Source organism: Podarcis cretensis, assembly GCF_951804945.1.
Source record: "Podarcis cretensis genome assembly, chromosome: 6".
In the NCBI taxonomy this organism is placed as follows: domain Eukaryota; kingdom Metazoa; phylum Chordata; class Lepidosauria; order Squamata; family Lacertidae; genus Podarcis; species Podarcis cretensis.
The window spans coordinates 100,681,824-100,824,757 of NC_137175.1; the positions used below are offsets into that span (position 1 = coordinate 100,681,824).

The 142,934-nt window shown below is 43.3% G+C and overlaps 4 protein-coding genes and 1 long non-coding RNA gene across 10 annotated transcripts; 3 read left to right on the forward strand and 2 right to left on the reverse strand.

Annotated features, from left to right (window-relative positions):
• Positions 1-21,044: 21,044 nt before the first annotated feature.
• Positions 21,045-27,197, reverse strand: PIGC (phosphatidylinositol glycan anchor biosynthesis class C). Of its 3 annotated transcripts, XM_079982529.1 has the most exons (3): positions 27,048-27,190; positions 24,372-24,455; positions 21,045-22,824 (listed from the first exon to the last, which is right to left on the reverse strand). In XM_079982529.1, the coding sequence occupies exon 3, from the start codon at positions 22,719-22,721 to the stop codon at positions 21,828-21,830; it is 894 nt and encodes a 297-aa protein (XP_079838655.1). In that variant the 5' UTR covers positions 22,722-22,824; positions 24,372-24,455; positions 27,048-27,190; the 3' UTR covers positions 21,045-21,827. The 3 variants fall into 3 exon arrangements, with proteins under 3 accessions (XP_079838655.1, XP_079838656.1, XP_079838657.1); XM_079982530.1 differs by lacking the exon at positions 24,372-24,455 and having other exon boundaries at positions 27,048-27,197; XM_079982531.1 differs by lacking the exons at positions 24,372-24,455; positions 27,048-27,190 and adding an exon at positions 23,246-23,385.
• On the forward strand, positions 23,552-25,426 carry LOC307219384. Its single transcript, XR_013840388.1, has 2 exons — positions 23,552-23,759; positions 25,078-25,426. It is a non-coding gene; the product is annotated as an uncharacterized lncRNA (long non-coding RNA).
• Positions 27,198-27,738: 541 nt separating the features above from the next.
• On the forward strand, positions 27,739-67,816 carry SUCO (SUN domain containing ossification factor). 2 transcript variants are annotated; one of them, XM_079981186.1, is made up of 21 exons: positions 27,740-27,913; positions 29,276-29,416; positions 30,360-30,504; positions 32,262-32,373; positions 41,729-41,853; positions 43,348-43,415; positions 45,169-45,276; positions 45,713-45,818; positions 51,971-51,991; positions 52,203-52,258; positions 52,627-52,718; positions 54,243-54,308; positions 55,552-55,626; positions 57,376-57,460; positions 58,024-59,157; positions 60,352-60,439; positions 62,051-62,155; positions 62,744-62,898; positions 64,818-64,909; positions 65,688-65,743; positions 65,976-67,816. In XM_079981186.1, exons 1-21 carry the CDS (start codon positions 27,771-27,773, stop codon positions 66,420-66,422), a joined length of 3,420 nt encoding a protein of 1,139 aa, XP_079837312.1. In that variant the 5' UTR covers positions 27,740-27,770; the 3' UTR covers positions 66,423-67,816. The 2 variants fall into 2 exon arrangements, with proteins under 2 accessions (XP_079837313.1, XP_079837312.1); XM_079981187.1 differs by lacking the exon at positions 51,971-51,991 and having other exon boundaries at positions 27,739-27,913.
• A 6,221-nt stretch (positions 67,817-74,037) lies between these two features.
• FASLG (Fas ligand) lies at positions 74,038-78,621 on the forward strand. Its single transcript, XM_079982466.1, has 4 exons — positions 74,038-74,906; positions 75,079-75,124; positions 76,388-76,441; positions 77,344-78,621. The coding sequence occupies exons 1-4, from the start codon at positions 74,598-74,600 to the stop codon at positions 77,736-77,738; spliced, it is 804 nt and encodes a 267-aa protein (XP_079838592.1). The 5' UTR covers positions 74,038-74,597; the 3' UTR covers positions 77,739-78,621.
• Positions 78,622-109,734: 31,113 nt separating this feature from the next.
• On the reverse strand, positions 109,735-123,926 carry TNFSF18 (TNF superfamily member 18). 3 transcript variants are annotated; one of them, XM_079981780.1, is made up of 5 exons: positions 123,768-123,926; positions 122,602-122,672; positions 120,763-120,854; positions 111,649-111,679; positions 109,735-110,837 (listed from the first exon to the last, which is right to left on the reverse strand). In XM_079981780.1, the coding sequence occupies exons 1-5, from the start codon at positions 123,794-123,796 to the stop codon at positions 110,488-110,490; spliced, it is 573 nt and encodes a 190-aa protein (XP_079837906.1). In that variant the 5' UTR covers positions 123,797-123,926; the 3' UTR covers positions 109,735-110,487. The 3 variants fall into 3 exon arrangements, 2 of the variants coding, with proteins under 2 accessions (XP_079837906.1, XP_079837907.1); XM_079981781.1 differs by lacking the exons at positions 120,763-120,854; positions 123,768-123,926 and having other exon boundaries at positions 122,602-122,969; XR_013840040.1 differs by lacking the exons at positions 120,763-120,854; positions 122,602-122,672 and having other exon boundaries at positions 110,735-110,837.
• Between the last annotated feature and the right edge of the window lie 19,008 nt (positions 123,927-142,934).

Here is a 142,934-nt window from a genome sequence, read left to right on the forward strand (position 1 = left end):
GTAATCACTTAGCTGGCTGAAATCATCACTGACCTCGTCGGGACTCACTTCATGTCAGGGCCTGTATTGCAAACTGAAGGTAAAATGGCATGAAATAATCCTCACATCCCTTTAGTCAAGAGCAAGAGAATAAATAATGCAATTGGTTTTTTAATAATAATAATAATAATAATAATAATAATAAAATAACGATTTCCAGCAGTAATACAGCACACTTGCCGTCTCAGTTTTTTCTATTGCATTTTTATAGAAAAGTGGTATAGACATTTTAAATAATTATTAAAAATAATATTTTAAATGCATAAAACCACTGAGTTTGATCTCTTTTAAAGCACATTTAGTGATAGAAATGTCATTCTTATCAGGGGTAAGATTAAAGAGGAACCGCACCCGCACCTGCTCAAGGAGAGCAACAAAGGACCCTCCTTTTGTGTGTGCCCCCCCCTCCAGCCATTGCTTACTAAGGGAGGGTGAACAGAGGGCCTCGCGTATCTCTTTCTACTTCTCTTCCCAAAGCACCAGCCTATAGGTTATTCCCACCCATCAAGCTTAGCTGTGTACTGGAAGCACTGGAGGAATTTGATTTAGCAGATGAAAACGCCCCCAAAATGAGAAGAATCCAGCTGGGCCCTGGTCTTCAGGCTGTTCTATTCCTCTGCTGGTTTCTCTAGTTGATAGGGGCCACTGCAGATCAGTGATGGAGGGGAGAGGAGAGAGGTGATCTGGCAGGTTGGGTTTGTATTTGGGAAGATCCAGTGGGGAAAGTGACTTCTATCTTAGGGATGTTTTCAGTGCTCCCAGTTGGGCATAAGAATGTACAGTCATACCTTGGATCCCGAATGGCCTGGAACGCGGATGTTTTGGCTCCCGAACGGCACAAACCTGGGAGTGGTTGTTCTGGTCTGTGAACGTTCTTTTGGAACCTGAACGTTCGACGGGGCTTCCGCGGCTTCTGATTGGCTGCAGGAGCTTCCTACAAGCAGAACCTGTTATGTGGATGCACATTTACAAACTTAAATTTGTTTGATACAGTGGTACCTTGGTTCTCGAATGGCTTGGCTCCCAAACAAATTGGCTCCTGAACACTGCAAACCTGGAAGTGAGTGTTCTGGTTTGCGAACATTGTTTGGAAGCCGAACGTCCGACATGGCTTCCACGGCTTCTGATTGAGTACAGGAAGCTCCTGCAGCCAATCGGAAGCCATGCCTTGGTTTTTGAATGGTTCCGGGAGTTGAAAGGACTTCCGAAATGGATTAAGTTCGACAACCAAGGTACCACTGTATATTATAATATATATGTGCCATTTTCAAAAGCCATTTTCTAGCTCACTCTCAACATCTGTAGCTCTTATGCTACAACAAGCAATGAAAACCACGATGGAGTGACCCAACAGGGACTTGTTCATTTCTCAGTACCAGATAAGCTATGCAAAGCCCCCTCTGTGGTCTGAAATGGTTCAGTCCAGACATACAGTAGGTTGTCCACTCAGGGGAGCCAATTTCACAGCACTTCAGGAAGGCCACGAGCAGCCTTTGGCAAGTCTTCAAGAGAAGCAAATTCCTTCACTGAGAAACAATGTCAAGCATGGTTGACCCACCTCAGATGTCGTAAATGCATTTATTTATTTTAATGTACACAGACATGTGCACATCCAGCTAGTCAGCAAGAGGTTTAAAGAGATCTACAAGTCTTCTCCTATCGAGAATGGCTGCCAGATTCCGACTCTCTGAGCTTTTTTGGAAGCAGCTCAGATGAATGCTGCTTCCTGTGATCAAATGCTGCTTCTGCAAATGTAAGAAGATTTGGAAGTGCTAGAAGTGCAATGATAATATGAGGAAAGGACTTGTGGTGCCTTCTGTGGTCAGATGAGAAGCCTGGGAATGCTGCTGGACCTGGCTATCCTTTTGAGGACCGGGTAGGGGCAGTGACCAAGAATGGAAACCAAACTAACCCAGCAGAATAGAAACCAGAACTGCTGACATGGTTCTCAGTGAAAATCATTTTCTTGGTAAACAGAAACTTAGTCCTACTGCTTTGATTGCATGAGGGTTGAAGAAACTCAGGGCAGGGGGAATTGGGAGAGAAGGTTTGCTGCATATGTAAGGGCTTTTTGAAATTGCGAGAGAGGAGGGAGGAGAAGTGCTGGGGCCAGGCACCTTTGGCTTGTTGTGGTGGCCTAGTTGAGCAGGCAGTGGGCAGCTGGTTTGGCCATGGATGAGTGTTTGGGAAATGCAGTGGGAAGAAGAAGTGCAGGGAATCAACTGGTGTGTTGATGTATTTGTTTTGCTGCCTGCTGGCCACATCAAGCATCTCCTTGAAAAGCAAGCTCAGGGGCTCTTGAATTTGCATTGCTGCCTGCCAGCCATGTGAAGCAGCAGGCAGCTGCTTGAAGGACATCTTGAATATGCTTATGTGGTGGCAGGCCTTTTTGGAAGGGAAGAAACAGCTGCTTGAGGTGGGCCTCAGTCGAATGTGTGTTCCTGTGGAAAGGGAGGAGGTGCTTTCCTGTTCTTGCTCCCTGGCCTACAGCAGGTACTGTTTCGGGGTGGGAAGTCCAGTGCAGAAGAATCATTCTCACCAGGATTTTTCCAGCTGCTTGCCCCACAGCAGGGTCCAGGGACTGATTCCAAGTTGTTGAGGTGCAGGCTTAAACCCTCATTATTTATGTTAAGTTGTGGGTGAACATATCAGACGACACAGCGATTCTTCAAACAGCTCTTGTTTATTCACAGGCCAGGACAGAACTGAACTGAAGGGTTCAGTCAGCCTGCTTATATAGAGCTCCAGTACAATGTAAATGTAACAATTTTCTAAAACTATCCAATCACTGAACGTCACTTTCGATCCCTTATTTGCATAACTATCTACAGTACCCCCCTGCTGGCCCAGGGTGAGAACTTCAGTACATAACAATTTACATCTTCATTACTGTTGCTAATGATACCATGGGGGTGGAATGTCATTATTTGTACCATTTCATATACTGGCCTCTTTTCTTTTCCAGCTCTTTTGGAGGTGACAGTCATTCTTTGTTGGACCATGATTTCTTTCAGTGGTGTAACCAGGGGTTGTTTCACAAACTGTTGTAGTCTCTGTGTGTACTAAGAAGGGTGTGAGCAGAGACGCATTGTACAATGTTTGAGCTTCTGTGGCTTCTTCTTCTTCTTCTTCTTCTTCTTCTTCTTCTTCTTCTTCTTCTTCTTCTTCTTCCCCTTGCAAATATAGTTAGCCTATTTCAGGAGATGCCTCTTACTTGAAGCTTGACTATAGCACTGCTGTGCATTAGCTCTGTTAAAAGTCCTGGCCTTAAGGATTGTATCTCACTCTGCGTAGGATTCTAAATGTCATGACATGTGGTTTTAAGCAAGACAGCATGGATGCATGTACAAGAAAAATGCAGAGGTGTGTTAGAGAAGTGTGTACTTTGCATGTGAATTATTATTAAATACAGGTAGGTAGTTGTATTACCTTTAGCTTTCCTTTTAAATAAAAGCCCTGCCTCCAAAAACCATACTTTAAAAATACAATTTGCACAGCAGTTTGCAGTGCAAGCCTAACCATGTCTGTTCAGACATATGCTCTATTGAATTCACATTCAGAGCTTACTTCCAGATAAGTGTGACTACAATTGCAGCCTAAATCTCTGAGAATCCAAGGAGTTTCCACTGTGCACATTTCTCCTCTTCCATAGGTGTACTTAGTTTTCAGACTTGCTTTCATGTGGATCATTTTTATTTCTTGCTCTAAGTGTGAAGCAAGCAAGGAAGCAATCTTGGATTGTTGAATGGGGGGAGGTCTGCCTTCTGTGGGGGCCTCAAAAGCGGGAAGTGGCCTCTGTTTTCCTAAGACATTTTGTTTTCTTCAGCAATACTCTTTCCTGATTGTCCTATAAATGGCTTAAGAATGGCTGTCATAGATAATCACAAGGCAGTGGATAATATATGTCTGTATTCTACTGCTACAGTGTTAGAAATTATTTCTAGAGTGCCAAAGAATGTGGGCTGTCTGTACTTGCTTGCACTTCTGTTTGCTTCTGTTTTTTTCAGCTGAACAAGATTTAGCATCTTACATGCTTTGTACAATTCTCCTGTGAGCACTCTTGCTCTGTTTATTATAGATTGCATTAGTCTCAGTGACAATAGCTGTGCTTATTCTTTCTAACGTCAAAAGAGAAGCATATTTGCAAACTATCTGATAACTTCTACAATGTTCTTTTGGTGCTGCGCTGAGGCAGAGATTTGTTCCAGGGCTGCAAATGCACACAATTAATTTCACAAACATGTGAACATGTGGAACAAATGAAAACAACTAGAGGAATATGTAAAGGGAAAAACGGGACCAGATCCAAATATGCATGTGTAAAACATCACCCCAAGGCTCCTCCTCTGTATCATTTTTTAAAGAAATCATTTTCTGTGCAAAAAATAAACTAGGCTGAACTGGCAGAGAATAGGCAGGAATTTTCTTTGTCTTGTCAACCTTTTCCTTGGTTCTCAGTTTGGGAACTGCTGGAATAGACTACCTGTCCCATGATCTGCTTTCCATGAGCCCTTGCTTGTTGTCTGTGTTGTTCAGGAGCCTTAGGCTCCACTCAGCTAGTCTTGGACAATGTATTCTGACAGCAAAAGTCTGGTGCTGGATTTGGATGCTTTGCACAACAACTGAGCAGTCAGTTAACTGAGCCTGTCCATTAAGCAGGCTAAGGTGACCCGCCTCATTGAAGGGCAGCAAATGGTCAGTTATTGAAATTATTATTGCATGTTTAACACCATGGGTAAAACAATATGGATTCCTTGCTTCAAGCAAAATGCATTGGGCTGTTGCTGTGAGCTAGTGTGTTACATTGTTATGCTGTGGGATCCTGGTAATTTTCCTTGAGGTAACACGTTGCATACAAATTGCACACCCCAAGCAGTCCAGCTGCAATATTTGTCCATTAGGAGTGCCTCAAGTTCTTTCTAGATAGTGCTTGTGGCATCACAGATGACAAGCAGTGGCACTCACCAGTGCCATTTCTTCCGTTTTCAGAACATTTTATTTTTAAAATGGTACCTTTATTACTACCACTAGACAGCCCTCCTGAAACACACTAACTCCAGCAGATTAAGCATAGAAGGTGACCAGGTGAAGTGGCAGGACTCTTCCCAGCCCTGCCCCCCCCCATGTCTTCTGATAAGGTCAGGGCATCCTGGAGTAACACAGGACCAAGACAGGCTCACAGCTCACGGCCAGAGAAATTCGGAGGGAGATCTGGTTCTGCTCCTTCAGTATCAGCAACGGGTCTCACCGCCACATCCAGTCCATGTGCTTAGTGTATACGTGGCAAAAGTGCTTGGCACGGCACACAAAGGGGACTGACTATTGGGATGTGCGTGTGTCTGAGACAGGGAATCAAACATGGTAGTACTGTGGAATAATGGGACTTCGCAATGTATTTTTGTGCGTTTCTGAATAACACAGTTTGAGACTGTTGGTTTAATAGAAATAGCTGTGAAAACGTTAAGGACATAGGAAGCGGAGCTTCAAGGATTGAATAAGATTCCAAAAGCCATGCCAAGGATTTGAGTTTGCAAGTAGTTATTTGGAAAAAGAAAAGAAAAAGAGACTCTGCAAGTCATATAGGTGGTGGTGCTGGGGAATTGAGAATGTGAATGAGATATAAAAGGAAAATGAAGGCCTTGCAAGGACATTTGAAGAAAGAGGCTCCCTGAGCACCAGGCCTTGAACTGATTAAACATTTCAAACTGGGATTTATTGCGTGCTTGAGAAGGAGACTTGAAATGATGTGATCCATGGACGTATTTGATCCTTGCTTTTCATTTAATTGATCTACATAATAATAGATTGTTGATTAACTGAAAAAAACAAATGTGAATGCTAGAAGGATAAAAATAACGACCGTTAACCAGAAAATGGTAGACTGCAACCCTGTACACACTTCCCTGGAGTAAGCTCATGAATTCAGGAGGACTTTTTCAGAGCAAATGTGCACAGGAATACATTTTCACGTGTAACAAATGAGATGGAAACTCAAAGCACCAAAAAGGGAGGTTTAGAAAGTGTGGAAGCAAAAGTATTTTCCTCCCTCCTCCTCAAGCTCCTGCAGGTGGAGCTACAGCAATGATTTCAGCCTTGGTCCTGCCATTTAGCCAGAGGGAGGGAGCTGCTTCAGGCGGCTGCTTTTATGTGTCATGAAAGGGTAGAAAATTGTAATTTCTTGTGGTGGTGCTGTTGTGCTCTTAATGGCAGAGCGGAAAGGTGCCTGTGGGATTTTCTGCCTCAGCTGTCACAGTAACTTTTGGCCGCTCTTGCGTGCTGTGCATCCTGGCTTGAGGAAGGGAGCACAGTTTGCTGCCCTGCTTCAGACAGGAAAATGTTGTTATGGGTTTGCAGGGGGCAAGGGTCCCCTGAAATTCCTGGGTTCCAGGTTCTCCCCGTAATTTCTGAAATGGCTAAATGTGAAGTTCCTCAGGAGCAAGACAGGTGAGGGCAGAGTTGCCCTGACCAAAGGTAAGAAGGGGCGGAGTTTCTCCCCCAGGTGTGAGTTAGCAAAAGACCCTAGCAGAGTTGGGAAGGGGAGGTTGCCAGGGTTACAGGGGTGTCATGATGGGGGGGGGCAGAGGAAGATGCCCCTTTTACATGCAGGGCTGGCTGGGAGAGGCTGCACCCAGAGACCGGGAAGCATGGCTGGATTCTGTTCTCGACCCAAGCTTGCTGAAGCTATGAGCAGCAAGAGGCAGCCTCCCCATCAAAGCCAGGAGGAAATATGTGAGACTAAATCCTATTTCTTAGAGGCTCTGCCATCTCCACTGGGCCTCACGCCAAAGGAGCACAAGCCCCTGGAATCCTGCTTCATCTCGGCATTGGGGCAGCGTGTAACAATACCTTGAGCTGCTCCTGGTTGACCTGCCCACAAGCCAGTTTCAGGCCCCATCTATCGTCCTGCGTTCTCCTTAAAGAGCTCTTGGACAGCAGTCAGTTCCAGTGTGACAGACATTGCTGCAAAAAGTATTATGAATTGGATTACTGTGGCAGTGGTCAAAAGCAGCTCAGAAGTATAAGCCCTTTTTCAGATGTGCAGGAGAAACTGCTGTGATCAACCTCTTTTTAATTCTTCTTTTTAATTGTAGGACTGTCTGAAGGCTCTTTTCCTCCTTGGACCACCAGAATGACTCGCTGCCTCACGCAAGGTGTCTACACAAGTCAGGAACACACAATAATCTCAGCTCCATAAGGTGCGCTGATCATTTACAGAGGGGTGCATTCAAAATATGCGTGCATCATGAGGATTTGGGGTTTTATGCACAAATGTTATTCAGTCGTAACGGCTAGCACTGGGCCAAATGTGAAGGGAAGAACATGTTTTTCATGAACATATCTGACTCCTAGGAAATGTATTTGAAAAAGGGTGAAAGTATTGGTAGTGCAGCAGATCGTCCCGGCTTCTCCAATGCACCTTCAACCTAAGCTTATGTCGCCTTTTCCATCTCCGCTGCTCAGGCAGCGCCATAGCAGAGCCTCTTTAGAGTCCTGGGCAGATGCTTCTTTAGCCTTCCGCCACATTTCTTTTCTAAAATGGGTGTGCTGCTTCTTAAGGTACTGTAGTGTTGTCATAAAGCTAATCAGATTTGGCTATGCGGTGATATCATTGAGAGAAAACAAAGCCAAACAAGAGATGCCCTCATTCATGCTGGCATACAGCCCGGCGGGGGCTAGCCTTTTTCCCCAATTGAAGGCCACATTCCCTTGTGGACATTATTCTGAGTGCTGTGCATGGCCAGGGACTACAACAGGCTGAGCCACGAATGTGAATTTTACCTTTGTGTACTAGGCTTGTTTCTGCACACCTCCCTCTGTGCTCCGTCTTGGGAAGGGAGAGACCTTGTCCGCGTTCAAGGGCACGTTCCAGGTGGGGAAGGAGTGTTTGCACCAGTAGAGCAGGTGAGAAGGGTGCAGCCCAGGGAGAGAGGCTGGCTGAGACGGAGGTGTACCTCCGCACTCGTCCCATAGGAGCCCAGAGGGCTGTGATTGGGCGCCAGGCCTGACACTTCCCACACCAGCCATGAACTATGAGGCAAGGGCACTATTCCTATTCCTCATGAGCCTGAAAAGAAAAAGAGAGAAGTCAGTGTGCAAATGGGGAAAACTTGGTTGCAAGAAAGAGGTTCATTAAGCGCAGCCCTAGTAATGAGGATTGCAATTAGAAATTGTTGCTTTACAACAAATAGGATGAAATAAAATCATCATACACAAAGATTAATTTCCCATGAAATCATGAGAGCTGAAATTAAAATGTAGCAAAAGAGGATTGAATGGTGATAATTGGATACCAAGTGCCAGTCAGGGGCCTGCGGCTATTTTATGGTTAAGCTGGAAAATGGGGTGCTTTGAATATACACACATTCACATATATACTGCTGTGAAACGCACCACACCAATTTTGGCATGCTTGACAAATTTCATGTAACAACAGCAGAAATACATGGCAGCTACTATGTGATATACTTCTCAGTGTGAAATAATCAATGACAGCAACGATAGTGAATTTCTACACACCAAATTATGTGGGGGTGCAGTTAAAGGAAGTTAGATTGCTAAATTCTGTCTATTTTACATGTTATTGTCTTCAGCTGTCTAATGAACCATTGCAATAACTTTAAAAAAACAGGAATTGATCATACTGGAGCTTGTTCAACAGCAGTAAAACACATTCCTTTTGTTTTACAAAAAAAGTGACTGAGTGATTAATAATTGGGGCCCTTTAGTCCCCCACCATCATTCAAGGCAGGAGGCTTAACCCTCCTTGCCAATATTTTCTTAGATAGGAAATTTAAGATATTGGGCAACAGCTAACTCCCATGGTGCTGAGAGCTGATTCTTTCCCTGAAAATTGGGGTTTAATCACATCTTATCAACTGAGTGTTAACTCTGAGCTTTGCTAACATCTTTATAAACATTGATAAGGCAGAAGTTGCAATGCTCAACCACCTGAGCTCATGAGGGATAGCAGAGTAAGCAAATTAAATATTGCAGCCAAATGTAAGTGTAATTAAATGCAGCCTACCTTCTTGGGAGGGACAATTGCTTGCTGTGTGCTTGGTAGTCCACGTTTCCTGAACAGATTGCAAAACTTCCACAGAGACAAGCCCTAGCAGGAATGGGGGACGCCAGCTGTCCTGATGTCCACTGAAAGTCTAATTCTGCCAAGAATGGAAGTGACCAATATTGCCTCACCTTGAAAACACCTTCATCTCATGGAAGGGTGAGGGGGAATGAGAGGATCTGGTGTCAGGGATTCATCCTGGCCAGCAGGGAAGAGTCCTCACCCCACCCCCTCTATCCATTCTGCCTCACCCCACCAACCCCCAGGATGTTGTGGGGTCTGGAAACCAAGTACTGTGCAGAGCAGCTGAAAGAGCTGGGATGAGGATGGAGGAGGAGCTGCCTGGAGAGCCATCCTTGGCTGCACTTAATGCGGGTCTTTGATTTATTGTGTTTGCCCTCAAGCAAATGTGTTGTAAAAAGTGGGATGATACAAATACATATATCACACTATTCTGCTCCCAAAGGAGCTGATTGAGAAGCCAACTCCTGCCAGAGAGCTCTCCCATCCATCTCCTTCTGCCGTGTCTTGGGGTCCTCCACATTTTGAGAAAATATAGTGGAAGTGGACAAAACATCAAATGCACATGACAGTGTTTAGGCACTAGGTGGAAAAAAGCCCAGCGGAAGTTCTTCTGTTGGGGTACCTGAGGAAGCGTTTGCGGCCTGACTCCTAGAACTCACCAACTTCCCGTTTATCAAGCTCCACACTTGTAAGAGTCCTCTTTTGGAGATTGCTCATGAGTTCCCTCCGCTTCCAATGTGTGTTTCAGTTCTCCCCCTCTTCAGCCCACACCCTTCTTCTGCAGTCCAGCTGGAACACAGAACGGATGCAGAGGCCAAGGCAAATGTTGGCCCCACCCTCCACCATCTAATTGAATGCACCTTCAAAGCCAGCAGGCTGATCTAATTCAACTTAGTGCCTGCAAGGTTGGCAATTCTTATTTAAAACTTCAGTGCTGGGTTTTTATAACTCTTCATTTGATGTACAGTAAAAAAACAAAACCCTACCATAGTAAGTTTCATTGCATTGTAGTTAAAGTTTTCTTTTAGACCATTATAATATCCAATCCCAAAACATTGTATTTATTTCTAATATCACTCAGACTAAATATGAGCAAATGCTCTGTAATGATTTCAATTTAAAAAAAAAAGCTGATGTGTTAAAGGATGATCTGTTTGGAGAATGTTTTCTGCATTGCAGTTTACAGATGTCGGATAGTCAAACAAACTACTGCAAAACTAATACTTGGTTGAACTAATGCAAAAATGTTTCATGAAACACTTTGGGATGGTCTTAATTCAAAATAGTAGCTGGCACCCCAATGTCTACAAATGACAAGCTGTGGGCTTATTTAAATGTTGGTGTATGGGACTTCCGGGTTGGCACCATCAGCTAATGGCGGATTTCCTCTGATTCGGAGGGGACCGGCTCCGTGGAAATCGGGTCTGCACCGCTACGGTGAAGCAGGGACCCTACAGGAGTCACAGGCAGGTGAGGCTTGTGAACGTGGGACTCGGCGGGCACACTTTGCGCCCCCCCAACTCGCAAGGAAACCCATTTACGGGCTTTGGAGCGGAGCGGGGTGAGCGGCGCGGTGCTGTGAGGCAATTGCTTCTTTCACGGAGCGAAGCCGCATAGCCGTTGCTGGAGAGCGCTGACTTTTTCCTGGGACAATTTGATCATAAAAAGCAACTACCCGTGAGTAGGGAAAATTGGATTTATTTAAAAAGAGGGGGGGGGGAAGACTCAATTGGATACCGAAGCGGGGAGGTCTAAACAGGAAGTCGGCCTTCCGCTTTGTAGATAGATCAAAGCAAAGAGACTTTAAGCTAAAGCGTTGGAATTACGCTTGAAAAGGACTGTTTTCTAACTCGATAAGTTTCTGAATCCCCTTCCTGGGAAGCAGGAAAGGAAGGGGGCTGTGTTTTTGGACTGTACAAACCTGCAAGAGAGGGGAAAGAGCTTAAAATCCACTGCTCAAACTTGGGAACGGTCTGCCAGTGAAAAAGACTGTTGCTTTTTAAACTGCGTGCTAGCTGTCAATAGAAGGCTTTTTGACAGCAAGAGAGATACATTGTGACCAGCTTTTATACTTTGTCTGCTAAAGGGAGAGAAAGCAATTGGAAGGTAACAAAAATTGGAACTGTTTCTTTTTCTCGGTTGGAGTTTTTTTTTTTTTTAAAAGAAAAGTTTTGGGGTTTTTTTGGACTATTGCAACTGTTTCCACCTAGAGGGACCCTTAGAAATTGCTACAAGGGGAATTTTCCACTGGTAAACAGGAACTGTGTATCTGAGACTGACCTTGGCTCTTCTACTGTTTTAGTGTTATGGCAGATGGGAAAGAGAAAGTAGACTTGTCATTTCCAGACAGAACAACGAGGTCTGGGAAGACCTTGGGGCAGCGAAGGCAATCAACTGCTGGCCTTCCTACTTTATCTGTGACTGTACCAACACAACCTAAGTCTAGTGGAATGTCTTCAGAAGATGCTTTAGCGAACGCATTAACTAAGATTAATGAAACTTTGTTGCAACTCAGTACGAGGGTTGAAGAGACTAATAAGAGGGTCGAGGAGACAAATAAGAAGGTCGATACTGCAAATAAAAAAATTGACTTAAATACAGAAACGTTAAACAGTCTGGGACAAAAGGTTAACAGTAATACAGAATCTATTCAGAAATTGTTGCAGGAATCCACCTTGACCCAGGAAAAAACTGCTGCTGTGGAATTTAAGGTAACACAATTGGAAACAGAGAAGGTTCCAGACCTTCAGAAACAAATTGAAGAACATAAACTGACGTTGTCTATGATTGAATTTAAGGAAAAACAGACAAACCTAAGGATTAGAGCTGTACCTGAACTGGAGAAGGGCACCCTGATAGATTTTTTGACACAAGAATTTGCAGAGTTTTGGAAGTCAAAATTGAAACAAGAAGAATTTAAAATTGTGAGGGCTTTCAGACTAGGAAAAGGAGGAAAGAAGGTCAAAATAAGGGATTGTCTGATTACCCTCCAATCTAAAGAAGAAAGAAACAAAATTTTGGGTTTGCATTTCCAGAATCCTTTGATAATTCTGCAATCAAGAGTGGAAATTTTCAAAGACATACCGAAACATCTTTTGGATCTTAGATTCAATTTTGGAGACCTGGTTGCCCTTCTGAGAAAGAATAAAATTATTTTCAGGTGGGAATTCCCCCAAGGCCTATCTTTTAGCTACAAAGGAAGAAAGATAAAAATAAGATCAGTGGAGGAAAAAGACAAGTTTTTGGGAAATCACGAAGAAGACCTGCAGAAAGGACTTGGAAAAGAGCCAGAAGCTCTGGACAAGAGTCCACCAAAAAAAAGGGAAACCAACGCCACCGACTGATATAGACAATCTACTGGGTGCTGTTGGAGGAAAAGCAGAGTAATTACATCATGACACTGCAAGCATTAAGTTGGAATGTAAATGGACTGAATTCCCCGGAAAAGAGGCGCAGAGTTTTTCATATATTAAAAAAAGAACAATTGGACTTGATTTGCTTACAAGAAACACATGTGACAAGGCTGCATCAGAAGATTCTGAGTAACAAAAGATTAGGAGAGGAATTTATTTCATCAGATAAAGTTAAGAAAAGAGGAGTAGTACTTTATGCAAAGGAGAGCCTGTCACCGAAATTTTTATTTAAAGATGATCAAGGAAGATTTGTTGCAATTGAAATTCAATCACGAGGAGAGAAGTTCCTGATAGTAGGTATTTATGCACCGAATGAGGGGAAATTGGAATTTTTCAAGAAGTTGCATGGAACTTTGATGGATTACCTGGACTATAATATGATCTTGATGGGAGATATGAATGGAGTGGTGTCCACAAATATGGATAAAGCCCAGAGACAGGTGGTTACAAAAGATGGCAGATTACCAAAGACGTTCTTTGATATGGCTCACAATATGGACCTTGCTGATATTTGGAGAACTAAGAACCCCTTGGGAAACCCCTTGGGAAGAGAAGGAACTTTCTTCTCTGAAGCCAAAATGACATGGACAAGAATTGACCAAATTTGGGTAACTAGGGGGCTGACCCCGAAGATTTAAAAAGTGGAAATTTGCCCTAAAACTTGCTCCGACCATAATGCCATGAAGATGGAAATGATATTAACACCAATTGGTTCCTTTAGATGGAGGATGAATGACTCTTTGTTTAGGAATGAGGAAGTGACTAAAAAGGCCCCAAAAAACTTGAGAGACTACTTTGAGATAAATATGAATACCACTACTGAAAAAAGAGTAATTTGGGATGCAAGCAAAGCAGTTATGAGAGGGTTTTTGATACAACAGAATGCAATTAAGAGAGCTCAAAAGGAAAAAAAGGAAAAAATCTTGGAGAAAATAAAGGAAGGAGAAAAGAGACTGAGGGCAAACAATCGGCTAACAAATGAGGGCAAAACCAAAATCACAGGAGATCCTGAAAGAGATAAAGCTATATCAAGTACACTATATGAAATTGATAAATCAGGAAATAGAATGGAAGATTAAACTGATGAGACAAAAGACATTTGAATCGGCTAACAAATGCGGGAAACTGCTGGCTTGGCAAATGAAAAAAAGACAAAAACTCAACACCATTACCAATTTGGTAGTGGAGGGAAAGAATATACAGAATCCTGTGGAGATTAGGAAGTGCTTTCAGAAGTATTTTAAACAGTTATATACACAGGAGACCTAGAAAGAAATTGATATTGACCGATTTTTGAAAATAAATGGATTACAAAAAACCTCTCAAGAGAATAAGTTAATGCTAAATTATAAAATAACAGATCAAGAGGTGGAAGGAGCCATTCAGAACATGAAATTGGGCAAAACTCCAGGGCCGGATGGCCTGACTTCAAGATATTATAGATTTTTGAAAGAATGGCTAGTACAGCCTTTGAAGGAAGTCTGTAATGAAATACTGGAGGGGAAAAAGGCACCAGAGTCGTGGAAAGAAGCTTATATTACACTTATACCAAAAACAGAATTGGAGAAGACACAGCTTAAGAACTACCGTCCCATATCTTTGCTCAATGTGGATTACAAAATTTTTGCTGAAATTATGGCTAAAAGATTAAAAAAGGTTTTGGTAGAAGAAATCCATAAAGATCAAGCGGGCTTTCTCCCGGGGAGACACGTGTCAGATAACACAAGGAATATAATTAATATTTTAGAAAAATTACAAGTGAATATTAACACTAAAGCAGTTTTGATATTTGTGGATGCGGAGAAAGCCTTTGACAATATTTCTTGGAGTTTCATGAAGAAAAACTTACAGGGAATGGGGGTAGGCCAAGGTTTTGAAAACGGTATAGGTGCAATTTACTTAGAACAAAAAGCTAGGTTAATTGTGAATAATGTAGTTACAGAAGAGTTTAAGATTGAGAAAGGAACACGACAGGGTTGCCCAATCTCTCCATTGCTTTTTATATTGGTCCTGGAGATTTTGCTTAATATGATTAGAAAGGACCAATTGGTTAAAGGTATACAAGTCGGAGCTAAACAGTATAAATTGAAAGCTTTTGCCAATGATTTAGTCTTGACATTACAGGAGCCAGAATCCAGTACTAAAAGAGTATTGCAACTAATTCAAGAATTTGGTCACGTTGCGGGATTTAAGTTGAATAAGCTGAAAACTAAGGTGTTAGAGAAGAATTTAACAGTGATTGAGAAAGAGAGGTTTCAGAAGGAGACAGGATTAACATTGGTTAAGAAAGTGAAATACCTGGGGGTTAATATGACTGCTAAGAATGTGAATTTATTCAAAGATAACTATGAAAAATGTTGGATGGAAGTGAAAAAGGATTTAGAAATATGGTCAAATTTGAAATTATCATTGCTAGGCCGAATTGCTGTGATAAAGATGAATGTTTTGCCAAGGATGTTGTATTTGTTTCAAACATTACACATTTTGGACAAGGTGGACTGTTTCAAGAAGTGGCAGAGAGATATTTCTAGATTTGTCTGGCAGGGCAAGAAGCCTCGAATAAAATATAAGATTTTAACTGATGCTAAAGAAAGAGGGGGATTTGCCCTGCCAGACCTTAAACTTTATTATGAATCAGCCGCATTTTGTTGGCTGAAAGAATGACTGCTTCTGGAAAACACAGATATTTTGGACTTGGAAGGTTTCAACAATGTATTTGGGTGGCATGCATATCTGTGGTATGACAAGGTCAAAGCACATAAAGCGTTTAAAAACCATATTGTCAGGAAAGCACTATTTAATGTTTGGATAAGATATAAGGACTTGCTTGAAAATAAAACTCCAAGGTGATTGTCACCAATGGAAGCTAAGGCTCTGAAAAAACTCAATATGGAGGCAAATTGGCCGAAATATTGGGAAATGTTGGAGCAAGAAGGAGATAGATTAAAACTGCAGAGTTTCGACAAACTAAAAAATAAAGTGCGAGATTGGCTTCATTATTACCAAATAATGGAGGCTTATAATTTGGATAAGAAAATTGGTTTTCAGGTGGAAAAATCAAAATTGGAAACAGAATTGTTAGATCCTAAAACTAAGAATTTGTCAAGAATGTATAACTTGCTGTTGAAATGGAATACACAGGATGAAATGGTTAAATCTGTTATGATCAAATGGGCACAAGATGTTGGACATAACATTATGATGGCTGACTGGGAAAAGTTATGGACCACAGGTATGAAGTTTACGGCATGTAATGCTTTAAGAGAGAATATAATGAAAATGATTTACAGGTGGTACTTGACACCAGTCAAACTCGCAAAAAATTATCATTTGCCCGATAATAAATGTTGGAAATGTAAAGAGATTGAAGGTACATTCTTTCACCTTTGGTGGACATGCCCAAAGATTAAGACCTTCTGGGAGATGATCTATAACGAAATGAAAAAGGTATTTAAATATACCTTCCAGAAGAAACCAGAGGCCTTTCTCTTGGGCATGGTCGGCCAATTGGTGCGAAAGGAGGATACAACTTTTTTTTATGTACGCCACAACAGCAGCAAGAATACTCATTGCAAAGTATTGGAAAACACAAGATCTACCCACCCGGGAAGAAAGGCAGATGAAGGTGATGGAACTCATGGAACTGGCTGAGATGACTGGCAGAATCCGGGACCAAGGAGAAGAGTCGGTGGAAGAAGATTGGAAAAAATTTAAAGTTTATCTTCAAAAATATTGCAAAATTAAGGATTGTTAGAAAGAGGTTGGGAAAAGAAAATTATGTGGTTTTAGCAGAAATGACATAAAGGATTAAGTAAAAAGGAATTGGTGAAAGAGAGAGTGTAAAATTATAGTATATTAAGACAAATTATTAAGATAAAAATAAGGTTGGAAGGATTTGCTGAAATAACAAATTGAATTAGAATACAAAAATGGGAGGTGTGAGGTCAAGGAAATAAGTGAATGTAAGCAAGTGATGTATAGGTTTGATTTGTCCTTTATCCTTTTTTCTTTTTTCTGTTTTTTGATGGTGTATCGTTTTTTCTTTTTACTTTATTTTGATTGTTATTTAATCTTTAAAACTTTAATAAAAATTTATTTAAAAAAATAAATAAATGTTGGTGTATGTTACATGAACTGTTAATTGTTTAGCCTTGTGTTGCAGTGATATTATATGTATTCTTTATTGCAATATTGTATTTAGATTTTGAACTTGGAAGATGGAGCAAGGCTTGTTTTCGGCTCCAGAGGGTAGGACTTGAACCCGTGGCTTCAAGTTACAAGAAAGGAGATTCCAACTAAAATCAGGAAGAACTTTCTGACAGTAAGGGCTGTTCAGCAGTGGAAGAGTTTCCCTGGAGAGGTGGTGGACTCTCCTTCCTTGGAGGTTTCTAAGCAGAGGTTAAATGGCTCTCCGTCATGGATGCTTTTGCATTGCAGGGGTTGGACTAGATGACCCTTGGGGCCCCTTCCAACTCTAGAATTCTGTAATTCTGTGAACTGCTTAACTACATGTTAAATGCCATGGTGTAATTTTTAAAAAAGGAAAGGTTTGAAAGAACATAATGTAGATCATAGAAGCATATGTATATCATTTTGCCTTCCCATTTTTCTCTGTTGAGACTTGGGGTGTGATTTGAGCAGAGAAACAGCAGGTAGAGAGTTAATGTCTCCTTCCCCAAGCTATTTTTTCCCAAGGCACTGGGGCTCTGTTACACATATTTGCATGTAACAAGCGGTTAGTTCCTGGCTTATTTATTGACCTGAACTTTTGGGCTGCAGCTAGCTTTTATCAGGCATATTATGTATATATTTTAAGATGAAATTGCTGTCAAATTTAACTTGTGGCCAGTTAGACAAGATCAATCCTCTTATTAGTCATGTTATTTCCAAGGGCTTCCCTTAAGAAAAAGGAAAAATTCTTTCCTCATGAGTCACTAACCAAGTGGTTGTTTTTATATAAACTTTCCTTTAGTTGGTTAGAATTGGAACATGACCATCTTATCTCCCACTCTTTCTGAAACTGCTTTTTCCTTCGTTTTTTAAACGTTTCTGCAGCGCTCTGTTTGGGTTTGGTGGCGTGTTTTCCTTCTGACACCTATTTTTTGTTTTTTTCCACGTACTTTCAGAAGCCACACAGGGAGAACATAATTTCTCATTACTGGAATGAGAAAAGTCCTATGATTGCATAGGATCCTACTAAAGACCCGCTTCTCTAGCTGGGGAAGCTTCTTCAGCTGTTTCCGGAATGGCCATATCTTGACAGCATGGCTGTTTCACAGAACAGGGGCAGCCACACAAAAAGCCCTGCTCTGGGCTAGGCTTCCGAGGTCGCTGGGCTCTTCCACAGGCTGTGGCCCCTCCTGGGCGTACAGGTGCTGCTTGTGACCCCAGAGCATGAATGAAGCATGCGTGTTCCCCTTGGCCAAATAGCCCTGCTTGGAGAGAGGGATGGCAAATCTGTCCAGTTCCATTTCGCAGCCCAGGGAGTGAGAACAGAGGCCCAAAATATGGGCAGGCAGCAGCCAGGCTCCCAAGTTACCCTGCTTCTGCCCACAGGGGGCGCCACTCACCTGGGGAGGGCCTCCCCTCGCCATCTGCCAAGGAGGACAGCTGCTTGTGGACCAGAACCTGTGTTTATGTGCTGCACTTTGCAGCTGCTGTGTTTTCAAGTATTCCTGCCCATGCCTTAGTTGGGAGGAATTACCTTGCTGATGTGGAATTAAATTTTGGAGGAAGCCTGTCCCCAGACCAACAATTACTTGAAGGAGTTTTGTCTTGCTAAAGTTCTGACAAAGCTATATTACAAAAAAAAAAAACCACCCCCAAAACAGTTGTTGTCTTCATCCCTCATACTACCACTATTTTTTTTTAAAGCAAGGTGATTAAAGGTAAAGGGACCCCTGACCATTAGGTCCAGTCGTGGCTGACTCTGGGGTTGCGGCGCTCATCTCGCTTTATTGGCCGAGGGAGCCGGCGTACAGCTTCCGGGTCATGTGGCCAGCATGACTAAGCCGCTTCTGGCAAACCAGAGCAGCGCACGGAAAGGCCTTTTACCTTCCCGCCGGAGTGGTACCTATTTATCTACTTGCACTTTGACATGCTTTCAAACTGCTAGGTTTGCAGGAGCAGGGACTGAGCAACGGGAGCTCACCCCGTCATGGGGATTCGAACCGCCGACCTTCTGATCGGCAAGCCCTAGGCTCTGTGGTTTAACCCACAGCGCCACCCACGTCCCAGCAAGGCGATTACAAATTGCACAAATTATTACAAATTTTATGGCTGTTTAATACATTTTATGTCACCTCTACGGGCCTCGTTTTGGAAAAAAATGGAAAGAAAATGTGACCTTATTTTTAATTAATAAGTATAAAGGACAAATAATAACAAGGAAATAAACTACTGAAGCTGCCCAGCAAGGAAAAGGAACTGATCAATTGGGAAATAACTGAGAGACTATTATTAGTAATGCCGCTGCCATGCTCAACAGGGATGAGAAGCAAGGGTGACAGCTACAGGGAGAAAGCTGCCAGTTAAAAGACATGGTGTCCCGTCCCCCCAACCTCAAAAGCCCTTTGCCCGTCCACATTGGATATGCTGGCATACAACTGAATTTCTGTATTTTAAATACACTATGCCATGTGTAAAGAAGACAACACATTAAACTCTGCAATGCAGAGGACCGGCAGCAAAGTCACTCGGATTCTCTGCTATTAATGAATGAACAAAGGGTGGCAGTTTCACACAAACGGCCAACTCGTGTGGAAACGTTACAAATGTTCTGGTCTTTGCTTCTGAAGTAAAAGTCCAGCAGACCCATCAGAGAACTAGTCTCAGGAAAACTCCCGAGTTTCCTTCTGGTTGCTAGATGTGCCTGGAAAAGTTTTCCGTGCCCTCCAAGTAATTTTTCAGAGGGTTTCTAGGTCTCAAGAGAGGTGAAGTCCTGTGCAGAGAGCTGCTCTCTCTTCTCCCCGATAAATGGCCGGAGTCTCCTGAGGATCGTGAATTGGGGAGGGGGCTGTCTCTTGCCAAAACGGGCGCATTCCACTCCAGCTTTATTTCCATTTCCATTTCAGTCACTTTGAAGGATATTGGAGCTCCCCCTGCTGCTGTTACTTCAATGCATTGGAAGTTGAAGGAATGGTTACTACAAAAGTGGGACACCTCTCTCTCTCTCTCTCTCTCTCTCTCTCACACACACACACACACACACACACACACACACTTCCACCCTCCAGAGCTGCTCATATATCCACTGTACAGCTACCTGTTCTTAACAGTAATCCTAAAAATAACCTCATCTAGTTCATGGTCCATCCGAATTCTTGGATGGTGGATTGCAGAGCAGCCCCAATGTGAATTGTTCTGCAGGAACATTATTGGGCTTTTTAAAAAAAGCATAATCTTTGCAATCTTTTTTAAGGAAAAAAGCAATTAAGAAGTGATTAAAACCCTTCAGCTCACCCATTCAGGAACTGGTAATGTTGTTCAAGATTTATACTAAATTCTTCCACTTGGACACTTGGAGCAACATATCCAATAATGAAATTATACAAGAAACACAGCTAAGAAAATAGGAATATTCTTTATAAATTCTTTTTTGAACAGACGAGCCTAGCAGACCCTAGCTGTCCCCAAGCCTATCACGTAAGGTTAGACATAAAATTCCTGTGAAAACCATGGATAAACTATCAGATCCCAATGGGCATTATATACATTTTTAAAGAGAATTTAAATCAAGAAATAACATTGGAATGTGACTTTGCCTCCAATTGTGGTTATGTTTCTTTCTTTCTTTTTGAAAAAACATTATCTAAAACAGAACATTGGGTGGCAGGAGAAATAAGGAACATGGTGATAACGCCACAGGCTGTTCTCTGACATGTATGATCTTCCCTGTCCTCCCCACAGAATTTGAACCCAAATATATTCATATCCCTTAGTTTGGACGCCTTGAGGAGGGGTTTACATAGGAATCTAAAAGTGCATACCATGGGATCTAACTTTCCCACTCTAGGTGATTATGTTTCCCTTAATATGAGATGAGTGCAAAAAGGGGGGGGGGGTCCTGTGTACAGGATTGGGGGGGATTCTAATCTTTGAGGGATGCTGCTAAGCACTAATGGGACTCCTGTGGGGGCAGACCTCAGATGCTGAGCTTCTTCTCTAGAGTAAATCAGGTGTGCCTTGGATGGTTCAGATTGGCTGGGAACTCAACAGAGCAGAAGGCATTTGCAGTTCCTGTAGGTTTTGTGCTGCTGTGTCTAAGCTCTGACCAGGGAGACCACAACTCAGAAGAAAGGGCTTGCGGCTACATCACACTGGTCTCGTGGCATGCATGCACACTTCTTGCTATTTTATTTACTCACAGGTAAACAAACTCAGTAGAAAAACATCTCTTTTCAAAAGGAAGTGGATACGTTTGGTATTTTCTTCCCACATCTGGGCAAAAAAATTATGCTTCTTCTTTGCTCTCTTAGAAATGTTAAGTTTTCACACCAAAGGAATAGAGAAAGTTGGTTTATTATATGACATGGAAGAGACATGCATTATATATAAATGCTGCTTCCGACAGCAAAATTGCAATGTAAGCAGGCAGCAAATCCTGCAATACACACACCTTGATCTAAAGAGAGATGAAATGGAGAGTTGGGGAGGAAGAGTATATCTGTCCTTAAGCACATGCATGTTGGTTCCTTGGGTGCTGAATGAAGGTCCTTGTGGGAGCTAGGAGAGCCACTGGCTACACATTTTAGGGTTCCTTTCTGCCCTTTTCCTTCATGGAGAAGGGAGGAGGCTTTGAGGTGAGCAACTCCCAGAGTTCCCAAGGTATTTCCCCCAGAGTTCATGCCCATTTATCACCTCACCATCTTGCAAATTAAGAGCTTGGAAGACTCTCCTTCTAGCTGGCTGTGACTGAGCGGGTTCCCTTTTGTCTCTGCCTACAAATTACCCTGACATTATTTTGATGGTCTCCATTCAGGGGATGAACAGACTGTACCTGGTAACGAAATCAGCATGTGCTGGCCTTTATGCAGGGTGTGAGGAAGTCAGAATAGACCTGAATGCCTTTCAGGACACAAGGCTGGGATCAGACTGGTAGCAGGGTCACTCTTGTCCTTTTAGGCTATGTCAGCCTTTGATACTTCTGCCATGATCTGCAGTAATAAATGATAGAATGAAGTTCAGATTGACCCACACCTATTCACAAGGCCCCAGTATCTCAGCGGAGATGCAGTTTTATTTTTGTTTTGGCATCAGCAGCTGCCCTTCTTAGGGCCTCGCCTGCTTTACATGAGGAACTTGGAGAGGTCTTCCTTGATTTCAGCTTCATCCCAAGGCCCGTGGATGTTGTCTTTGAAGAGCTGCAACTTGATGAGGCAGTAAGGACACAGGCAGGAGATGGAGACGAGAAGAAGGGCAAAGAGAACCATGCCAACGCTGGAGATGGTCAGCAGGCCCACCAAGGCAGACAGAGCAAAGAGCAAAGTGGCGACAACATAGCAGCGGGGAGTCTGGGCTTTGAGCTTCTTTTGCAGCATGGGCCACAGGGCAAAGATCTGGATAGCGAATGTCACCATGACGAAGGCGTGCAAGGAGCGAGGCAACCGCGAGGCCAAGCAGACCGAGGCAAAGATGGCCATGTTAAGGGACAGAGTGCTGGACACAATGGCAGCATTGGCGCCGTAGTCATAGAAGATCAGATGTCCTAGGAGCATGAGAGAAGACATGGCATAAATTGTGTCTGTGCTGATGGACTCAGTCAGTGTTTTCAACACTGGGGAGAAGCCGTAGGTAAAGGCCACAAACACCACTGTGTTTTTCAGATCTGCCCAACGCGTCTGGCCGCTCTGGTTTCTCCCCATTCCTGAGTCCAATACGTCAAAAAGGACGTAACCTATCAAGGAAGTCACCAAGCCAGCGCCAAATAACCACTGGGGAGCCAGCAGCCCCACATCCATGTACCGCCAGATGACGACAAAGACGCAGACGCTGCACAGCTGCTGTATGACCACTCCGGACTCAAACACCACCGCCCGGTACTGGTACTTGCGGGCATGGATGTTCTTGCGTAGCTTCTCTAGGAAACTCTGGTCCACATAGTTATCAGGAAAGGGCTGCCTTTTATACAACACTTTCTGCCAGCGCTGCCGTGTGTTTGGTCCCAGCTGAGCAGGCAGCATGATTCCGGCCAAGTCCCTGTCTCACAGCTCTTCCTTACAACATCAATGGATGATGAAACTCATGCCCAGACTTGTCCCTGGTTTTCTAGGTCACTGCTGGCACCTAGAAAGAAAACAAGTCCATCAAGCCAAGATCTGCAGGTCAAAAGCACAGAGGCCACAGAGAGAAACCACCAAGAGAAGCTGTGCTACAACACTTGGGGACCCCACCATCCGACTGTTTCGGAAACAGGGCCCACTATCTTGGCTCCTCCTAGGCAGTCACATTGCTTGGCTTCTCCTTCCTCCTGCCCTTCATGATCATCAGTAACCAGAAGTCAACAAAATATGTTGGCTTTACTTGGGAGCAAACACGCCAAGGATTTGGTATTTAGGCTCCATGTGTTCTTTCTTATATAGCACCCCAAAATCTCTGGCCTCCTCTTGTGCAAGCTGGGCACACACGTGAAAGTTGTTCAGGGGAAACCGAAAGGGGGAGGAGGTACCTTACATATGTGTGTGTTTAGCTCCCAGCACGAAAATACCTTTATGGTGCCACTTCTGTTCACTTCCGTCTCTTGAATCAGTGCCAGCGTCCCTCCGCCAGCTGCCTGGAACTGACTTGCGGGGCTGGAGATCCCTCCGTTTCCCAAGCCAAGAGTCCCCAGGATTCCCACGGGCCGCCGCTCCCTCGGGGCCCCAGCCGGCCAGGCGGCGGCTCCCGGATCGGCGCGCAACGCAGCTGGCAGCCCAAGCCGGCGAGAGCGCAGGCTGGCAGGCATGCGCCCGGGGCGGGGAGGAGGGATGCCCAGGTGCCTGGTGGGGGAGGCCGAGAAGGAGGGCAGTGGCGGCTCCCTGCCTCCCTTCCTCGTGTGCCAAGAAGGCTCCTCTCCCCTCCCGGGCCGAGCAGCACATCCGGACGCACAGGTGCCCCCGGGAAGGAGAGGCGAGGCTTCTCCCTGGCAGGCGCTGCTCCAGGGGAGCTGGAGACCCCCCCCCCACAGGACAGCCGGGAAGGGGTTCCCACCGACGCATCTGGTCGGCCCCGGTGAGAAGTTGGTAGGTTTACTGGCTGGTTTAGGTTCACATCCAGGAAACCTGTTTCTTAACTAAGAATGGCTAAAATATTGTGGAACTTTAAAATAATAATTGCCCCCCCCCAAAGATTCTGAGGGACATAAGGAAACTCACTGAACACACACTAGGGAGTGAGCCCCCTGGAATGCAGTGACAGAAGTAAATATAGGATCAGACCACGTGTCCTGGGGTTTATATTTGTTGTAAATAGGTTTATTGACCCAGGGATAGTGCCCATTCATCCCACTTGGCTCAGGTGTAAAGACAGATAGTACCTGCCTAACCCTAGGAGGAATTCCTGCCATAAATTCAGACATCTGCAAACTCAAGTTTCAAGTGGTTGGCATTTTGGGGTAAAATATTGGGGGGGGGGGTTAAGCCTTGTGCATGTACTAAATGGACATTTTGACTCAATTTGACACATTTGCATTATTGCATGCTCAGAGAAAAAAAGTCCTTTCACCTGTGCATAGGTTTCTGGGTCAAGCATGACCACCGGACATAGGGCAGGGTTCTGTCCCATGAAATACGCCTCTGTTGGCTACCAACTGTATTATGTCATGGGTCAAATATCATCTGATTCAGTAGCTTTACCTGCTAGCTAGAGCAAACGGACTTTGGCATCGTTGTCACCAGGTGGCCTGTGTGCCTGTAAGCTGTCACCCTCCAGCAGGGCACCTTTTGGCAATATTTTTTTTTTGTCAGTGCTGATGTTTTCAGTGGAAGTTAAATCAAATTCAAACCAGCCCTTATCCTCAGTAACCTCAGATTACAGGAAATCCCATAGGAGAAATGCTTCTGATCAATGCATTCAGATCCACTGAGAAGAGCAGGGGAACACAGAGTGTTCTTGGTGTGCACATCCGTCCGGGAAAGTGCTAAGAAGTGTCAGTTTTTCCTTCCAAGTATTTTGTGAGTGGGCCTCCTAAAAATGGTTTTGGGAGGAATAGGGCTCCCAGAACACACAGGCAGTGGGAGTTGGCAAATTGATGAAAAAGGTTCCATATGATGTCACTGAACCCGATTTTCTCAACAGACAGAAGCATCAGATATAATCAGGCTTGTACTAAATATATTTACTCATAATTAAGCTCTCCCAAAGTTCAGTGTGGTTCACGTTCTAGTAAGCATACGTAAGATTACAGCGTCAGCAGCACAAGTATACGTGCAAAGGTCATTTTGGTGATAGTAAATGAAGCCCACTCAGCAAACTGGTCTTGAATGACGCTTAGGTAACTCCTGTTCTTGATGGATAAGGTCCACTACCTGCACCTCACATGATGTTTGTTTCATTTTGCAGGTGTAGCTGGGGACAGCGTGACAATAGTGGTCTCTGATTTCAAAACTAGAGATTCCTATGGGACATTTGGGATTTTAGGTTGCTCCGCCTCCCATCTTGCAATAGCTTCTGATGCCTTTCCAGATTTCTCCCCCAGGGCCATAAAAATGTTTCATATAGCAAACTGGAATCAAAACAGGCTGGCTTGTAGGTAACAAAACAAGCTCCCTTGCCTCAAAGCTGAGAAGGCCCATGTGCCCAAAGTGCAGGCTCCAAAGTCTTGCCTAAGTGAGGGAAGTGGAGAGAGACTGAACTTCTTGCTGGAGCCCCTTCAGCTTGTTGGTTGGCATCCGTCTGTCTTGAGAGACAATGGAGTGCGCCTCTAGGGGTGAAGTCAGTCACTGTGTTAGCAGCACTGAATGCTCTCTTCCTGAGTGAGAAGACATATATATACACTCAAGATCCATGCAGCTTAATTCCCAAAGTCTGCCAACTGGCAAATTTCCATTGTGAGAATTTGTGATAGATGAAGTGAATTTCTTCATACACAGAGCTAGATTGTGGAAAACAAAAGAAAACAGGGGCAAGTCAACAGAAGACGATGGAAGGGAATGGGTAATGAATTCACACAATTTGAAATGCAAAATTTCAAAATTAAAGCTTTTAGTTCCAAAATTTAAATTATTTATTCTGGCAGCCATTTTTGGTTAATTTTCATAGAACTATGGGATCAGGTTTTGAAAGTACAAATAACAAAAACATCAAAACAGTGAGGGTGTTTATGTACTAAGTGTTTATGCAATAACTGCATTTTGTTCACTTGTTATGTGACATCATGATCAAATTTGTTCTCCTGTTTCCCCATCTACAGTGCTGCCAAGGAGTGTGGTGGAGTCTCCTTCTTTGGAGGTCTTTAAGCAGAGGCTTGACAACCATATGTCAGGACTGCTCTGATGGTGTTTCCTGCTTGGCAGGGGGTTGGACTCAATGGCCCTTGTGGTCTCTTCCAACTCTATGATTCTATGATTCTATATGGCTACCCAACCTCTGCTTAAAAACCTCCAATGAAAGTTTTCACTTCCCAAGGGAGACTGTTCCACTGTCAAAGTAGTTCTTACTGTCAGAAAGTTCTTCCTAATATTTAGTCACAAACTCCTTTATTGTAACTTGAATCCATGGGTATTAAGTCTCACCCTCCAGGCGAAAACATTCCTCTTCAACAAGGCCCTTTTAAATGTTTGTGGGGGGAGGGGATTGTTGGTTTATGGGCTTTTTGTTGTTCTTTTTATTATGTATTTTGTGTTTTTATCTTGTATTTTTATGTTGTGAACTGCCCTGAGATCCATGGATGAAGGGTGGTATACAAATTAATCAGTTATTCATAAATAATGAAAGGATTAAGCCCCCAAATATCTGCTGAATCAGCTGCTAATGTGAGCAAATTATCTGGAAGCAAAGGGGGATTCAGATTGGTGCAAGTCATAATGCATCATAAGAATACATACTTGTATCCAGCCTTGCCAATAAAATAAATATACACCAGCCTACAAACATACTGTTTTAGTGCATATGGTTGTATGTACCTAAGTGTCACAGAACAGCTTTTGTAGCCTATCTGGCTTGCTACTCTCCTCCTGAAGACGGAGATCTGTGACTTCATGTTGACTGGTTTTGTAAATCTATCAAACACAAGGCCCATTTCCCCCCTGACTTTTCTTGTTTAGAATGGTAGTTTAACTAGTTGAAGCTGAAGGGAGTGCAGGGACACAAGATCCCTGCTACGGAGCCCTACGAATCCCAGTCTGCCTGCCTGCCTGAGCCCCGGGCGGAGCTCGCTCAGGGGGCTCCTCTGCTCCCCCGCCAGGCCCTCTCTCCCTGACTCCCCTCCCCGGAGCCAGTCTCTCTCCCCGCGGCGGCAGCGGAGCAGGAGGAGGCCCGCCTCCGGCCCGGCCCGGCCCGGCCCACTCTCTGGCCCGAGAGCCCCGACTCACCCGGCCAGGCAGCCCAGGAGGAAGCAGGAGGAAGCCAGGAGCAGCAGCCGGCGGGGAGGCTCCGTCATGGTCTCCGCCGTCTGCCTGGTGGGGCCCGCGGGCGGCGGCGCATCCTCCCGAGGGCCGGGGCGGGCGAGGGCTCCGGCAGCCGCGTCCGCCGCCCGCGCTGAGCTGGAATGGGACGCGTCACCGCCAGGGGAGGCACAGCCGCGCCTGCGCACCAGGTCGAAAGACAACGGCCAGAGAGGCCGCCGCCAGCCAATCGACAGCGCCCTTTTCTCCCTTGGCGTCCCAAAGATGGGATGTCAAGATTTTATGAATGCTCATTTCCTTTGCACAAGAGTTTCCTTGTGGACTGCGCTGCCAAGTCTACTGGCACTATGAGAATAAGAGGCACTTGAATTTTCCACAAGGAACCTTAAGTATTGGCTAGGCTGATGCAGTTGAGGGCTGCCCCCGTCCCAACAAAGAGATCCTGATAGCAGCATTTCATATATGTAGTTTTAGTAAGATGAACCACTTGACTATCATGGTGAATTGTATTAAGGCTCAAAGGTTAGTTTTTACTTGTCCCAGCTTGCTTGTGTTTGGCTTACCCTGTGAAATAGCAGCCTTGTAGGCTTCACTATTCTTTTTGTGCTTTGAGTAGTTAAAATAAATTCTGCAAATTGGGCAGATGTTGGAACTGATTCTAAAGTGTATATTGACATTTTTGAACAGAACATGGAGATGGAGGAACTGAGGACACCTGAAGTTGAGGCACAGTCTTCAGTGGATTCCAATGAAGGTTCTTTTAGTGTAGCTGATATCCCTGATAGTACTTTCAGCATATCTACCTCGGAGATCTCACCAGTCTCTCAGCCCAAGTAAGCCATTCCATTTTTTTGGCCATTTCTGCATAGTATTACATCAAGAGGCATTTCACCTGCTGGAGATACTTTCTGATGAAGCAGTTTATAATTTTTCTATTAAAAAAATTAACCTTTCATCTGTTCTAAACAGAAACTGAAAGAAGTATGAACTTGTAAGATATTGTCAGGGACTGGATTGAAAAATAGTTGCAGCTCCCCCCCCCCCCGAACCTTCCCCTTGATTTAGAACAGTGGTTTGCAGAGGGGCATAGTGCTGAGGGGGAAAGCTGGGAAATACTGGGTGAGGAACAGCTAGAAGAGGAAATACCAGGAGAGAGACAGCTGGCAGATTCACTGTCTTTAGAAAGCATTCCTGACCCCCCTTTGCCTAAGACTAGACGGGCTTTGAGAGTGATAGAACAGAAAGCACAGTGGCAACAAGCTCAGATTACCCGACATAGGAGTGATGTAGATTAATGGGTACGGAGGGGGTGAACCTTTACTGGGAGCAATGCCATTCCTAGAGAGATATGCATTCCTTTGTCTCTCGCTGTGATTATTAAAGAAACAAATGGTAAGAATGCTCCTTTCATTTGATCTGCTTATTTACTGCCACCAGGGAAGGGATCCTATTCCTCGAAGCCTGACATAGGTAGCCAACACACTGCATTATGTATTATATATATATATGCACTTTAAGAAAACTACACGAGGTTACCAACTGTTGACTCTCTGACTTGATTCATTCATGGCAGCAACTGATACCACATTAAAGTTAGGAAACTGCATTTGTTTTAAGTTGAATTATATTGACAGGGGTAGTATTGCTCCATAGCTAAAGATTCACTATTGACATTTCTAATAATGCCAGTGAAATAATGATAATAATAATAATAATAATAATAATAATAATAATAATAATTTATTTATACCCCACCCACTCTGGGCGGCTTCCAACAGAACACTAAAATACAATAACCTATTAAACATTAAAAGCTTCCCTAAACAAATTCCCTACAATTGCACACTTTATGCAAGAAATAATAGAATACGTCATTTGAGTAGAAGAGTACTCTCCCTCTCAACAGACTAACTGGGGGTTGGATGCATTATTTAGTAATATTATCCCTCCTTTCTCGCAGACTGGGACTCAAGGCAGTATATACAAATATATGCAAAAATGTAAAAACGTATAAAAGATGTTCCCTCACTGCCTCGTTTCATATATTGGGCTATATGCAGTTCTTTGTCTTCTGTGGTTACCAGGCAACTGCTTTAATACAAGGGTGCTTTGATGTGTCAAGGTATTAGAAATTCCAGCAAAAATATTAGTTATTTCATAGAAGTAAAAAGCATGTTTGTTTTCTTTTCCTTCAGTGCAATAGAAAACTCCAGTGCTGATATCCCTGTAGCTAGCTCTGCTGAAGCCGAGCAGCCAGAGCCTGAGTGTGACCTGGGTGGAGCACTTGAGGGCCAGCCTCAGGGTGACTCTTCGTCTCTTGATATTTCTCCAGAGGGGTGAGTATTAAAATAACTGCTGCCATAGGCTGTTCCATTGATTTTCATTCTTCTTCTTCTTTTAATTTTCATGTCTATTCAAAGAGATGCAAGGTGACCAACCAGTGGCGGATTTACGTGTAAGCTAAGCAAGCTCTAGCTTAGGGCCCCACTCTCTTGGGGGCCCCAAAAAATTTAAAGGGGAAAAACCCCCTGGATGTAATAGTAATTATCTCACTATTTATATACTTCTTAATTGTATTTCAGTTCAACAATTACATTGATAAAATACATATTTTGTTATTACCATATAGCATATATTCAACACAAAAAAACAGCAACAATTTGTTGTTGACAAAGGACAGCTGGACATATAAAGGGCCCCATTACCTTCAGTAGCTGAGGGCCTCATCAAACCTAAATCTGGCCTGTGACTAACAGATAGTAATAGATAAAAACTAAAAACAAACCTAGTTCTTAAAGACCAACCCCCCCCAGTATATGCTCAAGTAAATAATCTAACACTATCCTTGACTAGCAATGTATTTCTAGATAATCAAAGTCAGTCACTCAGAAGAGCTTTTTATTGCCTGACCTCGCAGGTTTGATTTTCTTTTTCTGCCCCTTCAATAAGGTTAATGAGGGGCAGTATTCCTGTACTTGAAATACTTCTGACCACGTGTCACTTTACAGAAGATGCTGAAAAAGAAGCAAAAGTTTTTACCAGCATCCTTGGCTAAGCAGGTTTCCTCTGGCTTGCATTGCCTGTCCGTGTTGGAGGACAGACTTTTTTCACAGTTGAGACCATACTTGGAATATTGCTGCTCTTCACTAAAACACTTATTTTATCAAGTTCAATAGCAACTGACTGGTTCTCTGTGAGAATTCTGTGCTGTCTATATTCCATGTATTGATATGTAAAAATATTTTGAGTTAGGTGTTTCTGATGTTGCTGTATTTTCAGCCTTGTAGGTCAACATATAGAAAATATATCTTCACATGGGAAGGGAAAGATAACTAAATCAGAATTCGAACCCAAAGTTCCTGCAACTGAGCAAAAGACCACTCCAAAATCTGCACTGAATGCTTCGGGTAACATAAGAGGGGAGGTAGGTGATAATAACCTCAAACACCCTGTAGGGATACAAATGGTTCAAGTAAATGTTTATCTCTCACACTAAATATCAAAGAACATTTTGCTCCCTTTGTGGTTTGACATTTCTCAGCTTTATACTTTCTACAGTATTAGTTCTCAGTGCTTACTTTAAATGGGCAGGTACTTAACGTGCTGCTTCTGTTACAGCTTACTTTCGACTACTAGCAGATGATGCTCATATTTCAAATGTGGAAAATGCCAAGCACTACTATTGATTTTATGGGACGCAGGTGGCGCTGTGGGTTAAACCACAGAGCCTAGGACTTGCCGATCAGAAGGTCAGCGGTTCGAATCCCTTCGACGGGGTGAGCTCCCATTGCTCAGTCCCTGCTCCTGCCAACATAGCAGTTTGAAAGCACGTCAAAGTGCAAGTAGATAAATAGGCAGCGCTTAGGCGGGAAGGTAAACGGCGTTTCCGTGTTCTTCTTTGGTTCACCAGAAGCGGCTTCGTCATGCTGGCCACATGACCCGGAAGCTGTACGCCGGCTCCCTCGGCCAATAAAGCGAAGTGAGCACTGCAACCCCAGAGTCGGTCACGACTGGACCTAATGGTCAGGGGTCCCTTTACCTTACTGTTGATTTTATTTTAACATTACTCTCATGCTTACATGTGAAAGCACATTCAAAATACAGTAACTACAGCAAAAACAGTGCCGAGACCAGCAGATAAAATGCACCACCCCAGACACTAAACTTGAAATGCTTGTTGGAATCAGCTGGTTTGTTCCATCTTCATCCCTACCTTGGAACTGGAGGGCAGACTCCTTCCAGATTTGGTTGTTTACAGGAAGAGCCACAGTTGCATGGACAGGTTCTTGTGTGACTGTTCCAGTCAACAGACCCATCTGGAACTTGGCTCCACTGCTCTGCCTTGGACAGTCACCTAGCTGCAAAGTGGTGGCAAAACTGAAACTAACCACAAGATAGGATGCCATACCATTTTTTAAAAAACGACCTAAATAAAACATTTGTAAAAGGTTGGTCCTTAACAACTGTAGTTTCCCAGCATTTTGGAACTTGAGTGAACATAGAAAACCATTGTTAAATCAACATATTTCTTCTCAGTTGAAGATGAACAATGCAGGCATTACAGAAATTCACTCTGAAACATTGAGAGTTTATGGCTTATCCTTTTTATGATTTTAAAGGAAAAATCCGAAAAATCAGTGGCATTGCGAAAAGAATAAAACTCCACTCCTTTCTTACTGTAAATATGTAGTAGCTTTCAGCAAACTGGTGCTTTCTAAATGTTTTGGATTACAGCTCCCATAAGCTCTGACCATCTCAGCTGGTTCTGATAGGATTTGCAATCCAGAACATCTAGAAGGCAACGGGCTGGGGAAGGCTATACTAGATTCTCTGTTTTGGTATCTGCAACCTTGTAAGTGATTGGGTTATTCCCTTCATGATAGTCTGAGTACTACTGAGTACCTTAAGGTCTCAAAAGTATAGTAGGACACACATTTCATTCCTTTCTCTAACCAGCACATTTTCCACATCACATTCCCCCCAAACGCAAGCTATGTTTTGCAAAATAACAATAAGAAAAATTGTAAAAGCACTGCTATGCAATAGAATGGTCAGCTTACCATGCAGCCTGCTGGGCATAACTTGCCTTTTAATGTTTGGTTCTTGAAGCCTTACACTGTTTTGATTGCTTGCCTTATTGCCTGTCTTGTTGTTTTTTGTTAATATCTGAAAACCTTGCAGAGAAAAGTAGGAGAAATTGACCCAACTTCTGTAATAAGCCCAAAGGATCCAGGAGATATTCCCACTTTTGATGAATGGAAAAAGCAGGTTATGGAAGTGGAAAAAGAAAAGAGTGAGTTCAGGGGTTTTTTTGGGGGGGGGGGGGGAGGTTGTTGGGTTGTTCTTGAAAACTTTGAACAGACTTACCCCTTAAAAATCAAGTATTTAGCACTGACCCTTTTTTATTTAAAAAGAAACTTTCAAAACCCTTCCCAAAGGGGGAGAGACTCTGGTTTTATGTATAACTGTATTTTTTGTTTCATTCACGAGTTTTGTTAACAAATGTCCTTTTGCGATGCAGCGCTTGTGTTTCTCTAATCGGTCTGTTTTAATCAGGGGGCCAAGACCACTTGGGGGCCATGGGCTGCAGTGTCCCAGCCTGCGCAGGGCCTCTTCACCTGCCTCCTCTTCCTGCTAGCCCAGCTGTAGCCCTTGGGCTGGACCAGTGCCAGCTCCATCCACTCCTTGTGTGCTGAGTGAAGGTGGCTGGGAAGCAGTAGGAAAAGGAAAGCCTCTCTGATTTGAGAGGAAGGAAATCAGAAAGCAAGATAAAAGATTGTGAAGCGGGGAAGAGAGGAGGAAAAAGTGAATGTTAAAGGACCAGGGAGGAAGGAAACTGGCATGTTGTGGGTGAGTGGAGGATTAAGGTGCAAGTGAAAGGAGAATGGGAGAAGAAATGCCAGGAGGTGGGTAAAATACTTTGAGAGGCATGGCGAGGGGAAATATATTTATAAAAAGTCTTTTCCACATAGAGACTCTGGATCAGGAAATTCTGCCTCCAATGGAGAGGCTGAGCCACAGTGTTTCCTGAGCCAGGTCCTGTACTTAGCTTGAGGAACACTGAGCTAAGGAACTTTTTCACCACCGTTTTGTGACTGGGGTCAGGGGTGGCCAGTAATTTTCAGTCCATGGGAAGATAGAGAACCCCTGATCTAGATAAACATACGGCTGTAGTGTAATCAGCTGTGCAGAGATCAGTTCCCCCCTGGAACTGTGGTCTTGCCTTCCGTGTCCTTGGTCTGCTGGCATAATAACCAGCTCACTAAGACATCATAAGTATCCCAGCCCTACAGAAGGGAGATGTAAGGGGTGCTCTGTTTTTACAACACAGTCTTTAGTCATAGCAGTTTCTGTTAGATAGATCTCCCATTTAGCAAGGGCTGAAATGATTGTCTAAATGCAACTGATTAAGTATTTTGTACCGTAAAAGAACAAACCAAAGGGTGCCCAGTTTTTATTTTTGATATGACAGAGGTGTTCCCTAATTGGTTTTTTAAGGACCCTTGTTTCATTTTCCCACCTTGCGATATCAGAAATAAGAATTTGGGCACCCCCTTTAGTTATTTACTTTGTTGAATAAAACTAGGACATTCTGGCCTACAAAAATTGGGCTTTCCATGTGGAAGGGCTGCAGAGCCAGCCTGTGGCTGTCTAATGGGACAGGCTGAACTGGGTGGGGTGTGCAGGCCAGGTGCAAGCCATGCTCCTGTGCTGCGTCTCGGCCACCTTGGCTCATGGGGTGCTGCCTCTCTTCCTCTCCAAATCACTGACCCAAGCCCACCTTCTCCATGCTGCCTTTGACACAATCCCCTATTCCAGCATTAGTGCATGTAATCGAATCACCTATTCTTAGTTCTCTTTTGTACTTTGCTGTGAATTTTCTCATATGCACACCTGCTTGAGATTAAAACCCCACTTGACTCATCTCCCTAATCTTCTAGTTTCTACTTGGTGCAGTGTTTGAAATTAACCATGCACATTTTGCTACTGGCAGGGCTCCAACTGCGACCATGTGGAGATTTCTGGGCGCTAGGTTGGCGATCACAGTTGGCAAACCTCTGTCTTAGTCCATAGTTAATACAGTGGTACCTCGGGTTAAGTACGTAATTCATTCTGGAGGTCCGTACTTAACCTGAAACTGTTCTTAACCTGAAGCACCACTTTAGCTAGTGGGGCCTCCTGCTGCTGCTCTGCCGCCAGAGCACAATTTCTGTTCTCAACCTGAAGCAAAGTTCTTAACCTGAAGCAATATTTCTGGGTTAGCGGAGTCTGTAACCTGAAGCGTATGTAACCCGAGGTACCACTGTAACCATTTCAGTTTCAACTGTGTGTGTTTCTCCTAGCCTACTGGGACAAGTGAATTGCTGTAAGAGCAAGCCACAGTCAAGCAGTGTAGCTGAAACCATAGAATTGTAGCATTGGAAGGGACCCCAAGGGTCATTTAGTCCAACCCACTGGTGAACAGACATTCTGTTGTGGCGACAACAACCTACCATATTTTTCGCTCTATAACACGCACCTGACCATAACACGCACATCGTTTTTAGAGGAGGAAAACAAGGGAAAAAACATTCTGAATGAAACAGTGGATGTATCATTTTTGTGCTTCATGCTGTGGCCACAGACATGTGATCTGATGGTGAATTTGGGGTGACCCAATGCAAAAATCCTGAGAATCCCTGTGCATCCATGGTTTGTAACCACGTTTTTGCACCATTGCAGCCCCAGGCAACAGTGGGTGCGTGATTTTGGGGGGGCAGGCTGTAGCCATGAACATGCTATGTGCTCTGATGGTGAATTTGGGCTGACCCAATGCAAAGATCCTGAGGATCCATGTGGATCCATGTTTTGTAACCACGTTTTTGCACCATTGCAGCCCCAGGCAACAGTGGGTGCGTGATTTTGGGGGGGCAGGCTGTAGCCATGGACATGCTATGTGCTCTGATGGTGAATTTGGGCTGACCCAATGCAAAGATCCTGAGGATCCATGTGGATCCATGCTTTTTAACCACGTTTTTGCACCATTGCAGCCCCAGGCAACAGTGGGTGCGTGATTTTTGGGGGGCAGGCTGTAGCCATGGACATGCTATGTGATCTGATGGTGTATTTGGGGTGACCTAATGCAAAGATCCTGAGGATCCATGTAGATCCATGCTTTTTAACCACGTTTTTGCACCATTGCAGCCCCAGGCAACAGTGGGTGCGTGATTTTTGGGGGGCAGGCTGTATCCATGGACATGCTATGTGATCTGATGGTGAATTTGGGCTGACCCAATGCAAAGATCCTGAGGATCCATGTGGATCCATGCTTTTTAACCACATTTTAAGTGGGGAGGGAAGGAAAAACCCAGAACGGACAAGGAGCACGAGAGGGGTGTGCAGAGAAGCAGCTGGCTAAGAATGCAGGAGAGGGGTATAACTGGGAGGGAGGAAAGGAAGGCAAAAGTTTTCCCTCACCTACCCACCCAAGCCAGCCAGCTCGTGTGCGCTCTCTCTCTCTCTCTCTCTCTCTCTCTCTCTCTCTCTCCTGCATGTTTTCTCCTCTGCTTGCCTGGAGGGGAGGGGCTTTCCCTGCTCTTTGTTCCGTTTGAGCAAACACAGCAAGGAAACAGAGGTGGGTGGGCAGTAAGACCCTGAGGCAGAATGCCGGAAAGCAGCCACTTCCTCTTTTCAGCTTTCCCTTCTCGGAGACACGTGATTTGAATTTTTTTGCCTCCCCTCGCGCCATTTGGCTCCAGGGACCACACATTCGCTCAATAACACGCACAGACATTTCCCCTTCCTTTTTAGAAGAAAAAATCTGCGTGTTATAGAAGGAAAAATACGGTAGATTTCAGTGTGTTGTTTGGCACCTAGCTTACATACCTGAGTTCAATGCTTTTTTCTGGGGGATGCAGGGGTACAGATACCCCTAAACATTTTGTAAACATTTGTACTTTTGTTAATTTACTGTATTTATTCCCCCCGATTTGAACTATAAAATGCATGCGCGTGACGTCATTTTGAGCATATGCGCAAGCGGCAAAAGCCGGAAGTAACGCGATCCGTTACTTCCGGGTCGCCGCGGAGCGCAACCCGAAAACGCTCACGCCGAAGCTACTTCAGCCCAAGGTATGACTGTACCCCTAAACTTTTTTTTAGAAAAAAAGCACTGTTTGAGTTTCTAGCACCAACTTGGTGGGAGCATTTCTACCTAGGGAAGCAATGAAAACGTTTATCCATATATTGTCCGAAGTTGTACTATCCATTCTGTCACGTCCTGACTCATATATAGACCAGGAATTTATGTTCTTTAACTAAGGCAGTAGGTTTATTATTTGTGTGAGCCTATCTGTCTTGATTTAGAGGGATTCTGCTTCCCGTGTTAATGCATTTGGTTTTTTTAGTAAAATTTATAAGAGAAAGTATAACATAGAATTTTGCCTGGTTTTTTGGGGGGAGGGGTTAAAAATATATGTACACATCAAACCTAAACTTATTTACTGCTTCAACAACATAAAAGGAGTCACTTAAGGCATACCATTTGCCATATTTATGAAATTTACAGAGTACTTCTTTGTTTAGTCAGAAGTAAGAACCACTCTGTTTAATTGGAGCTTGCTTCCTGGTAACTGTATAGGATTAAAATGCCTTAATCTTTGGAATAGACAAGAATTACTTTTCCTTCTTTCCTTCTTCCTTCTTACTAGACATTTTGTTTTTTTATATATATAATATTTTATTAAGTTTTATCCAAGAAAGAAATTACATGAAAAAAAAAACACAGAACAAATAAACACTCAAGCAAATAAACATTCAAGCATAATACAAGAACCAAACAATTAACATGTATGAAAAACAGAGAAAAAACAAGAAAAAAGAAAAAGAGTAAAACACTAAAAAGATTCAAAAAGTTAAAAATAAAAACCCCTCTCTTTAATTTCTTACCGTCCATAAACTTATTTCTTTGACTTCCTCACACCCCCCTTTCTTGTATTCCAGTTTAGAATTAATTAGCAAATTCCTTCATTATTTGTTCCTGATTTTTATCTGATATCTATCCCTTCTCTCATATTCTTATTTTACCTTTTTTCCTAGAACCTCTTCCTTTCATTTCAATGTCATCAACATTCAAAAATTTTACAATGTTTTTGTAGATAGATTTTAAATTTCTTCCAATCCTCTTCCACCAACTCTTCTCCCTGATCTCGAATTCTGCCCGTCATTTTTGCCATTTCCATATAGTCCACTACTTGCATCTGCCACTCTTCCAAGGTGGGTAAGTCCTGAGTCTTCCAATGCTTTGCGATGAGTATTCTTGCTGCTGCTGTAGCATACATTAAGAAAGTTCTATCCTTCTTTGACACCAATTGGCCGACCATGCCCAGGAGAAAGGCCTCTAGTTTCTTCAGGAAAGTATATTTAAATACCTTTTTCAGTTCATTATATATCATCTCCCAGAAAGCTTTAATCCTTGGGCACGTCCACCAAAGGTGAAAGAATGTACCTTCCATTTCTTTACATTTCCAGCATTTATTGTTGGGCAAATGATAGATTTTTGCAAGCTTAACTGGGGTCATGTACCACCTGTATATCATTTTCATAATATTCTCTCTTAAAGCATTACATGCCGTAAATTTAACCCCGGTGGTCCACAACTGTTCCCAGTCAGCAAACATAATGTCGTGTCCAACATCTTGTGCCCATTTTATCATAGCAGATTTTACCGTTTCATCCTCAGTATTCCATTTCAACAGCAAGTTATACATTCTTGATAGTATCTTAGCCTTGGGTTCTAACAATTCTGTTTCTAATTTTGATTTTTCCACCTGGAAGCCAATTTTCCTATCCAAATTATAGGCCTCTCTTACTTGAAAATAGTGTAACTAATCTCGCACCTTATGTTTAATTTTCTCATAACTCTGCAATTTCAATTTATCACCCTCCTGTTCCAAGATTTCCCAATATTTTGGCCAATTAGTCTCCATATTAAGTTTTTTCAGAGCCTTTGCTTCCATAGGTGAAAGCCACCTTGGGGTCTTGTTCTCCAAAAAGTCTTTATACTTAATCCAAACCTTAAACAATGCTTTTCTGACAATATGGTTTTTAAATGCCTTATGTACTTTAACCTTACCGTACCACAGGTATGCATGCCACCCGAATGCATTATCATAACCTTCTAGATCCAAAATGTCTGTGTTCTCAAGAAGTAGCCATTCCTTCAACCAGCAAAAAGCTGCTGATTCATAATATAGTTTAAGATCTGGCAGGGCAAACCCCCCTCTATCTTTCGCATCCGTAAGTATCTTGAATTTAATTCTGGGCTTTTTACCCTGCCAGACAAATCTGGAAATGTCCCTTTGCCACCTCTTCTTACTAGACATTTTGAGTGATTAAAATATTTTTTGCGTCCCAAGAGATTCCTAATACTTACCACACTTTTTTCCTCCTAAAAGGGAACTGTGTGTGCGTCTTATGGAGCGAATGCAGGTGGGAGAAGCCGCTCTTGCTGGCTTTTTGGCGAGGGGCTCCCTGGAAAGCCGGCAACAGCTGCTGACACTCTCCTCAGCTCTCTTTAAAGCAAGAGCTGTGCAGCGTGTCTGCCTGCTCACTGGCTTTTCAACAGCATGAAGAGGGGGAACTCTGTTCCTTCAGTGTTTTTCCTTCCCTACCCTTAAACCCCTCTCCTGCATTGTTAGCAGCCTCCTTCTCCACACACCCCATGTGTGCTCCTTGTCCCTTCAGTGATTTTCATTCCCTCCCCACTTAAAACGTGGTTACAAAGCACAGGTCCACATGGATGCTCAGGATTTTTGCATTGGGTCACCCCAAATTCACCATCAGATCACATAGCATGTCCATGGCTACAGCCTGCACCAAAAAAATCACGCACCCACTGTTGCCTGGGGCCACAGTGGCTCAAAAATGTGGTTACAAAGCACAGAGCCACATGGATTCTCAGGATTTTTGCATTGGGCTACCACATCTTGGGACGCAGGTGGCGCTGTGCGTTAAAGCCTCAGCGCCTAGGACTTGCCGATCGAAAGGTCGGCGGTTCGAATCCCTGCGGCGGGGTGCGCTCCCGCTGCTCGGTCCCAGCGCCTGCCAACCTAGCAGTTCGAAAGCACCTCCGGGTGCAAGTAGATAAATAGGGACCGCTTACCAGCGGGAAGGTAAACGGCATTTCCGTGTGCGGCTCTGGCTCGCCAGAGCAGCGATGTCACGCTGGCCACGTGACCCGGAAGTGTCTCCGGACAGCGCTGGCCCCTGGCCTCTTAAGTGAGATGGGCGCACAACCCCAGAGTCTGTCAAGACTGGCCCGTACGGGCAGGGGTACCTTTACCTTTACCTTTACCACATCTTAATGATTTTTTTTTCTGCATCTCCACTTGTGTAAGAAAAATGATTACTTTTACATTTGGGGAGAGAAGGGATGCACGGCTGCGCTTATCAGCCAAGAGACCAGTAGCTTTGGATTCCTCATCCTTAAACCTTTCTAGCTCAGCAGGTTATTAAATTAATCTGTTGGTTGACTTCCGGGTTGGCGCCATCGCCGAATGGCGGACTCCCTCCGAGCTCCGGAGGGAGTCTGCTCGGCAGGGGCTGGGTTCTACCGTGCCGGCGACGCGGGGACCCTCAAAAACCATGGGCGCTGAAACCCATGGGCATGGTGACTCGGCTGGCACCGTTTGCGCCCCCCCGACCACGCGAAGGAGCCTTTTTAAAGGCTGCGGAGCGGGTGACGGGGGGGGTGGTGCTGTGAGTCCTCCGCTTCCCCTGCCGAGCGAAGCCGCATGCCATTTGGCGGAGAGCGCTGACTTCTTCCATTGAAAATCTGGACTTAAAAGAACAACCCGTGAGTAATTGGAACTTGGATTAAAAAGGGGAATAAATTTTTTCTTAAATTCGGAGCGAGCGGGGGAGGTATAAAAAGGAAGTCAACCTCCCCCCTGTTGTAGAGGAGCTAAAGCAAAGGACCTGACAACTAAGATCGAGCGCAACCTTTTCTTTTGATAAAGATATTAATTTCGCGATGGAAAATTATAAGCTGGGCTGGAGGAGAAGAGTGGAATGTGAATTAAAATACAACCCCCCCCCCCCGGAAGCCCCGGGAGCGATCCGTGAGAGTGCCTGGAGAGGAGAAATAGAGGTTTTGACAGCTGTCAAAGGAGCTGCCAAAACTGAAGAACAAAAAAAGAACTTTGTTACGAGGACTTTGCTGGTTACATTTGTTATAAATTGGATATAAACTGTTTAAAACAAGGAATAATAAGTTACTTTGACTGTGGGTTATTACAAGTATTGCTGGCATGGAGTTTGAATCGGACATTTTATCTCCTGGGAAACTGCAGAAATGGAACACTATTTTGTCTACAGAGGTCTACACACTAAAGGAGACAATAGATTTATCTATTGAAGAATGGAAGGGACTTGACGTAATGTTTTGTTCCTGAATAACAAAGCCTCTGTAGAGGAATTACAAGCTTTTTGGAATTAGAACATTTGTGCAGGAGAGCAGGGGGAAAAAAAAAAGAGGAGAAGAGAGAACATCAAGAACAACAAGAAAAACAAGAACTGGACAAAGTTGGAAGATAGACCCTTTCTAAGATTGGACATTTGAAATTAAAGATGATTAAAAGACGGTAAAGATTACTAAAAAGACGGCAAAGTGGACTGGTGAAGGATTATGGCTTAGATTATGGTTCAGATGTGGGAGCTCCAGGAGACAGTGGATTTGATGGACATTGGGAACGCAACCGGGAAAGGGGGGAGGGAAATTTGGAATCCAAAGGGTGTTAAATTATATTTTATTCTTTTTTTAATTCTTTTATGTTAATCTGTATCTTATATTAAAGAGGGGAACTCGTGGAAGGGAACAGGTCGATTTTAGGGGATGGGAAAATATTTTTTAAATTGGGTTAATGATAATAATTTTAAAATTTGGGGTAAGAATTTGTTGAATCTATTTGAAAGAATTGGAATACAAGAGGGGGTGGGGAGGGGGAAGTCCTGGAAAGATGATATTGAAAATAAGGCCTTAAATTTGGATGTTTTTTCTTTTTTTTGTTATATTTGAAAATCTTTAATAAATATTATTTAAAAAAAATAATAATAATCTGTTGGTTACTCCTCCCAATCCATTTCCCCATTGTGATGTATATTTTTAAATTGTAAGCCTGAGGGTAGGGGACTGTGTTGTTTACAATGGTATATAGTCTGCTCTGGAAGCAGGTTGTTTTGGCTAAAGAGCAGGGCAGATTATTTGTTAAATGCAAGTACAGTCATACCTCAAGATAAATATGCTTCAGGTTGAGCGCTTTCGGGTTGCACTCCAGCGACCAAGAAGTAACGGAGCACATTACTTCTGGGTTTCGCCACTCGTGCATGCGCAGACGGTCAAAATGACGTCATGCGTGGAAGCGGCGGCACACGCAGACGTGCTTTCGCGTCTTACGTTTCGTTCAGGATGCAAATGGGGCTCTGGAACAGATCGCGTTCGCATCCCGAGGTACCAGTGTATTCTAAATCTGAGCAATTACAAATACTACTGTTAACTTCATGTAAGTATTAAATACTGCTGCCTTGTATATAAATCTCTAGCTTAGAAGCTTGGAAGTAACGGCATAGTGATCTTTCTAATTCGTTGGTATGCTTCCTTTCGTATGCAGGTCAGTCAATGCACCCATCCTCCAATGGAGGTCAGCATCTCACAAAAAAGGTCCAGAAAAATAGGAATAATTATGCTTCAGTTGAGTGTGGTGCCAAAATACTGGCAGCTAACCCAGAAGCAAAGGTAAGTATACCACCTCAAAGGCCATGTTGGTGGACGTGGCAATACTATTGATGACTTTGTCAGTTAAATATAACAAATAAATTGGTTTCTTGTGACACTGTTTCAAAGCTGGAGCCTTCTTGGTTCAGTTCTCCCCAGAGAATACACTGAGAGGATTCCCACTGCTGCTGGCTTGGATGGAAAACTCTTTCTGCCAGTCAGCTGGCCCCTTGAGAGGGAAAGAGCTGAAGAGACAACGGGCAGTGTTGGCACCAACGAGAAGTGGCCATGCCAGCCCATGAAGGTGAAGTTCCAGGCGTTTTGGACTACAATTCCCACCAGCTGCAGGCAGTATGGCCAAGGTTTAGGGGGGCTGGGAGTTGTAGTCCAGAACATCTGGAGGGCTACAGGTTGGAGAAAGATGAGCTAGAACAACTCTATTCCATAAATTTATGCTAGAATAAACTTGTTTATCTTTAAGGTACCATAGCACTTCATCTCAAGAAAGAAAGAAAAGACGCCAGCATTTTATGGCAGCCTAGATGGCAAGGGGCTCTTCAAAGTCCCACTCCAAACGGCCCCACCAATGAATTGGTATTGGGGAAGTAAAGTTCAGTGGGAGACTAAGGTTCTTAGGATAGCATTGATGAACTGAAGCTTCAGCTCTAATTTTTACATAACTTAAGCAGCACTCCTTAAGTGCTCTAGAATCTTGTCAGGCTAGGTAACGTATTATTATTATTATTATTATTATTATTATTATTATTATTATTATTTTATTATTATTATTAATGTATACCACCCTATACCCACAGGTCTCAGGGCGGTTCACAAGACAAAATCACAATATAAAACCACAAAAAACATAATCAAAACAAAAACATTTTAAAAGGGCATGGGAAGTCATTTAACCCAGCCTTAGAGATCTAGCTGTGAATCTGTGGATGAGATGTTTTTTAAACTTAGCTCTCCACAAATTAATGCCTGCACTGTTTATTGATCATCTTGGTCTTCATATTGGAGCATAAATTGTCTTGTTCAAAATGTGCCTGAGTATTTCTGTTAACACTTCTTTAGAAAGCCAACACTTGTTTCTCCAGGATTAGCAGAGTAACACAGTGTTACGAACATAAGAAGATGCCTTCTCTGTTGAATCAGGCCTTGGTCCCATCTGTCTTGCTGGCTGTGGCTCTCTAGGGTTTCAGACAAGTCTTTCCAGGCCTTACCTGGAGATACTGTATTTCAAATCTGGGACCTTCTGCACACAAAAGGTGGTCTCCTGCCGTTGAGCTATGTCCCTTCCAAATTGCTGTGTTGCAGTTAAATACTTTCAGACAACATGACCTGTCTTCAGGGTTGTTGTCCGTGTTTTAACTGAAAAGGGACACACAAATAATACTGTAAATTAAACCAAAGGCATGTTGAGATTTCTAAAAGTACTAGCAGTAAAAAAGAGGCCAGGATTCTTTTAAGTGTTATTAACACTTAATGAAGTGTTATTTTCCTTCTTTATAGAGTACATCAGCAATACTAATGGAGAATATGGATCTCTACATGCTGAATCCATGCAGTACTAAAATCTGGTAAGTAGTTATACAGCTAAGTGAAATAAATATCTGTTATGCCACTGAATTGTCTACAGTTTCTGGCAGGCCTTGATAGCCAAGCATTGTATGCTACTAGCCTCGTGTGAAATGTGATTGCATCAAGTTATTGCAACAATTTATAAAGCATTTTCAAAGAAGATACTGGTTTCATCAGAGGGAAGTTATACATAAGAAATAATTATTAAAGATATAAAATGGCTTTGACTTTTAAATATATTAATTGCACAGCTTCATGGTTTTTCTTTCTAGTTTTTTTTTCCATATGCAAGTAAATAATTTTGTTAAGGTCCAAATATTTTCATATCAAACAAAATCATAACAAAATCCAAAATGTAGGGAAAACATGGAGTTTGGCCAGTGAAGTACCTATTTTTATTCCTAAGAATGTTTCTTACAAAAGTTTTTCAAGAACTTTTAAGAAGCAGTCCTGTAGCATCATGAAAATCTATACCCCCCGCCCAATACTTTGTTTTTTATTCAGGATTCGTAATAAAACCTGATTTTCTGCATGTAAAATCCTATCTTCAGAATGGTTCAAAAGGTTTTAATTTGACTAACTTCCAACTGCCTCTGACTGGAAATTGACCCCTCGCTAGGCTTGGGCTGTGAAGCACATTGAACATTGGCTTAAGGAAGGCTTGTCTGCCCACTGTAATAATGCACCTTTGGTTTTCTAAAGATCAACTAAATTCTTACACAGAATTATTAACCATTTCCAACTTGGTTTTCAAATGTAAACTTCTAATAAACTGTGCTAGGAATTCATCAAAGAAATGGAAGGAAATCTGCAGCCCTACTCTGCATAAAGTCTGTGCCTCACTCAGCACTTGCCTGAGCAGGAAGGGACTTTTACGGATTGCTGGTGCTATCTATATGTGTCAGAGCTGCCTCTAGGTCCCAGCTCACAGAGGACCAACGCTAGGCTGTAGTTATGTACAAAAGTCTTTATTGAGGTTCAGTTTCCATTTTAAAGCCGCAGCGCGCAGCTCTACGTCTCAACCCTAGACCGGCGAAGTCCCGTCTGAGTCTCCGCCCCTTCCACCCCAGTTTAAGACTCTCGCCTTGCTCCACCTCTTCCTAAGTTCCTTTCTCCTCTGGGCCCTCCTGCCCGCTAGGGTTTCATCCTTTCTGGACTCCTCTGACGCTGACCCTGATGATTCTTCCCCCTCCTTCCGGCGGGCTTTAGGACCTGGTTCCCTATCCGGGCTACCTTCTGTGCCGCTCGCCTGTACCTTTGAACTTGGCGCGCGCGCCCAGCCTGCAACTTTCCTCTTGACCGTTCCCTCGCTCTCCGATGGAGGCGTGGCCACCCCTGACTCATCTTCTCTCGCTGGTGGTGAATATGTGGGCTCTGATACCTGGGACTCCTCCCCCCCACTACGCTCTGGTGGGGAAGCTGGTCCTGATTTCCAACTGCTGCTCTGGGAGTCCCCGCTGGCCCCTTGTTTCTGGGGTGTCCCCCTTGGGTCCCCCCTTGCCCTGCCCATCGGCGCCCCCTTCTGTGAATCTTCCAATTCGCTGGAGAGGCTCACGGAATCTATTGGGCTGCTGTCATCCTCTCCTACGCTGCCCTCGGATTGCTCCCCCTCGCTCTCCATCTCCTCTCCTCCCTGCGCTCCCGCTGAGTTCCTGACAATATGTGAAAATGCACATGAAGGGCCCTTTGAAGCATGTTTCCATGGTGAATTCTACCTACTCAGTTCAGCTGGACTTTCTCCCCACCTGCCAGGTTTGTCGTTGAATTGTGTGAACCAATTCAAGTGAAGCAGCTGGACATTGCCAACCATGAGTTATTCTCATCTACTCCCAAGGATTTTCTGGTGTCTATCAGCGACAGGTATGTCTCGGGATATGAAGGTGAATGTAAGGTTTCTTTCTTTCACTGCAACAGCTGCTTAAGTTTCATTATTTGGGATGGGCACATCATTACCAGTCGTTGGGACACCTATTTGATTTGTCAGTCTGTCATGCCAGCCGGGGGGTGGGCAGGTGGGCAAATTGGTAAGCAGAATATGGTCTTGGTAGTCCACAGCTTTAAAATGGCCAGCATTTAAAGCCAAAATGTACTGAGGTTACCACTGAAATCCTTTACTCATCATCTGCACTAGGTGGCTTAAGCGTTGTCCATCGTAACCTTGTACCTGCAATAGAGTATTTGTGATACCCATTGCAGTAACAGTGATTTTTGTGTATTATAAGGGAGGTTCTGAATTCGTTGGTTTCTGAGAGGTTACTGTGTGTGTAACATCTTTCTGGTGGGTGTTGTGTTCTAGGTATCCAACAAATAAGTGGGTCAAGCTAGGCACTTTCCATGCCAGAGATGAGAGAAATGTCCAGAGCTTCCCTTTGGATGAACAGATGTATGCCAAATATGTAAAGGTAAGTTTCTGCAGTTACTACAAGTTTCTCACTTGTTCCGTTGATTGTTGTCATGCCACTTCACATACCTGCCAGAGTGTATGGCGATGTATACACTGCTTGATTGCAAAGACCCTCAAAGTGCTTGGCCTTTGTTGTCCAGTCCAACCTTACAGTTCTGTGATTCCGTGCCAGCAGTGCCATAGGAGGATCCAACCAAGTCTGTATGAATCACAAGTGTATGTCAATACTTCTCAGTACCTAATCTTAGACAACTGCAAGTTTGGACAGTCATGACAGATACCTACAGCTGGAGGACCTCCTTTAAGTCCTCTCTTGGCCGGTGCTGTTGGCAAGGAGAGAATGCTCCCTGCTGCTGCCTCTTCTCTACACTTTCGCATTTGCAGCTGCAGCTGCAGGTGAAAACAAGCAAGGAAGACTGCTAGGGCACTTTGTAGGTGCCCCGTCAGATGTTGTTGTACTCTTAACTACCATCAGCCCCAGCCAGCATGTTGTGCCCCACCCCCAAAGATGAGCTACAAGTTGGCCGCCCTTGTTTCAAGACAGAATATGCTCTTCACTAACTCTCATTATTGTGTTCAGTCCAATTCCATTTTTAAAAAGTAGAAATAAATAGAGAATGAAATAGAACTGCTGGGCAACTTAAATGCTGCCCCTCAAGGGGAAGGAAAACGGGTGTTTTTCCTTTTAAAAGTGAGTACAACCATAGGAGCCAACTCCTAGGGTCTAAGGGGGCTTTGCCCCCCCCCCAATAAAATATTTGACGGGGCTGGGTCACTTCAAAGTAGATTTGCCATTCAAATGGGATGTGTGGCCGCGTCATTATGCAGGGTGGGTCTTACCTGGGCCCTCCAGTATTTTATTCAAGTTTGTACTCCTGACTACAACTGAACTGGCAAACACCTTTGCTTGTTTCAAGTGCAAGAGTTTAAGTTGGGGAAAAACAGCCCTAGAGATTATCTCCTGGATGCTTTAGGTCAGGCACCTCCAACTTCAAGTAGGCTGTGATCTACTATCCAGTATCAAAAACTGGCCATGATCTACCACGCTCTCCCATTGTCATTCTTCAACTTAAACATACAAGAGGCCCCGTGGAACATGTGTACTCTGTATCCACGGGGCCTCTTTTAAAGGACTCATCCTGTATTATATTTGGCTGCGGAAACCCAGCCAGATGGGCGGGGTATAAATAATAAATTACTATTATGATGCTGAAAATAGTAACATATTATTACCCCCCCCACCAGCCTCCCCCCAGGGTCCTTGGCGCACATGGGAGGCCTACATGCCCCAAAATGTCCGGTTCCTCTGTGGGGCGGGGGGCTTACTTTCAAGTAAATGCTGCTAGGCTGGAGCTGGAAAGGTCCACACAGAACTAGGAGGGAGAGCGGAGGGGCGGGGGACCTGGTGTTTTCTTTCCCTGGGAACCACCGGGAGAGGGGGGAGGGGCACCATCGTCTCTCCGCGCACCGCCCTTCCTGCGGCTCCCTCCGCAGTGCTGCAGCCTGTGTGCCCCCCCCCCCCGCCTCTCTGCTTGTGGCTTGCATGGGGCGGACGTAGACGCCTCACACCTTTCTGGGACTGGCCAGCTGGCTGGACATTGGGCAGAGCCAGCAGTCGGAGAGGGGTGCTTGAGGAGGTGGCCCCAGCACCTGCCAGAGCAAGCCTGGCTAAGTGGAGCCTTGACCGCCATGCCGCCTGTGGAGTCGCTCTGGCCGTGGCCGAGCGCCCGGCAGCCATGAGCGAGGGCGGAGGCGACGAGGCATGGTTGTGCAATCAATCAAAATCCATCCTGCGATTGACCGGTTGATACTGATTGACAGGTTGGACATGTCTGCTGTAGGCCATCCGGTTGTCTGACTTTAGGGCAAATTGTTGTTTGCAGGATGCTTCCTTGCGATGGGCTTCGTGTGTGATAAATGCACGTCTCCTCTGTGCCAGCGCCAGCTGTTCCAATGCAGTTTGAGACCCTGAGGAGTTGCCCTGTCCCCTCAGATCCTCATCACAGGGGATGTTTTGTAGCATCCCCTGTGGAACCTCCGCTGACAGTCCCAGTTTCTGCCTAGTCACCAGTATTCGGCTCCTGCTGCCCCTCATCTGTGTAGTGGGGGTCATTTGCATGGAACCACCATATGCCAAAAGGGGCACCTGATGTTGTAGGGCAAATAGTTGTGAAGGGGGAAAGTGTTTTGTGTGCTCAGTAAAGGCACTACATGGCGGAGAAAGAAGAATAGTTGCGCTTGGATGCAGGTGCAGAGAGCGGCTTCAGGACCTGTTGGGCTTCGTGGGAAGAATGTCAGCCGTCTGCTTCTCATGCATAGGGAACCCCATCTCAGGTCACTGTCCTTTCAAAATCTTCAGCTTCCTTTTTTTTTCTAAGAGAAAACAAAGAGGGTTACGAAAGGTGAATGGAATCATGGAAGGGGGGAAAACATGGCTTAAAAAATCAGGTGAAAAATAAAATACTGCGAAAGCAGCTGCTGGTTTTCCAGGTACATACATCTGTGGGAATTTTGTTCGCAACCAGAGATTTTGTACGTGAGAAGATGGACTGGAGCCCAAATTTATTAATAATAAGAATAATAATTCATTATTTGTACCTCGCCCATCTGGCTGGGTTGCCTCAGCCACTTTGGGCAGCTTCCAGCATATATAAAAACACAGTAAAACATTAAACCTTAAAAAGCTTCCCTGTATAGGGCTGCCTTCACATGTCTTCTAAAAGTTGTGTAATTCTTCCCCGCCCCCCCTGCTTATTTCCATGCTTATTACATAGGGGGGGGGGAGACAATACTGAAAAGGGGTACAACTTAAGAGGGGAGGGAAAAGGAAAGAAAATGAAATTTAAACAATTTCATGTTACAATAAAAATAAAAATCTCATTATCATTTATACCCGACCTCCCATTTATTCCTTAATTCTTTTTACATAAATTTAATGCCATATCAAAATACTATTTTCATATTAATATTTTCACAATTTATAAATGTTTATACAGTGGTGCCTTGCAAGACGAAATTAATCCGTTCCGCGAGTCTCTTCGTCTAGCGGTTTTTTCGTCTTGCGAAGCAAGCCCATTGACTGCTAAGCGGATTAGCGCTTTTAGCGGCTTTTAGCGGCCTATCGGCTTAGCGGATAAGCAGATAAGCGGCTTAGCGGCTTAGAAAAAGGGAAAAGGGAAAAAAAAACCGCAGGAACTCGCAAGACATTTTCGTCTTGTGAAGCAAGCCCATATGAAATTCGTTTTGCGAAGCACCTCCAAAATGGAAAACCCTTTCGTCTAGCGGGTTTTCCGTCTTGCGAGGCATTCGTCTTGCGGGGCACCACTGTATAAGCAATTAATGAAAACTGCTGGGATCACTCAAAAGCTGCTACAGATTTTAACAAGGTATAATTTTGTTTAAGATATGTTCTGAAGGCCTCCCACTTTGATACAAATTCAATTCTCGGTTTATTTTTTATTTTTTCAGATAGACTATCTAATTCAGCATATTCAATCAATTTTTGTATCCACTCTTGTCTAGAAGGAATTATGTCGCTCTTCCACCTTGTAGCTATAAGAACTCTCACTGCCACTGTTGCATACAAAAAAGGTCTTTAATTTTTTTAGGAATATCTGAATCAACCCAACAGATATGCCTCTGGTTTCCTAATAAATGAGATTCTTAACATTTTTTCTAGTTCAAAGTGGATTTCCTCCCAATATTTCTTTATTTTGCTACATTACCACCATATATGGTACAGTGAGCCTGTTTGGTCTCCACATCTCCAACAATTACTTTTGGCTCCTTAGTATATTTTGGCTAATTTCCATTGAGTTAAATACCACCGGTGTTGCATTTTTAACAAGTTTTCCTTTATGGCATATCACATAGTAAATTTCCAACTATTCTTCCACAGGTTTTCTCATTGGGATATTGTTATAACATACCCCAAGTCTTGAGACCACTTTATCATGACTGATGTAACTTCCTCCTCCTCGACTTCCCAGTCGAGGAGGCGGCGATAAGCTTTAGAGACGTTTTTACTTTTTGAATTTATTACGTCAGATTCAAATCTCGAGGTTTCCTTGGCAAACCCTTTTTGTTTATCTACTTTAAAGCTTTTGAATATTTAATAATATTGGAACCAATCTGTAATGACATCTCTTAATTCCTCAAAGCTCTTAAGTTTCAGTTGGTCCTCTTCTTCTTTCAAAAGTGTTTTATAGGTAGACCAATTTTCCCACATGTTTTTTTTCTTCATCACTGTGGCCTCTACTGGAGAGGCCCACCACGGGATTTTGAACTCCAACTGATCTTTATATTTCTCCCAAACTGTAAGAAGTGACGTCCTTATGATATGATTTGAGAAATCTCTGTGTATTTTTGCCTTTCCATATATTAAATAAGCGTGCCAACCCCAACAGTTATTATGTTCCTCCAATTACAGATAGGTAGAAGTGTGCATGCACACGAAAGCTCATACCAAGAACTAACTTAGTTGGTCTTTAAGGTGCTACTGGAAGGAATTTTTTTATTTTGTTTTGACTATGTTCCTCCAAGTTCAGCATAGCCATATCTTTCAAATTGCACCAATCCTTCATCCACATGAGGCAGGCTGCCTCATAATACAACTTCAAATCGGGCAGGGCGAAGCCACCTCTATCCTTTATATCTATTAAAATTTGATGTTTAATCCTGGGTCTCCTGCCCTCCCATATAGATATTTCTTGTTGCCATTTTTTGAGGCCGCCAGAATTGGGATCATTTGAAATAAGAAAACCAGTCTAGGGTTTAAAAAGCTTCCCTATACAGGGCTGCCTTCACATGTCTTCCAGAAGTTGTGTAATTCTTTATCTCCTTGACATCTGAAGGGAGGGTGTTCCACAGGGAGGGCGCCACTACCGAGAAGGCCCTCTGCCTGGTTCCCTGTAACTTGGCTTCTCACAGTGAGGGAACCGCCAGAAGGCCCTCGGTGCTGGATCTCAGTGTCCAGGCTGAATGATGGGGGTGGAGGCACTCCTTCAGGTATACTGGACCGAGGCCATTTAGGGCTTGAAAGGTCAGCACCAACACTTTGAATTGTGCTCGGAAACATACCAGTGTTTCCAGTGAAGATCCTTCAGGACCAGTGCTATGTGATCTCGGCCACTCCTAGTCATCAAAACATCAGATAAGGAGAATTAAAATACAGATTATAGGAACATAAACAAAATCTTTGGATTTGCATGCAAACATAGGAGTTTAACAATTCCTGAACATGAACAGCCAGCCTTTTAGAAAGTAAATATAACACCCCAAGTAAAATAGTATGTGCTGTGTTCCTACCTTGGTTAGATTTTTTTAAAAAATACACAAAGGTAGGAATGAAACATAAAACTGCAAAGCTTCTTCATTCATATTCATAATTTCTACCTTAATGGAACTGTACGTAACGTGATTTATGTTTGATTTTCTAAGCCAGAGCTATGCAAACTATGTAGCAACACGTTAGTGTGTCAGCTGCAGTCCGTGACTGCTCCCCGTGGTCCTCCCGGGACTGGAAAGGGGTTAGTTTAACTTCCGGTTTGCTAGTAAAACTGAATTAATGTGTCACGAAATAATGCATTTCTAAAAAGGGTGTCGCTAAGATGACAAGTTTGGAAAGCTCTGTTCTAACCTAATATCTTAAAATAGAGAAGCCATTATATTTTGGCAGATCAGTAACTGATATTTGCAAGAGGCAACGTTAGGTTTTTTTTTATTTGTCTTCCAAAAACTACCTGTAGGTTTATTTCTTCTGCTGTAGTGCAGTTAGAAGAAATCCAAAAGTAACAGATTTAGGAAGTGGAAACTAATTTTATATTACACAGTTAACAAATGAAAACATCTGACAGCAGTGTTTTTTCCTTGGTATACAGTCGGTACTGTAATTTTTATGCATGTCAAAGTTTTGATCATATAACAAGAAGCTGCAATTTTACTCTGCATGTTATTGTAGACATTAATGTGCATCTTCCCTTCCCTTGCAAATGCATCCTTTATAGCGATTATTTGGGGCGGGAGGCAAAGAGGGAAGGAAGGGTAACACACAGTGGTCATGTTCCGTAATTCCTTAAGTCGCTAATATTGTTGCCTGTGGCATGCATACAGTCTATTGACACTTCTTTTCCCCCTTTTCTCTTGCTTCAGATGTTCATCAAGTACTTAAAGGTTAGCAACCTCTTCGTAACGTTGGGTGCCTAGAACACGGGTGTATTCTGTGGCTCAGCACACTAATGCATGGCAAGAATTAGAGTCGGGCAAGATCTTTTCTGTTACCACATGGCTAATATAAGCATTCTTTTTCTATTTTGTTATGAAAACTGTTACTTGGTGCACCTGCAGGCCATTCATTATTAAATGCTTTTTTATTATTCTTTAGGTGGAGTTGGTATCACATTTTGGATCAGAACACTTTTGTCCTTTAAGCCTTATAAGGTAATAGTTGATGAAATTGAGCAGATGCTTCTAGTCTCCTGTCACCGTGAAACATATTTTTCTGGTGCTGCCCCCCCCCCACTCCACTCCCCAAATAACTAATAACCCCAGCCACTGAGTTTCAAAAACACATTGGTGTTTGCAAAAGCCATTTATATAGAAAGACTTGATAACACTCACTGTAACAGATATCTTGAGAACTAATTGGCTTTATCTATAAAGTTGTGAAACATGTGAAGTCTTGAAGCAGTGGGAGCTTTCATCTGCTATGCATCTCAGTTTTACACAGGATGCCAGCTAGACAAACTCTCTCTGAGGAGATGAAAACTGCCTCCGTTTCCATTTTAATTAAACACGTTTTTTTACAGGGTGTTTGGAACTAGCATGGTTGAAGAATATGAAGAAATAGCTGATTCACAGTACCAGTCTGAAAGGCAAGAGCTTTTTGATGAAGACTATGGTAAGGAAGCAGACTGGTCACAATTTAAGATTAGCTTGATTTTTTTGCTAATCATTTCTAAATAATAAGCGAACCCAGAATGCTGGGCAGGCAAGGGGGCTAAAAGAAGTACTGAGGAAACTAAGTTGGGCAGGGAGGAAGCCTGACAGAGACCAGCCATGGTGAAAGATTAGAAATGGTGAGGTGAGCTTTTTGTATATTGCAATTACCTGTGAGATCATTGTGATATTGATCTAAAACTATATAAAACTATAGCTGTGAAAACTCGGGCTGAGGGGTTAATTGAAGCAAATTTTAAGCAGACCTTTGCAAACTATAAGGGCCAGAAAGTACATTTCCTAAACCTGGTGAAATTTCAGTAAGAGAAGTGGCTGAATAAGACTGCAGTCAGAGAACGGGATTTAGTGCCTTACAAAAACCTTTAATTTCTTGCAAGATCAGCAGAAATTGAATTAATTATGCAGAATAAATGGTGCAAATTGCACAGATTCTGTCAGATTCACCTTTCCTAGGCTTACAATTCCTGATTTTTTTTTTGGTATCCTTCCATGAGCCATGGTCTTTCCCTTCAAAGGTCTACACCTTTAAAAAGACCCATATCCAGGAACATTTTTCAAAGGGGCCCAAAGTCCAGCAAACAGTGGCAGAGCAGTAAGATTGTAAATTGCTAGATTTGTTAAAGTGCTTCAGTTTTACTAAATATTAATAGAATTCTATCAAAATTAAAAAGAAGGCTCTTGTGCCTTGTAAGTTAGCCTCATCATGTTTGCATTCATTGTTCATAGCATTGTAAGGCAAGAGATTTAGTTTCACAGTCAGTTGGGCAGAATACTGATTGCATGTTTTTCCCTCTGCCCCCACAAGTAAGATGACTGGAGACATGAAAATTTGGCTAGGAGGCTGGAATATATTTTGACAGAACTATGCCTCCTTGTGTCTAGAACCTTGTCTCCATAAGTTTCATTAAAAAGGCAGTTTAGCCCAATGCAGATTTTCCCATCACCACAACTCTATGATGGCAAAAGCCATACCTAGGGGCAGTTTTTGAGTCTCAGCTGGAACTTGATGAGGTCAGGGTGAGACCCACAAGGCACTGGGGAGGGTGGGGGGGGTGGCGGCTTCATTTTACAAATTGCAGTGAGAGACATCCTCAGCTGGACACCTCTGGACGGGCTCCTGCGTCAGGCAGCAGCTTCCCCTTTGTCTGTTTCCCTTTGCAATGGCAGGCGGCTTTCCCCTTTCCTTGGGGTGGCAGAGGGCAGGGGAGAGAGATCAGTCCTGCTGGGGCAGCGATGGGCTAAGAAGAGGCAAGGGCACAGCCTTCCTCCCCAAGGGCTCTCAAGGGGCAGAGAGCTTTCGACCTGGATTTGACATGAAGAAGTTAATATTTTGTCTTGGGAGTATTTTAATAGAAAGATGACATACAAAAATTTTAGCACCATCTATTCTAGTCACTTTATGAAGTGCTCTTGAGGTAAAAAGGTGTGTGATTTGCAATTAAGTGTTTTCTTCTATTGTAAACAGATTATCCTTTGGACTACAATGCAGGAGAAGAGAAATCTTCAAAAAATCTTCTTGGCTCTGCCACAAGTGAGTAATTACAGGGATGTGTTTTTGAGGGGGAGCTAAGGTATGCTACACATTCTTAGAATCCGTGTAGGAAAGAGTCCAGAAATTTAGCTTGAAATGCATAAAGGGCAGAGACAGACATTTGCCAGCTGTATGGAAAAGTTGGAAATTTCTCTAACAGAAGCAGCATTGCTTGTAAAGATTTCTGTGATTTCCACTTGCACATTATCTCGTTGTGTAGTGGCTAGTCTGGGGCTGGGGAGACCTGGGTCTACTTCTCCACTTGTTCCTTGGAGCTAATTGGATCACCTTAGGCTGAGAGCTGGGCTTGTGTGACCATCTGTTTGGGCAGATGGAAGAATTCCTTCCTCTTCCCCCTCCCCTCAGATACTAACAATGGGGCAAGTGGCTAAGACCAATCAAGCAACTTGGTTCAGTTTTGGTTTGGGTTGACTCTCTGGAACTCAGTGCAGCAATAGTTTCCTGCTGTCTAACAAAGGCTGCATCTACACAGCTATTAAGAACACTCTGAAAATGCTTGGGAAAAACCGTTTTAAAGCTCACAGTGGAAAATTTCATTCCGATTTCAGCTCTAAAGCGCCATCTGGTGTCACAGTGTTATAATGCATTTATAATGTTTTATTTTTACTAATGCAGTGGTACCACGGGTTAAGAATTTAATTCGTTCTGGAGGTCCATTCTTAACATGAAACTGTTCTTAACCTAAGGTACTACTTTAGCTAATGGGGCCTCCCACTGCTGCTGTGCCGCTGGAGCACGATTTCTGTTCTCATCCTGAAGCAAAAATAGTACCTGAGGTACTATTTCCGGGTTAGCGGAGTCTGTAACCTGAAGCATCTCTAACTCGAGGTACCACTGAATAGCTGAGTCCAAAGATAACTACTTTCTCAGTTCTGAGAAACACAGGCAAATGGTTTGTTTGAAGAGTGATCTTGCTTGACATGGGCTGTTAAATGCAAATCCATGGACTTCCCCCAGCACTTTTCTCTGCAGGGCGGATGTTGCTCAGCCACCTCTGGGGAGGGTGTGCTTGGGTGAACTGAGCCTTGGCCACACTTGGGACTCAGCACGACATTTGGGGTGCGCACTTTTGCTATGTGTGCATAATGTGCTACCCAGAAACTGCACCAGCACACCAGACAGTGAAACACATGTGGGAAGGAGCAGCTTTGAAAAGACTGGTTTTCTGCAGGCTTTCTTGTGATTTTTAAAATTTGTCTATTTGATCCTTTTATTTTTTTAGATGCCATTTTGAATATGGTGAATATTGCTGCTAATATACTTGGAGCAAAAACTGAAGAAGACTCAACTGACCAAGGTAAATTATTGCAACTTGTTAAAGTGAAGTGACCTTTTTAAATAGATGTGGGGTTGGTTTTTTCCGGCTCCAGCTGGATTTTCTTTCCACTTCTCCATAGTGAAGACTTTCCCCCGGTTATCTAAGCCACTGGTAGATGCACCAGTAGCTGTGCTAAGCAGTTCTGGCTCTGGATGGCAGTAGCCTTCCAGAGATCTATGCAGCATGCAAACCACTTTCCTTCTGTGCTGTGTCCTCCTATGGCCAATTCACCATTTTATTGGTTGATCTACTTACCCACAACCTGAGTCTCCTCAGGGTGGGGTTGTTGTGTCGTTTTTTTGAGACACCCTCAGGGAGCCTGGTCTGTGGCTGCTTAAACAGACTCCTCCCAAAAAATCTGAAATGTGTGCGCAATCCTACGTCCCCTCATCAGATGTCACTCTTGGATGGCATCTCTAAGACCCTTGTTAGTGCACTGCTGATGAGAACTTCTGCCAGTAGTGGGCTACCAATCTGCCAGTTGCAGAGGCAGAGGAGCTTCTTATGCTTCAGTTTCGCAGGCAGACCCTTTCAGTACTACACAGTCCCATTTTGTTTGTAATTGTCATGGTTTGTTTTAGCATGGTTTGTTTAGGGTGCCGGAGTACCCTAACCTGGATGAAATAATGATAGCAGCAGAAGCAGCAGCAGCAGCAGCAGCAGCAGCAGGAGCAACAACAATTTAATATTTATATACTGCCCATCTTGAGTGGGTTGCCTCAGCCACTCTGGGTGGCTTCCAACACATATAAAAACATAATAAGATGTCAGACATCAAAAACTTCCTGATACAGGGCTGCCTTCAGATGTCTTCTAAAACCTTTGCCTGGTTCCCTGTAACCTCACTTCTCGCAGTGAGGGAACCACCAGAAGAGCCTCGGAGCTGGACCTCAGTGTCCGGGCTGATGCTAGAGAAATGCCTAACTACATCTGTATGGATGGAGACTTCTAAGGCAAGCAGCTTTTCTCAGTCCTCCCCATAGTTCTCCAGTTCTCTACATGGGATCTGAACACTGCCCTGAATGCTCTCTCAAAACTCCATTTCTCAGCAATGGCTCTGTATACTCTTAAGAGTTGCCTGCTGAAAACAGCCTTCTACATGGAAATGCAGTTTTCTCAGAGTTTGAGAAATGTTGTTCTTTCCATAGGTTTACGGCTGGGTCCATTTGTTCCAGGGCTAGCTGTCTAGTTCAGTATTGCCTGGTCAAACCAACAGTGGCTGTCTGAGTTTGCAGAGAAGAGTCTTTCAATCCCAGACCTGCCTGAAGATGTTGGGATTGAGCCCCTGACCATTAGATGATAAAAGCGTATGCTGCATCTCTGCATTATGACCTTGCTCACAGGGAGTGTTTGACCTAGCAGCCAACGACAATGTATGGGGCAGCAGAGACTAGACTTGAGGACTGTATAAACACACTAGTTTGGAAGTGTATTTCAAGGCCCTGCTTCCCTGTCCTTGTTCTTCTGTTTTTCTGCTATGGTTCTTATTATAGTTAGGAGTGAGGCATTTCCTTTCAAGATTCTGGGCTTGGTTTTGGGAGGTAAAGGAGGATGGCTGTCCCTTTGCATTAAGCTTTCAACCAACAGCCCTGCCTGGTTACAGAGGAGGATTTTTTTTAAAAAATCACAAGTCCATTTCACAGGCCATTAGTTTTTATTTTTATTCTCTGTATTTAACAGTCTTATATGGAATGTGGTGTCTTATAAATCTGCATGTCTCTTTGATAGGAAATAAAAGTGTCTCTGAAAATACAACTTCCACTTCCTGGCCAGAACCTAAACTGCCGGAGCCCACTACCATTCCCTCCTTAGAGTAAGTGATTTGCTTATGTGTTGGACTTGAAGCTGCCCAGACCCAGAGTCTTTTTTAGCAGATTGCAAATAATATAAATACTGTACAATCAAAAGTACCATTCAGATCAGAGCCCCCATGCTTCCCCATCTCTGTCCTCACCCACATCCATTACTCTTGGCTTGATCATCCTTCCCTGGCTTGTATTCCCAACATGACCTCAGCCCTTAGCCTTCCCTGGGCCCTGCAATCCAGCTCTGCCTTGGAATAGTTTAAATCTTCACCTAGTGCCTTGTATGGAGGGGGAGCTCCATTCTCTCTCACTCTCGACCCATTTCCCAGAACAGTTGCAGTCAAATTTAAAATATATTTGGTCCAAAAATAACTTCCTGACCCTCAGTTATCCTCTAGTATACAAAACCTTGATATGAAACTCTGGCCATATATGGAATTGCAGGGCAGATTTCTGAAGCCAGACTCTTTAGGGGTAGGTTAGGAGAATGGCAGTAACTTTCGAGTTGGCAGAGGTTTTAGGGATCTGCTAAACTGCATCTTGATGTGTACTTCTAAACTTCTGTTTATAGGCTTGTTACTTCAGAGATCCTACAAATGGATAAAGAGCTGCTAGTCTTAGATGCAACAAGAGATAGCCCGATTGTTCAGTTAGTCCATGAATATGAAGAGGAAGCAATTCAGTCCACAGTGACCTTACTGCCCAGTGATGAGCAGGAAGAAGACATACCATGGTTTGAGTCTGAAACACAAATCTATTGCTACGAACTATTGACTGTCTGTTGCATTTCCAGTTTCTCAGAGTATCTGTACAAGTGGTGTTCAGTGGTAGCGACACTTCACCGTTACCGTAGCAAAAGTGACACCAGTTGGGAAAAATACTACTCGGCTGCTACTTGGCAGGCCCAGCTGGTTCCAACCAAATCGTTGCCAGTTTTGGTGCATGAACATCCTTCAGAGAAATTGGACACCTTAATTGCAGAGCCATCTGAAACTGTTGTCAGTGTCTTAAGTAGCATCTTGAATGGGGCTGTGATCAATCAGACAGAGGGCACTTTTGAACTGGAGCCCAGTCACCCACAAACTGTGTCTCAGTCCATTCTCTTGGATGCTACCACAGGAGCTGAGTCCCTGTCCACAGTTGAGTCATCCTCGGAACCTACAAAACTTGAAGCCGTATCTGAAACCCCAGAGGCCCCTTCACAAGAGGAAAGTCCTACTGAAGAAGATGGAGTTGTGGGGTCTGCTGCAGAGAATCCATCTGCAACCAGCATTGTAACTGAATTCAGTGACATGAACACAGATGAAAAAACCTCAACTGAAATTATTTCAAAACCAACAGAGACTATTCCACAGTCTGAATGTACAGTAGCTGCAGAAAGCTATGAGGGCGAAGCAAAAATTAGTTCTTCAGATGCGGAAAAGCAAGTGGTGTCTCATGTGGAAACATCATCTTTAGAAATAAAGGACGATGAGCAGACAGCTGAGGAAGCATTTCTTGCTCTCCCTGTTTCTGGATTGCCACGGACAGCTACAGATTTTTATGCCGAATTGCAGAATTCCACAGACTTGGGTTATGGAAATGGGAATCTTGTTCACGGATCAAATCAAAAAGAGTCTGTGTTTATGAGGCTCAATAACCGCATTAAAGCCCTGGAAGTGAATATGTCTCTCAGCAGCCGCTACTTGGAAGAACTGAGTCAAAGGTAGGTCTAGCTTTCCATAGCCTTGTATTTTCACTTCTGAGACATTTTAAAAGTTGATGAAGAAAATCGGTGGGACTAAATTAACTGCTTGCACCCTGAGTATGAGCTGAGCAGCTCCAAAAGCTCTAAAAGGAGATCACTCACATTCCTAGGGAGGTGCTTCTCTAAGCTTCTTTTGAGGGGTGCTCCTGTTTCCTTACTAAGACAGTTGAGGAACTTTCTGTTAGCTAAAGTACGTTCAGTGGTTTAAGAGTGATACACATCAAGTGTTCTTAGGAAAGCATGAAGGCAGGAAGTGCCGCTTAACTGCACTGGGCAAGATTTCTTCTGCGTGTCCCAAACGTCAAATTTTGCTTCAAGGTGCAAAGAGCCCTTGTGCACATTTAGAAAAATGATTTAAACTAGATGCTTACGAAAGTATCCTTTTCAAGGGGTATAGAGAAAACTGTATACAGTGGTACCTCGGGTTAAGTACTTAATTCGTTCTGGAGTTCCGTTCTTAACCTGAAACTGTTCTTAACCTGAAGCACCACTTTAGCTAATGGGGCCTCCTGCTGCCTCTGCGCCGCCAGAGCACAATTTCTGTTCTCATCCTGAAGCAAAGTTCTTAACCTGAGGTACTATTTCTGGGTTAGCGGAGTCTGTAACCTGAAGGCGTATGTAACATGAAGCGTATGTAACCTGAAGCGTATGTAACCCGAGGTACCACTGAATATCATTGTAAGTGTCAGGGTGTAGCAGCAACATAAGCAACTACCGTACTTTTCCGTCTATAAGATGCCCCCATGTATAAGACACCTCCTATTTGGGGGGACTGAAATTTCAGAACATGGGGGGAGACGGCAAAAGTTGTTGAGCTTCTTTGGGCGGGGGGGTGATGCCAAAAATCGCTCACCCGCACACATCGCAAAATCCGTCTCCCGTCTGTCACCTTGCCGGCAGAAGCTGCCAATCGCCGCCCAATTGCCACAGCATTGGCCAATCAATACCACCCATTGATGCAACAACCAATAACACACACACAATAGCTGCTGACAGCCGCAGCAGCAACCAATCAAATGTCCACCCTATGCACTACCCATGTATAAGATGACCCCCACTTTTTAGCATGAATTTTAAGGGAAAAAACCTAGTCTTATACACAGAAAAGTACTAATTCAGAAGGTTAACCTTTCTGTTTAACTCACTTTGTAGATATCGCAAACAAATGGAAGAAATGCAGAAGGCTTTTAATAAAACTATAATAAAACTTCAGAATACTTCACACATAGCCGAACAGCAGGTATGTCTACTGGGTGCACCCTTGTTTCTCTTGTAATAGCGCAAAAAGGGGCCTAACCATGAAATAAAAGCGAAGTAAAGTAATATTTATTATTATTAAAATGTGCAGAGCAGACTCAGGTTTCACTTTATTTGTCTCTTAAGTACTCGTGGGTCTCATTTTTCCTGGAAATAGTCCATTAGTTGAAGGTCGGCATAGTGAATTGACTATTTCCATTGGTTCCTATGGGAAATTTTCTAAACCACGGACGTTTGCCTCCAAAATGATGAAAAAGCCAAGAACAACCCTCTGGGGCTTTACTAAAGTACGGATCACTACAGCTTCTTTTTTTTTAAAAAAAAAAAAAAGCCAGGCAGCGCCCGCGGGTCTCAAACCGCTGGAAGCAATTAGGGGATCTAAGCAATGCTTTGGTCGATGGAACCGCTGGGCTGAGCTGGCTCATCACTACAGCTTCTCAACCAAACTGCAGAAGACAAATGAGGAAGTGAAAAAACGTTCTCTTGTTTTGAATCTGCAGTGTGCATAGTACTATGTCCTTACTTTCGGATAAGTGAATTTTCACATAGCGAACCTTCAGAAAGTTGGCCCTGTGTGTATGTGCAAGTTTAAAAAAGCTGACAGTTCATGTTTTTTGTAGATGGATTCCTGTTAGTACCCTTCTGTAATTTTAAATGGTGGCTGCGGAGTAAACAGCTTTATTTGGTTTTAGTTTGTAGCTAAGGCCATTTTTCATAGAATCATAGAGTTGGAAGAGACCACAAGGGCCATCGAGTCCAACCCCCTGCCAAGCAGGAAACACCATCAGAGCACTCCTGACATATGGTTGTCAAGCCTCTGCTTAAAGACCTCCAAAGAAGGAGACTCCACCACACTCCTTGGCAGCAAATTCCACTGTCAAACAGCTCTTACTGTCAGGAAGTTCTTCCTAATGTTTAGGTGGAATCTTCTTTCTTCTAGTTTGGAACCATTGCTCCGTGTCCATGTTCATGTTTTTTGTAGATGGATTCTCCGTGTTCATGTTTTTTGTAGATGGATTCCTGTTAGTACCCTCCTGTAATTTTAAATGGTGGCTGCGGAGTAAACAGCTTTATTTGGTTTTAGTTTGTAGCTAAGGCCATTTTTTCTGTATTTCCTGTAGTTGATGCTTTCCCCTTCCACTTAGTGGACTTCTTCTGAAGCAGAATATTCAGAACTGCTGCTTAGCTCATGAAGCCAAAGAGACACTTTGGGTCAAACTACATTTTCTGTCTGCAGCCTGTAGCAGCGTCTTGTGAACTGGAGTGACCTGAGTGCCATAACAACAGAGAAGCTTTAAAGAACCCCACAAAGGTGGGGAATAGAGCTGAGATCTTGAACATTGATCTCAGTGCAGAATTTTCCTATGCACCAGACATTTGGTCTGCTAAGCAAAAAATTAAGGGCAATCTAAAGACTGAAGAAGGAACCCCTAGTTTATTTGTTCACGTGTTCTAGGTATTTCTTATTCCCTCATCTTGTTCTTTAAGCCTTGGACTTGTGTCCTCATTAGTATTTTAAACAAGGGCGTGCCTTATCTTGTATGGAAAGCTAGAATGAAAGGGAAAGAATGCTTCACTTCTCTTCTTTGCCTAGGATTTGAAGCAGACAGAGGCCATCCAGCTGCTGCAGGCTCAGCTGACCAACATGACACAGCTAGTCTCCAATCTGTCGCTAACTGTGACTGAGCTAAAAAGACAGGTAAAAATCTGAATGTGGAACAATGTTTTGCAAATGGAATGCTAAACCTAGAACTCCAACTGTAGATTTCCGTGTAAATAGTTGTGTATTTGAGTCAAACAGATTGCTTACAGATAAATTTGAAGTAACTTCCCCGGTGCAAAAAGAGTTTTTAAGCTCTCCTCTCTCTGGGTGCTGGGATGCTCACAGGGACTCAGGTGGCCTCGTGAGAGCATTCCAGGGCTCCTGGAGGTGGTGTGCTGGTTCCAGAAGCCCTGGGATGGTCACTCAGGGGTTCAGATCTAAGCGTTTGGGGAAGGTTGGTTGCCTTGAGCACTAAGACCACAAGACTGGACCTCTTGGAGACTGTTGTAAAAACAAAGTAATGCCCAAAGGCCTTAGAATATTGAGAGACCCCAGTATATTTCCAGATAATGAGAAATTTGTGGAGGTGGTAGGCCTTTCTCAGCAGTTGCTCTATGGATCTCATACTTTTGTTGATAGAAATGTGCTAGCACTTCATCCAGGCCAGCACATCATGCCTGCTTCAGCCGCTCAGCTACATGTATGTATTTCACATTTAACCCTTTAAAATCTGTCCTTGTTTAGGTCTCTGATCGCCACAGCTATCTTGTGATTTCCTTGATACTCTGTGCCATCTTGGGTTTGATGCTCTTTCTTCAGCGTTGCAAAAATAAATCAGAGTTAAATTATGACTACTTCTCAAAAGTTCCCAAAAGTAATCACTATCCTAGTCCGAAAAGGTAACGTGTTTCCACTTTACTTTTGACTTTTTAATTCTAAGGAAGAACATGGATATAAGAGTGTTATTTGACACTGTCAGTCTTCTTGGTGGTGTCTGCTGCCAGACAGCTTTGGAAACTTTTTCCCTAGGGAAGCCAGACTGGCTCCCTCCTTGTGGTTCCATCAGCAGGTGAAGGACCACCTTGTTCCAACAGGCTGCTGGGAACTGGCTGCTTTTCAGGAAAGGGCTGGGGCCATGCTGCTTTATTGTAATTATTTTTATGGTTTTAATAGATTTTGTGTCGCTGTTCGTTTATATAGCTTTAATTCTATCAATGTTTGATTGTTTTTAATATTCCCCCCACCTTTCTATTTTCTTTTGGTTTTCATAGACCACAAGGATACACACAATGTCTGCTTTCAATGCCCAGAGCCCTTTCTATAAGTCAGTTACATTTGGTGTGAGACCCTGTTGTCATAGACACTGTGAGGTTGAGGAGAAAGAAGGGGGGTAATGACCTTTCATTCCTTGACCCTCCCCAATCATCTGTTTTCTCAGCATTTGTTACCATAAGCTGTGTCTGTCCTGTGAGGGTAGAAGGGTCCTTACACCATAGTTTTGAGACGGATGGAGTTGCCTCTTGGGCTTCTGCCACTTATTCTGTTTTCGCTTGTGTGATTTTATGTATGGATGGGAGACTTGGGCTCCAGGACTTATGTGTGTGTGCACACTGGTTAAGGCTGACCTTGAAAAGAGAGTGGCGGAGAGAGCGCCTAATTCTTGCTTCCCTGTGTCCTGGAAGATCATCTCCTGCAGGGATGACCGGATATTCTCTCTGCAAGGGGCAGCCACCACGGCAGCCTTTCAGGACAATATTTCCTTGGAGGAAATTTGCAAGGTGGCTCCTTGGCCTCCCAGCATACTTTGCAAAATACGACAACGTTGATGTTTTATCTTCTGCAGACACTGCAGATGGATGGAGCAAAGGGTCTAAGTGCCTTGATTCTGGTAGGCCCATCCAGGAAAGGCACTGCTTTAAATATCCCAAAGTTTCTGGAATTTTCTCCTGGAGCCACATGAGAAAAGGGGCCTTTGTTACTGCCAGTTCACATTCTTTGTACTTTGGTGGACCACGGTCCTCTTCGCAGGCCTTCGCCTCACTATTCCCCTGGGGTGGTAGTCGTGGACTGTCAGCTTGACTCCTGCCTGTCTCCTGCGAGCAGGAAGGCATGGAAGGTTTTCTTCGTGTTTGGCACCAGTTGCACCTTTAAAAAAAATGTTTTTATTACCCAGAGGTTCCTGGAGGGCTGTCCTTAGTCTGGGGTGGCTCCTCCCTTCGGATGGGACAGACAAAATTCCTGACCACCACCCCTCTAGGGAGACAGGCTTTGCCATGCAGGGGCAGCGGGCGGGATGCACTGGTTAAAATGACATTTGGATCTTTTGTTTTTTACACTTTTTAATTATTATTTGGTTCATTTACCTCCAAGAGGATCCTCTTGATTGAACCCTCCCTCTGGGAGTCGGCCAATAAGAACTTATGGCAAGAAAATTTCCTTTCACAGATAATGCCAGTGAAAATGCCATCCGTGGTGTGATTTGCATATTATGTCCAGCGAAGATTATTTGGAAAGGCATGCTTGATAGATATTCCAGATTCAATGGCTAGCTTACCATAAAGCTACAAATATGCTGATGGCTATTTAATCCACATCAGTTTCCCCCAGTACTGATGCTTCATGGAACCTGTGCTCTTGGTAGCTTTTAAGCTCTTTAAGCTCTTTCAACTTGAAGTTGAAAGGACAGAGTTCTGGGAATTCTCTGGGTTGGAAGTCTTGAAGTTGGGTTTAGGACAAGGAACACCTAAGGAATGACAGAAAGAAATGAAATAATTATTTCCCATCTGGATCTGAAGTTGCTGTGTATTTTCATCCACAGATGTGTTTCTTCCTATGATGATATGAGTTTGAAAAGAAGAACTTCCTTTCCACTCACCAGGTCTCAGTCTTTTCAGCTGAATAGTAAGGAAGGTAGGAATGTCACAGGTTCAACTACCTGTCTCTGGGTGTATTGTAAAATCTGTACAGTGTCAAATACAGAACAATATCTGTTTTGTAATGGAGAAAGATCTCATGTTGGTTTAATTTAGAAGCAACTTGGTAAAAGTATGGGCAGTTAAAGCCTTCCCTCCACTAGATTTCATTATTTATACCTGACCCATTTGACTGGGTTTCCTCAGCCACTCCGGGCAGTTTCCAACACATATAAAAGCATAATAAAACGTCAAACATTAAAAACCTCCTGATACAGGGCTGCCTTCAGATGTCTTCTCAAAGTTGTAAAGTTCTTTATCTCCTTGACATCTGAAGGGGGGCGGGGTGTTCCACCAGGAGGGCACCACCACCGAGAAGGCCCTGTGTATTGGTACATGTATCCTCCCCCCACTGCTTTTGCAATTCCAAATTGCACAACCTAATGCTATGAGTTCTCTCTAATTCAAATGAGTTCTCTCATCCACCAAAGCTGATTTAAATTCAGATTGCCCAGGAAAAAGCAGGTAGCAGGAGTTTTCCCTCTGAGATGGAGGAAGACCCCTCTGCCAGGGCTGGGGAGGCCGATTTTGACTTCTGTATCTGGAATAGGAGGAGCTTATTTCCTTGGTCTGTTGATTTCCTCTCAGAGCCCTTTGCTTGACCTTCAAAAATATTTTGGCTCTATTCAACCTTGTATTAATAAAGGGAGAATAACAGTTCTGTGTGAAGCTGGTGGTGTGCTTATATAGTCTGATTTTTGTCCCTTATCTTTTAGTGGATCCAGAGGACTTGTACATTGTAGAACCACTGAAGTTTTCCCCAGAAAAAAAGGTACATTGTAGAAAGGCATTTGTTCTAAACTCACTGTGTGTGCGTGCATGTCTGCATTTAAAGTGAATCATGCTTTTTAAAGAAATGGCTAGAGTGTGCTGCTGCTGCTGCTGCTGCCACTGCTGCTACATTGCACATAAAAGAATTTGCAGAAAGTATTGGAAGTAGACCTGGAAAATCCTGCCTCTGAACTGAGGGCCTTTACTTACCAATTCTGTTTTTCTTTTTTTAGAAGAAACGTTGTAAATATAAAAGTGAAAAAATCGAAACCGTCAGGCCAGTAGCAGAACCAGTGCAGCAGGTAGCTAATGGCGAAATAAAAAGCAAGAAGCCCTTTACCAATCAGAGAGACTTCTCTAATATTGGCGATGTGTATCACTCTTCATACAAAGGTCCCCCGTCGGAAGGGAGCTCAGAAACCTCATCACAGTCTGAGGAGTCCTACTTCTGTGGCATTTCGGCGTGTGCAGGTTTGTGTAACGGACAAATCCAAAAGACAAAAACTGAGAAGAGGGCTCTCAAACGAAGGCGGTCTAAAGCCCCAGAGCAGGAGAAGCTCCTAAAAACATTAATACAGACTAAGACGGGATCCTTGCCAAGTCTGCACGATATCATCAAAGGAAACAAGGATTTAACTGTGGGAACACTCGGTGTCACAGCTGTTTCTGGGCACCTTTAAAACTAATTGAACTCTTCCTAATGGGAGCTTTTTGTACGACAAATCTTGTAGTATTTGGGTTGACAGGAAATGAGGGGTTGGCTAATTGGGAAACATTTAGAAGGTACGTTGGTTCTTTTGCAAATAGATAGGACTGTGGCAGCAACCACCCTTAGTTAATAAGCCTCCGCTTTTTCAAGGCTGATTTTCTATGTGGATGACTTTGGGATGGGTGGAGATGGCAGGGTGGGGACTCATTTTATACAGTGTTTTTCACAATTGCTGACGGTGAGGTCTTGAAACTCATTTTGGGTGGAGCAGAGTTAAAGCATAAATGTTTCCCATATTGCTGTTCGCCTGTTTCTAGCACCTTCCTATATTTATGTGCCTTTTTGTCTATTTATAATACCACTGGAAGGGAGAACTATTTTATTTGTACCTTCAAATTTTATGGAAATACAACACTACAGTGCTAGGGAAGAAGATGCTGGCTTCCAGTGAGGTTAAGTAATGTGACTGGGATACTGTGGAAATGCCGCCGGGTGGACTTTCTCTTTGAGATCCACTTTGCAAACTCACTTGTGGCTGATACATCTTTGATGGTACAGTATCCCTGCTTGGATGTATTACTCAAAACATGTTTTGTAGCCCAACTGACTTGATTAACAGAGATAATTAACATCATGACCTTTAGTTGTCTTCCTGCGCTAATAAATTGGAAGGAAAGAACCATTTATGCCAGTTTATGCACCATTTATGCACACTGCCAATCAGTAGAAATGCACCAGTGAGTTTGTCAAGCTTCACGTTCTATTTTCTGTTTCAAAAAGTATGTTTATAAAGTTTGCTTTTTGTATTGAATGACCTTATGTTCTTTGTGTGTGTGCCAGTATGCGTTTGTACTTTCTCTTGTGAGGTTTTTGTTTTTTTTAAAAAAATTGCATATCTGGAATGTGAGTACATGAGAGTGAATGTGATAGAAGGTCCATTTTGAGAGTTTAGAGGTTGTTGTATAAGTTAACTTATTAAGCACTTTTAGTAGATCCTCCTTTGTTTTCTTTTCTTGAAAGAGCTAACGTCTTTTCCCAAATATCATTCGTAATGTGACTTATTTAAAGCCTGTTTTGAAAATTCCATGTTTGAGTACTTTTTTACAGTGATGAACTTAAGTATGCACAACTAGCCAGTCAAAGAAGTGGACCTGGTTTTGGGTTTGGGTTTGTTTGTTTGTTTGTTTGTTTAATAACAAGGATTAAGAAGTGGGTCCAAACCAGAATGGCAATCATAACGGTGATACTGTTTGCGTGAAGAATACAAAATTGAGGCACTAGAACTTGTAATAAGTAACTACGGATTTGTAGTGCCAGTAGAAACTGTGAATTTCCAAATAAATCTGAACACTTGTCTTTAAAATACATTATGTATTTTTCTTTTCACAAATTATTCTGCAGTTGAGCTTCTTCACTGGGTAATCTTGGTTTCAGCCAGCAGTTTCAGCCATTCTGTTGATGAGACCTTGCAGTGCCCTGTCTCCCCATCCAGGCATCACCAAGCAGCATTCTAAGAGCTTTGGGGTGGGGAGGGCTCTTGGGGCCAAGGGCTACACGGACCCTGTTCAGTCCTCCACAGCCACAACGGCAACTTGGCTGTGGGGGAAGGAAACTTGCTTGTGGTCAGTTTTATTTTATTTTTCTAAAGGATGAATTACACGCCAGGTTTGTTTGTGTGTCAAACCTTTTGGCATCACAAGATAGATAGATTAGATAGATAGATAGATAGATAGATAGATAGATAGATAGATAGATGATAGATATAAACATACTTTTTTTAGACTGATGGAACAATTTAAAAACAAAAGAAAGGAATGGCAAATGAGGGAGATAGACAGGGCCCAAGGGCAAGAGGATCCCAGAGGGCTTGGAAAGAATAGGCAATCCATGCAGAACCATGGCTTACTAAGTCAGGAACAAGCATCAGGGGCTCACACTTGTCCGGGCTCACCGTTTGCACCAGCTCTCCTCATATCATAGTTGCTTTAAATCAAAGTTTCCTACTGTGTCCAAACCAGGAAATTCTGGCTATGATACTGAATTCCATCCAAACCATTACATCAAACTAGGATCAAATTCTGGGCATGATCATTGCATCCATTTTTGCCTGAAGAAAGATCACACTAAGGAAGCCTTAGATGTAACTGACTTGAAGTGAGACTTGTCTCGCAATAAGGGAGTGCAGGTCAGTTAGTAGGGCAAGATCAGGTCCACAGGACTTTGGACAAGTCCTAGGAAAGGCAGGTGGTGGTCATACCTAATTATGCAAACCACTAAACCTGGAAGTAGTGAAAATGCTCTGCTTAGAATCACAGACACTACGAGCTGGCAGAAATTTTAAGATTAAAATTACTGGATTTAAGCCATGCATATTTTTTTTAGCTAGTAACATGTAGGAAAATAAGCTTCAACAGCTGGTGAAGCTTCATATCCCAGGTTCCTTTTTTAACCTCTGCTTCTGATTCCCAAATCGGAGTCCTTTCCCTTGGAGGCACATTCATGCTGACCTGCATCTAAGTATCTGCCTTGTTTCTTCCAGGAATGGGATACAATATTGATTTGACTCCTAGAGTATCAGCAAGTTTTATCTACACATCCTCTGGATATTTTGTGACGGTCCAAATATATGAACCTTTTGAAGCCCTAATTTATGATCATCAAGGACAGGGGTGAACCAGTTTTTAACCTTGTCCTGGTGGAATCAGATGCTGCTGATGTTACCCTCTTTCCCTAGCTCCCAATTCTAACGCTGGAGATTTGTGAGAAATACCTTAGTGGTACAGAGTCGACCCCCAATATCTGCAGTTAAAGAATTTCAGATAGCAGGACTGGAAGGTTGTCTGTGTCTTATCTAGGGGAGAGCCCCTGCCTCTCGAGGTGGACTCTCCACCTGAGGCCTGGCAATCTAGGGCAGTTTTCCTTTGTTGCTCTTAAGAGACTCCAACTGCAGGAGGCTTCTCTGCCAAGTCGCTCCAAATGACCGGGTTCTGCTTCACTGCTCAGTGTGATAGTCCAATGCTGTGTGGCTCATCGCAAGGGGATTAGAACCCAAAGCACTCCTTTATCAGCAGTTCCAAGTGCCGCCTGCATATAGAAAGTGGGGATGACTCATGTCCCTCCCACAGGGTCCAGTGGGAGGAAGGTTCACAAGCTACAGTCTCACGGGGGAATTGTTTTCATAGGCTGCCAAGTTCTAGCTGTATCCCCAAAGGGCAAACCAAGGGTTAAGTCAGAGTCTCTCCTGCCCCAAGGTATATAATGGAGACCCAGTTGATGAAGGCCTCTGATCCATGGTTTTCCTTGTTCCCAAGAAAGATAGAGGTGCAAAGCACCTAAAGAATTCTAAACAAATTTGAGCTCTTTTAAGTACCTTGTGTGCTGGGCTCTTTATCTGAGAAAAGGTTATCACCAAAGTGTGTGATTGTAATAGCCCAGCGCAGAGAGCAAATCTCTGCCCCTATCTAGACTAGCTAATCCGAAGTCTGTGGAGAAGGCTTGTCTGGATGTAGAGGCAACATTGAATATACTTCCATGGGCGGGGGCAGGGGGGGCGGCGGAGATATTTTGTTTAAGGCTGCTATTGCTGCTGAGAAAAGTTCCACATTTGGTTTCACATCATAGTCTTTCTTCTTGACACAGGCTGTTAGCTATCAGCAGGGTCAAATCTAACAGCTTGATCACACAGAAGACTTGATCCCCACTTTGGGATGATCTTTGGCATTGGGGTGCAGCCTTCGATAGAGTCTAAGATCTCTCATGAACTTTTACTTCCGCTTTTGCTTGCCGCGGCAATGGAAACCATCCAGCCCTGGTGAATATTTTACGTTTTCTCCCCTTATGGCTTTGATCTATAGGCTACCACTAAAACGAGGCTGCATTTTAAGCTGCATTTTAAACTGTATTCTAACATATTTTAATCAACTGGGTTTTGTTTTTGTTTTTTTAAAAAAAATGTTTTTACTGTATTTATATTCAGTGTTAGCCGCCCTGAGCCCGGTCTTGGCCATGGAGGGCGGGGTATAAATAAAAATTTATTATTTTTTTTATTACTGCTTGGGCAAAGCTGGCAAAACAGTGTCCGAGTGTCCAACCGGCCTGGGTGTCTGTACGGGTTTGGAGGCAGCAGACACTGGAGCATCTTCTGGGCTTGACTGACAGCCCAAAGCCTGCTCCCCAAGGGGGAAAAGCAGCAGCCATGGTACTCAGAGGGTTACTAGCCCTGTGAACTGATCTCTGTGCCCTTCCGCCTGCAGGGAGAGGGGAGACACTGATAAACAGGAAGACAGACAGATGTGCCGCAGAGGATTGTGGGGACAGGAAGGGGTGAGGAACAGTCAGCTTGCAGGGGAGGAAAAGGAGAGACCAGAGTATGTGCCAACCAAAATGTTGGCAGAAGGCTTCTACTAGCTCGTTTTCATTAAAGCTTTAAAGACACAGTATATCTGATGGGAGAGAACATCATAGTTCTATATGAAAATTCTAGTAGTAAACAGAAGGTACTTGAAGGCAGAATGCTATGGAATAACTTTAGATGAATGGTCAAATTGTTCCACTTCTCATGGAACTCCTGAAGCACACAGACCCAACCACAAAGTGCTGTAGGCAGAAGAAACTCAGTCTTTCCAGGTGGCAATCAGCCTTGCTCAGCTTGGTGTGTTTGGCATGTCACTGGTGGGCGTAACTTGCCTTTGTGGAAGGCATATGCCTCACTCATTGGGTTTGAGACAGACCATGTTTTCGAGAGAGGTGGTTTGAAAGGGATTGCCGCTCATCCCACGGTTGCCTCTGCGAAAATAACATTTGCATGCTCTGCTATCATCCTTGATCAGAGATGACAGATAATTGTGGTTGCCTTTCTCTGTCCACTTCCAGTGACAAGTGCATGCCTGACTCTAGTCCTAGTCAATATGTAGAGAGAGAAAGGGAGGGAATTATTTTTATATACCCTACAAACCTTGTAATGATCCTGCACTCGCTGTACCATTCTGGCTGGAGGGATAAAGGATGGTAATCCATGCACCAGATTTTGATGGGGATCTCTGCTTGTATAGCACCATGATTATGCTGTCATAAACTCAGCATTGGGGCATCTTCTCTAACTCAAGGACCAAAAACAGCAAACCGCACTGGCAGAGTGTTAGGCGTCAGCAGGGCATCACTGAGCCACTATACATTCCCTTGGAGCTCACTCCAGCAATGGCGTAACATTGTTTGATTATATTTTTAAAAGAAGCCCATGGAGAGCCAAAGCAACACGGCCTCGCCTCTATTTCTGCTTTGCCTGCACAGCCACAAGGGAGGATAGAGTCCGGCATAAGCCACTGTTAGAGCAGGGAACAGGCCCAGGCCACCTTGTCCCACCCCTGATCTCTGAGCCTGCAAAGATGTTCTGCTAATGCAGAAGTGGGGAACTTTATTCAGCATTCCTTTCTGAGAAACCTTCCAAGACCACACATCAGTGATGGTTGGGGCCAACAGCTCCTTTCAGTTCTTCTCATTCATTCATTCATTCATTTATTACATTTGTATACCACCCTATACCTGCAGGTCTCAGGGTGGTTTACGAAGGTCCACTGCATTACTGCCTTATGGAAACACATCATTCGGCTGTCAGCACTCTTCTCCTGTCCAAGGCCTGGCCCAGCCCAGCCTCAAAGCAGCCCATGGGTTCCTGCTATTCACAGAGCCCTGGCAGGAAACCGAAAGAGAGACTCTCCAGCAGCATGTAAACCACAGGCAGGAAACATGCATCTCAGGCTTTGCAGCATGTGGTGACATGAGTCTCCTCCGTAGAGAAGGGAGAGCCTGCAAGTGGGGGAGGGACTTGGTGGTGGGAAACCAAGTCAAAATCGCCAACATCTTCTCAGAGCTCTGAATGCCTATCCTGCCATCCTACTAGCTCCTGTTTTAAGAATTGCCCTTTTGCTGATGCTGTTCAATAAAGGTTTGGGCAGCACCCGCTGTCCTCCTTGGTGCTCCTCTTGTGTTCAAGATGGCAACCATTCCCAGGAAGAGGGTCTTGGTGCTACTTCCACAGAGTTTGGGCTCCCATGAATCTTAGCTATTGCCCTTCCACCTGAGTTCCAGCATGGGCAGAATAGCTGGATCCTCACATTGAGATGTGAGCTTTCCTGGTTGCTCATGGCATACTAAGCTATGCAGCAAGAAGAGTAGCAAATTAAGTCCTGCTGGCACAATAAGCAGCAGGCACAAGAGATTTTATTTTGTAGCTACTTTTTAATTTATGCGTTGCTTTTTTGCTAAAAGACTTCAAGTGGCTAACAAGCACTGGATTATTGGGGGGGGGTGCAGATAGCCTCCTTGCAAAGGGCTCAGCTGAGTCCTCCTGAGGCATCTAGAGTCAGGCCCGGAGCTCGTGGGGCACTTAGTCCACTCCCCAGTCCTCCTGGCTCTGGCACCACCTTGTGTGTGTGCTGCTGGGACAGGGTGTCCCCTCCCTGCCCTTTGAGCCAGGAGACCACATCCAGGGTTCAAAGCTAGGACCTGCAGCTGCATGAATCTGTGCTGTGCTGCCAGACTAGAGCTCAGATTACCATCCCGCTTGGTCCTGAGAGGTGGCTGGCAGCCTGTGCTCTGGATGATTTCCGATGCCCCATGAGGTCTGCTTTTCCTGCCCACTCCTCTTGTTGCTGTATAGTGAGAGACCTGCTCTATGGAATGTGGCCTGGTCCTGCCTGCTCCCTTCCGTGCCTCCGATGTGATGGTTGCTGGCCAGCCTTTGCTCACTCAAGCACCTCTCTCCAGTATGCTATCTCAGCATGCTGACTTATTGGGAGCCTCACAGCCTGCTTTGTGCTAACTCCCCATTGTAAAAAGTGTTCTCCCAGTAGAGCTTGAACCCTTTTCCAGGGAGGCCACAGCCTCTTCATGCATGTTCCCTGCCTCAAGGGAGTTATGCCTGGCAGAGGCGCAATGCTGAGGTTGCCTGTCAAGGGGGGGGGGCATAGCTGGGGGTAGATGGAGACGCGAACACCCATCCAGGGGATTCCTGGAACTTGTGCTGGCTGTGTGGAGGCTGCCCCAGGTGGGAGTCCATGATGCTTGTGTCTAAGAGGCAATGCTTTCTGTATATGGTGGTGTTTTGTGTCATGGAAGTGTTCTGCTATAAATGTGGATGGTTGTCACACTCTGCATTGCGCTGCCATGATTGTTGGAGTGGCCATCAGTGCTGGGTGTACACTTGATCGTTTACCGTGTTATTTCCACTTTACAGTGGTATTGTTTTTCTGACATATTTGTTGCTAGGAGTGCAGAGGATCCCAACAAGAGTGTGCTGGCGTTACACTAAGATAAGCAGCTGTCTATGTCTGCAGCAGCAAAGGATATCTCTGCCCATGTATTAGGCACTTCAGCAAAAATTTCAAAAGCATTTAGGCTCTCACTAGAGCAAATAAGAAAACAGCTGGATAGGACAAAAGTTGTTGCCTCTCCCATGAATCATCATTCAATACAAAAGTCGGGGGGGTGTTCCCTTATCAACTTCTAGGAGACATCAAAGAGTCGAGAAAGGCCTAGATGTGGTTTGGTTTGTAATAAGAGTGAGTAGAAGCAAACAAATCGCAAGAGGAAGCTCATTTCATATTTGCACTTTGGAGGTCAGAAGTAAATAAAGAGGAAGAGAATCCAGAAGGAGCAAAGAGGAAGGATTGCAGTCTGGGCTTCCAAAATAAATAAATCAGGCTGCCAGGAAAGCAGCCAGTACTAGGCTAGGAGGAAAATGCAGGCAGCAGAAGTCTGAAGTCAAGTTTTCAGGTGGGAAACCGAAAACAAAGGTCTACCAAGTAAGAGACAGAATTTGAACAAAAAATGAATAGGAAGCAAAACTGTATTTTGCTTTTTGCTCAAAAGGTCCATGTTTACAGTGTTTGTCTCTGAATGCATATCATGTTTGGGTACATTTTGCATGAGAACTGCTTCTGCTCCCTGCTCTGCTCTGTGCAAGGAGGCGTCAGGTATCTTGCATCTAAGCAGTGGGTGGAAGCTCTCTGAGGTTTTCTGGTGTCAGCCCAAGAGGCTTTTCAGTGGTGGGCGCAGGTGACGTCTGGGGACACAGCACAGGAAGAGAACCCTTCTCTGACGCAGCATCTGAGCTTGGCCGGCGGGAGCAAGTGAGGACTCCAGAGACATGGCTCTCCCCGCCATGCAGCAGAACCAGCACTGCATTTATCCCCAGGTCTTCTGGACAAGCAGCAGTGGAGTTTCCAACTCTGAGTGTGCCCCTTCAGGACTGTGTCCCATCAGGTTTGCGCCCCACCAGGACATTCACCCTGCTCTGCCTGTGCCAGAGACCAAAAGGAAAAAGCAGAACAAAAAAGATGGCACATGCCTGTGTTTCCTGGTGGTTTCTCTGCTGATCCTTCTGGCCCTCACTGGGGTTGGGCTTGCAATGTTTCAGATCTTCCATCTGCAGCAGGAACTAGATGCTCTGAGAGAGGTAAATGGAGGCACAGAAATACCAGAGGAGACCTGCGAGTGGCACACACCACTTGGGGGAAGGGCACCCAGGGTCCCTGGATTGGCAGCTCCTGAAGATGGGGCCCTCCACTGAAAGGGGCACAGGGTGATTTTTATTCCCAAGTGTGAACGTCTGCCTTTTACCTCCACAGCTTTCCTGCTCCAGGCAGGTGCCTCAATCTCCTGAGATGCTCAAAGGTGAGAAGTTCTTGTCCAGGGATGGCTTGGGGGGGGGGGGAGAGCAGAGTGGTTATGCCTGGGCTGCCCTGCCTGCATTTGCAGTTCTTATAAAGTTTCTTTCATCTGGAATCACAATTGCCTATTTTTAGAGCTTATTGTTCTTGCCACTGACTTAAAGAAACTTGGGACACTTTGGATATCTTGGCTCATTACCTGAACAGTGAAATGTTGAATGAAATGGCTGCATTGAAGTCCCAGTCCATGCTAGTTGCAGATGGACTTCTCTCTTTCTGTTATTTCTGTATCCCCAGAGCTTTTGCTGCTTTGGGGATTTCTGGACAGGTCTGTTTCATCTGCATCGGGCAGATGATACAGAGAGTGATTATAGCACACTTGAGAGCCATTTCTCTTACTGTCTGGCATATAATATTTTGATACAGAACTGTTTGTTGCTGTTCACAAGCTTTTAAACAGAAATGTATTGATTTCAAAATGGTTTCATCAGAAAAATATGTGGTCTGCTGGTGGTGCTGGGTGCCATCGGCCTGTGTTTGAAGTCCAGCTCTTGTGTGGGAGGTGGAGAGCATTCAGCTCTCGGGAGATGGGACTTCTTCTTCCAACCAGCTAAGACCTGCAGGTGGGTGCATTTAAAGGCACTGCAAGAAAGCCCTCGGGGATCCACAGTGGATTTGGAGATGTGCCATTGTCCCAAACCAATCTGAAAACCAGAGAGTTGAGAAGTTTGAGAAAAACATTGGGCATGATCAATGGAAAATGTTGCTTCTGTGCTGACACTGCATGTAAGGATCTCAGGGTATTTGCTGGGAAACAAATTAGTCCTGGGTTGGGGGAGCAGCCAGAAGGTAGAATAAGATATTTGAAAAGCAGTCTGAGATGTCTCATGGGAGGGGACTCAGGAATAAGTTCAGTCATAGGTGGCTGTGTGGGAAACAGCATCCAGTCCATAAACTGGTCTGCTGAGGGAAATGAAATGTTAAGGCGCTCATACCTCACCTCAAGGGCTGCCCACCCTAAAGCACAATTGCCTCTCAAAGAGGCAAGTTTAGCGCTAGCGATCCCATTGATTTCAGTGCCAAAGGCCTGGGGGTAAAGCCTACTATGGCACACAGTGGCATAATTCTCATTGAAATGGATGTGACCATTGGCTGGATCACACCTCTCAATTTCTTCAGAGCTGACCTCATTGCTTCCCCTTTCCATTTCTTCTCTCTGTTGGAAAGGTATAATGCGTTACTTGCCTTATTCTCTATTGCAATGTAGGATTTCTGAATGGAACAGCGGAAAAGGAAGTCAAGAGGAGAGCACACTTGACAGGTGGGCAGCAAAACGCATAGCAAATAATCCTGCCAACAGCGAGGGCAAGAAAGAGCTGTAGCTGAGGAAACTAATGAACTGGCTGAATTGTACTTGGGAAACTGGTTTTCATAACCAAATCAGATACTTTGCTGTCTCTCAAAACTAATGGGAACAGGTCAATGAAAGTGCCTGACTTAACCCTCTCTGCCCCTTCTCCCCCTGAATTTTTCTCCCATCTTGGACTGGGCAAATTGTCTGGAAAAGGGACTACAGGGGGAGAAGTGGAAGACTGGGAGATGCTTAAGCTTTTCTCTTTGCACCAAATCACACATTTCTCTCCCACTGCTTTTGAGATGTTTGGAAGAGATAAGATTCTCTGGCTCTGGGCTGATATCCTCATCCAGATGAAAGCACTCGGCCCTCAAGCTACATATCCTCTACTCTTAAGAGCTGCACAGAAGGACAAGTTTTACCAAGCATGGCATTGGTCATTCTTTAACTGGGGTGGGTAGTTGCAATCTTCCCTTTGCTGCTCTCCTGCTGCCGTCGCCTGTTTGTAGCATTGGAAGAGAGCCGGCCCAGCCATGAGGCAGCGTGAAGCAACCACCTCAGGTGGCAGAAGCACAAGAGGCAACACCCTGCCTGCCCCATTGCTTCTGGTGTGTGGCGTTGCCTTGAGCAGAGAAGATGAGCAGCAATGGTTCCAGGTTCCAGGTTCTCAGTCAGCAGTGAGAACAACTGACATCCACACTGCAAAGAGCAAACCAGCAAATGGTATGGAGTAGCATCCTTCAGTGCTCTTCAGATTAGACATAAAAGTCATTTTGCTGTGTTCAAAAATATTAGGAAACCTTGCAATATAGTGGGGTCTGAGAAACTGCTTGTTGTCTTATTTTCACCATGACATTCCATGTTTCTAGGCAAAGCAAACCAGCGATCGCTCCCACTGGAATGGGAGAGTACCTATGGACATGCCTTCATTTCTGGTGTTCAGTATGAAAACAGGGGTTTGGTGATCGATGAAGCTGGCCTCTACTTCGTGTACTCCAAAGTGTTCTTCCGGGGTGGGGCCTGCACCCCCCAGCCTCTTGATCATGTGGTTTTCAAAAGAAACCCATCTTATCCTGATATCCAGGTGCTGATGGAGGACCGAAAGATGAGCTACTGTGTGGCCAGGCACATGTGGGGCAGAAGCAGCTATTTGGGTGCTTTGTTCAACCTTTCCAGGCAGGACAGCCTGTATGTGAGTGTCTCAGAAGTCACGCTGGTGAATCCTGAGGAGTCAAAAACCTTCTTTGGCTTATATATGCTTTAGGGGTGGGTGGAAGATTAGCATTCATCGTACAGGCTATGTGAAAATTCTGAGCAACATGAAAATGATCTGCGACAGCTGATGGACTGCAAACGTTGCTTCTCTAGAAAGCCCATCAGACTCCATGACTTCACTTTTTACACTGAGAAGTTCAAAAAAGGCCTGAAGTGGATCTCCACAGATTTAAACTGAGGGTCGACTTTTCCTGCTGGATTCCTTCAGAGACAAACAGCCTTGAACCACACATGACTTGCCAAAGAGTGCCAGGAAATCCTCCATTTGGGGAAAAGCAGGGATTTTGTGGCATAAAAACCTGTCCCTATTGACTAAATGTAACAGCCAAATTTGGATCCATATTTGAAGAGATGTTCTTTGGTTGTGTGGCAGCTGAGGTGTGAAGGGAGCAGAAATGTTTTCTGTTAGTTCCTAGTGTGTGACCACCTAGCTGCTAGTCTGGTTCCATCCAGCCTTTATGTCCTGTGCTGCAGCTTCCCAGTGAAGGCCTATTGGGTTGCTGTCATTCATCAGTCACACTTTTAAAACTCCCCCAGTGCCAGAAATGTAAGCCACTCTTTTTCAGCCTACCTCTTTGGCTCTAGAGGTAGCCAACTCTCAACGAAAAAGCAAAACCCACTTTTCCCACTTCTCTCTGTGCTCGGAGGCAGCTCCTTGAGCCCCACAAAGCACTGCGGGTCACTGGCACCATCCCCAGCACCCCTGATTCCCAGCACCGCCTGAGCAGTTCCGACAGTCTGGTGAATGTGATGTAAGATGAAGCACTTTCAGATGAAACTTCAAATGAGACTAATTCCTATGCACTTTCCTCAACTCTGTGGGAAAATTTAGAATGATTTTTGTTTGGAGAGAAATTAAAGAAGTTAAAATATTGTGGCAGGTGAATACTCTCAATATTTTGGGATCTCTTCAGTCTGGAGGGGGGCATTATTCACAACCCAGAAAGTAACATGGAGATGAATATGTGGGGAACTTGGGGTAGTTTGAGACTATCACTGTTTTTGGCTGGGATTCAGTCACATACTGGCAAATTCAGGTTGCACAGTTATAGTTGATTAGGAGCACAACAACCCTGCTTCCTCAAAATATTTTAAATTATGGCACACATTAAGCAGAGTGACAAGCAAATGTAGTGGAATGTGTGGAATAACAATTGTTTTGATGCAATGTCATCTAGCCTCCCCACAAACAAATTGGACTGAATGCTCATTTAATAGCCAACTGTGTCTATTCTGAGCTGGGAAAGGGAGGGGAGGGCTGTGCCTCTGCAAGGCCTGGCTCATGAGTGGAAAACTGTGGACACCACCCAGGTGAGGGCCGAGGGCTTCACTGTGCAGGAACTAGCCTTTTGCTTGCTTCTGGGAATTGCATTTCTTTGAACGACAGCAGAGAGATGCCAGTTTCTGACCTCAGTCTGCAAGAATCGGCTCACTCTGGTTTAGTTTCTCAGTAAGCTTGGTTTCTCAGGAAATGGGGCCTTTGGTCAGGAGACCTTTCCTTCTGTTGCAGAACTTTCCGTCTGCTGAAAAGTGCACCACAACGCTGTACATACAGTGGTACCTTGGGTTACAGATGCTTCAGGTTACATACGCTTCAGGTTACAGACTCCGCTAACTCAGAAATATTACCTCGGGTTAAAAACTTTGCTTCAGGATGAGAACAGAAATCATGCAGCAGCGGCACGGCGGCAGCGGGAGGCCCCATTAGCTAAAGTGGTGCTTTGGGTTAAGAACAGTTTTGGGTAAGAGCGGACCTCCGGAACGAATTAAGTTCTTAACCCGAGGTACCACTGTATTTGCATCTCATCGTCTGGTCTAGGTGGATTGGAAGCATTAATAAGAAAGAAATGCCCACTTGAAAGCCCTGGCTGGGACTTACTTATTCTAGAGCTGGTTTCTTTTTTTCTTTTTTTAATATTCTTTTTATTGAATTTCATTTGTCACATACACACAAAGGAAACACAGAACCATTTAAAACAACAACTAAGAAAGAAAAAAGAAAGAATTACAAGTCCAGTACTTATTAAATCAAATGACAGAAAAAAGTGACGGGAAAAAAAACAAACCAAAGAAATGAAATAAAAATAAACTAATACATAACACATACTAGCTGACTTCCCTCCCCCCTGATTTCGGGTTCTTAATTTTAAGAGTTTCATTTTTACAGCTGATATTGGTTAATTGATCTATCAATACATCGGAAGTTTCATAACAAGCCTGCTATATTTGGTAGGTTACTATAGTTACCTTCAATATATGTCATAAATTTAATCCAGTCATTGTTTAACTTTGTATTCTTTTGGTTTCTAATTCTCTGCGTCATTTTAGCTAATTCGACGAAGTTATATAGTTTCGTTTGCCATTCCCTCACCGAGCTGGTTTCAAGGAAATCTGATGTTTGGACTATAGCCTTGGACCTGGAGACTAAATGTTTCTCTTCTAAATTTGGCTTTCTTGCCCTTTTATTAAAAGCAGCTCTTCTTGGAATATGTAAGCATTTTAGCCAGATCTTCCTTGGTGCTGTGTGAGGTAAACTTTAATTATGAATCGGTCACAACAGGACAACCCTTAATCAGGCTGTGAAATTATTGAGAGAGAAATTAACTCTCTGACTGAGCACGGCCAGCTCCCTTTCTCATGCCAAGTCGGCTGTTTCAAACACCTAAGCCCAAATTTGTTAAAGTACAAACCATTACAAGTAGTATCTTTTGATGTGGCAAAAGACATGATGTAACCTTAGTGTCAATGAGAATCTGACTTGAAAGGGCTATTTTTAGTCAAAAGAGTAGTTCCGAATGCTGAGAGAGAGAGAGAGAGAGAGAGAGAGAGAGAGAGAGAGCTCACCAGCACCACTTTGCAGCCCCTTCCAGCATCTGGGGAAGCAGAGCTGACGGCAGACTGAGCTGCACCATTTCAGTCTGCCGTGTGGGCTTCACGTTTTTAACACACGTCTGCAAACGACTACCTCCCTCTAAGGGAAAGGAAAAGGCTGACCTCTGTGCCTGATGTGCTAGACTTTTCTTCTGCTTTGACTTGCACTAAGAAAGAGTTGCTGGGGGGGGGGGGAGCCTGCAACTTTCCCCTGTGGCCTGAGGCGGCATCACATCACCTCATTCTGTTAGCCACATCAACTAGCCCTTGAACATTTCACCTGTGGCTGCAGTCTGGGGTGAATATATTTTTGCCCCCACACAAAAAGAAAAATATCTGAGTGGAGCCAGATGCCAGGGGTTGCAGGTGCTTTCCCAAGGTTTGGTTTCCCTGAAATAAGGGACAGCGGAGACTGTGGTGTCTTGAGGATATACAATTTATTTATACATATCCACAAGCTGGGCCTATGATGGAGGGGCTCACAGCATTAACACCCCAGAAGACTGTGCTTTTCCCATAGCCACAGCCTTGGGTTCAGGCAGCAATCAAGCCTGTCTCTCCCTCTTAGGCTTCGGTCTGCAGCCTGCAGCTTCTGGCTCTCGCACACAACTCTGGCGTTTTGTCCTTCTAACTACAAGCTAGTTGGGGGGCAGGGCACCTATTTGATCTCTGGCACAGAGCCACCTCCTTTGTTAGCTTAATGACATATAGTTAGAGGGTCAATACCCAGAAGCTGGCCTGGCTATTCCAGCAATTGAATCCTTGCTGGATCCAGGGATTAGAAGGGACTCTGGCACACCCCAAACTCACAACAGTATCTTTATAGCGTATGGGATGCTTTTCCAGGAAGCACATCTGCCTCCCCAAAAAGAAAACAAGGCATTGCCACAACATCCCTTGCCTATCATTTCAGAGAGTTGGGTCTGGAGCCCTTTATTAGAGGATGGGAGATCACATTTAGCTAGCGCACTGGTCTCTTATACAAACGCAGGCAGCCGACAAGACTTTGAGGAGCCACCTTGTGACTGACTCTACAGCTCTAGACTGACAAGGAGGAAGATCTGAGATGAGATGCAACCAAGGCAAGGATTTCCACCCTCTCATGCCCAAGTCCCACCCTAATGTTGCAAGCAGGAGGGAAGCCATCTGCCCCATGTTTTGTGCAGGAACTCTTTGCCCCAGAAAAGAAAGCATTAAGCACCCCCCCCCCCCGCTGCAGTTTGCACTTCCGGAAACTGCCTCACACCCTAAGTAGGCAAGTCTAAGCCAGAGGGAGCTTTGTGGCCTGCATGACACACTTCACACCTCTCATAGGAAACTCTGCCACATCAAATAGATCCTGTTACACTCCTCTGTGAGGGGAAAGAGCCCCTGCTTTCATACTTGCGGGCAAAAGAAGTCAGAAACAGAATTACATCCTTCATGTGCTATTTATCAAGCCCCTTGCATCTCTCTTTTGGCACCAGAGAATGAATTTCCCAGTTGCTGGAAGATTCTGCAAACCTACCCCCAAAGTGGGGAGACTGTGGCTCACCCCACGGAGGAGCCTCGAAGGGCAGAGCCTCTCCGGAGCTGGAGGGCCGCACCCTGCACTCATCTCACAAGCTGCCCAGGAAGTGGCATTTGTGATACTATCCTACACGTCAGTTAAAAACGAGAGAGTACTGCTATGGCTCTTATAGCAGGATGTCTGTAAAGTAACCCAATAAATTATTGATATCCATGCCGCAACAGAGCCCTGATCACTACAATACAAGAAGGTCGGGTAATGAAAGGAAATGTCAAGGGGTTTCATAAGATGTGCACTCTTGTTCAAGATGGCTGCCAGGACGGTGGTCCTGTGTAGGGGGCTACAGTCCTCTGTTCTGCCCATGTCACAGCACAGGTCCCCTCCCCTATCTCACTGTAGAATAACTTTATTTCGTTGGAGCCCAGTAAAAGCAATTGTCTTTTTTTAAAAAAGCGAATTGCCGTGCCCTTCCGCATGCCGAACAGGCTGAACTGGAGGTTTCCCTTGGGGCGGGTGTGCCTTAGAGAGAGGCGATACTGAGCTCTTTGCAGCAAGCTCTGCCTGGGTGGTGCGCATCCTGCCTGCTCCTCCTCCATGTCCCCTGGAGGGGCTGCTCTTTCCTAAGCGGGATTTGAAGTTTAACAGGCTTGCTGTCAAACAGGATGGTTCCTTCAGACAAAGGAAAATGGAGGTTTCCTGCCGTATTCTGGCAGGTGTTTGGGGATATTGATGTCAGTAGTTGCTGCCGTGGTGTGGGCCCGTTCTTGTTTGCCTTTTCGCTTCAGCACTGCTCTGCTGCCAGTCCCTGCAGCTTAACGCTCAGCTTGATCCACTCAGGCTCCTGTGATTTGAATGGGGGACCCCTCCCCACTTTGTCCGCAACACCCTCCTGCTCACTGTCTGCCAGCATCTGCTTCAGATTTACATCAACAGCAAACCCAACCTGAATTGCCAGGTTTCAGCAGACATGGCTCTTGCTAAGTTGTCCCAGGCCCAGCTGCTCCCAGCTCCAGCCGGCTCTGCTCCATGGAAGCGAGTCGTGCTTCAGCCGCTGCACAGCATAAAATGAAAAGTCAGGACGCAAGCTGGGAAGTGGGCTGCCATGGGCTGGTTGGTTTGCTCTGGGCTTCCAGGTAGAGACTTAATACGGCAAACGGGTCACTGGGATTTTGAAAGCCACGTTGGAAACAGCTTTGCATACTTACTGGATTTCCCCCAGAAAGGGAAAATCTGGATTACATGGAAATGAGGGGTAAAGCCTGGCATTTTGATTCCAAGAGGCAGGGGTGCCATCTAGGGGGGCCAGGGGGCTGAGGACCCCCAAATTTTCAAGGAGGGTCCAGGCCCCCTCAATATTCCGCAGCTGCAATGGGCGGAACCCGCCGCGCGTGCCAAGACGTCACCTGGACCCTGCAAAAACAAAAAGCCTGATCCTTGTTTTTACACGTTAAGCCATGCTTCACTCAAACACACAGACAGCCTCTGCAATTCTCTTTCTTTCTTTCTTTCTTTCTTTCTTTCTTTCTTTCTTTCTTTCTTTCCTTTCAAGCTCCATTTTTCTCTTATTGGAAGTAAACCCTCGCTGGCGCGGGTTGTCCAGAGGTTTCTGGACTCTCCTCAGCCGCAGCAAAAGTTTTCCAGTGATGGAAAATCTGTAAACTTTGAAGCGCCACAAGTTCCCCATCCCTGAGCTGGAGAACGGGGAGTGAAGAGGATGCCTGTCTTGGCTTCTTGATAATGGGTGTGTGTGTGTGTGTGTGTGTGTGTGTGTGTGTGTGTGTGTGTGAATTTACCCCCTCCCTGCTTTCCTACTTGAGAAATGCATGAGGGGTTGCAGCAACACAGCCGGCCTGTGCCCTGGCCTCCTGCCCCATGAGGTCTTTCATGGGCATTTAAAAAGGTGCCTTACATTCAGCTGAGAAAAGTCACAGGAACCCAGACAAACAGGTTTCTAAAAGGCTTGGAAGACGGAGCAAGCTTGTTTTCTCCTGCTCCAGAGGGTAGGACTCGAGGCAATGGCTTCAAAGTACGAGAAAGGAGATTCCGACTAAACATTTGGAAACACTTACTGACAGTAAGAGCTGTTCAGCAGTGGAACGGTTTCCCTTGGGAGCTTGTGGACTCTCCTTCACTGGAAGTTTTTAAGCAGAGGTTGGGTGACCATCTGCCATGGATGCTTTAGTTGAGATTCCCACATTGCAGGGGGTTGGACTAGATGACCCTTGGGGGTCCCTTCCAGCTCTATGATTCTAAGATTCTATGGCAAGAGGTTCTACAAGAGAGAGACAATCTGTTATCAAGATGGTGGTATAAGCGGCCATTATGTTGATCAGAATGTAGGTAGGTTCATGTGCATGGTTGAATCACTCTCTTAATTGGGCTCCTGTGACTTGGTCCTTTTCTTACTTCTAAGAGAGAGAGAGAGAGAGAGAGAGAGAGAGCCTGCCTCTGTTTGTTTGCCTAATACAGAGTCCAACTGTTGCTCCCTCTGGCTCAGTACTGCCTTCCCTGAGTGGCTCTCTGGGGTTTCATAAAGGACTCCCCCCCCCCCGTCCTAGTTGGAGATGTCAAGGATTGTACCTGGGAGCTTCTGCCTGCAGCTACACCTCTTTCCCCCAAAGATGGAGGCCTCAATTCTGCCATTCCTTGGTGAGGCTCCATCCTGCTCGACTGAGTTGCCACCCAGGTGCTCTATGCATCCTCTATGCAGGGAACTTGCAGCAAGAGCACTTGCAGCTCCCTTCTCTCTTGCTTTTTCTAGTTCCTTCCTTGGCAAAAGGGTTGCATGACAGAGTTTGAATGAGTCTTCCCACCACAGACCTGACTCCAGGCTAACTTGAAATTCTTCTCTGTGCCCTAGAAACATCACAGCCTACTGCCCGGAAAAAGTCCCAGGAGTTCCAGTGTGCAGCCACTGGATGGCAGAAGTGACACATTTTTGACACTGGGCAAACATGGCACATTTTTTCACCCTGGGAAAATTTCACACTAATTTCAATAGGAAAGGGACTGTTAACTAACCCACAGTTAGTTTGTTTTTTTTGCAGTCAGCAATGTGCAAAGGCCACAAATGCATGTGAAAGATCCTTTTTCAGCTCCTTCCTCCTTCCCTCCCTGTTTGTGTGTTTCTAGGTGGGGGATGCAAAACAAGACCTGGCCTTTTCTTAGAGCCGGAATGGGGGACCTGTGGCTCTCAAGTCTTCTCATCCCTCACCATTGACTAGGCTTTCTGAGGCTGATGGGAGTTGGAGTCCAACAACATCTGGAGTCCATGGGCCCCCACCTGTCCTGGAGAGTCTGCTTTCTCTCTGCCTCTGTCTCTTTCTCTCTGTGTGAAATGTCTCCAGCCACCTAATGTGCCTTTCTCCACAATCATAAAGATAATTAGCGGTTTATCATAGTAAGAGTGCCACAAAAGAAGGTACTTGGTTTTGAACAATTGGCCACCAAATCTTGGCTCAAAGATATCTCTGCATCTGCATGAGCCACCCATTTTCTTTGCATCTAGAAGAAATCCAGTGCTGCTCTCAATGAATCACAGCAGGGAAAATGCTGCCCAAATGAAACAGGTTAGCATTTCTGAGCATTTCTGCTTTTAAAATTGGGGTGTGTGTTTTGTTGTTCTTGGGTTTTTTATGTCTTTTTGTGTGTTTTTTCTTGTATCTTTATGCTGTGGACCACCCTGAGATAGACACATTTAATAAATAAATAATTATTTTAATTCAAATCATTATGAGATAGGAGTGTTGCCTGCTAGGGATGCAGGTACTCCACTATATTATGATACAGTGAAGCAGCTTTGGAAAACTTCTGAGAGGGCCAGGCAGTGAGGCTGCGGGTCATTTGGAAACAGGCAGGTCTTGTCATGGCTATCGCTGGCATAAAGGTAAAGGTAAAGGTACCCCTGCCCGTACGGGCCAGTCTTGACAGACTCTGGGGTTGTGCGCCCATCTCACTCAAGAGGCCGGGGGCCAGCGCTGTCCGGAGACACTTCCGGGTCACGTGGCCAGCGTGACAAAGCTGCATCTGGCGAGCCAGCGCAGCACACGGAAACGCCGTTTACCTTCCCACCAGTAAGTGGTCCCTATTTATCTACTTGCACCCGGGGGTGCTTTCGAACTGCTAGGTTGGCAGGCGCTGGGACTGAGCAGCGGGAGCGCACCCCGCCGCGGGGATTCGAACCGCCGACCTTTCGATCGGCAAGCCCTAGGCGCTGAGGCTTTTACCCACAGCGCCACCCGCGTCCCATATCGCTGGCATACATCTCTGCAAAAAACAAAAAGATGGTGTCCCTTGTGTTGTGACTTTCAGTAATCCCGAAATCTCAGGAGAGTGCCTCTGAGCGACAGAATGGGGAGAGGAATGCTGTTTTCATTTTAATGTTCCCTGATAGGCACCTTTTGCAGTCGAGGGCCATTGCTGCTGATGAAGCATCTTTGTGAATGTGAGCCAGTAGGACCTTATGCAAGTTGCAGAGGCTCCAAGGAAACTAGCCCCATCCTCCCCCCCCTTTGATGACAGATGTGCATCCTGATGTCAGTGCTGAAGATGGAGCAACACCCCCCTGCATCTCAGCTGCAGTGAGGCTTCCTGGACCTGGACAAGAGCCATCCCTCAAGAGAGCAGCACTTCGTATTGCCAAAGCACACCAACATGCATATGGGGGCTATCAGGTTCTACCTTCCTGTTATGATGCTTGGATGTGGTGGTGGGATGGGTGAGGAACTTGAATCCCAGCCAGATGGAGGCATGTTGGGTACATGCTTCCCACATCCAAGAGTCTGGCCAACTGCCCATCCCCAAAGGAGCAGGTGTGCATTGGGGGGGGGGGGCTTCCAGATCCAGCTTTGTCTCTGGTGGAATGACATTACAGCTACAAGTCCTCAAGGGAGTTGTGAATAAGCCCTTCAAGGACAACCTCCAAATGCACTTCTCTGATTGACTTTTGCTCAGAAAATATGTCCTCTCGACTTCCGGGTTAGCGCCATCGGCAATGGCGGAATTCCTCTGACTCAGAGGAACCCCCTCCGCCAAAATCGGGTCTTGCCGCCGCGGTGAAGGCAGAGACCCCTCAAAAATCCCAGGCGGAGGAAGCCTGGGAATGTGGGATTCGGCTCACACCAAGAGCGCCCCCCCTACCCACACAGAAACCCCTTTTCAGGGCTTCCGAAGTGACGCGGGGTGAGTGGCGCAGTGTCTCGAATCGACCACTATTTTCGCGGAGTGAAGCCGCACAGCTGTTGCCGGAGAGCGCTGACTTCTTTCTGTGGACATTCGGATTTCAAACAACAACCCGTGAGTAGTACGGAAATTGGATTAAAAAAAAATACTTTAAAATTCGGCACGATTGGGGAAGGTCCAAACAGGAAGTCTGCCTCCCCTTTCTGTAAATACTTTAAAGCAAAGGACCTGTCAATTAATGTCGTGGAGAGAGGTTTTTTCCCCTTTTTTTCTGTAAAGGGCTTTAATTCTACGGATTGACACCATAATAAATTTTATTTGGAAGCAGGGGAGCCTGCAGGAAAGGAACTGAATTTGGGAAATGATGTGCCACCCCCCCCCCCCGGACCCGGGAGTGGTCCGTGAGAGCCCGTTGATGAAGTATAGAACAATTTGACAGCTGTCAAACTAGCTGTCAAGACGCAAAAAGAGGACTTTGTTTCTGTTGCCTACATTTGTTGCAAGCTTGTTTTTGAAAAGAAGGAGGGACTGTTACAATTTAACTGGACTTTTGGATCTGAGCTGAAAGGAGTAAAAAGTAACTTAAATTCCCCTAGAGGGAGTTTGAGGATATTGCAGAGAATGGCTGTTGGAGAGGAACTGAATAGGGCATTCTTTCTCTTGGGAAAGTTGCAAGCTCAAATTGATGTTTTGACTACAAATGTTACAATTTTGGACACAAGAGTGAATACTATCATTGAACCTGATAAGAACTCGGCACAGGAATTTTATTCAACTGAACAAACAGGGAAATTTGAGAAGGAGAACCATGTCGTCTTTGAAGAAAAGAAAGAGGGAGCTGTAACCCTGCAGATGCGAAAGGAGAGCTGCAATTTGAGGCCTGATATGATGACAACAAAGGGAAATAAATTTTTGAAGATGGAAGTTTGGCCTGAATTGGAAAGTGAAAGATGGAGAGATCATCTTATGTGGAGATCAGATGACCTTAGGATTACAAGTATGATTCAGGTGGAAGTTGGAGCTTTGGGGACATTTAGATTTGAAAGGAGAATGAAACAAGATTTGGAATACCCCATAGGCCTTACTTTTAAGCACGGAGGTTTGGCTGGAAGGAATTTGGATGCTGTTGGGTTGGAGCTTCCCCGAGATTTGGTTTTCAGTACTAATGACTATCAAAAAGACTGGCAGAGGGTACATGAGAGAGACTTGAGAGCCTCTGATGTAAGATCTCCAGGCTGAGGGCTTCTTGAGATTGATGGACTTATGTTGGGGACTGAAACCGGGAAGGGGGTATGGGTGGAATGGAAATTGGGAACTCAAAGGGTATATAATATAACTTGCTTTTTTGTTTTGTTTTGTATGAGAGTTGGGAAATTCGTGGAAGGAAATTTTTTTTATTATTTTTTTTCCCGACCTTAGAGAAATGTCTTATGAATAAGTATAGATATATAGGTTTGGATGAGAGCTAAGATTGGATAAAGTAAAAGTGGTTTTCGAAATAAATTAAATTATTTAATGAAAATAAGGTTGGAAGAATTTGCAGAAATAACGATTTGAACTAGAATACAAAAATGGGAGGTGCAAGGAGGTCAAGGAAATAAGTAAAGGAAGAAAGTGATGCAAAGGTTTAATCTGTTTTTGTTTTTTTTTCTGTTTCTTTTTATTGAGTATATTTTCTTTTTTGTTGTTATATTTTTCCTGTATTTTGTACTTTTCTTTTTTGTTTTTTCTTTGTAATTCTTAAACTTTGAATAAATATTATTTTAAAAAGAAAAAGGAAAATATGTCCTCTCACCAAGCCAAAAAATTAAGAAGCTACAGGACCTGCTGTAAGTTGTTTTCAATGGAAAGAGAAAGAATATAATCTGAATCTGTTGCCAGTGACTTCAGAAAATGCTGCCTTCCCATTGCAACGGGTGGTAATGAAGATGACATATTGTGGTAAGATCAGGAAGAAGAGAACAACAATGAAAGTGACAAAGATGAAGAAGGCCGTGATGACTAAACTGGCTAAAGCATCCTTCTTTGAACTGAAAGAAATGGAGGGGGAGCAGTGATTATTAAAATGAATAAAAAATCTCTTTGGGAATTGAAAAACTCTCACAAGTGTGTTTGTGTGTTCCTGTAATTCTTTTTCAGTATATGCCTATATATTTTTTCCTTTCAAAGAAATCTCATTTTAGCAGAGTGGCCTGTATTTGGGGGCTGTCTGTATTCAGGTCAATATGGCGCTTACTCAGAAGTAAATCCCATTATGTTCAATGTTGTTTACTCTTGGTAAATGTGTTTACAACTGCAGCTTCCCAGCTTCTCTGTAGGTTTTATTATAAACATCCTTGTTTAGGAGTTTGCTGAATCCCATATTTTCATTTTTTCAGATTAAGGATTTATTTATTTTCATTTTCATCAAGGAGCCAGTTGATGACAGTGAAGTAAGGGTGTACAGATGTGGCAACAACTGGCATGAGATGGGAGGCCAAACCAAGCTGTGGGGGGTCAGCACTCCAAAGTCCTTTGGGGTGGAAGGAAAATTTGACTCCGTGCTCTCGGTTCCATGTGAAAGTATCTAAGCTTAGAAGCAAAGAGCCCTGAGATACTTCAGCGGTGTCTCAACGGACGACAGACTCTGTAAACAAGGCATTGTTTGCATCAGAGCCTTTGCATCAGAGAGGTTTTATCTGATATTTCCCCCAGCTATAGCTGTATTTTAAGAAGGGTTTCTGCAGCTTGTCACTCCTGACAAGGGAAGCAACCTGCTGTGATGTGGGTTTGTGGTGTCATGGGACCTTTTCAAATGTTAAGTCTGTTTATGACAAAAGCCAGAAAGCCCAGGGGTAATGCTGCTTTTCGCTAAACAAATAAATAAATAAAAAATGTTCTACAATCTGCTTAAAGTGTATTATTGTGTAGGATAATGTCATTTTTTAAGATGTAACCAGATCATGAGAAGTTCTGGCTCCATAGAAGACAGCTTCAAATATCCAAAGTTCTTCACATCAATCACCAACGCTTATTGTTGTCTTCTGGAACTTCTATAGATGTGGTGCCCACTACCTTAGAGAGGGGATTAGCCACGCTCACGCTGCAGAGGACTTTCAAGGGTGCTCTTAGCCATAACAGCTAATGGAAATGCCAACTCAGGCACAGAATAACTCTGATTCTCTGAAGTACAGTGGTACCTTGGGTTAAGTACTTAATTCGTTCCGGAGGTCCTTAACCTGAAACTGTGCTTAACCTGAAGCACCACTTTAGCTAATGGGGCCTCCCGCTGCTGCCGCGCCACCGAAGCACGATTTCTGTTCTCATCCTGAAGCAAAGTGCTGTTACCGGAAAAATCGGAGGGCTCCCTTGGACAAAAAGTAAAGACACCAACCAGGGTAAATTGGAGCAAATCAGCAGCCTGTAGGCTTGGTCTTTATTGAAGAAAGACTGTCGCGACAGGGTGCTCCCCTCACTTGCAGGTGAGAGGAAAGACCCAGAATAATGGTGTGCAAGACCTTATAAAAACTTTTGAAATTCCCCTCCTCTAGGTCAAGCCCACCCCCAGAAACATCATGCATACATTACAGAAATGAGGGGTTGAGGGAGGAGTTGGTGGTAACCTGAGTGTCTTGTCACCTGGCTGGTTCCTCCTTTCCCCCCTCCCCATGAGTCACTTCCAGGAGACAAAGGGGAGTTTGCAGTTTCCTGCCCCCTGAGGGAAGATCTGATCAGTGTCCTTTGTTTCAGTCCATGCTGAATCCACTCCCATATGCAAGTTCTTTGTGATCTTGATTGTCTTCTGTCTGGGATCATCAGGGTTGGCATAGCCATAACTGGGCAGGGCTCCTGTAGATGTGCTGGGATGGTGAATGGATTATGGCTGACCAGAACCAAGTCCTTGATAGTCCTTGTCATATGGAATAAAATAAAAATGGAACAGTGCAAATCCGATGTATGGTTGATTTTTTTCTATGAATTTATAACAGAAGTGTGGCGTATGTAGTGTGTGAGTGTGAGTGTGTGTGAAGTTTGTACAAACTGGATGATGGGGGGGGGTTTTCCTGCTACAGTGCTTAACCTGAAGCACTAATTCTGAATTAGCAGAGTCTGTAACCTGAAGCGTATGTAACCCGAGCTACCACTGTACTATTTCTGGAGACAGACAAAAGAGAACGGTTGCCTCACATGCTGCTTGTTGGGCTGCCCACTGGGAGAAGTCAGAAGCCGGACTGCATGGCGCCGTGGTCTGTTCCAGGGGCACTTCTTACATTTTTATGGTCTTAGCTCTGCCTTCAGATACATACAGATGTATTCAGTTGGGTGTCTGCATGTCCAAACATGTACAACTCTCTCCTTGAGATTCGAAACTCTGCTTGTGGTGAGGTGCTGATTTGCATGCAGTTGAACACCCAGACACCATGCAGAGGTCATTTGAGATATTCTGGAGGGGATCTCCACAATAATTTCAATGAACATGGAGGATGTGGGAGTGTGGGATTTTGTGTGGTGGTATCAGGTCTTCAAAACAATATACACAGGGCCTCCAGACACTCTGGTTTCTAACTTAGAAAGACTGGAAGGCAGCAATGGAACTCTGTGTAAAACTGTTGAAATTCCAGTGACATTTGCTATGGAACTATTGAAATTAACAGTTGACCCTCAAACTATTATTTTTATTTTCAAGGAAGATATGGAGCCTATGCTGAGATCAGTTCTTGCACCACCTTGGCATGACAACTGAGAGCAAAATACTTGCAATGTGCTCCCCTAGCTGAACAAACTGCTCTGACATTGCAAACTTTTTCACACTGGGGTGGGGGGGGGGCAGCTTTTCAGATGCAAGACGGATGAGCTGGCCCTTTTCAACATTATTGCTGCCAGGGCCAGCGCCAGGTTTTCGTGGCCCCCTCCCCCCTCCTGGCCCATTCCTTCAAACTAAAACAAATGTTGACTGACATAGCAACCCCACCACTGGCAAAGAAAAATATAAACGTTTGAATTTCAATAATTACCTTTTAAAAGAGATCTGTGAACAGTACAAAACTGAGCAGTGTAACTTAGTCTCATGCCACAGTCTCAGTCACAACAAACCAAGTCCAAACCCAAGTTGCCTGCATTTGCCATGCTGGTTACCTGCAAAGTTCTTCTACCTGCAAAGTGCCTAACAGCTAACCTGTCCTGCTCCATTGAACTTATTCCCAACATGGAACAATTGGATCTGAACTGCCACCACTTGATGCAGGAGTGGACAGACAGCAGGTTTGAAGAATTTACTGTTTTTCACTAGAACTCACCAACCAGCTAGAACCCCAGAATCCACCAACCAAAGCAAAATGACACACACTTAGAATTGCCCCCATGTATCTAACAAAATGGGCTTGAGCCTATGAAAATTTATGCAGTAATAAATTGCTTAGTTTTTAAAGTGCCACGTGACTGACTCTTTGCTGTTTTTACTTAGAGTTAAGGAATGCTAAACCCAGGGATATTTGTTCTGAGTACCAGGAATGAATGGAGCTTGTAGGGTTGTTATTTTTTTACACAAAAGATCACTTCTTTTTGCAACCATTTCTAAGGCTGTTTACTCACCCCATTCAAGAGTACCAAGAACAACACATATCCCCTAAAGCAAAGGCTGAAGTTCAAATGATGCAAACTTTTTAATTTAAAAAACAATAATTAAAATCTTCTGACTATTATTGAAACTGAATTGATCTGTGCTGTAGACCTGTGTTTGTCTCTGCTGTCTCTGCTGTCTCTGCTGACTGCTGCTGCTTGAATCCCTTTGCCCTGGCTTGCGGGCCTCGAGTGCTTCCTCAGCCGGCAGGTATTTTGCACTGTCAGCTGGGGCTGTGAATAAAAGGAACTCAGCTCCCACACTCCAGGCACATTGGTTGCCCGTGCCACAAAATCCACCAGCATGCAATGGCACAGCAGGGCACTGGCCCTGGGCAAAAGTGCTGGGGGGCTGCCACGCAAGGGAGCCCAACTGCTTCCATCTGAAAGCATTGCCCCTGCACACCTGATGCATATGTTCTCTCGTCTAGGGATGGATGAATCCATCCACCCTTGTGTTTCCCGGTTTTCTAAGCTCAGATTTGATCCTTCACATTTCCACATCCATTTGTGACTTTAAAAATAATAAAGTCCTCATGAAAGTTCATCAGCATCTTAGTGTGACTCTTTCCCAATATGCACATTTCTTTCTAGATTTTTTATGTCATTTTACCAAATATATACACACATTTTCTGAAATATACAGTGGTACCTCAGGTTAAGTACTTAATTCGTTCCGGAGGTCCGTTCTTAACCTGAAACTGTTCTTAACCTGAAGCACCACTTTAGCTAATGGGGCCTCCCGCTGCTGCTGCACTGCCAGAGCATGATTTCTGTTCTCATCCTGAAGCAAAGTTCTTAACCCGAGGTACTATTTCTGGGTTAGCGGAGTCTGTAACCTGAAGCGTATGTAACCCAAGGTACCACTGTATATCTTATTTGGTCAAAAGAGTACATCACAAAATTCAGAGAAACGTACATATTGACAGATAGCTGTTGGCGTAAGTGTGAATTAGGTAGGTCCCCATGAAAATGTGAACATTATTGTCTTTCTCAAACAGGAATTACTGTAATGTAATGACAACTATATAATGACATTGTTACATGAGATTATACGATATAATTGAGTTCCAGTGAGTTCCGGCTGAAAAAAAATGCCCTGGATATAATTATGAGCTAATTTTGAGGGAAATCACCAAAAACGACACTGCCAACATGGGTTGCCATATGACCAGATTTTCCTGGATGTTTCATCGAATTCCGCCTGGACACGGTTCTGATGGCCAATTGCCAGCTATGTCCGGGAAATTCCAGACACATGGCAACCCTAGCATAGCAGCAGCGGGGGGGGGGGGGGACACACAACTCTTCCCTCTTAGTGTGTCTTAATGAATAGTTCAGAGGACAAATATCTCAGAGGACAAAGATGGTTTCTGATCCAGAAATATGGATCATCTTCTCTGATCTTCATGCTTATTACCAGGCTCCACATAGCCCCTTCTTTTTAGTTTTCAACAGAAGTGAGTTTGAACTCTGTCTTTCTCATGGTCCTTCAGTGAACTGCATATAGCTTTGCTTAGTTTAAAAGGAATCACAACTGGTAGCACTCTGAGAGCCAAGGTTTTAATTGGTGAGGAATTCATATGCCACTGATGCCATTACAGAAAGGATTTTTTGGGTCAAAGTGTGAGATGATGAAGACAATGTGATATTTTCAGAGCCACCTTCACAGAACACTGCCAAAGAAATACAAATTGCGATAGGACACACTGGACCCTCTAAGCTGAGTGTCCATGTTCTAGAGAATTTCTGAGCTCTCCGGTTTGGCCATTTCAAACCCCTGCTGCATCAAACAGAAGCCTTTGCTGGCTAGAATTTAAGTGAGTAATAACTAGAACACTGATGAGTTTCTAAAATAATCAGTGAGGGCCCTTACAGAAACCACACGGCAGACCTTGATCTGATATCACAGGCATTAGGAGAATGGAATTCCCCCCTCTTTTCTTGCTGCCTGAACATACAAAAATTTCACAAATGAAATTAAGTGGGAGGCAAGTCTAGATTACCATCAGCATCATGATCAAAGTCATTATAGGTCATAATTACAGTAGAAGTACAAGGTGGAAGCCTGCGCCTCTTGAACATCAGCCCTCCCATGGACGTAGCCGGGGAGGGGGGTACAGGGGAGGCAGTGGCTGCCCCCCATCAAGTAAATAAATAAATGATCAAATGCATCACAGATAGCTGGGTTCTGCCCTGCCCCCAAGCTAAATCCCATGGCAAATGGCTTTTGATTTTGAAACTGATTGAACTTCCCAAAGCATAAGAGCACGAGATGAGCCTGTGGATGAGATGAGCAGCCCCTCGAGTCCAGCATTGTGTACTGGCAGTGGCCAGCCAGAGGCCTGAGAAGCCTGCAAGCAAGAGGGTATTTGGAAGCTTCCTGCCTCCGACAGTGGAGCTAAGAGCAGAACCATCAGGGTTAGTAGATGCTGACAGCCATCTTTCGAAGCCATTCCAGCTGAAGGCCTTCGTCATGTGGGAGCTGAATGGCTTTTGTCTGCTCTGTGTCTTCCAACATTCAGCTTTCGTGGATGCTCAGGATGTCTACTGCAATAAGAAACTCCATCCACTTTCTCTGCACCGTGCATAATTTTTCCACAAACTTTGATCATGTTGCCACTTATTATTTGCTTTTTCTCTAAACAAAAGATCCCCACATGCTGTAAGCTTTCGTCATGGGGAAGTTGCTCCACCCTCTGGTCACTTGGATTTCTTAGGATATAGTTCCGTTCCACCTTAAAAGGGAACAGGCCATTGTGTGTCACATGCCTGATTACTTCCAGCACTTGCTGGGAACTTCCGCTATATGTTGCTTTTGCTATACTGCTGTTTTGCTGGAGACAAAGGAAAGCAGACATGTTTTCCTTTGTTCCTGAACTATGCTGAATAAAATGTTGTACATTATGCTTGCACATCTCTCTGTCCGCCTAATCTGCTGTGTGTTGATTTACACACTCTGCTGACAGAGCGTGCACGGGTCTCTAAATGTAGCTGAGGCTCGTGTCGCTGTTTGATGCTGTTCCAAGGGAGACTGGCTGCCGGCCGGTGGCTGGAGCCAGCTGGGGGGCTGCCTGATGCCCCCGTCTTCCCGGCAGTATCCCAACAGGATTGCCCTTTTCTGAAACTCTTCCAGCTCTGTTCTCTCCTTTCTGAGGTTGGGCCACCAGAGTTTCCCCAGTGTGCCCACATCATAGATTTGTATAATGGCATTATGAGATGGGCAGTTTTATTTTCAATTCCTTTCCTAAAGATCCCTAACACAGAATTTGCCCTTTTAACAGCTGCTACTCACTGGATTGACTTCTTCTTCAAACTATCAGCTAGGAACTGAAGGTCTCATTCCTGGTCAGTCATTGCCACTTCAAATCCTATGAATACAGTGGTACCTCGGGTTAAGTACTTAATTCATTTGGAGGTCCGTACTTAGCCTGAAACTGTTCTTAACCTGAAGCACCACTTTAACTAATGGAGCCTCCTGCTGCTGCTGCGCCACCGGAGCACAATTTCTGTTCTTATCCTGAAGCAAAGTTCTTAACCTGAAGCAATATTTCTGGGTTAGCGGAGTCTGTAACCTGAAGCATATGTAACCTGAAGCGTATGTAACCCGAGGTACCACTGTATATGAAATTAAGATTTTTTGCCCCATTGTGCATCACTTTGCACATTTTAAATTAAACTGCATTTGCGATTTAACTTCCCATTCAGTAAGTTTGGAGAGGTCTTTTGGAGCTCTTTGCAATCCCTTTTTGGTTTAAACACCCTGAACAATTTAGTATCAGCAGCAAACCTGGCCACCTCAAAGCTCACCCCGGCTCTAGATCATTAATGAGCAAGTTTAAAAGCACAGGTTCCCAAACTGACCCTCAGGGGACTCCCCATCTCTCCCTTTGGAGACCTGTCCACTTATTCCCACCCTCTGCTTCCTCTTCTTAACCAGTTCCTGATCCACAAGAGGACCTCGCCTCTTATTCCAGGACTGCTTCTGCTTCAGCAAGGAGGGCTTTCTCTATGCTTGGCTAGTTTGCATTTGCATAGGAGTGTGTTTGCTGCTTGGCTTGGGGGTTCATTATCTGGTTCTACAAATTCTCACCTTAACGTTAACCTTTAAGAACCGCCTTGCTAGCTCTCGCCCAAAGGACTATGTGAGCATGAGAACAGCCGTGAAGGATCAGACCATTGGCCTGTCAAATGCAGTGCTCCAGCAAGCCCCTAGGGGGAGCCCACACGCAGAACCTGAGTGCCAGAGCCCTCTCTCCTCCCCTTGCCTAACCAGGTTGCTAGGGCACCTGCAACTCACGCCACGACTCCCTTGGCTGGCTCCCCGTCAGGGCACCCTGGCCAGGGTCCCGCCACACATCAGTTTTGTGCATGTTTAGTATTTTATCTCTTCATGTTTGACAGTAAAAAATATTCAACATTTTAATTTATTTAGACCAGAGATGAAAGTTAAAAGGAAAATGGTTTGTGCTTACCTCCTTGTAGTTGGGACACTGAATTAATAAATATGGAAGGCTCCTTACCGCAAATACAATGTTTTCTCAGAAGAGGCTAAAATAAAAATAGAAGCACAGCTTCCAACAAAAATAAAATGCAATAAAAAACTTGTAAGGTACCCACAACATTTTTTTATTTTATTTTATTTTATTTTATTTTATTTTATTTTATTTTATTTTATTTTATTATTTTATTTTATTTTATTTTATTTTATTTTATTTTATTTTATTTTATTTTATTTTATTTTATTTTATTTTATTTTATTTTTTATTTTATTTTATTTTATTTTATTGAATTTATATACCACTCTGTACCCACAGGTCTCAGGGCAATAATAAACAAACATCCAAACAGACATATACTGGGCTAATAGCACCTCACAACGGTTGGGAGGAATGTTTTTGCCAAAAATCTCAGAAACCTCATCAGGAGGGCTTTAAACTGACTAATGTGGGGGAGGGAGACAGTGCTCCTGAAGGTAGGAGTCTATCAATTGATGAAGATGATCATCCAAATGTCATAGACCAAATGGAGCAAACAGCACGCAGACCTAGTGGTGGGAGGAAAAAAATCCTTAAATAAGAGACACGGGGGAATGATTAATGGACTTCAATGTCTGTACACTAATGCGCAAAGCATGGGAAATAAACAAGATGAGTTTGAGCTCTTGGTACAGCAAACTAAATATGACATAATAGGCATCACTGAAACCTGGTGGGATAAGTCCCACGATTGGAATGTAATAATGGAGGGATACAATCTATTTCAGAGAAACAGACCAGACAAGAAAGAAGGAGGAGTGGCGTTATATGTCAGGGATGTGTATACCTGTGAAGAGATCCAAGATTTAGAACCTCAAAGCCAAAGTGAGAGCATTTGGGTCAGAATTAAGGGAGAGAAGAATAACAGTGACCTCATTGTGGGAGTTTACTATAGATCCCCAAGCCGAACGGAGGACATAGATGATGCCTTCCTGGAACAGATGGCCAAGCATGCAAAAGGAAGGGAGATAGTAGTAATGGGGGACTTCAATTACCCGGATATTTGTTGGATGTCAAACTCAGCCAAGAGCATAAGGTCAAACAGATTCCTCACTGGCCTTGTTTGTTCTCCGGAAAGTGGGAGAAGCAAAAAGAGGAACAGCCATTTTAGATCTGGTCCTAACCAATGTTGATGACCTGGTTAGTGGGGTAGAAGTGGAAGGATCATTAGGCGCGAGTGATCATGCTCTTCTGAAGTTTACTATACAGTGGAAAGGAGCAGCCAAGCATACTAGGACTCAATTTCTTGACTTTAAGAAAGCCGACTTCATAAAACTTAGGGAAGTGCTGGGTGAGATCCCATGGGCAGTAATACTAAAAGGAAAGGGAGTTCATGATGGCTGGGAGTTTGTTAAGAGGGAGATAGTAAAAGTACAACTTCAGGCAATACCAATGAGACGGAAACATGGAAGGTGCCTAAAGAAGCCAGGGTGGCTATCTAAAGAACTTTTAACTGAGTTAGGATTAAAAAAGGATGTGTACAAAAAATGGAAAAGGGGGGAAACCACCAAAGAGGAATTCAAACAAATAGCCAGCACATGTGGACACAAAGTCAGAAAAGCTAAAGCACAGAATGAACTCAGGCTTGCTAGAGAGGTTAAAAGCAACAAAAAAGGCTTTTATGGGTATGTTCGTAGCAAAAGGAAGAACAAAGAAACAGTGGGGTCACTCAGAGGAGAAGATGGTGAAATGCAAACAGGGGACACAGAAAGGGCTGAACTCCTCAATGCCTTCTTTGCCTCAGTCTTCTCCAATAAAGAAAACAATGCCCGACCTGAAGAATTTGGAGCAAATGATTCAGCAGAGGAAACACAGCCCAGAATAAGTAAGGAGATAGTACAAGAATACTTGGCTAGTTTAGATGTATTCAAGTCTCCAGGGCCAGATGAACTGCATCCAAGAGTATTAAAAGAACTGGCAGATGTGATCTCAGAACCACTGGCAGTCATCTTTGAGAATTCCTGGAGAACAGGTGAAGTCCCGGCAGACTGGAGGAGGGCAAATGTTGTCCCTATTTTCAAAAAGGGGGAAAGAGAGGACCCAAATAATTACCACCCAGTCAGTCTGACATCAATACCAGGGAAGATTCTGGAGCAGATCATTAAGGAAACAGTCTGTGAGCACCTAGAAAGGAATGCTGTGATCACCAATAGTCAGCATGGATTTCTGAAAAATAAGTCATGTCAGACTAACCTGATCTCGTTTTTTGACAGAATTACAAGCCTGGTAGATGAAGGGAACGCAGTGGATGTAGCCTACCTTGACTTCAGCAAGGCATTTGACAAGGTGCCCCATGATATTCTTGTAAAGAAACTGGTAAAATGCGGTCTTGACTATGCTACCACTCAGTGGATTTGTAACTGGCTGACTGACCAAACCCAAAGGGTGCTCATCAATGGTTCCTCTTCATCCTGGAGAAGAGTGACTAGTGGGGTGCCACAGGGTTCTGTCTTGGGCCCGGTCTTATTCAACATCTTTATCAACGACTTGGATGATGGACTCAAGGGCATCCTGATCAAATTTGCAGATGACACCAAACTGGGAGGGGTGGCTAACACCCCAGAGGACAGGATCACACTTCAAAACGACCTTGACAGATTAGAGAACTGAGCCAAAACAAACAAGATGAATTTTAACAGGGAGAAATGTAAAGTATTGCACTTGGGCAAAAAAAAAATGAGAGGCGCAAATACAAGATGGGTGACACCTGGCTTGAGAGCAGTACATGTGAAAAGGATCTAGGAGTCTTGGTTGACCACAAACTTGACATGAGCCAACAGTGTGACGCGGCAGCTAAAAAAAGCCAATGCAATTCTGGGCTGCATCAATAGGAGTATAGCATCTAGATCAAGGGAAGTAATAGTGCCACTGTATTCTGCTCTGGTCAGACCTCACCTGGAGTACTGTGTCCAGTTCTGGGCACCACAGTTCAAGAAGGACACTGACAAACTGGAACGTGTCCAGAGGAGGGCAACCAAAATGGTCAAAGGCCTGGAAACGATGCCTTATGAGGAACGGCTAAGGGAGCTGGGCATGTTTAGCCTGGAGAAGAGGAGGTTAAGGGGTGATATGATAGCCATGTTCAAATATATAAAAGGATGTCACATAGAGGAGGGAGAAAGGTTGTTTTCTGCTGCTGCTGCAGAGAAGCGGACACGGAGCAATGGATCCAAACGACAAGAAAGAAGATTCCACCTAAACATTAGGAAGAACTTCCTGACAGTAAGAGCTGTTCGACAGTGGAATTTGCTGCCAAGGAGTGTGGTGGAGTCTCCTTCTTTGGAGGTCTTTAAGCAGAGGCTTGACAACCATATGTCAAGAGTGCTCTGATGGTGTTTCCTGCTTGGCAGGGGGTTGGACTCGATGGCCCTTGTGGTCTCTTCCAACTCTATGATTCTATGATTCTAGCTTGAACTTCAGCATGCATGAACCATTTGATAAGGTGCCAAATTTCATACTGAGCCAATAAATATTGTCACAGGTACAGAAAGTTTAAAATTCTGAAGATGACATTTTAAGTTATTTTCCCTGGATCACCCTGCCTTCCAAAGCGGATGCTGGTGTGGCAGAGGATGGTTCACAGGGTGGGCGGAGGAGCAGCTTCTCCGTGGAAGCTCAGGCAGCCTGAGTGGCAAGAAGGGCCTTCTCCCAGCTGCACAACTGCAGTGGGGCTCTCCAGTGTTTTGACAGAGAGACAGCAAAATTAAAATATGTGCAGAGCAAGACAGGCAGCAAAAAAGGTGAACTCACAGGATGATTTCTCTCAAAATACAATGAGGCACAAATGCTTCATAAGGCAATACAGCGCGAGGACAATGTCTACTGGTCCCAGATACCTTTTCCCATTCCTATATATTTGGGCCAAATGTGGGTGCAGGTAGATTAAGTTCTAGGCCAACACAATTTGTGTTGTGACATTGCTGATCCAACTGCATGACCCATACGCCAGCAGCACAGATATATTCTGGGACACTTTCATTGCTCTAACTGGGACCTGAAAGGCATTCCCTGCTCTCCTTAAGCAGCTCTTGGTGTGCATGCTGAAGTCACTGATTCTGGAAGAGTGCCGTAACCTGCTAGCGTGCACCAAGGAGCCCGGCTGATGCGCCTGCAATGTTTCGCCTATGGGACTACAGAGAGCATACAAGGATTTCCTCCTTAGCCGCTCCCTGCATTGTCTGTTGTGCTGAGGTGGGGGCAGGGGGGGACTGAGGTGTTGTACATCGCTCTGGGGTTTTGTTATAGTATCAGGGTTTGAGAACATCAGTTGAAACTGAAGGATTTTGAGGAAATAAGGGACATTAACTGATTGGTTACATTTTCATCAATTAAATGACATTTTTAAAAGAGGGGTTTCAGCTATGAAATCTCAAGGTTTGAAAAATATTTGTTAGAAAATAACGTAAAATTACTCTCGGAAATGTATAGATTGGTTTTGGAGTGGCATACAAAGGATGAACAGGTTAAATCTGTAATGATACACTGGGCAAGGGATTTGGAACATAATATTCAACTTTCATCTTGGGAAAGATTTTGGAAAACTGATTTGAAATTTTTGGCATGCTGTACATTGAAATAAAACTATATGAAAATTATGGACCATTGGTATCTGACTCCTAGCAAGTTAGGAAAAATGTATAAGACAGGTACAAATATCTGCTGGAAATCTAAATATAAAAAAGGCAACTTTTATCACATGTGGTGGTCTTGCAAGGTAATAAAAAATTCTGGGAAATGATATATAATGAATTGGAAAAAAATTGACTGGAAAGCTCAGGAACCAAGAAGACCAAACTTCAATAAGGAATGGGAAAAAATTATAACTGTAAGCAGTTGAAAACGTTAGCAGGATTGCAATAACACTTGTAATGTAATGAGAACTGTGGAGACAATGGAATAATAAAAAACATGGATTAAAGATATAGATGCAGTAGAAAAGGTTTAACAACAGAACCTATGGAGTGGAAGGTGGGAAGTCCAAAGATTTTGGACTCTATTTCATTTGTGTGGCTCAGAAATCATTTCTTCCAGTTTCAGTGCTGTGGTGACCCCACTGACTAATATGGCTCAGTCTCAAAATACCAAGGAGTTTCAATCATTCTGAAAATCCATACTTTCTCCTTTCTAGATTATGGTGGAGATTATTTGCTGCATCTGCAATGAGATAATAAATGCCACCAGAGATGGTAATCGTTTCTCCTCAAATGGGTATGGAACCTTTCTGAGGACCAGATGGCTTGGGTAGAAAGCTGCTAAAGGCAGCATTCCAGGTGTAGGTGGGGCCACATGGAAACACATTGTTTGGAAAGAAGAAAAGGTAGTGAAAGGGGGAAAGAAACAGAGGAAGGAAGGAAGGAAGGAAGGAAGGAAGGAAGGAAGGAAGGAAGGAAGGAAGGAAGGAAAGAAGGAAGGAAGGAAAGAAGGAAGGAAGGAAAGAAGGAAGAGAAAAAACAAAGATTTACCTGGACTGGGGTGGGAGGCAGCAGAGAGAACAGAAAGCGTCTAACCTCAGAAAGAGGGTCACCTGAGTCAGAGGGAAACTCCAGTCAGTGTGGCTTTTGCTCTTCTCTTGGTTTAATATTGGAGGGAAATGAGTGATGCTGAGTTGCATCTAAGCTCACTTGGTTGGAAATCTTCTAGTGAAAATTGCAGCTAGTATTTGGTGTGAACCTCTTAGTCACTGAGCCTTCGTCTTACCAATGCAAAGAACAGGAAATGTCTACTACATATTTTGTAAAATGGTTTGCCCCTTTTATTTCCTTTCTATGCTTTCAGATGCCTCTCAAAATATCACCACCAAACTCAGCACAAAGGTGGGGGTGGCGATTTCTGTTTATGTTTGGATGCCACTCCTATTTTGAATCAAGATGGCAGACCAAAATGTCACTTTGGCGTGACTTTACCAATTATTTGGCATAGGTTTGGCCGCCTCTTGAGATATCATTGCAAACTTGGCACAAGGGTTTCTGAGGTGGGGGTAAATGTTTGGTTGCTGAACACCATTTTGATTCAAGATGGTGGACCAAAACATGACTTTGGCATAATTTTGCCCATTTTTGGCATGGGTTGCCCATTTTTGGCATGGGTTGTTTCCTCTTGAAGTATGAGGTTTCCTGGGGGAGGGGGGGCCTGCAGTCTTGGTTGATGTCTGGATGCCAAGTGCCATTTTAAATCAATGTGGAGGACCACTACATGACTGTGGAGTGACTTCACCCAATTTTGGGTATGATGGGTCAACTATCCATTTAAAAATCACAATTTTTTATTATTTTTTTGTTTCAAAAATTCCCAGGCAGCATCAAGCTGGTACTAAATATTATTAAAGTTTCACTGTGAAGAGGTGGAGGAGGAAAAAATGCATGTTAAGTTGGGGGTGAGATCTAGATCTAGAACTGCCTACAACTTTTAATGTGTGGTAATATTTTTATTGAACATCTGGTAATATTTTTTCTTTAAGTGCAAATGCAGAAGAAAATTGTATTAGGCTAATGTCTAGCTGGGACGCAGGTGGCGCTGTGGGTTAAAGCCTCAGCGCCTAGGACTTGCCGATCGAAAGGTCGGCGGTTCGAATCCCTGTGGCGGGGTGCGCTCCCGCTGCTCGGTCCCAGCGCCTGCCAACCTAGCAGTTCGAAAGCACCTCCGGGTGCAAGTAGATAAATAGGGACCGCTTACCAGCGGGAAGGTAAACGGTGTTTCCGTGTGCGGCTCTGGCTCGCCAGAGCAGCGATGTCACGCTGGCCACGTGACCCGGAAGTGTCTCCGGACAGCGCTGGCCCCTGGCCTCTTAAGTGAGATGGGCGCACAACCCCAGAGTCTGTCAAGACTGGCCCGTACGGGCAGGGGTACCTTTACCTTTACCTTTAATGTCTAGCTGCTATCTAACACCAGAGAGCTCTTCCCCCAGCAGCATTGTGTTGTTTCATTGCCCCATGTCTCTGCATTTATAACTGCTTTAATTTTCCCCAGTTGATCCATTAGCAATTGATCAAGTGTATTATCATGAGCTGAGTGACCGTTCCTGTGAAGTGTATCCAAATCTGTATAGACTACTTCTCCTCAGAAGATGAAATGCATCCCTCTGGTTTTGTCCTCTGTCACTCTGAATTGCAGCTAAACATCTTCCAAGACAACAATGCCCATTTACACCACAAAGAACTCATAACCCACCTGCTCTCAGCAGCCAGAAACACCATAGCCAGGCACTGGAGAGACCTGTCAGGAGCAAGCATGGACCAATGGTACCAAATAGTATGAGAAACAGCCCTACTAGAAAAATTAACTAATAAACTGAAACTGACACAGGGACAAACAGAAGACGCCTTCACCCCGGTATGGCTCCCCTTTATCACATACACAGCCCAACAAGACAATGACAATAATGCACCTGTTGGGCCAAAGCCTTTTCGAAATCTGGGGTTTAACATTAAGGATTATCAAAAAGGCCAGCAGAGAGGGGCTGAAAGAGATTTAAAAGCCTCAGACATGAGATCTCCAGGCTAGACAAGATATTGAACTGATGAACATTTTTGGGGGACTGAAACATTTTTTGGGGGGACTGAAAGGGTATATAACTATAACTTGCTTTATTTTTACTATGTTCTGTTATTTGTTTGGAATTGGGGAAAGCCATGGAAGGGATATTTTGGTCGACTTTAGGAAAAGTGTAATGAGCAATTTTGTTTAAGTATTTGATGTCTAATTTTGAATATAAGGATTTGTTGAATTAAAAATTTAAATTGGAATACAAGAAGGGGAGGTGAGAGGAGGTCTGAGAAACAAGTTAATGGAAATAAGTATTTGTCAGAGCTGCCTCCAGGTCCCAGCTCACAGAGGACCAACGCTAGGCTGTAATTATGTACAAAAGTCTTTATTGAGGTTCAGTTTCCATTTTAAAGCCGCAGCGTGCAGCTCTACGTCTCGACCTTAGACTGGCGAAGTCCCGTCTGAGTCTCCTCCCCTTCCACACCAGTTTAAGACCCTCGCCTTGCTCCACCTCTTCCTAAGTTCCTTTCTCCTCTGGGCCCTCCTGCCCGCTAGGGTCTCATCCTTCCTGGACTCCTCTGACGCTGACCCTGACGATTCTTGCCCCTCCTTCCGGCGGGCTTTAGGACCTGGTTCCCTATCCGGGCTACCTTCTGTGCCGCTCGCCTGTACCTTTGAACTTGGCGCGCGCGCCCAGCCTGCAACTTTCCTCTTGACCGTTAACTCGCTCTCCGATGGAGGCGTGGTCAACCCTGACTCATCTTCTCTCGCTGGTGGTGCATCTGTGGGCTCTGACACCTGGGACTCCTCCCCCCCACTACGCTCTGGTGGGGAAGCTGGTCCTGATTTCCAACTGCTGCTCTGGGAGTCCCCGCTGGCCCCTTGCTTCTGGGGTGGCCCCCTTGGGTCGCCCCTTGCCCTGCCCATCGGCGCCCCCTTCTGTGAATCTTCCGATTCGCTGGAGAGGCTCATGGAATCTATCGGGCTGCTGTCATCTTCTCCTACGCTGCCCTCGGATTGCTCCCCCTCGCTCTCCATCTCCTCTCCTCCCTGCGCTCCCACTGAGTCCCTGACAGTATTCGAAATTGTATCTGTTTTAATTTTGTGTATTTTGTGTTTTTTGTATTTTTGCTGTTTTTTTCTTTCTTTTTGTTTTGTAAACTAATTTTTGGAAAATTCAATAAATATATTTGTCAGAGCTGCCTCCAGGTCCCAGCTCACAGAGGACCAATGCTAGGCTGTAGTTATGTACAAAAGTCTTTATTGAGATTCAGTCTCCATTTTAAAGCCGCAGCGTGCAGCTCTACGTCCCGACCTTAGACCGGCGAAGTCCCGTCTGAGTCTCCTCCCCCACCACACCAGTTTAAGACTCTCGCTTTGCTCCACCTCTTCCTAAGTTCCTTTCTCCTCTGGGCCCTCCTGCCCGCTAGGGTCTCATCCTTCCTGGACTCCTCTGACGCTGACCCTGACGATTCTTGCCCCTCCTTCCGGCGGGCTTTAGGACCTGGTTCCCTATCCGGGCTACCTTCTGTGCCGCTCTCCTGTATCTTTGAACTTGGCGCGCGCACCCAGCCTGCAACTTTCCTCTTAACCGTTAACTCGCTCTCCGATGGAGGCGTGGTCAACCCTGACTCATCTTCTCTCGCTGGTGGTGCATATGTGGGCTCTGACACCTGGGACTCCTCCCCCCCACTACGCTCTGGTGGGGAAGCTGTTCCTGATTTCCAACTGCTGCTCTGGGAGTCCCCGCTGGCCCCTTGCTTCTGGGGTGTCCCCCTTGGGTCGCCCCTTGCCCTGCCCATCGGCGCCCCCTTCTGTGAATCTTCCGATTCGCTGGAGAGGCTCATGGAATCTATCGGGCTGCTGTCATATTCTCCTACGCTGCCCTCGGATTGCTCCCCCTCGCTTTCCATCTCCTCTCCTCCCTGCGCTCCCGCTGAGTCCCTGACAATATTAAAAAAAAAAAAAGACATTGACAAAAATCCACCAACAGCATACAAATCAATATGGCTAACCTGATCCAAAACACCCACCCACCTCACTCACACACAAAAACAAAGATCACCACAGCCAATCACAAACAAACAATCACACCCTGGGCCAACCCCAACCTCTCTCACCACCAAAGGAACACAAGTGAACAACACAAGCAACGCTGACACCAAACTCTACATACATTAAGCATAATAGAAACATTGCCACCCAACCCCACCCCCATCCATCTTCCCTCCCTCCACCCCCCTTTTTTTTCTTTCCCCCCTAATGCCTCAACAAATGAAATGGATTTGTAAAAATGTTACATGGAAAAAAATACGAGGCATTACACTTACTTCTGTAAAAGAAGAAAATCCTTAATAAAATATTAAAATAAAAATAAAAATGGAGAGACCTGTCTCTTTGCCTTATTTATACCATCATTTGTTTTTGCCTCAGGCAGAATCTACCATCCATTAAATCAATAGTTCCCAAACTCCACCACTTGAAAATTCCCGAGGGTTTTGGCAGAACACTTAGCTATGTATTTTTCCACCTGTTGTTTAGCACTTGTAATGCACTATTAGATGCTAAAGTTTGGGGGTGTTGTTTTTTTCTTAATAGAGGTGTCATTGCAGACTACCTGAATGAAGCTCACTCCACACTCTGGGAGCCCCTGCGTTCAATGCTCCTTCAACAACAAGGATCTGTGACCCTCCAGAGGATGTTGGACTTAAATTCCCATCACCCCCAGCAAACATGGTCATGGATAATGGGACTTGGAGTCCAACACCATCCTGAGAGCCACAGGTCCCTTACCTTAACCTTGTTTTACATATAAATATTTGATCATTTGCATTGTAAATTGTTAGCTGTTCAAGTTGTGTCCAATACATTTTTATAGATTTGGGAGTCTTGCTAAAGCTTTGGCAGGATGCCAGATTACTCTCTATCTAGACTCAAACAATAACAAAAAGAAAAAGAAAAAAGATGGCATGTGATGCAGTTGAAATTACAGCTTCATTCTCTGGGAACAAAGGAAAAGAAAGAGCAAAAGAGTGGAAGTAGCAATGCTGTGCAGGATATAATGGAGAACAGGAAGAATGAAGAAACAACATGGACAAGATAAACATCACACACAGGAAATATATGGGATACAAAACTCCTCTTGCAGAAATAAAATTTATTAAATGTGCCAACATGAATGGAAGTCAAAAAAATCTGTAGCTACTGATAAGGGATTAAGATCAAAACTGAATGTAATTGGATTCATTAAGACTTCGGAAGCAGGTTGAAATAAAGGCAACTCACCTTGAAACCTAGCACACGGGAGGCAACACAAAATATATAATTGGCTCAAATATATAAAATTGAGATATATTTGAATTTGAATTGTAATTTGAGATTGATAAAATGTGGTTTATATTGGATTTTAGTTATTGAAAATGAGGGGGGGGGGGAGAGAGGCTTTGGAGGACGGATTTGAAATTTACTTCATGTTTCACACTTAAAAAGAACCATATGAAAATGATGTACCAATGGTACCTAACTCCAGTAAAACTTGCTAAAATGAGATCTAATAAGTGCTGGAAATGTAGAGAAAAGGAAGGGTACGTGTTAGGATATTTCCGTTCCACCTTAAAAGGGAGCAGGTTGTTGTGTCACAGCCTGCATATTTCCTGTTCACAGGATGTTTCTGTTTTTTGTATATAGCTTTTGTTTCCTCTCTCTGTGCCTGGACATCGAAGCAGGCAGTCATGTTTTTTTCTTTGTTCTGACCAACGCTGAATAAAGTTGTAAATAATGCTCTCCTGAGTGCATCTTTCGTTGTGCGAACTCTGCAAAGGGCGTGCACAGTCCTTGGAATGTGGAAAGATGTTTCTGAGGCTTGTGTCGCTAATGGACTGAAACTGCGTTTCTACAGGAGGTTGATGGATCGTCTGGAGACGGCGTGGGGGCATGATGGCCTTTGTCTCCCTGGCAGTATCCCAACAGTACGTTCTATCATATGTGGTGGGAATGTAAGGTTATTAAAAGCTTCTGGGAAATGTTCTATAATGAGTTGAAGAAAATGTTTAAAATAACTTTTGTTAAAAACCCAGAAACTTTCTTACTAGGATTGATAGTGTTATGTACTGAAGTTCTCACCCTGGGCCAGCAGGGGGATACTCTAGATAGCTTTCACTCAGGTCCGCATATGCAAATAAGGAATTGAAAGTGACGATTGGATAGTTACAGAAAGTTGTTACTGTTGCCATGTAGTTGAGCTCTATATAAGCAGGTTGGCTTCAGCCCTGTTCTGTTCTGGCCTGTGAATAAACAAGAGCTGTCTGAAGAATTGCTGTGTCGTCTGATATGTTCACCCACAACTTAACAGATAGGAACTGAACTTCTTAAAGAACAGAAGAAAATATTTATGTATGCTACAACAGCCGCACAAATATTGTTAGCCCAAGGATAGAAGGAAGAAAAGACACCAACGAAAGAAGAATGGCGAATCAAGCTAATGGACTATGCAGAAGTGGCAAAATTAATGGCAAAGCTCAGAGACTATGAGAACGAAAAGCTTAAAATAGAGTGGGAATCGTTTATTGTTTATGTGCAAATAATACTGTAAACAAGTTGATACATTGGCAGGATTTTAAGTAAATGCTTGCAACTAGTAGAAAATTAGATAAAATTAAGGGAAATAATAATTGGAAAAGTGTAAGTATGGAAATGCAGAAGAATTGGGTTAATATAAGGAACCAGAAGTGGGTATGGGGGGGATGTCCAGAGATTTAAAAAATCTCAAAGAGAAGGTACTTGTATAAATTTAGATCTGGTAGAAATGTGAGCTAATTACTGCTTTTATTTGTGAAAATGTAACTGTCAAAAAGTAATAAAAAATTATTTACAAAAAAAGCACATATCTCTGCCTGAAAAGAGTCAGGCAAAAGGCAAGTGTGAAGAAGCCCAATGACATTCAAGTCAGTTTTTTTTATCCTAAAAAGATAGGCAGATATATATACGAATAATTAAATGAAGGGAATACCTCTAAGGATATGCTCAGTTCAGGAATTCGTGAGGCTAGTTATGATAGTGATCACAAGTTTATTCACAAGTTCTTTCAAACAAAAATCCCCTTCTGGTTCCCTCCCCACAATGTTATCTGTCAGCAACCTAAATTTGGGGGTGGGGGCTTTTTAGTTGTTGTGACTGTTAGACAATTGGGAGTCAGAGATTCTTGCAAATTTACTGCACATTACCCAGAAATCTACCAGTACATCTAGGTTCACCTTCCATCCATCTTTGGTTTAGGCAGGATATTCAATTAAATGGTGCAAATGTGTCTTGGATGAGTCAAGGTATTGCAGTTTCTGCTTCCTTTGTGCAAAAAGATCTAGTCTGCCTGTTGGCTGGAGTGAAGCAAAGCCAAAGCATATGGTCTTGGAAAATGTAAGGCAAAGACTGGGCAACCAGCCGACCTCCAGGAACATGGGCAAACGCCTTGGTGTAGTGCTGAGAAATCCAGAATCCCCCTCAGGAATTACTTCTGCAAGTTCTTTCAACTTAGTAAAAGCTGACACAGGTTGATGCCTTTGTTAAATTTTTAAAATCCCCCAGTATGTTCTATTGCTGTCAATATGTGTGAGTCCTTCATTAATGTCCAAGTGCAACTTTATTCCATTTTTCAGGAAATATGGCCTTCCCATGTTTATAAATGCAAGCATAGCATTGGGCCCTTGGAAAACACTGTGAACTTGAGAGTCGGCCATCAGGTAAACAGAAAAGCGATGTTCAGTCGAGGCCTCCTCCGTAAGGGCTACATAAGCATAGACAAAATACATCCCACTTTCCAAGATTTCCAGTGAGGAGGGACTTGCAGTCAGTGCAGAGCCAGGGCAAATGGGTTTCCATTCCCAATGGATAGTCTTGTCAGAAGGGACTGGAGCTTGCAGGCATAAACCAGGGGAGAAGAACACCAAAAACAAAGTACAAAAAATGGTTATTGTTGTTGTACTATTATGTGCAGCAAAATGGTATCCGACAGTCTCACTTCCTAGGCCTCCTTTCCAGTGTTCTAACCAGTCATCTCTGTCTCCTAGATACTTCCACGTTTCTTTTCCAACTAGCTTTCTGCATTCTGTGGCTACTGAGGAAGCTCAGCCTTCACTGAGCTATTTTTTTGGGGGGAGGCAGGGCCCCCTAGCTGTTTTAGGTTTTTTTTACTTCTGCAAACCATGTGACAATTGCCCAACACGCTGATGTATGTGTAAAGAGTTCCTGCACATGAGGGGAGGGATCCTGGCTAATTGGATGTGGAGAAGTTCAGTACCAATGCTTCTGTATGCATGTAGAGCCCCATCGCACAAGGGAGGAGGTGCCTGGCTAACATGTACAGCTGGGGGTGGTTAGGACAGTGCAGCAACAGCCCTGCAACTCCCTCATGTCCATTCAGTATGAGAGAGACTTTGAGTCAACCTCACACTCAGATCCTGTGTGTGTGCAGAATTAGTCCTTATGCCTTGCTTTTGCATAGGCAGCACCAGTGAAGGGGGCAGAGGAAACTTCAAGAAATAATCAGCTTTCCTCAATCCCATTATGAAACTGAATGGATGGATGAATAGTAATCACAATGGTAGAATTGTCCTTCATCATTTTAACTACCCTGAGACATATTTGATGAAAAGAAGTATAGAAGTATCTTAAATAAATAAAAGATGGTAATTAAAAATATATATCAAGCAGATCTGAGTACTTACAAGATCCATGAATCCAGCAAGTCTTGGGTGACTGTGGAGAAAAGAAAAGTTGGGAATTCACTATGTAATTACTCAAGGATTCCTTTCATACGGGGGCACCCAGGTCCAATCTCTATTTGGCCACAAAATCGCAGTCTCTCAGCCTAACCTACCTCACATGTTGCTGTGGGGCTAAAATGCTACTTGACTTCCGGGGGGGGGGGGGAGAGAAAATCTGCAAACACGGCATTCAAACTGTTTCTCGCTCTCAGATAAAAGCAGCTCCTAGCTAACGAAAGCGTAATTCATCTTTTGTAAACAGTACTTGGTATTAGTGGCAAATGGAGATGGGCAAACAGGCTTAGACTCACCTGAAGAGGAATCAGGCTTGTTCCAATGCCCCCAAACCCTTGCAGGTTTTACATATAATGATTGAAAATTCTATCTGCTGCCCATTATCCCATCTCCAAGAAGAGAAACTCATCTCGGGTTCCAGGGCAGAGTATCGGGGGCAAGCAGAAACTCATCTGATGGTGGGAGAAGCCCAGCAGGCCTCTCCTCCTCGGATGTTTGTGAAGATGCTGCCAGCATGAATATCACGGAGAGCCAGCACTCATGAGTTGTAGCAGCGCAACAACTCCAGTGGGAAAAGGAGCTGCCAGCAGACCATGTTCCATCTTGGGAGCAGCATTTCACTGTAATCAGGGGAAGCCCCAGCAGGCCTCCCCCTCCCCAAAAGAGCTGCTGCTGCCACCTGCTACCCTCCCCCCTCCCTTGGCCACTAAGCTGAATTGTGTCCCCTTTGGGATGGGGGTACCCAGCCACAGAGGGAAGGAAGGATGAGCAAGCTTGTCCATAAGCTGCCTTGAGTCCCTGTCAGGGAAAAAGGAGGGGTATAAATTCAAATATAATAATAATAATAATAATAATAATAATAATAATACTATAAATTATTATAGTAGGGGTGTATGCTCCCAATGAGAAAAAAGCATCTTTTTTCAAGAACTTAGAAACAAAGCTGTTTCTAAATGCAGGGATTTACTGACTTTGGGGATTTGGACTTGGGTCGCGAGGAGATTGGAGCTGTGGGGGCCTTTGGATTTGGAGGAATTTTGAAACATGTCCTGAAATACCTTATGGATTTTAGATTTAACCATGGAGATTTGGTTGACCTGTCAAGTAGAAATAAAAGCATTGCTAGGTTGGAGCTTCCCCGAGATCTGCTCTTCAGTATCAAAGGAAGGAAAATAAGAACAAGATCAGTAGAAGATAAAGTAAAGTGCATGTATAAATATGAAGAAGACCTGCAGAAGGGACTTGGAAAAGAGTTAAGAGCCTCGGACAGAAGATCACCAGGTTGATGGACTATTTGGAATCGACGAATGACTGGCAGTATCTGAGACCAGGAAGAAGAGATGGTGGAAGAAGATTGGAAAAAGTTTTAAAGTTTATTTTCAGAAATAGAAATATTGTAAAATTACTGAGTGTTAGAAAAATGTTGGAATGAAATTTTATGGCTTTAGTTGAAATGTTATAAGGAGTTAAGCATAAATAAGCATTATAGTATTAATGGAAAATAAGGGTAAAAATAAGTTAAGATATTTATATGACAGAAAATAGAGAAAGATGGAAAGGAATTGCTGAAACAATTAATAGAAGTGGAATACAAAAAGGGAGGTGAGAGGAGGTCGATGAAACAAGGGTATGAAAGATAGACTACTGAAATTGTATAATGTATGTTTTTAAATTGTTTTTGTTTTGTTTTGTCTAGGTTAATGTTGTGTTTTGTATTGTTTATATATTGTATTGTATTGTTTTTTTCTTTTCTTGCTGTTTTTTTTCTTTTTGTCTCTTTTCTTCTCTTTCCTTTTTGTAAGTTTTAAAAGTAATAAATATTATTTTTTTAAAAAATAGAAACAAAGCTGTTCGATTAGCCGGAAGATAAAGTATTACTACTCGGAGACTTTAATGGGGTAATAATCCCACAACTAGACAGATCTGGAGGGAATAAAGGACAGGGGAAATTACAGTCTAGCTTTGTGAATATGACTGAAAGCTTTGACTTAAAAGACTCTTGGAGAGATAAGCATGGGCTAGAGAGATAATGGGACGCGGGTGGCACTGTGGGTTAAACCTCAGCCCCTAGGACCTGCCGATCACATGGTCGGCGGTTCGAATCCCCGCGGCGGGGTGCGCTCCCGTCGTTCGGTCCCAGCGCCTGCCAACGTAGCAGTTCGAAAGCACCCCCGGGTGCAAGTAGATAAATAGGGACCGCTTACCAGCGGGAAGGTAAACGGCATTCTGTGTGCTGCGCTGGCTCGCCAGATGCAGCTTGTCATGCTGGCCATGTGACCCGGAAGTGTCTGCAGACAGCGCTGGCTCCCGGCCTCTAGAGTGAGATGAGTGCACAACCCTAGAGTCTGTCAAGACTGGCCTGTACGGGCAGGGGTACCTTTACCTTTTAGAGAGATAATATACGTATTTTTTCAAACCAAATAAATCGGCTAGCAGGATAGACTGGGTTTCCATAGATATGCTTAAAAGGATTGAGGAGTCACAGATTATACCAAAAACAATTTCAGACCATAACCCGGTCTTATTAAGAATAAAATCAGATTGGAGAACAGGAACAAGGAGATGGAAATTGAATGAATCTTTACTGAAAGAGGAAAAAATAGTAGAGGGTACTAAAAATACATTGAAGGAATAATTTGAATTAAATAATAAACAAGTGAGTGACGTTAGAACAATATGGGACACTGGCAAGGCGGTTATTGGGGGATACTTTATAAAACAAAATGCCTTACAAAGAAAAGAAAGTGATAAAGAGAAAATGGGATTGTTAGAAGAAATAAAGGAAAAAGAAAAAGAGCTGAATAAGCAACTAAACAATGAAAAAATAGGAAAAAAAATAAAATTATTACAGGCAGAATACAAGTCGAAAATAGAACAAGAAATTGAATGGAATCTGAAAATGTTTAAACAGAACAATTTTGAATTTGCACATAAACAACTCAAAAAAGGAAAAAGGAAAAACAAATCAACAGAATAAAAATAGGTGATCCCAAAATAATATTACAAAAATTTCTTACATATTATGAAGATTTGTATTTTAAAAATGTAGACATAGGGGAAGAATTAGAAGATTACGTAACCCAACAGAAAACCCCAGAGGTTAAAAAAGAGAAAGTCCAAATGTTTAATGCTCCGATATCAACATTAGAAATCAGGAATGCAATCAAGAAGGCTAAAACAGGGAAAACACCAGGCCCAGATGGTCTCCCAGTGGAATTCTATAAAAAAAAGGAAGAGATTTTAATACCACTAACCAAAATAATGAATAACACCCTTAATCGAGGGAAAATCCCCAACTCATGGAAAGAAGCCTATGTAACACTAATACCAGGCCAATATCACTATTAAACTGTGATTATAAACTCTTTGCCAATATATTGGCAAGCAGGCTTAAAGAAGCTATCAGAGGAATCATTCACCCAAACCAGACGGGGTTTCTCCCAGGAAGGCAAATTTCAGGAAATACCAGAAACATTGCTGATATTTTGGAATATCTAGAAGCTAAAAGTGATAAAAAGGCAGCCTTGTTATTACTCAGTATGGAAAAGGCATTCAACAATGTCTCCTGGCATTTTATGAAAAAACAGATAGAAATAATGGAACTAGGAACAAAATTTAGAAATGGAATTGAAGCAATATATCACCAACAAAGAGCTAGACTTCTTATAAGTGGCAACCTTACAGATAATATCCCCATCGCAAAAGGGACAAAACAGGGATGCCCTTTGTCATCTCTGTTATTTATATTAGCCCTAGAACCACTTTTACAAAATATCAGGAAAGACGAAAATACAAAAGGAATAGTGATTGGGGAAAAGTCTTATAAAGTTAGAGCATTCGCTGATGATCTAATTGTAACAACACAAGATCTGAAACAAAGCATACCAGCAGCTATAGACCTAATTAGTAAAATATGAATTATGATGCTGGAGGAGACTCTTGAGCGTCCCATAGACTACAAGAAGATCAAACCTATCCATTCTTAAGGAAATCAGCCCTGAGTGCTCACTGGAAAGACAGATCCTGAAGCTGAGGCTCCAATACTTTGGCCACCTCAGGAGAAGAGAAGACTCCCTGGAAAAGACCCTGATGCTGGGAAAGATGGAGGGCACAAGGAGAAGGGGACGACAGAGGACGAGATGGTGGGACAGTGTTCTCGTAGCTACCAGCATGATTTTGACCAAACTGTGGGAGGCAGTGGAAGACAGGAGTGCCTGGCGTGCTCTGGTCCATGGGGTCACGAAGAGTTGGACACGACTAAATGACTAAACAACAATGAAATAAAATATGGAAGAATAATGACCAAAAACTTAACACAGCAAGAGAAAAGAGAATTACAAGAAAGATCTTTTTTAAAAAATATCTTTGGGGAAGAATCTCAGCAGTGAAAATGAATATTCTTCCCAGAATGGTTTTTTTGTTCCAAACAATACCAATCCTGGGAAGATTGAAATGTTTCCAAGAATGGAAAAAGGAAATAGCAAGAAACCGAGAATTAAACACAAATTACTAATAGATAAAAAAGAGAGAGGAGACTTTGCGCTTCCAGACCTAGAATTATACCATGCAACTGCAGGATTGGTATGGCTAAAAGAATGGCTCACTTTAAAAGATACCAATGTGTTAGATCTTGAAGGCCACGACAATCGGTACAGATGGCACGCTTACTTAATATATGAAAAAGTGAAGGTCCACAAGGGGTTTTTGAGCCATGTGATAAGAAAATCATTTTATAATATATGGATTAAATATAAAGGATTACTGAAGCCAAAGATACCAATGTGGACCTCACCCGCAGAAGTCATAGCAGTTAAAAAGAGGAATATGAAAAGAGAGTTGCCCACGTACCGATTATTACTAGAAGCAGATAAAGATGAGCCAATTTTGAAGAAATATGATGAAATCAAAAGCCACCTGTCAAACTGGCTCCAATATTTTCAGTTAAACCAAGGATTGTGTATAGATAAGAAAGAAGGTTTTGCAAAAGAAACATCCAAATTTGAAAAAGAGTTAACCCACAATAAAGGAAAACACATTTCACGAATTTATGACTACTTATTAGAATGGGAAGTAAAAGAGGAAGAAGTTAAACTAGTAATGGTAAGGTGGGTGCAGAACCTTGGATACAATACCTACATGGAACAATGGGAAAGATTGTGGAGGACAGATATTAAATTCAGGGCATGCTACCTCAGGGAAAACACTATGAAGATGTTATACAGATGGCATCACACCCCTTTAAAACTCGCTAAAATGTATAAAGGCAGGTCGCCAACATACTGGAGATGCAAAAAGGACATAGAGTCATATTTTCATATGTGGTGGAACTGTCTGGTTATCCCTGAATTTTGGAACAACATCTACAGCGAACTGAAAAAGTTATTTAAATTTACATTTTAAAAAACCCCTAGAGATCTTCCTATTAGGTATACTACCAATAGAATTTTTAAAAAGTATAAGACCATTGTTTATGGATGCAATCACAGCAGCTAGAATAATAGTGTCAAGAAACTGGAAAAATGAAACACTACCAGCGATAACAGAGTGGCAGACTCTTATGACAGAGTACCTGCAACTAGCAAAACTGACGGGAAGAGTCAGAGGAGTTTCAAACCAGAAAGTATATGCAGAATGGAAAATATTTAAGGAATATTTAAAATTGTATTGTACAAACAACAACATACTTGCAGAACTAGATTGATACTTGTAAGCAAAAAGTGTATCAGATATCTTATCGGAATATATAAAAATAATGTGAAATAATATAAATCTGTGCGAGAAAACATAGACAATATAAGTAGTATAATGAGAATGATTGGAAGTTTTACATTTTAACTTGTTACTTAATTGTAATATATTGTATTTTCCTTTCTTTCTTTTTTCTTTACTTTCTTTACTTTCGTTACTTTTGCTTTGTATGACTTGTTATCTATGTATATGTGTTTATGTGGAATACTAATAAAGATTATTAAAATACATAAACAAATAATAATAATTCAAATATTATTATTATAAAAAGTATCTTTCTCATTTATCCAATCATTTCCACATCAGTCTGTGAATTAATTTTTAAAAGTCATCTTGAGAATTGATCAGCTTCTTAGTGCGAATTTCTCCTAATAGACATTTTCCTATGCAATTACATGCAATGCAATGCATTTTGTATATTATTTTCACTAATAAGAGACATTTTTAATTACTGTATTTTTCACTCTATAGGGTGCACTTTTTCCCCTCCAAAAATGAAGGGGAAATGTGTGTGCGTCCTATGGAGTGAATGCAGGGGGGAGGCAGACAGGAAAAGCCCCCAAAAGCCACACACAAGCTCCGCGCGGCTCTTGCGGGCTTTTCCTCAGGAGGGAGAAGGGACTTTTCTGCCCTTCTGCCTCCTCGTAGAAAAGCCCACAGAAGCTGCACGCTCCTTAAAGGGTGCGCGACTCCTGTGGGCTTTTGCGGGAGGTGGGGGTATTGCCATAGCCGCGGGCAGCCTCTCCCGGCTGGAGAGCGGCTATGGCAGAAGCCAAGACAGTGAGCAGGAAGCATAGACAGCAAGCGGGAAGCATCCCGCTCGGTGTTTTGGCTTCCTCTTTAGTCGTGCGCCACCTCTCCAGCCGGGAGAGGGTGCACGGGGCTAAAGAAGCCATAGCCCCGGGCTTCCCTGGCAGCCCCGAGAAGCTTGCGGAGCAGCAGGAAGGTTTCGCGCCTTTCCGCTGCTCCCCAACCTGCTTCCCCCCACCGCCAGCCCCACAAGCTCGGGGAGCAGCAGAAGGCTGTGTGCCTTTCCGCTGCTCCCCAACCTGCTCTTTGGGGCTGGCGGTGGGCTTCCCCCCGCCAGCCCCAAAGAGCAGGTCGAAAGGAACCTGAAGCCTGGAGAGCAAGAGGGGTTGGTGCGCACCGACCCCTCTCGCTCTCCAGGCTTCCAAGGTAGCCGCCTGAAGGCAACTGAACACACCTTGAAGGGCACCTTGTTTTAGAGGGGGAGAACAAGGGGAGGGGAATTCTCCCCCTCTCTGCGCAGCGCCTCCTGCCACTTCGCTGAAGGGGCACTGAGCAGAAAGGGGGAGATTTTTTTTTTCTTGTTATCGCCCTCTAAAACAAGGTGCGTCCTATGGTCCGGTACGTCCTATGGAGCGAAAAATACAGTAATAGCTTTCTCTGAATTTGTTTTTTTTATTTATTTTTTATATAATAATATTTATTAAGTTTTCCATTTTAACAATCTAATTAAAACCACATTAAAAACATTCCAAATTATAAAATTAACAAACAGTCCGAATTTTATGCCAAATTATAAATCTTTGGTTGACTTCCCGTGCTCTGAGGTTCGGGGGGTGGTGATGATCTCATATTTGTACTGCTTCTCTTTAATTAGTCCAGGTAATTCCAATATGACAATCTGATGTTGATCCTTCGTTAGTTCGTCTGGCAAGCAGGTTAGACCAATATAATATATTTCTGTTTGGGTGTTTATTTTCCTGTCCGTGGCATTTCACTTTCACTTTTCTCATGTCTGTGTTTTTCCACTGTGACACATCCCAAAATGGAGGAAATCTGGCTTTCTTCCATTTGTAACAAGCATATGTCCAAACGTATTTGTTTTATCTCCTTTCGAAGACAAATAAGCTGTCCTTTAGCTAGAAACCATAATTTCCATCTTCTGTTTTTATCAATCCGTTGAAGGTAATTGCAAATTCAAAAATCATTTTCACACAGTTGTGCTGTGGTGGGAAGGTAAACTGCATTTCCATGCACTCTGGCTTCCATCACGGTGTCCCGTTGTGCCAGAAGCAGTTTAGTCCTGCTGGCCGCATGACCCAGAAAGCTGTCTGTGGACAAATGCTGGCTCCCTTGGCCTGAAAGCGAGATGAGCGCCGCAACCCCAGAGTCAAATTCAATGGGACTTAACCATCCAGGAGTCCTTTACCTTTATCTTAATAAAAGAAAGATGTAAATCTTCTGCAATTCTTCTCACATATTTCACGACCGAGCAAAGAGATTTTGGTCTCATCACTCCAAATAACACTGTCCTATTGTTCCACTGTCCAGTTAACATGGGTTTAGCCCAGTTTAGCCTTTTCAACCTTTGTTTGAGAGATAGCAATGGCTTTTCCCTTGGAATTCTAGCATTTAGACCATATTCCTGCAGTCTGCACTGAACTGTCCTTGCCCTCAACTTCACATCACGCCATGTCATCTTGTATACACTCAGATGATTTTCTTCTGTCACGTGGGCACAGTCTCTCAATTCCTCTATCATCACTTGCTGTTGTGCACCTTTTGCTGCCTTTACCAGTCTGATTTTGTAGTGACTGAGTCTCCTTATACCTCTTCAAAAAATTAGAAATGCCACCTTTGGTTAAGTTTCCACCATTTTTTCTTCTAATTTCTTTATAACTTTAGCTTTGTTCACTTAATAGTACTATTTTACTTCACTTTCTGGGTGACCAGTCAACTCTTTGCGCCATTTCTTTAAAGTTATTTATTATGTTTTACAAGCTCACTAAATGAAAGAACACAAAAAATCCAACCAACTTGATAGCAATCACACAACACACTGACCAATGTCCTCTCAGCTCTAGTACATACCATCAGTAGCTGAATCCTACCATGACCTGACTGAATCATTGCCAAAACAAGATGACACCCGATTGGCTCTCTAAACACTCGTGCTCATTGGCTACATTCAAATGAAGGAAAGCTACTGCATATCAACCTAAGCAAGTTGTGCTTCCTTTTTCTGGTTCTTTGGCTATAACTTTTGATAGAATACAGATAATTGAACAAACTTTGTTACATTACATTCTTCATTCCATTGATATTTTACGGTATTACTAAAAAAGAAGAAGTGGTGTTATGAGCCATCAAACCTTGGAAATACACTTTTTCCAAAATGTTTCCACAATTTTGGCGACTAGTGTACCCATATTCTAGAGTCATAAACTGAATTTCCCCCAGTATTTAGCTATTGTTCCTCATGAAGCAAAAAGGTAACGAGTCATCAGTTCCTTCTTCTTCCGATCTTCATTATTATATATACTTGAATAAGGATGCAAGCTTTACCTTTGTGCTTGCATTTTTGTACACATTGCTGGGCTGGAGAACTGGCAAAGGGAGAATCTTGACAGATGACCATTTCACTTTGCATATTGTTTCTGAAAGTGCAAACCAGGCAAATGTGAACCAAATTGAATTTCAACCTCATTCCTGAGCCAGGCACATAATTATTCTGCTTGCAATGATTTGAGGGAGGATGCTCGTTTACGCCAGTACCTCTGCTTGAATCCTCATAAGACCCATATAAATAATAGACTACTTTTCTTAAAGAACTCAGAGTTCTGACTGGCTGACTTCCCCCGCCACCCTGACCTGATGAACAATTGTCATGGAACTGCACCTCGTGAGGAGGGTAGCAGGGTGTGCCAGAGTCTGGTGCTGATAATGCCAAGGTTGCAGGTTCGATCCCTGTATGGGACAGCTGCATATTCCTGCATTGCAGGGGTTGGACTAGATGATCCTCAGGGGCTCTTCCAGCTCTATAATTCTATGATTCTGTGATTTGTGCTATTGGTGGAAGCCACAGTGCTTTGTCACAGCTCCTCTGACCATGGACAAGGAGGAACTAAAAATAACATCTCATAGAGCACAGATGGGGAACCTCAGTTCTGGGGCCAACTATTTCCCTCCAGGCCCCTATACCTGGCTCTTGACACTCTTTCCAGGCCTGACACCCTCTTGCCAGGCCACACTCTCCAGACAACCTGAGGGGTTTTTTTTGCCTGGTTGGCATTGTTGCCCGGTTCTAGGATAGAGCAGTGGGGGCATCTAGTATGCTTGAGTGGCTGGAGGGGAGCCTGCTGTGAAAAGGTAAGCAGGGGTGGAGGAAGGGGGTGCGGTGGAGGTGGGCTGCCCTGGGTGTCACCACTGAGGGGGGTGACAAAATGCCAGGCAACACTCACTACGGGGCCTGCAGTGTGCCCGAGCCACGCGTCTCTCCTGAGAGAGACACGGTGGCTTGGGTGCGTGCAGGCTCTGCACTGCCCAAACAGTCTGCCCGCTGCTCCCCCCCCCCCCAGCTGCAGGACGGCTGAGTGGGAGGAGGCAGGCAGACTCCGGAGGCTCCACAGTGTGCCCTGTCCCTATGGGCAGCCTGCCCTGCCCCTGGGCATGCCACCCCAGGCGCCTGAGCGGCTTGCTTCGCCACTGAAGGTAAGACCCACACCTGTTGCTTCACCCACTTTTCCTTCAGACACCACCTGTCGGTAACACCTGGGCCATGGGAAGAAAAGCACCCCCCTGCTGCAGGGCAGAAATTCATTGATGCCTCTTCTATCCCACCTCCCAAGGAGCTTTAGGGGGCAGGTATGGTTTCTCCCCTTCCCCATTTTATCCACGCCAAAGATGTTTCGTGACTTTATGACCTGGGGTCTCCTGAGTCACAGCAGTCTAATAACTATTTTGCACTGGCTCTTCCTTAAAATTCCACTAGAGCAATGCTGCAAAGTTCCAGTATTGTATTTCCCATAAAGTTACCATAGACATAAAATTGTTACAACTACTAATTAATACAAATCATTGATATACTAACATCAGTCGTTTCATTGGGCTGCAGCAGCAGCATCATAGATGAGAATTGGGGGGCACCCCCTTAGCACTCACTCCTCTGGGCACTTCTCCCTCAAGGGGATCCTCGCAAGAACTTTGTAACTTGCAAGAACTGGAGCCCCTGTTTGCTTGCCCCCTCCCCCCCCCCCTCGCCTTTTCTGCTGTCTTGTGGTTGTAAACCTGAGGGCAGCGACTGGCTTATTTGTTAATGATCTCACTCTGGAAGCTTTCTCAGCTGAAGAGTAGGAGGAAAATGTTTTAAATAAATCTTTCTCTAGAGGTTTGTTATCTGCTTACCTGTTTGTGATGGAGAAGAATGCAGGCGATAGAAAATGGAAGTAAAACCAGCATCAAGATGACCAAAAATGCTGCAAGACACAGGGTAATCCTATAGTTTCTTGCTGTTTGGGGGTCACTGTGAGGGTTGGGGCCCTCTGTGAAAGCCAGCGCCTCCATGGCAGAAGCTCCAGCCAGCCTGTGCTTACTGGAACTCCTTAAAAACGTCTCCAGAAGTTAGTAGCCCTGAGCCATGAGAAAGATATTTATATGCTTGGAGGTTACCTTCTTTAACAAGGGGTGGAGTTTGTATTTCATCACAGTCTGGGCTGTAGAAGAGGAGACACATTGAGCGAAACTGACGTAGGAGGAGGAACTCTCCTCAAGCTCAAACGGCTGTGAAATGAAACTGCTCCAAGGACAGGAGAGGGCTGCTGAGGAAGACAATCACATCAGCTGCTTACGTTAAGGTTACCAGATTTTTTTCAATGAATCTGGGGACACTTTTCAACTTCACTGGATTTTGTCAAGGGACTGATTTGTAAATACAGGGACTGTCCCCAGGAAACGGGGACGTCTGGTAACCTTAGCACTGCATAATGAAATACAATGTACTGCAATTTATTTTTATCTAAAGTTTAAGAGACATAAGGTCAATATGTACAGGAGTTTTGGTTTTCCTTGTGAAACAGTCCAAGTATCTGAACTACGTGAGTTTCAAAAGCTTTGACTTAATATTAGGAATGTGCAGTCAAGCCATCTGAATGGTTCAAATCTATATATGAAATCAAGTCCCTGCCTCTGCTTCCTGATTCTTGTTGTCCTCCTTAAGGGCTGCAAATGCTGCAGAAGAAGAAGAAGAAGAAGAAGAAGAAGTTGCAACTGGCAGGGTTCCCCTCTGAAGGCAGCAACCTTCAGTCTGCCCCACTGGCTCTCCTCTGCCTGATCCTTCCTGCATGCCAAGGCTGCACCATCCCTTCTGTCTCTGAGCCCCGTGTCGTTTTGCTCCATTCCTAGCTTCTCTTTGGCTCCTCATTCCATCATTTGCCACGTCCCCATCTGCCATTGTTTTCTTTTTAGGCCACCACATACTTTGCTCCAGGTCCTCCTCTAATCACTTGGTATGTGGACCTGTCTCCCTCACACCCCCCCACCTGCCCCACAGCATACAGCCCCCCATATCTTACACACTGCAGGGTTTCTTCAGAGCCACCATCTCTGCTCACTCTTTCATTGCCTTAGTTCCCTGTCTTCTCTTCTCTTTTTCTCAAGCCTTGTTTTCCACTTACAGTTTCTTGAACCAAGGGCAAAAACAGAAGTAACATGAAAGCAGAAGTTGCCATGGGTTCTTTGCCCACCCTCTGTAGCCCAGGCTCAGCGTCACAGCTTAGATGTGCTGCCTGTCCAGCTGCCGGCCCAACGGAAAGGGGTGGGCCTTGCTTTGGCAGACATCTGGCACAGGATTCTCTGCCAGCTGCCTTCCAGACAAGGCTTTGTGGTGAAAACTGTGCTCCTCATCCATAGAATCATAGAGTTGGAAGAGACCACAAGGGCCATCGAGTCCAACCCCCTGCCAAGCAGGAAACACCATCAGAGCACTCCTGACATATGGTTGTCAAGCCTCTGCTTAAAGACCTCCAAAGAAGGAGACTCCACCACACTCCTTGGCAGCAAATTCCACTGTCAAACAGCTCTTACTGTCAGGAAGTTCTTCCCAATGTTTAGGTGGAATCTTCTTTTGTTTAGGTAGAATCTTCTTTCCATGTGTGTTTGTTTGCAAGGTCCACACAACATTGTGTGCCTTTCAAAAAATCTAATCTGTATTTATTCATTCTAGGGGGATTCTGATTGAAAAATTAAAAAAATGCCAGTAGACCAGTTGCAATATTTGAACGATCTGTTTGCAATATTAAACCCTTTCCAGAAACCACCTGAGGGGTTTGCTGTGGAATCACCACTCTCTGTTTTACTCTCTTTTTATGGGTCATCTCTGTGCAGTGCTAATCAAATCACTGACTGGCTATGTTTTCCGTATGTTGTTTCTGGGTCTTTTTAGACCTCATAAAATCTGACTTAAGGACAAAAAAAGCACAGAAGAGCAGCACAACTTCCAAAAGTGTGGGCTATTCCAAGAGGTTTGGTTTTGACATTTGCCTTGATGCCTTGAGCGGATTTTAAAAAGAAAAGACTGAATGGGAGCCATGAACCCTAAACTAGACGCAAAAAATATCTTTAAGGATGATGAGGGTAGATTACTAGGGGCAAAAATAACAAAAGGTAAAGAACATTTAATTATAGTAGGAGTTTATGCACCGGATGGTAACAAAACAGAATTTTTCAGAAACGTAGAAGCTAATTTACTGGAATTTATAAAAGAGGAGATTATTTTGATGGGAGACCTAAATAGTGTTACATTAATAGAATTAGATAGGACACAGAGAGAAAGAAAATTTAAAAAGGCAGATTCCCAGACACCTTCTTTCAGATGGTAGAAAGCTTAAATTAGATTGACATATGGAGATATAAAAACCCAGGAGAAAGACAGTATACACATTTCTCGGAAGTAAAAAAATCAGCCGGCAGAATTGATGGCATATGGGTATCAAATAACTTAACAACTAAAATTTAAAAAGCAGAAATACAGACCAAAATTATTACAGATCACAACACAGTCACATTAGAATTAAAGGAATATAAGAAAACTAATAAAAGATGGAGACTTAATGAAAGAATATTAAATGACGAAAAGATTGTGAAAAAAGCGCAAGAACTAATGAAAGAATTTTTTGAATTAAATAAAGAACAGGATACAGACATCAGGACAATATGGGATGCAAGTAAAGCTTTCATAAGAGGCTTTTACATACAACAAAGTGCAACAGGGAAAAGAAACAGAGAGCAAAAACTAGAACAATTACGGAAAGAAATAGGAATAAATGAAAAATTATTAAAACAACCAAAAAACGAATTAATAAACCAAAAACTAAAAATATTACAAACCCAGGCTTCAGCAATATTAAATAGTGAAATTGAGGATAATATTATTGAGGATAATATTAAATGGATGAAACAAAGGTTGTTTGAATTCGCAAATAAACCCAGAAAGATGCTAGCCTGGCAATTGAAAAAAAGACAAAAGGAAAAACTGATTGATAAAATAGTGGAAGAAGGGAGAACTTTAGATAATCCTGAGGAAGTTAACAAAGTGCTTTATAAAATATTATAATAAGCTATATAAAGCAGGAAATGAGACAGAGGATGAAATAAAAGAGTATTTATGTGGAAAGGATATACCTAAAATTAAGAAAGAAAAGATTCAAGATCTAAACTCCCCAATAACCATGACAGAGCTTCATCAAGCGATAAGTAAGATGAAACTGGGAAAATCTCCAGGTCCAGATAGTCTTACAGCAATACATTATAAAAAATTAGAGGAATCACTATTATCACCTATGATGACACTCTTAAATAGAGTACTAGAAGTCGGGAAGATTCCCAATACCTGGAAGCAGGCTCACATAGTAGTAATCCCGAAACAAGGACGAAATAAAGAGTTCATAACCAATTATAGACCAATATCATTACTAAATAATGATTACAAGATCTATGCACAAATATTGGCAACAAGATTAAAGACAGTTTTGCAGGATTGTATAAACAAAGAGCAGGCAGGGTTCTTGCCGGGCAGGAAAATGAGTGATAATATAAGAACAGTGATCAATATGATCGAGTATTTAGACATGAAACCGAGTAAGAAGTTAGCCTTTGTATTTGTAGACGCGGAAAAGGCGTTTGACAAAGTTTCATGGAAATTTCTAAAAATTTTATTAGACCAAATGGACATGGGAGACAAATTACAAGAGGGCTAAAAGCAATTTATGAACAACAAGAAGCAAATATAATAATAAATAATGACACGACTGATTATTTTAAAATACAGAAGGGCACCAGATAAGGGTGCCCACTTTCACCATTATTATTCATTTTGGTTTTGGAAATACTAAATCAAGAAATCAGACAGGATCAAGAAATAAATGGAATATCCCTAGGGGAGAAAATATACAAAATAAAGGCATTTGCAGATGATTTAGTCTTAATGGTGGAAAATCCAAAGGAAAGCATAGCAAAGGCTCTAGAAAAAATGGAAAACTTTGGAAGGGTTTCAGGTTTTGCTTTGAATAAAGAATGGTAAAAAACATGGGAGATCAAGAGAAAAAGGAACTGGTAGAAAAATTTGGATTACAAATTGTAAAAAAGTAAAATATTTAGGAATCCAAATAACAATGAAAAATATAAATTTGTTTGAAGATAATTATAAACAAAATTGGGAAGAAACAAAAAGAGAAATGGAAATTTGGACAAGATTGAATTTAACACTCTGGGGTAGAATTTTGGCTATTAAAATGAATATCTTACCAAAACTCCTGTTCCTTTTTCAAATGATTCCCATAATAGGTAAAGATGATTGTTTTAAAAAATGGAAAACAGACCTAACAAAGTTTATATGGCAAGGAAAAAAGCCACGGATCAAACACAAATTATTAATTGGCATAAAAGAGCGGGGAGGTTTTGGACTCCCAGACCTGAGACTATATTACGATGTGGCATGCTTTACTTGGATCAGAGATTGGATTAAGTTAGATAATAGTGACATTCTAGACTTGGAGGGATGGAACAACAGATACGGTTGGCATGCCTATCTGATTTATAACAAAGTGGCAGTACATAAAGAATTTCTAAGCCATGTAATTAGAGGTCTGGGTGAGACATAGAAGGTTGTTAGAACCGAAAACCCCATGGTGGGTCTCACCGTTAGAAGTAATATCGGTTAAAAAGAAAAATACTATAGGAAGAATGGCAACATACCAGCAGCTCCTAAAGGAGGAACAGGGCCAATTAAAACTAAGACCATACAAAGAGGTGACCCAATACTGTACCACATGGTTACAATATCAACCAAATTGCACAAATATTCAATCAGGATAAAGTAATAGGATTTGAAAAAGAAGAATCAAAATTACAAAAAGTATTATTACAAAACTCAAAAAAGAATATATCCAAAATGTATAATTTATTATTAGAATGGGAATTAAAGGATGAAGAAGTAAAAGAAGTTATGACTAAATGGGCATGTGATATAGGATATGTAATTTGGCTGAACCAATGGGAGAAATTATGGAAATATGATATTAAATTCACGGCATGTTATACAATCTGAGAAAATTTCATGAAAATGGTGTACCAATGGTACTTAACTCCGGTAAAATTGGCTAAAATTTACAAATTCAAATCAAACACCTGTTGGAGATGCAAAAAAGAAATAGGAACAATGTTTCACATGTGGTGGGAATGCCGACCTATTAAACAATTCTGGAATGAAATCTATGAAGAACTCAAAAAGATGTTTAAAATATCTTTCAGTAAAAAACCGGAGGCATTCCTTTTAGGTTTAATCACAAACGATATTCCCGACAATCAAAGGAAAGTATTCCTTTATGCAACAACAGCTGCCAGGATGCTTATAGCTAAAAACCGGAAAGGGAGAAAAATTCCATCAGTGAAAGAATGGCAAATTAAATTTTGTGAATACATAAATCTGGCAAGACTCACAGCATTCATAAGGAGACAATTGGACCAGAAATTATTAAAAGAATGGGGATGTGCTAAAGAGTATATGAAAAAACATTGTTCTGGAGTAAGTATATCGGTATGTAATGAATGAAGCTTTACAGGGTTAAAGAAAAAGAAAAATGTTTTTTTTTTTTAAAAAAAGTACAAAGATGGAAGTAATCTACATTAGACACAACAATACAGTAAGAGTAAATTTTTTGAGGTCTTAGAACAAAGGAAGGAAGTCAATATGTGTATATGTATGTAATGACTAGATTAGAATGATGATTTGGTTTTCTTCTGTAGATGTGTGCCTTTTCATTTTTGTTTTGTTTTGTTTCCTCTGCTTTTTTTTTTGTATGTTCCGGGGTTTTTTTGTTTGTATAGTATTATTTTGGATTCAATGTTTGTAATTTTTGTTACGATTCTGCATTGAAAATAATTTTTTTAAAAAAAATATATGATTGGGTGAGATTTTCTATTTCCTTTGCTTTGTATGCAGTTGAGCACATATTCTGCTTTTTTTTTGTTATTCCATTCTGTTCATGAATCACTTCCCATAAAATATCTGGTGGGGCATCCAGGGGATAATGCTGCAACCCCATCACCCCCCCAAGCCCCTGGCATCTCTGCTGTGATGGCGATGGCTGGCATACCACTGCCCACCACAACCATGGACTCAGCCAGGATGACATCAGTTGAGGGGTTGAGTTAACCTAGTAAAATGAGATTATGATTTGTTATTAATCTGTGGAGTCCAGGCTTGAGGGCATTTCAGTTCCCTTTTTGTCAGTGGTGATCTCCAGTAATTTACAGAAACAACATACAATTCAGAACTGAAACAGGAAGCTCCTTCTACAAAAGAACAGCCAACAGAAGAATTTATTCTGCTAATAAGCTGTCATGTGGCTGCTGGGCCCACAAACTGATAATTTTCATAGTCTAAGTGCAAGCAGACTGTAGCTTTCAAGGAATAATCCTGCATCCTCCTAAACAAACTCCTCTGACACTATCTTTGGAAGGTGTGAGAAGGTCTCATAAATGGCTATAAGGTATTCAACCCAGCAGGTAGGGGGAGTCTCTTATATTCCACTGTGCCATTCAAAGGAACACTCACCTGCTGCAGGCTATTTTGATGGTGAAATTGCACATTCTTTTTAAATAATGACAATCATGCATTTTTTCATATACATTATATATACATTTTCCGTCCTATCATGGTCTCTATATACACTTCCCACCCTATCTTTCCTTGACATCCGACTGCACCTTTGGTTGGCTTGCTGCCTTTCCCTTTATTATCTATTCTTTTCTTCTTCCATTCATGTTCCTTTATTTTATCTGCTGCTGCTTATAGAGTCAACCCAGTTTGCAGGTTTATCTTTGTCTTGGATACTCTTCTAGTTGTTCCCTCACTTGTTACTGTCTTCCCATCTATATTTCTTATTTTCCACATTCATGAGACGTTCTGGAGATCACCCCAGTTGAGGGGTGGGCCTCAGTGGATGGCAACTTAATGTTTGTTTCTATAATCCCTGATTTCAGGGATTTTGCTGGGTTAGGAAGGACTCATCTGAAGGTAAACACTTTGAGATGTTTTAGAGGAAGGGATTTGTAAATGGAATGTTAGGAGCTAGTTGCAGAACTCTGCTTGTCCTTGAAACCGGGCTGGCACTTTAGCCAAGCTAGGTTCCAATTAGCACCAGTCACTTTGAGACTAGGACCTCCTTAGGTTTGTGCAGCACCCAGTTGTGATGAGGCCCTTCGTTCTGAGGTATGTCCTAGGCAAGCACACACTCTGCACAATTCCTGACACCGCCAGTCAAACTGCAGCTTTTGGCTTACTTTTGCTGGCAGGGATCTCTCACAGCACGTTAAATTAGAAAAATAGATGTTTGTGATTTGAGGGGGTTGCCTTTCGGGAGTGGGGGGATAGCTTAGTGAGATTGTGCTTGTGATTGAAATCTATAGCACAGCTCCCATGACATGGCAAGGAGAAATGTGGGACAAGTTTGGGTTTCTTGTATCTGCTACATCACAGGTGCATGCACTTTGTCTTTCCATTGGCTGTGTGAACTGAAATTGTGAGACCCTCTTATTCCAGACAAGAAAAGAGGCTTTCTGGTGTGCTCTTACTACGGACAGCACCACCTACCAAGAAGTCCTTTCTTCTGTCATGCTCAAAGTAAAACTCCTGCCTATGCACATTATACCTAGGATTGTAAAAGCAAAGCTAATCTTAATGGACAGAATGGCATCCTGCCCTTATGGACGCGGGTGGCGCTGTGATCTAAGCCACTGAGCCCCTTGGGTTTGCTGATCAGAAGGTTGCCAGTTTGAATCCACATGACAGGACGAGCAGAGGCTTGACAACCATATGTCAGGAGTGCTCTGATGGTGTTTCCTGCTTGGCAGGGGGTTGGACTCGATGGCCCTTGTGGTCTCTTCCAACTCTATGATTCTATGATTCCTGTTGCTCTGTCCCAGCTCCTGCCAACCTAGCAGTTTGAAAGCACACCAGTACAAGATAAATAGCTACAGTGGTACCTCAGGTTAAGTACTTAATTCGTTCTGGAGGTCCGTTCTTAACCTGAAACTGTTCTTAAAGTGAAGCACCACTTTAGCTAATGGGGCCTCCTCCTGCTGCCGTGCCGCCAGAGCACGATTTCTGTTCTCATCCTGAAGCAAAGTTCTTAACCCGTGGTACTATTTCTGGGTTAGCAGAGTCTGCAACCTGAAGCGTATGTAATCTGAGGTACCACTGCTGTGGTTGGAAGGTAAACAGTGTTTCCATGCACTTTGGTTTCCATCATGGTGTCCCGTTGTGTCAGCAGTGGTTTAGTCGTGCTGACCACGTGACCCAGAAAGCTGTCTGTGGACAAACACCGGCTCCGTTGGCCTGAAAAGTGTGGTGAGCGCCACACCCCATAGTCAAGTTTGATTGAACTTAGCTATCTGGGGGTCCTTTATATTTACCTTTAATGGCTGGTTGTTTTTGTCCATGGAGTTTTCTTGGCAGGGATACTGGAGTGGCTTGCCGGTTCCTGCTCTAGGTGGATCACGTTTGGTCAAAACTTTATGTTCGGAAGCAGCGTTGTGGTGCAGTTGCCAATGCTGTTTTTTTTTTTTTTTAATAATAATGTTTATTCAAAGTTTTCAAGATTACAGAGAAAAAAAAGAAAAAATACATAATACGACACAAAAAGCAAGAAAATAAAAATAAAAATACAGAAAAATACAGAAAAAAGAAAAATACAATCATTAAAAAACAAAAAAAAAACAAATTAAATCCCTTACATAATCAATTTCCCTTTACTTATTTTCTTGACCTCCTTGCACCTCCGATTTCTGTATTCAAGTTCAAATTTTTATTTCAGCAAGTCCTTTCAACTTATTTTTTTTTAACTTAATAATTTATTTTAATATGTTATTATTTTACGTTCTCTCTTTCATTCATTTCCTCAGTTCATTTTTGTTTAATCTTCTCATTTAGGTAATTTAGTTTATTTTTAAAACCAATTTTATTTTATCCAATCTTAACTCTCATCCAATCTTATATATCAGTATCAATACTTATTCTTAAAACATTTCCCTAAGGTCGACCAGAATTCCCTTCCATGAATTTCCCAACTCTCATGCAAACAAAAAAGAGACAAAAACAAAACAAGTTATAATTATGTACCCTTTAAATTCCCAATTTCTATTCCACCCATGCCCCCTTCCCGGTTTCAGTCCCCAACATGTCCATCAGTCTCAGAAAGCAATCAGCCTGGAGATCTTACATCTGAGGCTCTTAATTCTCTCTCATGTCCTCTCTGCCGGTCTTTTTGATAGTCCTTAATATTAAAAACCAAATCTCGGGGAAGCTCCAACCCAACAGGATCCACATTTCTTCCGGCCAGACCTCCATACTTAAAAGTAAGGCCTATGGGGTATTCCAGATCTTGTTTCATACTCCTTTCAAATCCAAATGTCTCCAAAGCTCCAACTTCCACTTGGATCAAATTTGTAATCCTAAAGTCTTCAAATCTCCACATAAAGAGCTCTCTCCATCTTTCTCTTTCCAATTCAAGCCAAACTTTCAACATCAACTTTTTATTTTCTCTTGTTACCATCATGAAAGGCCTTAAATTACAGCTCTCCTTTAACATCTGTGGGGTTGCGGCTCCCCCTTCCTTTTCTTCAGGGACAACATAAGTCTCCTTCTCCGAATTCTCAAAGCTCTCAAGTTTCTCTGTTTGTCCAGTTAAATAGACTTCCTGTGTCGGATCTTTATCCTTATCCAATTCAATGATGGTGTTTACTGTTGTATCCAAAGTTGTAACACTTGTAGCCAAAACATCAATCTGACCTTGCAACTTTCCCAAGAGAACAAATGCTCTATTCAGTTCAGCCTGGATTTTTCCTCCTCCAGCCATTCTTGTAATGTCCCAAAGCTCCCTCTAGGGGGATTTTAGTTCCTTTATGTTCCTTTCAACACAATCCAAAAGTCCAGTTAAATTGTAACAACACTTTTTTTTTCCCAAGAGCAAATTATAACAAATGTAACCGGCAGAAGCAACTGAAATAAAGTCCTCTTTTTACGTCTTGACAGCTAGCTTGACAGCTGTCAAGATATTCTATACTTCATCACCAGGCTCTCGTGGACCACTCCCAGGTCGGGGGGGGGGCACTTCAGCTCCCAGATTTAATTCTTTTCCTGCAGGTTCCCCTGCTTCTGAATAAAGTTTCTTATGGTGCCAAACCGTGGAATTAAAGTCTTTTACAAAAAAAAAAGAAAGAAAAAACTCTCCTCGACCTTAGTTGACAGGTCCTTTGCTTTAAGTTATTTACAGAGAGGGAAGGCGGACTTCCTGTTTAGACCTTCCCTGATCTTGCCGAATTTAAAATTTTTTCTTTAAAATTCCAATTTCCGTACTACTCACAGGTTGTTTAAAAGTCCGAATGTTCACAAGAAGAAGTCAGCGCTCTCTGTTAACGGCTGTGCGGCTTCACTCCGCGGGAGAAGCAGTCGACTCTCAGCACCGCGCCGCTCACCCCGTCCCGCTCCGGAGCCTTTAAAAAGGCTCCTTCACAACTTGGGGGGCGCAAATGGTGCCCGCCGAGTCCCCACATTCACAGGCTTCACCTGCCTGTGATTTTTAAAGGGTCCCCGCTTTGCCGTAGCAGTAGGACCCGATCCCGCGGAGCTGGTCCCTCTGAGACTCAGAGGGAGTCCGCCATTAACGCTGGCACTAACCCAGAAGTCCCAGTTGCCAATGTTGTTTTGTTCAGTCCTAGGTCCGCCTACCCTTCACGTCTGGATAGTCGGGCACAGCATTGTCCACTGCGACAGCAGGAGGGTGGCAGAGACTGGATTTGGATGCAGGCTCAGGTTCCCGACCACGTGTCTGTATCCTTGATATCCAGACAAGGAATGTGTTGGGAGGAGCTTCTCCTGACGGTGCGGGCGAAGGTGTCTGCGGAAGGCACGCCTGTGGCGATGGTGGTGCAGCTGGGTGAGAATGATTTGCCGGAAGCTCCCGGCTTGAGCCTGAGAACCCGCATGCAGGAGGACTTGGAAGAGTTGAAGGCAGCTCTTCCCGGACTCAATATTTTTTGGTCGCAGCTGTTGCAGTGACGTGCGTGACGAGGAAGCCGATGCCCAGCGGCCTTCAAGAGGGCCAGGAGGTGCATCCAGAGCATGGTGGCCAAGAAGTTTCTGGCCAAGAAGGTTCTGGCCTTGGGCAGGATGGTGAATCCCATTGCCTTCTGTGATGCGTCCCTTTACAGACTTGATGGGGTTCATCTGTCTGTGATTGGGAATGATTTGTGGCTGACCACCATGTCAGCAGGGTTAAGAAACTGGTTACAGGTGTGGTTGGTTGGCGGTGAGCTCGGGTGCTTGTGTGGCGGATAGGCTCTGGTTCAGGTGATAGGGATGGGAGAACGCTCTCGCCATCACTATGTGAAGGGTGTTCCGTTAAAGGAATCCAGAGACTTGATGGCTTGGTCAACCCCTGAGAGGGGGTTGTGCCCGTGTCTGAGTCCAGGGGAACATCTGGGTGGCGGACATAGTCTGTTCCCGACTTTTCGCCCATCCAAGTGTTCACCCTTGGCTGAGCTATGCTGGAACCCTGGGTCAGCGCTACCTGCATGGCAGGGAGCTAGTCAAACCAGAGCCTATGCAACCATTCACTTTCTGTAATCAATAAAGTTGTGGCCTAAATTCTACCAAAAACCCAATCTAAAATTTGAGTCAAGTGTGAATTTATTTAGGGGGGAGGCTTCTGGGTCTGAACACACAAAGGCTGTTCTCCAACTGGAGTGCTCGTAGGCCAGTGTTTCCCAGTTGGCAGTGTTTATGCTACATTTTTAAAGATTTGCCTTGAGACAGTCTTTAAACCTCTTTTGTTGACCACCAGCATTACGCTTTCCATTTTTAAGTTCGGAATAGAGTATATGCTGCCATGCTAAAAACAGGCACCTATATCTGAATGTCTTGTTTATATGACATCTAATCCCTGCTTTACTGCACTTAAATGACAGCATGCTGTTTGGTGAGGAAAAGTCACTGACTGCTTATCAAAGCAAAACAGCTTCAGGAGTGAGCTTCTCATTGATAGCCCCATATCCAATATGTGGATTTACTTGCATGCACATTTATGGATTTCTCAAGCTGTTCGTTTATTTTGAAAGCAGGATATTGCTGCTTTCAACCTGAGGGGTGGCACTTGTATTTGTATTGGCTACACTTCATAATAACCCAAGCTGCAGATGCACATGAAGAAAATCAAATTTCATCTGAAATATGGGGTGGGGGGTGGCTTCCTTTTTCTACCCTAACTGAGTAGAAAAAAGAACAGCTCAGTTCCTCTTTCTTGTGGAAACTGGTATTTGGTGTGACAAATCATTGAAACGCCAGTGGGCTGCACTGCACTGAGCTCTATACTCAGAGCCACAGCACTTCTATTGATTCATGTGGTCCCTTGTGCACGGGTGCAGAGTCAGGCCGGGTGCTTTGTTTCAGTTTCTTTTCTGTCTGTATAATTAATGTGCCCCTCTTCTTCATCTCTGGTAAGGCTGTGGGGCTTCTTAAGTTTTGCATAGCTTACCGACTTCTGCAAGCCTTAACCTAGAATAGAATAGAATAGAATAGAATAGAATAGAATAGAATAGAATAGAATAGAATAGAATCATAGAATTGGAAGAGACCACAAGGGCCATCGAGTCCAACCCCCTGCCAAGCAGGAAACACCATCAGAGCACTCCTGACATATGGTTGTCAAGCCTCTGCTTAAAGACCTCCAAAGAAGGAGACTCCACCACACTCCTTGGCAGCAAATTCCACTGTCAAACAGCTCTTACTGTCAGGAAGTTCTTCCTAATGTTTAGGTGGAATCTTCTTTCTTGTAGTTTGGAACCATTGCTCCGTGTCCGCTTCTCTGGAGCAGCAGAAAACAACCTTTCTCCCTCCTCTATGTGACATCCTTTTATATATTTGAACATGGCTATCATCTCACCCCTTAACCTCCTCTTCTCCAGGCTAAACATGCCCAGCTCCCTTAGCCGTTCCTCATAAGGCATCGTTTCCAGGCCTTTGACCATTTTGGTTGCCCTCCTCTGGACACGTTCCAGTTTGTCAGTGTACTTCTTGAACTGTGGTGCCCAGAACTGGACACAGTACTCCAGGTGAGGTCTGACCAGAGCAGAATACAGTGGCACTATTACTTCCCTTGATCTAGATGCTATACTCCTATTGATGCAGCCCAGAATTGCATTGGCTTTTTTAGCTGCCGCGTCACACTGTTGGCTCATGTCAAGTTTGTGGGCAACCAAGACTCCTAGATCCTTTTCACATGTACTGCTCTCAAGCCAGGTGTCACCCATCTTGTATTTGTGCCTCTCATTTTTTTTTGCCCAAGTGCAATACTTTACATTTCTCCCTGTTAAAATTCATCTTGTTTGTTTTGGCCCAGTTCTCTAATCTGTCAAGGTCGTTTTGAAGTGTGATCCTGTCCTCTGGGGTGTTAGCCACCCCTCCCAGTTTGGTGTCATCTGCAAATTTGATCAGGATGCCCTTGAGTCCTTCATCCAAGTCGTTGATAAAGATGTTGAATAAGACTGGGCCCAAGACAAAACCCTGTGGCACCCCACTAGTCACTCTTCTCCAGGATGAAGAGGAACCATTGATGAGCACCCTTTGGGTTTGGTCAGTCAGCCAGTTACAAATCCACTGAGTGGTAGCATAGTCAAGTCCACATTTTACCAGCTTCTTTACAAGAATATCATGGGGCACCTTGTCAAATGCCTTGCTGAAATCAAGGTAGGCTACATCCACTGCGTTCCCTTCATCTACCAGGCTTGTAATTCTGTCAAAAAACAAGATCAGGTTAGTCTGACATGACTTATTTTTCAGGAATCCATGCTGACTATTAGTGATCACAGCATTCCTTTCTAGGTGCTCACAGACTGTTTGCTTAATGATCTGCTCCAGAATCTTCCCTGGTATTGATGTCAGACTGACTGGGCAGTAATTATTTGGGTCCTCTCTTTTCCCCTTTTTGAAAATAGGGACAACATTTGCCCTCCTCCAGTCTGCCGGGACTTCACCTGTTCTCCAGGAATTCTCAAAGATGACTGCCAGTGGTTCTGAGATCACATCTGCCAGTTCTTTTAATACTCTTGGATGCAGTTCATCTGGCCCTGGAGACTTGAATACATCTAAACTAGCCAAGTATTCTTGTACTATCTCCTTACTTATTCTGGGCTGTGTTTCCTCTGCTGAATCATTTGCTCCAAATTCTTCAGGTCGGGCATTGTTTTCTTTATTGGAGAAGACTGAGGCAAAGAAGGCATTGAGGAGTTCAGCCCTTTCTGTGTCCCCTGTTTGCATTTCACCATCTTCTCCTCTGAGTGACCCCACTGTTTCTTTGTTCTTCCTTTTGCTACGAACATACCCATAAAAGCCTTTTTTGTTGCTTTTAACGTCTCTAGCAAGCCTGAGTTCATTCTGTGCTTTAGCTTTTCTGACTTTGTGTCTACACGTGCTGGCTATTTGTTTGAATTCCTCTTTGGTGGTTTCCCCCCTTTTCCATTTTTTGTACACATCCTTTTTTAATCTTAACTCAGTTAAAAGTTCTTTAGATAGCCACCCTGGCTTCTTTAGGCACCTTCCATGTTTCCGTCTCATTGGTATTGCTTGAAGTTGTGCTTTTACTATCTCCCTCTTAACAAACTCCCAGCCATTATGAACTCCCTTTCCTTTTAGTATTACTGTCCATGGGATCTCACCCAGCACTTCCCTAAGTTTTATGAAGTCGGCTTTCTTAAAGTCAAGAAATTGAGTCCTAGTATGCTTGGCTGCTCCTTTACGCTGTATAGTAAACTTCAGAAGAGCATGATCACTCGCGCCTAATGATCCTTCCACTTCTACCCCACTAACCAGGTCATCAACATTGGTTAGGACCAGATCTAAAATGGCTGTTCCTCTTGTTGCTTCTCCCACTTTCTGGACAACGAAGTTGTCTGCAAGGCCAGTGAGGAATCTGTTTGACCTTATGCTCTTGGCTGAGTTTGACATCCAACAAATATCCGGGAAATTGAAGTCCCCCATTACTACTTTCTCCCTTCCTTTTGCATGCTTGGCCATCTGTTCCAGGAAGGCATCATCTATGTCCTCTGTTTGGCTTGGGGATCTATAGTAAACTCCCACAATGAGGTCACTGTTATTCTTCTCTCCTTTAATTTTGACCCAAATGCTCTCACTTTGGCTTTGAGGTTCTAAATCTTGGATCTCTTCACAGGTATACACATCCCTGACATATAACGCCACTCCTCCTCCTTTCTTGTCTGGTCTGTTTCTCTGAAATAGATTGTATCCCTCCATTATTACATTCCAGTCATGGGACTTATCCCACCAGGTTTCAGTGATGCCTATTATGTCATATTTAGTTTGCTGTACCAAGAGCTCAAACTCATCTTGTTTATTTCCCATGCTTTGCGCATTAGTGTACAGACAATGAAGCCCATTAATCATTCCCCCGTGTCTCTTATTTAAGGATTTTTTCCTCCCACCGCTAGGTCTGCGTGCTGTTTGCTCCATTTGGTCTATGACATTTGGATGATCATCTTCATCAATTGATAGACTCCTACCTTCAGGAGCAACTGCATCAAACTCCTGGGGAAACAGTTCTACCCAACTTACAAATCTTCTGCGGAACATAAATGGCACAAATTTCATAAGTATCTCCTGAATGGTGCACCAACCTCCAAGAACTATTTTAGGAACCTTGTATACATTTTACCTTCTTCCAGAAGCTTCCAGGGAGCTATGGCTGAGTCCTGTGCAGGGAATCTGACAGCTCCTGCTTAAAAGCCTCAAATCCAAGCTGAGAAGTTGTCCTTCCTCTGACAGGCCCACTTGCAAGTAACCTTTGGGCCCTGGTTTTGCTATCTATTTGCCCAGACCTCCGTTTGCCTTTATTTTATTTTATTTTTATTAATCTTATTCATTATTTTCCTTTTTTAAAAAAGAATATTTATTAAGATTTTACAAGATCATACATACAAAAATACATAATAAAACAGAAAAACAGAAAAAAAATACAAAATACAAAAAAATAAAATAAACAAAAAAAAGTTAAAACAAATCCACTTTTTTTGTAACCTTAAACTCATTAGCTTGTTTCTTTGACCTCCTCACACCTCCCGTTTTTGTATTCCCATTAATATAATCAAATCAGCAAATCCTTACCCTCTTTCAATTATCTTAACTCTATATCTTAACATGTTAAAACTCTGTTTTCACCCATTATCAATTCACTTTTGCATACTCTTTTTAACTTTGTTGCTAATACCACTTATTTTCAATCCAACATCATTTTAACATTCATTAATTTTACAGTGTTTCTGCAGATAGTCTTTGAATTTCTTCCAGTCTTCTTCCACCAACTCTTCTCCCAGGTCTCGGATTCTGCCAGTCATTTCCGCTAATTCCATATAGTCCATCACCTTCATCTGCCACTCTTCCAGGGTGGATAGATCTTGTGTCTTCCAATACTTTGCAATAAGTATTCTTGCTGCCGTTGTTGCATACATAAAGAAAGTTCTATCCTTCTTTGACACCAATTGGCCGACCATGCCCAGGAGAAAGGCCTCTGGTTTCTTCAGGAAGGTATACTTAAATACCTTTTTCATTTCATTATAAATCATCTCCCAGAAAGCCTTAATCTTTGGGCACGTCCACCAAAGGTGAAAGAATGTACCTTCAGTCTCTTTACATTTCCAACATTTATTATCGGGCAAGTGATAGATTTTTGCAAGCTTGACTGGAGTCATGTACCACCTGTATATCATTTTCATAATATTCTCTCTTAAGGCATTACATGCTGTAAATTTCATACCGGTGGTCCACAACTGTTCCCAGTCAGCAAACATAATGTTATGTCCAATATCTTGTGCCCATTTAATCATAGCTGATTTAACCGTTTCATCCTGAGTATTCCATTTTAACAGCAAGTTATACATTCTTGAAAGTATCTTAGTTTTGGGATCTAACAGTTCTGTTTCCAATTTTGATTTTTCCACCTGGAAGCCAATTTTTTTTATCTACCGTATTTTTTGCTCTATAAGACTCACTTTTTCCCCTCCTAAAAAGTAAGGGGGAATGTGTGTGTGTCTTATGGAGCGAATGCAGGCTGCGCAGCTATCCCAGAAGCCAGAACAGCAAGAGGGATTGCTGCTTTCACTGCACAGCGATCCCTCTTGCTGTTCTGGCGTCTGAGATTCAGAATATTTTTTTCTTGTTTTCCTCCTCCAAAAACTAGGTGCGTCTTGTGGTCTGGTGCGTCTTATAGAGCGAAAAATACGGTAAATTGTAGGCCTCTCTTATTTGATAATAATGAAGCCGGTCTCACACTTTATCTTTTAATTTCTCAAAGCTCTGCAATTTCAATTTGTCTCCTTCTTGTTCCAATATTTCCCAATATTTCGGCCATTTGGCCTCCATATTGAGTCTTTTAAAAGCCTTTGCTTCCATTGGTGACAACCACCTTGGGGTTTTATTTTCCAATAAGTCTTTATATCTTATCCAGACATTAAACAATGCTTTCCTGACAATATGGTTTTTAAATGCTTTATGCGCTTTAACCTTGTCGTACCACAAATATGCATGCCACCCAAAAGCATTATTGAAACCTTCTAAGTCCAAAATGTCTGTATTCTCAAGAAGCAGCCAGTCTTTCAACCAGCAGAATGCTGCTGATTCATAGTAAAGTTTAAGGTCTGGCAGGGCAAATCTGCCTCTTTCCTTTGCATCAGTTAATATTTTAAATTTTATTCTGGGCTTCTTGCCCTGCCAGACAAATCTAGAAATATCTTTCTGCCACTTCTTGAAACAGTCCATCTTGTCCAAAATTTGCAGTGATTGAAACAAAAATAACATTTTTGGCAATACATTCATCTTTACAGCTGCAATTTGACCCAACAAGGAAAGTTTCAAATTTGACCATATTTCCAAGTCTTTTTTCACTTCTGCCCAACATTTCTCATAATTATCTTTAAATAGGTTAAGGTTCTTAGCAATCATATTAACCCCTAGATACTTTACTTTCTTAGCCAGTGTTAAACCTGTCTCCTTCTGAAACCTCTCTTTCTCAATCGGTGTAAAATTTTTCTCAAGCACTTTAGTTTTTGACTTGTTCAACTTAAATCCTGCCACATGACCAAATTCTTGAATCAATTCTAATACTCTTTTCGTACTAGATTCTGGCTCCTGTAACGTCAAAACTAGGTCATCTGCAAAAGCTTTCAATTTGTATTGTTTGGCTCCGACCTCAATACCTTTAATCAAACGTTCCCTCCTAATCATGTTCAATAAAACCTCCAGGACCAAAATAAAAAGCAATGGGGAAATTGGGCAACCTTGTCGTGTCCCTTTCTCTATCTTAAATTCCTCTGCCATCACATTGTTAACTATTAACTTAGCCTTTTGTTCTGAGTAAATTGCACTTATACCATTTTCAAAACCTTGACCCACCCCCATTCCCTGAATATTTTTCTTCATAAAACTCCAAGAAATATTGTCAAAGGCTTTTTCCGCATCTATAAAAATTAGAACTGCTTTGGTATTAATATTCACTTGCAACATCTCCAAAATGTTAATTATATTCCTCGTATTGTCAGACAAGTGTCTACCTGGGAGAAAGCCAGCTTGATCCTTATGTATCTCTTCGACTAATACCTTTTTTAATCTATTAGCCAAAATATCAGCAAAAATTTTATAATCCACATTGAGCAGGGATATGGGGCGGTAGTTCTTAAGTTGTGTCTTTTCAGACTAAGTTTTCGGTATAAGTGTAATATAAGCTTCCTTCCACGACTCTGGTGCCTTTTCCCCCTCCAAAATTTCATTACAAACCTTCTTTAGTGGCTGCTTATTCATTATTTTCCTTTATATACATTACAACAATTATTTTGCTAATTTTCAATTTTGACTCACTTCCCCCTCTTTCTGCGGTTCCTTACATTTATTTTTGTCCTTTCCTGCATATTCCAAATTATCTTATCTTATTCTTTTATTCATCTATTCTCATATATATTATTTTGAAACTGCAGGTTTCTACCATAATCCTGCCAATGTCTTGATCTGTTTACAGTTTATTTGTAAATAATCAATAAACCATTTCTATTCCTTTCTTAAAAGTTTGTTATCTTGATTTCTTATTCTTCTGGTAAGTTTCGCCATTTCTGCATACTCTGTTAGTTTCTGTATCCAATCTTCTTTCGTCGGGACCTCTTCATCGTTCCACTTTGGAGCAAATGACATTTTTGCAGCTGTAGTCACATACATACATAAATTTCTATACTGTTTGGGTATTTCCAGTCCTATAATTCCCAAGAGAAAAGCTTCTGATTTTTTACTAATGTTATCTTAAACATCTTTTTCAATGCATTATATATCATTTCCCAGTAAGCTTTAACCTTATTACAAGACCACCACATGTGAAAAAGGTGCCTTCTTTCTCTTTACATTTCCAATACTTATTTGACTTTGATTATATTGCCAGTCTACTAGGTGTTAGGTACCATCTATATAGCATTTTAATATAATTTTCTCTTAAACCGTAACATGCTGTAAATTTTATATCTGTATTCCATAATTTTTCCCATGTTTCCATTTCTATATTATGTTATGACCAACATCTATTGCCCAGGGTATCATTGAAGATTTCACTTGCTCATCTTTTGTCTCCTATTCCAATAACTTCTTGTACATTTTAGACATCACTTTAACCTTACAATTTAACAGGTCTCACTCTAATTGTGATAGTTGTTCCCCAAACCTCCGCTCCATATCCTTTTTAAATATTTCATTCAAAGGATGATATTGTAACCATGTTGATTACATTCCTGGTAGATCCTTAAACTCTTTTAATTTTAATTCTCTGCCCTCCTCTCTTAATAAATTTCTATAAGTCGCCCGACTTTCCTTCATATTTTTCTTTCTCACCACCATGGATTCCAAAGGTGAAAGCCAAAGTGGTGTTTTAGTTTCCCATATTTTTTTATTTTTTTATATATATAATATTTATTGGTGTTTCAAAAAGTTAAAACAGAATGAAGAAGAAAAACAGAAAATACAAAATACAGGAAAAAAAATAAAAACAATTAAAAACAAATCCATCTTTCCATATCTTATCTATCATTTGCTTGTTTCCTTGACGTCCTCACACCTCCCTTTTTTGTATTCTAGTTCATTAGTT

What these genes read in the sequence shown, in the direction of transcription:
- PIGC (XM_079982530.1), bottom strand. Translation starts at nt 22,721, where the DNA reads ATGCTGCCTGCTCAGCTGGGACCAAACACACGGCAGCGCTGGCAGAAA.
- SUCO (XM_079981186.1), top strand. Translation starts at nt 27,771, where the DNA reads ATGGAGATGGAGGAACTGAGGACACCTGAAGTTGAGGCACAGTCTTCA. An exon ending in TGTTCATCAAGTACTTAAAG is followed by an intron (nt 51,992 to 52,202) that starts GTTAGCAACCTC and finishes ATTATTCTTTAG; the next exon opens with GTGGAGTTGGTATCACATTT. An exon ending in TTGGAAGAACTGAGTCAAAG is followed by an intron (nt 59,158 to 60,351) that starts GTAGGTCTAGCT and finishes CTCACTTTGTAG; the next exon opens with ATATCGCAAACAAATGGAAG.
- FASLG (XM_079982466.1), top strand. Translation starts at nt 74,598, where the DNA reads ATGGCTCTCCCCGCCATGCAGCAGAACCAGCACTGCATTTATCCCCAG. An exon ending in ATCTCCTGAGATGCTCAAAG is followed by an intron (nt 75,125 to 76,387) that starts GTGAGAAGTTCT and finishes ATTGCAATGTAG; the next exon opens with GATTTCTGAATGGAACAGCG. An exon ending in GAGGAGAGCACACTTGACAG is followed by an intron (nt 76,442 to 77,343) that starts GTGGGCAGCAAA and finishes CCATGTTTCTAG; the next exon opens with GCAAAGCAAACCAGCGATCG.
- TNFSF18 (XM_079981780.1), bottom strand. Translation starts at nt 123,796, where the DNA reads ATGGTGGCTCTGAAGAAACCCTGCAGTGT. An exon ending in CTGAAGAAACCCTGCAGTGT is followed by an intron (nt 122,673 to 123,767) that starts GTAAGATATGGG and finishes TGTGTCTTGCAG; the next exon opens with CATTTTTGGTCATCTTGATG. An exon ending in TTCTTCTCCATCACAAACAG is followed by an intron (nt 120,855 to 122,601) that starts GTAAGCAGATAA and finishes TTGCACTTTCAG; the next exon opens with AAACAATATGCAAAGTGAAA.